Source organism: Lygodium microphyllum, chromosome 2, assembly GCF_053477565.2.
Source record: "Lygodium microphyllum isolate KBCC chromosome 2, Lygodium_microphyllum_v1.1.10, whole genome shotgun sequence".
Lineage (NCBI taxonomy): Eukaryota > Viridiplantae > Streptophyta > Polypodiopsida > Schizaeales > Lygodiaceae > Lygodium > Lygodium microphyllum.
In genome coordinates, this window is record NC_141136.1 from 183,014,509 (window position 1) to 183,158,687 (window position 144,179).

The window sequence follows — 144,179 nt, forward strand, 5'->3', positions numbered from 1 at the left end:
TAAATTCATTACAACATCTCCTCCTCGAGCTCTTTCTTCCATTTTAGCTACAAGAAGCAAGCCCTATCCATGTATTGCTGATCAACGATGGAGAAAGGCTGAATTTCCCTTTTTCTTCTCTCATACTGTAAAGAAATCAGTTCTTATCATTGCATAATAGATAATGCATGTGTGTTTGTACATCTTTGCATGATCTTGTGAGAGTGAGAATTACTTCTTCTCACTCTCAGGTTGATTGTAACTGAGCTCTTCCCTAAGGGACTTGGGTTGAGTAGAAATGCATTCCTTCGGGAGGGGTTGCCCATCTTCAACCCTCAATCTTGTCTCCATTACTTTTACATTTTCATGGCTGTAATTTTGTGAGTAATTTTCATTTTCAGCTTTAAGTGTTCATTCTCTTTTATATTAAATCTCGAAAACAAGCGAATATCATAATTGTTAAGCATACTATGTTGTTCGGGGCGTTTACATACACCTATGCCTACTCATGAGGAAGCCTCAAATGTAGGCCTATCTTCGACCAATGCGGGTGAGGCCTCCACCATCAATGGTGCCGACTCCACATTCGCTTCGGGCTCCGGCATTGGAAAAAGGCAAAGGTTAGAGGCTCATGCGGTACCGGAGAGACAATCCTCTCTCTCTCAAGCTCCCGGTCATACACGTGGATTGGTTGCCTTTCTTAGAGAAAGGCAATGACAAGCCGATGTTGAGATTGCACGCACGGTGATCGAGTGCAATCTTGCATTCAACATCCTAAAGCATGAGCAATGGAAGAAGATGATGAGAACCATTGCCAATGTGGGCCCATGTGAAGGATGGAGCGGCCTCTCATACAATGATATGAGGACGAAGAAGATTGATGAAGAGAAGGAGAGGATCGATAAAGCCCTTAATCCTATTCGGGCCTCATGGACAAAATATGCTTGCTCCATTCTCACCAATGGATGGAGTGACCATAAGAAACGGGGTATCATCAACATACTCGTTTCATGTCCACTTGGCACATATTTTTTGCAGGCCGTAGACACGGCAAGAGGGGAAGAAAAACGACCGGTCCATTCATCTACCGCCACATTCGGCAAGCTATCATTGAGGTGCACATTGTCTTTTAAAAGTTGCTTTCATTATTCATGAATCATAATTAGAATTTTCAGGTAATGATTCATGATTCATCTCTCCTCGAAGCTTTTATAATTTGTGCCATGTATGATGTGCTTGTAGGTGGGTCCCTTAAATGTGGTGCAAGTTGTGACCGACAATGCATCCAATTGTCGGCGCATGGGCCATTTGCTTGAGGCCGAGTTTCCTTCGATCGTATGGAATCCATGTGCAAGTCTTTGTTTGGACTTGCTCATGGAGGACATCGGGAAGCCAAAATGAGTGAAGAGGGTGGTACACAAGGCCACATTTGTTGTCACCTTCTTCACGGTGAAGGTGAAGGTGCTTGCGATGTATCACGAGCATAGCAAACTTGAGTTGAAGAAGCCTTCTTCAACTCAGTTTGCTTATATGTGGTTATTGTTGGAGAGGCTTTATGAGGTGTGGTCCGCCCTACGCCAAACAGTGGTGTCCACTCTATGGAATGAGTGGGATGAGCATGAGACAAAGAAGGCGAAAGCCATGTAGCGGCTGGGCCTTGATGAGCAGTTTTGGCAGAAAGTCCGTGCCATTGTGATTGCCGTGACTCCCTTGTATAGGGTGTTGCGCATGACTGATTGTGAGGGGGTCCACCATGGGCCTTCTCGTTCACTTCTTCAGAGCGGCATTGGTGGAGGTACGGGCTTGCACGATGATCACAGATTCTTAGTGTGCATACATCATAGAGATAGTAGAGAGGAGATGGGCATGGATGCATAGGCCCATCCATGGTTTTGCAGCATTGGTGCATCCGGCCTACAAGTCGCCAGCGATCATAGATGATAGAGAGCTCCGATCAGATCAGCTTGCATATTTGACTCGTGTGGTCCCCATAGATGACCACAACACAGTCCTAGAGGAGCTTGGATGCTATGCATATCAGAGAGGACATGTGGCATTTTCTTCTCCCACTTGTTGGGGAAGGGAGTCACTTGTAAAGCCTCTATTTTGGTGGCAAAATTTTTGATATGTGCAGGAGACTCTTCAACCCTTGGCCATGAGAGTCCTTGCACAGGATTGCTCTTCAGGTGCATGTGAGAGAAACTGGAGTGCCTATTCTCTCATTCACACAAAGATTTGCAATCGTCTTAGTACACGACAGTTAGAGCAGCTAGTCTATTGCCGCACTAACTTGCGCATGATGAAGGCCATGATGAGTATGGGTAGTCCAAAGCAGGTAAACACCTAACCATAAAATGATAAGTCAAGTTTAATTTTTAAATTTGTTGGCTGCAACTTGTTACTTTATAGTAGTATACTCAACAATTTAGTATTTATAGTCTATTATCTTATGTGCATTATGTAGGTGAATGTTGATACATTCAAGTTGACGGGCAACACTCTTGCGAGTGTACAGCAGGAGGTCGATGAGGAGGAGGAGTAGATCTTTGCAGAGCTCTATAGAGAGCTCATAGCAGTAGACACCCGTGACACTCGTAGTTAGCGTGCTCATGGGCGAGGAGTTCGAGTTGCCAGTAGGCACATGGTCATTCGACACCCTCCGAGATTGACGAGGGGTGGTTTAGGTGGTTTGCAGACATATATGAGGCGGGGCTCTAGTAGCTCTCGTCCAGTCCCTAATGATGACATTCTCCCCTTGCCTACAGTTAGATCGTCATTGCCTAGGGAGCCATCATTTGATGATGATGGTAACCTTATCAATGAGGATGAGTATGAGAGTGTCTCGAATGATGAGGAGTCATCTTCAAACTCTCTTGATGAGCACTCAGATGATGATGATGATGATGATGATGATGATGATGATGATGATGATGATGATGATGATGATAGTGATGCCTCATGAGTCATCCTAGCCTCTAGGCCTTAGCTCTCTCGAGTCTTACCTTTTTGTATCTACTTAGTACTATCACTGATGATTGTATCCAGTTTCACTCATTGATGATTGTATGATGTAGCTAGTATATTGTACCGTTGCCTACATGTTTGCTGCTTGCATGTGATTGCGAGGGCTTTTTACCTCATGTATTCAACATATTTTGTAATGGCACTACTAGTTTCACTTTAAACATGTGTTCTATTATTTATAGTTTTAAAAAAATGAAGTTAATTTTTTTTCTTACTAATATCATACCATACCTTATAAAATCTTAAGGTACAATTTAGTACTGTATTTTATCATACCGTATCGTATCGTACTTTTCGTACTTGACAACTATGACTCTACTTATCATAAAGATCACATATCTTGTTCCATAAATCATATGTACCACCATTAGTCATATTAACATTGAAGTATACCTACTTAGTCGAAGCCAGTATGATAGTAGACTTGCATAACTCGTCAAGCTTATCCCAATCATCTCTATCTCAATTTTTTGGCTTTATGCTAACCTACTTCTTTTGCACTAGTACATGCTATATTTGCATTTTGTAATACTAGAAGTTGTTGTCATCCAACTTCTTGATATTGACAATAACAGTGTCATTGGATGCATTTTAAGTACTTGCCATTATGTCAACAAAGGATTGCAAAGTATAAGAGCATGAATCTTTTGTGTGTTACATAATGAATGAATCATGGAAGAAGAGAGAGTAAATTGTTATCTGTTCATGGCTCCCATCCTTGTCTGTCTCTTCCTCTCTCTTTGAACATGATATCAAAGCTTGGCTTCACAGTAGTTGGACTTGTGGAGCTAGGACTTGACCTTCAATATGCGAGCCTTCAATTTGTGAGAAACCTTGTAATAGCCCTTTTTTTAAAACCACAATCTATCTCTTGCTGTTGTCTGCAGAAATGGATTCTAGAGAAATGGCCCATAAAACCATTTTGACATGGTCTACAACTTTGTAAAATAACATTTTTCCAATGTCTACATGGATTTTGAGATATTGAACACAGACCTGTGCAGATTGGTTGTTTACTACAGTGGACATCGCTCTCATTTTCACTTGAGATGTTAGTAAAAAGTTTGAAAATTGCTTAAGAATGCTTATGGATGGTAAACATTAATGTATTGGACCTCCTAGGTGATATTTTGCTACTGTACCTCACTAGCCGGGGGATGAAGACATTAATTTATGCTTAATAATGACTACAACTTTGTTCTTTACATGCTCCAAATGGTTCCATATTGTAATGTTTGATGCCTTGAGCGTTGTTTGCTTGGTTTAGAGTTGGTTTACTTCTGGTTATAGTAGGCCTTATGTTGGTAACTATTCTTAGCAGGATCTCCTTCATGTTTAGTTGAGTTCTATGCATCTATTGATGCTTGTATGGACATATTTTGATGCTAGGATATTATGGTGACATCCTCAGATGTTTTTGAGCTACTTGGGGCTTGTGTTGAGCTCAATTAAATTGTTATTTTTCTATTATAATATAGTTTACAACTAGCACTCATCTAGATAGGTCATCCATAAAGTGGTTTGATACCAATTGAGTACTTCCAGTGGATGTATTGAATCTTTGGGTGCCATGTACATGTATGAAGATGTTTGTGGGAGTTTTTAAGCTGCAAATTGGAACTGCATTTGCTAACTTGGAGCTTGGCTACACCACTACTGATTATTGTAAATACACTTGGTTTATATCTTGAGTAGTTGATAATATTTGCAACTACAACTAGTAAATTATAACAGGGTTGTTAAGATTGTTTGAAGGCACTATTGTTGCCTAGCTGAAAAGACATAACATTGTCTTGAATTGGAAGCATTATGGCTAATTCAACAAGAACTGATAATATCGCTTAGATTGTAGGGGAGAATCTTTATAATAAAACTTTACTCTGTGGAAGTTCAAAATGCAAAACTTCATGATTGGAAGAGGCTATTGGGATTCGTGTACTAGAGAGGAAGTTGAACCAAGATTGCCTGATAGAAATCCTACTCTTGAGCAACAAAGAGCTCATAAGTAATCGATGGAAAGAGTTATTAAAGTTCTACATTGGTTCTCCTTATGCATATATGATGGTATGGCCATGCAAATCACTGCCTATCTGTCTCCAAAGGATGCATAAGAGATTCTTATGGCAATGCCACTCATGCATGGAAAAATTAGCTGAAGTAGTCATTTAATAACATGTCAAGAAATGGCGGAAGCATATAAGATTATACCACATAAATTAAAATCAACTTGCCTCTATTGGGTCAAAGGTCGAGAATGATGGCACGATTGCAATTATTTTGAATGGCTTGGGTAAGGAATACAAAGCCATTGACATATCAATTTTTGTATGACCGCACCCCCACGATTAGGATGAGTTACTTGCATTGCTGTTGCATGAAGAAGTTAAACTTGATTTGAATACATATTCGAGTACCTACCAGAGCAAAGATACCATCTTTTGCTCTAGTTTGAGAGCTAGAGGCAGTAGGGCTCAGCCTCTCGAGGGTGTGGTGACACTCAAAATGCTTTTGAACAGTAGAAGCAACAAAATGATTGGCAAAATCAAAATGCACAATGTCAAAGAGGATCACGATCCTTTCAAGGCAAGGGGACATCACCCAGAGGCAAAGGTAATTCTTAGCAGTCTCATGATCAATCAAATAGGTATAAAGATTGTCATTATTGTGGCAGGTATGGACATATCACAAAAGATTGTCATAAAAAGTAGGCTAACATGAAAGCAAAAGGCAGATAGTATGCTGGCTATGGATCCTCTAGCAATGCTATTGATGATTAGTCGGATAGACTCTTTGCTATGACACATGTATCGAAGGGTATGCTTAAGCAAGGCAAGGTTGATGAAAAGTGGTACATTAACTCAAGTGCCTCGAATCATATGACCCCACATGGAGAATGGTTTGATAAGATGACTGCAAGTTCTCATGGCTATGTATGTATTGGTGATGATACAACATGACATCAAGCACATATGTGTTGTACTGCTAATCATGCATGATGGAAAGAGAAAGAGTCTATATCATGTGTTGCATGTACTATCTATCACTAAAAATTTTATTGTTTGTATGATAAATGGTTGAGCAAAATTTGCAAGTCATATTTAATAGAGATGGCTATTTTATTGAAGAGTATGGAAATGGTTGCAAGCTAATTGCTAAAGGCATAAGGGATAGCAGGATGTTTACCTTGGATGCTACTATTCCTAAATTAAAGGCATCCATGGTTTCTCTGACACCGGAGCAATTAGAGATGTGGAAATTTGGCATAAGTGCATTAGACATGTAAACATACAACAATTGAAAACCATGTAGCAGAAGGAGATTGTACTTGGTTTGCCTAAATTTTAAGTATATGGAGTTAGGATATGTATGCTTTTCTTGCCAGTTTGGAAAGCAAGACTTTCATTTGTTGTCAAACATGACAAAAATAGTACTAGGCCATTATAGTCTATGCATTTAGGTGCTTGGGGTCCAATGTATAATGCATCCTTCAATGGTGTAAGTTATTATGTCTCATTTATTAATGATTTCAGCAGATATACTTGGCAGTATAGAAGCACAAGGATGAAGTGCTAGATATTTTCAAGGATTTTAAAACACATGCTAAAAAAGAGTTTGGATGTTATATCTCATGCTTGAGATCTAATGGAGGTGGTGAGTATGTCTCTTGTGAATTTGATAGGTACTTGGTCGAGTATGGGATTAAAAGATAGCTTATATGCAGATATATACCATAACAGAATGGTGTGGCAAAGAGAAAAAATAGGGTGCTAATGGAAGCTGCAAGAGCCATGCTAAATGAGAAGAATTTAACAAACTATTATTGGATTGAAGTAGTTGTAACTACGATACATGTTTTAAACAAAACTCCTACAGCTAGTATTCATGATCTTACATTGTATGAGAAATTGTATATGTACAAACTAGATATCATCCATCTTAAAGTCTTTGGATGTATATGCTCATGTACATGTGCCAGATGAGAAGAGGAAGAAGTTAGATGCGAAGGTTGCTAAGTGTGTCTTTATTGGCTATACATAGAACAAGAAAACCTATAGGCAAAGGGAAGATGTTTGAAGATGTTGCCGGGCCACTTACTTCTAGCTATGAGTCACCTAGCAGTGACAGTCTTGACAATGAACTTGGTATACTGTCTACCAGTGGTTATGCTTTCAATCTTGGAAGTAGTATGGTCAACTGAAGCAGTAAAAAGTAGCCTACAATTGTTCTCTCTAGCACAGAGTCAAAGTATAGAGGTGCAACCTTAGCTACATGTGAAGTAGTTTGGCTCTTGAAACTATTACATGACTTGGGTATACAGATGGACAGAAAGGTCACATTACATTCTGACAACACGAATAGTGCACTGTTAGCTGGCAAACCCAATTTATCATGCTAGATGAAAGCACATAGAAGTTCATTGTTACTTCGTCAGGGAAATGGTACCTCCAAGAAAGATAGATTTGCTTCATGTGAAGACTGAAGACCAAGTAGCTGACATGTTTACCAAATCACTTAGTAGAGATAAATTTGTTTATTTTAGGGAGTTACTTGGAGTACAACAATTGACTTGAGCTTGAGGGGGAGTGTTGAAAATCAAGCTGATTAGTGGTATTGACATCAACTCTACTTAGACATAGAATCTTATGTGTGTTACACAATGAATGAATAATGGAAGAGAAGAGAGTAGACTGCTCTTTGTTCATGGCTCTCGTTCTTGTCCGTCTCTTCCCCCTCTTTTTGAACAAAACCAAAAGAGCATAAAGAGTCTCCCACTAACTCAAAGAGCCAAGCTCTGTAATATATATACAAATGGCTCCCACTGGAATCGACTTTGGAATGCCCCAGAGCACAACATAGCTCAGTACATCAAGCACATAACATCTGGGAAGCCCAAGCATATTAATGATACATCCGGGAGCATATACATCTAATATGTCTTCATCTTGTAATAAGTGAAGAATTATTGAAGCAAATAGCTAATGCCCAATACATCCATGGAGCTAGAATTCAAGCTTCAAAGGTCACCATAAACATATCCAACCATAAATATTTGTGCTGAGCATCAGCATAAGTATATGAAAAACCCAAATAGCATGTAGTATGTAATATGTAAAGCTCTCTAACCTGTAAGCTTGTTGTCCAAACTAGAACTATTTTGTTCTGTGTAAAATAGAGAACTAAAAGTTGCATATAATCAACTTTGTGAGAGCTTAAATCTATAGCTCTCATTGCCATTCTTGTTTCTAGCTATAGGACACATCAATTCGATATCATATTGAAAAGTTATAACCAAAATATAAATGTGCTATCAAGCTACCATAGTTGTCCATAACTTATGTATCATGCTCTCAAATGGACAAAAATGGGGCTGCCATGAAAGTTGTAAGTCAAGCTCTCTTGTCATGTTGAATGCAATGCCAATGAAGCTCCTCAAATGCTTCTTTGATACTAGCTTGAAAGGTAAAGCAAGAGTGGAAGCACAAGTGAAAGCAAGAAAGAAGCAAGCATTATGGAGGTTCAAGCAATAGAAGAGAGAGACTGGTGTGTAGAAACTTCAACAATCACAATGTGTGACGTGCCTTCCCTTTTGTTATTGCAACTAAAAGAATAAATATTAAAGTGATAGTGATGGATGCTTGCCACCTATAGTATACAAGTGTGTGGATACAGTGTATAGAGTAAATGTGGGTGGCTAGGCACAAGTGTCTTTAATCCCCAATATTTCTTATTTTTAAAGAAAAAATATTGCTAGAACATGTGCTAGTAAATGAAGATGCTATTTTGAACATTCTCCAAAAAGAAGCATGCCAACCACATCCTTGCCTTATCTAAACTCATATAATCTAACATGCTTTGTCTATAAGACACATGAACACAAGAAACCATACCAAAGATAGCCACAAATCACATCTCACCGCCCTAGTGGCCTAGCCATCTATTACAAGGACAATGCAAAACTACAAAGCCATGGTGAGTTGTCTTCATTCAATGTGGTGATTCTTGCAACAAAGTTCATTGGGACCACCTACAGTGCCCTCAATGTATTGAATACTTTCAACTCACAAAAGATCACAATCTTATCCCAATTGTGAGTACTCGAGCAAGCCATCTATAGCCTTGAATAAAACCATGAGTTTGATTATGCTAGGTAACATGAACAAATACCGAAGAGCATTGTGATAACAAGCATGTTCAAAGAGCCAAATGAAAAGCAACTTCCAATGGGCCCAACAACAATTGCACATGAGTAGTATCGAAACATTTTGACAACATTCAAAAGGCACAAGTTATCATTACTGGTCTACTTACTTCATCTTGTACATGCACTTCTATCTAATCTAGGTATTTTAGACCAATTGTAAGGCTTAATTTCATAGCCTGTGCACACAAAGGCTTTAGACCTCACCATGGTGAGCATTTGTTGACATGCTAATGGAATATTCAGAACTATTAGTTAACCAAAATTACTTCTGAAAGCCATGGGTTTAGCCATTATCACAAAGGTTTCTACATGTCAATTAACATTTAGTCTCCCCACAACAAAAAGCATCATCTCAACAATTCATGGCTGCCTGCCTACATGTGCAAAAGCCGTCCTACCATAGTTGCTTTTCATAATCACCTTTAAGCTCTTCAAAAGCTCATATGGGAGGGCTATGACCCGAAATCACCACAACAACTTCGATGTGCACAACGTCCTCTTTTATGGGGAATGAGAGCAAAAATTCTAACTTCTTGCTTTTGGCTTTTCGACTGTTCGTGAAGCCTTCCTTTGGAGGGAGGCCGAGCCGACTCTTGTGAATCCGGCCTGAGCAGCCGTTCAACCAAGATTCCATGCCTCGTCAGAAAAGGTACGACCATGCGGGCAGCGGCAGGCCTCGATGCCGGGCGCTGGGCAACGTCTCTTGCACTCCCGAGTCCCCCTCGTTTTTGCCTTTGGAAGAATGAAGAATCGGAGAGATTTTATGCCACGCTTCCTCCATCGCTCGCACGGTAAGCCAATCTCTCTCGCTCTGTCGCTCTCGCTCTGCCCTTCTTTCTGTCTTTCTTCTTCTGTTTCGACCATTTTCCTGTGTTGATTAGGTGGATCTTGCTTGCGGATTCTCCCTCTCAAAACAGATAGAACCAAAGAATATGCAGGCTTTGATGCCCAATTTTTTGTGTATTTCTAGTGGATCACGTGGACTTTGTTCGCTGAACCTTGCACAGGCATTACTTCTCTGTCTGCAGTGCAGCGATTCTGCTTATTTGAAGAATGTCAGTGATCCGTGCAGGCAAAACTTGAACTACTCATTCGGGATTAATGGATTTATGGATGTCTAAGGCATGAAAAGAACAGTTATAATGCACGATTCAAATTAACATCGCCTCTAATGATCAGGGGAATTGTTAGACAGCATGGGATCTGGAGACAAAAAATCTGCATTACCTCCTCTCATTGACTTTGGAGAAGAAGACAGTGCCTCTGCTCCATCAACAGGTATCCGCCAACCTTTTGACTACACACAGTCTAGCCCTTTATGGGATCCCTCTTCTGGTTTTGAGCTGCCCGCGCTGTCTCCAGCGGGCAGTTCATCAAGTCCATTCCACTTTGAGCATTGGGAGGAGCCTCAGGTTGTAGCAGAAAGCTCATCATCTTTGTCTTTCATCGACCATTGGGATCAAACACCTCTAGCATACAATGGGGGAGATGTCACAAGAAGCAGTGGCTCAGGAAGCTGCCCTAGCAGCAAGAGCTTTACCTATACACATAATGATATTTCAGCAGCATCTGTACCATACCCTGAGATTGATCTACTCTCTAGTCCTGATGCATCATCATGTAGACTATCAGATGCCAATTCGTCTCCTGGCTTGAGTTCCTTGTCCTGGCAAACACCGCCTGGGAACAGATTGCCACTACAGGATTCACATTCAATGTTGCTACATACACCACTCATGCATGAAATGCCATCCTCAAAGGTCACGAGTTTACCAAAGGACTTCAGTGGTTCCCTCGAACAGGTCTCTCCAGATTCTCCTTTTTCTGTATCTCAGTTGACAAAGGATTCAAGTCCTTACACGTCACAGGGTGCAAACAGCTCTGAAGGATTTTGGCTGGGTCCCTTTTCTCATCCATCAGAGGAGAAGATGACTGAACTTACACAGCTACGTTCTTCTATTAATGGATTGAATTTTCGTGAAGAAGCTACTGACCTTTTAGAGGATGCAGATTTGCAGGCAGCTCTTGGCTCTGTCAAACCAACTACAGAAGATGGATGGCAGCCATCTCACCAAGGACTTTTTGAGGAACAACCAGCTGTTCACGAGGTCAATGGTTATATATGGTCATCTCAGCACAGTGCTGTTTCGGAGGGGCAGGTGTTGCCTCAATACAATAACCTAGGCAGTCAGTCAAAGGATGTAAATCATGTGCAAGCCAAACAAGGCAGAGGTTCTTTTCTTGAAGTTTTTTGAAACCTTTATAGTTTCTGCAATCCATTGAAGCCCTAGAGTGTCTTAACACGTTTTTAGACGTGCATCTGTGAGAAAGAGGAAGTAATTGCTTTTAATAAAAATAATTTGTGGTTTGTCACACCCTGTATTGCATGTTTAGGGCAGGAAAAAGCTGCAAGGTTTCAAGATACCTGTGGGACAAAAGTATGCAGAATGAGAGAGTTTATTAGTGCTGGAGGTGGGAAAGGGGTTTTTAAAGCACCTGTTCGAGGAGGAGAAGATGGGCCTGTGGCTTTTGAACTGAGGCCGCAGCCACTCACTGAAATGGTCAATCAACCCACGAGGGTGCTTGCCTGCACAGATACTGCCTTGTGGTTGGGATGTGATCAAGGCATTATAGTATGGGACATCCCGAGTGCACTCATGTCTAGTTGTGATGGCAAAGGCAACACAAAAGGTGATGAGGATGCTGCCACATATAGTAAGTTGGTGCATGAATTATGTCCCCTGTGCCTGTTCACGGACACTGCCAATCATCTCATGTGGAGTGGCCATAAGGATGGCAAAATTAGGGCATGGGCCTTATCCTCCAATCATGATGGTGAAACTGCTGGTGATCAAAATGCCCCTGTTCTGGCTTGGCAAGCGCATCAGACACCTGTTCTGGCCATTGTTGTTACTTCATATGGTATGCTGCAAACCATTCTATAAGTCAACTTTTTGATAGCTTGCCATCTGTGATGAGCTGCCTCTGAGCAGCAGAACATCTGAAGGTTTCATTCAATTCTGGCATTTGAGATATGATGATTTTGTGCTCTTGTTGTCTGCAGGAGAGCTGTGGACAGGGTCTGAGAGTGGGTCTTTACGAGTCTGGCCACATAATGTCATAACAGAGGCCTTTTCAATGTCCAAGGAGTCAATGCATATTGCAGCTGCTTTAGTAGCAACATCTTACATTGATCTAAGAGCACGAGGAATGGCATCTGGTGCATCTAGTCTTGCAACTATAGATGTGCGGTTTTTGATTGCTGAGCACTCACAATGTCGGGTTTGGAGTGGCGGATCGAACTTGCTGGCCCTGTGGTATACTCTGTTTGTCAGTTAATATACTTTGTGCAGCTTAAGATGCCATGCCTCTCTGCTCATTTGAAGATAGAAAATCTTTATTATGCTTTGTTTCACACTTTTTGGCAGGGATGCAAGAACTAAGGATGTATTGAGAGTCTTTGGACCAAATGCTGATGCTGAATTCACCAGCCCTAATGTATCTCCAATTCATGAAGCTGGGAAAGGAGAGGAAGCAAAACTGAATATGACAAAAGTTTTGAAGAAGGAAAAGAGTCAAGGAGCACTCAGTTTTTTTCAGCGGTCCCGGAATGCTGTTTTTGGTGCAGCAGATGCTGTTCTCCGTGCTGCAGTTGGTCAAAGCATTGATGATAGCAAAAGAATGGAGGCTTTAGTTAGTGCAGCTGATGGCAATGTCTGGGTGGGCTTTGCCAATGGCCGACTTGCCCAATGGGACAGCTCTGGGAACTGGTTAGCTGATCACCGTCATAGTCCTGCTGCTGTTCGGTGTTTGTATGCATTTGGAAATCGAATCTTTGTAGGCTATGCAGATGGTGTGGTTCATGCTTTAGCCATGAGTTCAGGAAAGTTATTAGGGGCATGGCGTGCACACAAATCATCTGTTGCAAGGTTGGGAGTGTGCAACAATCACTTGTTCACTGTTGCAGACAGTGGGGGGGTGCGTGGATGGTTTGTCACGTCGCCTAGTACTTTTGACAAGGTGTTGTATTTGAGAATGACCTCAAAAGAAGGCACTTATTTAAGGCAAGAGAAGTTCAAGATATTAGCAGGTACCTGGAATGTGGGTCAGGAAAAGGCTTCTTTCAAGTCGTTGATGTCTTGGCTAGAGAAAGGTTCCATCGAGGGGAGCATTATTGCTATTGGCCTTCAAGAAGTAGAGATGGGTGCAGGTGCTTTAGCCATGGCGGCTGCAAAAGAAACTGTAAGTCCAAACATTAAGAATACGATTCATTTTTGAGAAGTTACTGACTGCCTCTTTGTGGTGGTTATATGCTACCTGGAATCCCTTTTAACCTGGTCCTTTTACTGAGGCCTTTATGCTTGTAATTTAGTTGTTTGCTGAATTGGATGATATTTCTTGTGCTGAGGTCATTGCCTGTCCTTCCTCACCCCCTCATGCTGCTTTGTCCTCCCCCTAGTGCTCTCTCCCAGCTCGGCTCTCTGCCGGCTGCCTGTGCTTGTGTGTCCTTTGTCATAGACTGTGAAAATCACTCCAGTGATGTGACCTGCAAAACAGCCATGATAAGTCTTTATGACCTCACACACACGCTTCTCCCCCTTCTGCAAGATGCCTTATTCTTACTTTTTTTCTTTCACTTCTTGTCTAAGAGTCAGCCTACAGAAACACACACAACTAAGTACAAATGCAATTATTCAAGGGAAGAATCTCATTGACAACCACCTTCACATTTCCTTCTTAGAGTGTTTGTTAAAAAAAAAAGTTGCCTTGTTCTCATCCCTTTTTTCCCCACCTCTTGTTGAAGAGTCAACCTATATAAACTCAAAAAACTAAGTACAAATACAAGGGAAGCATCTCCTAAACAATGTTCACCTTCTTAGGTTGTTTGTGAGATACCATTGTTGTCAAGAAAAGTGATGGGACGGTATGGAGTCATACCATATTAGAGAGACAGTGTGTTTTGCAGGGAGAAACCTAGAGTGTACGGCAAGCATTGAGAGGAGAAGAAACTCAGAAGAAGAGTGAAGAATGGTGAACATTGAATCGTGTTGAATATATCGTGTTGATACAGTGGAGCAAAGCTCAAAGACGGCTAGCTGCAATATCTATAGGGAATCTGCATAGTGAAGGGAGTGAAAGGTAGTCCTTTGGGTAGTAGGGTATCGAAGGTAAATGGTGAATGAAGAAGGACAGTTGTAGTAGGAGTGGAATGCAATCCTTAGATGTTGTCCGAGAGCACTAACAACCATCTAGCTCCGGAGTTTCAAGGACAGTAGGACAGCCTGCCTTTGATTGAATCATAGTAGAAGAGAGTCTCCCAGCAGCTAAAGGCAGCATATTGGGGCAGTAAACAGCTTGTAGGAGATAGAACAGATGCTGAAAGAGTGCAGGTAGAAAAGGTCTCGCTTGCAGCAATCCTATTGACATCAATCAGCCTGATGATGGAGAACAGCTGGGTGGGAGCATTTGACCTGAAAATGCAGCCTGCAATGTGTGGAAGAGGGTGCCAAGCAGCAGACAGCTATGTAGGATTATCCATGAACTGAGATGTCCTCTAGGTAGGGTTGTAGACAGCAGTGGAGAGGTTGAGGAATAGAGAGAAGACTGATAGAATGGAGTGATTTGATAGAAAGAGTGAATGGATGAATGAATGACAGTGTATAAAATTGAGTTAGTGCCCTATTTATAGGCAAATCTCAAGTGCCAACCCTTTTGAGGCTGTAAGAGTGAAACCAGAATAAATTAATGAAAATAAATGAACTTTATGAATGGGTTTCTCAATACCCCTTCTTAGGCCCAAAAAGGAGCCGAGAGAGAGAGAGAGAGAGAGAGAGAGAGAGAGAGAGAGAGAGAGAGAGAGAGGAACCACCTTGTAATCCCAATGTTTCACCTATAAGGAGACCTATAGTGAAGAATAATAGACGTGATGAGCTAATAGTACCTGAAACTCAATCTTGGGAGGGAAGCCACAAGATCAGTGACTCCATGTTGAAAGGAATACGAAGGCCTAGCCACTGAATCATGGCTGAAACATCCAAGGCTCCAATCTAGGAAGAACTTGTAGATTGTGGAAGAAATACGAAGGTCTAGCCACGAAGTCATGGCTGAATGGTATATATGAAGGCCTAGTGACCAAGTCATGGTCGAAACATTCAAGGCCCCAAACTAGGAAGAACTTGTAGATCTTGGGTATCAATTGGTGAGATGACATGGAGATGTCAACCACCCCAAGAAGATAAAGATTGTGTGAAGAACCGAACAATGAGTAGAAATCCCTTTTGAAGTGAAAGAGATGGGATCCCCCTTTGAAGGAAAAGAAAGGGTGAGCCCTCTCGAAATTCCTCTCTGAAAGATAGGAAATCAAGAAATTCATGGATCGTGGTCTGCCGTGTATTTGATGACGAAGAATATGCTGTTGGCGATGCCGAAGAAGGTATTTGGGGCTTCAGTGGAACAAAAGCCAGATAGTTTCTAGAGATGGCCTCTTGAACTTGAATAAATGAGAGAGTAGAGGGAGGGGTATTACACAAACTCCTCAATGTCTACATCAGAGTTGGTGTCTATGGAGCTATGTAAGAGAGGAAAAGGAAAATTAGGTAGCTCATGTGGAGCCATAGGGGGGCAACTTGTTAGAGATCACAGCCAGGTAGGAGGCAGCCAGGCAAGAGGCAGAGTGCAGTCGGACTGCCACGTGGCAGTCCGACCTGTACAGTCAGTCGGCTGCATTTAATGCAGCCGACAGGGTATTTCTGGTGCCCTATTTTCTGGCAGATATCGGCTATTTATACCTGACGTTCCCAGCAGTCTTACACACTTCTCTGACGCAGATTACAGACCGGTGACGCGCAGATTCTGTCTCTGTTCACAGATTTCAGACAGCAGACAGTGCAGACTGCAGCAGACTTCGAGGTGGACAGCAGGTTGCATCGTCGAGGTGGAGACACGCAGTCCAGCGCACTGCGCCCGTGTATATCTTTGTATTCAACATTCTTTATACAGCAGATCTTCATCGTCCACTGTCTCTTTCTCTCTCTTCTCTCTCTGCGTTCTCTCTCTCTTAGTCCTACGCTTCCACACCGCTGCACTCTGACATGGTATCAGAGCAGCTTTTAAGGGCTGACTGAGCGCAGAATCGACCTGAAGAGGAGTTTCCATCGCGACACAAATTTGCGTTTTTTGCGTTTAAGGGCAGACAGGAGGGCTACGCCTTGGAACAAGGCTGAAACGAGTGTGGGCGCACAGGAAAGGAGTACAGGTGGTGGATTTGCTGCTGTTTACTACTGTTTGACGCGGAGGAAGTTTGAGTTTTCAGCCTACAAGTGCAGGTTTTGCTTTTTCATCGCCTCCGGCGGGTGAAGAAGCTTCAGGACGTGAAAGAGCCTTAGCAGGCTGAGTTTTTCCAATCAGAGGGGGCTGCTTTTGCGTTTGTGAAGGCATTACAGGTGAAGATGTCTACAGAGATGGACTTGGAGTTCCAGGCGATTATGGACCGGAAGGTGCCTGTCTTACCGGCTCTTCCTACAGATCAGAAGCTCGACGGCGACAACTATCGCATTTGGCGCGTCATGATGTTGGCCATCCTTGAGTCCTATGATTTGGCGGAGTTGGTACAGGAAGAGATTGACCGGCCCTCGGTAAGAGATGAGTCCAAACTCTCTTCCGATGCTCGAGCGGAGTTCGCCAAGGCCCAGTCTCATTGGGACAAACTGAATGCCAGGATTCGATCCTTTCTCTTTCTATCATGCACTACAGCCGTGATCGCTCACATCGAGCACTTGACGGTGGCTCGGGAGATATGGCTGGAGCTTGATCAAATGTACAATCGGATGACCCTGATGAAGAGGGTTTCTTTGGAGGTACAGATGCGGACCTTGTCCGTCAATAAGTCTTCTTCGCTACGGGAACACATTAACAAGCTAAGGCAGCTACAGATGCAGGTTCAGAATGCGGGGAAGCCGATTTCCTCCGAAGACATGGCGATCACACTATTATCCCAGTTGCCGCCACGATTCGGTACATTTTACTCTGCCCTTATTGCTTTGGGGCGAGAGTCTACTCTTCGCTGGGAAGAGTTGGTTCCTATGGTTTTGGACCAAGAGGAACAGTTAAAGGGACAAAATGCTTCCAAGTCGGAGGCGCTGACAGGTGAAGCCTCTCAGAAGAAGGGGAAGGACCAAAAGAAGAAGAAGGGGGATAACAAGTCCAAGAAGGACAAGGACAAAGACTCCACATGCCATATTTGTGGAAAGACTGGCCATTGGAAGAAGGATTGCCCTGACAAAGACACGAAGGACACCAAGAAGAAGGATACCAAGGATTCTGGAGCGGTGGCTGCATCCTCATCAGCTGCATTTCTTCATCTAGCTGTCATTGAGGACGCTTCACCGAATGCTTCTGATGCTGCGATGACGGCTCCCCAGGCTCGAGAGTGGATTGTTGATAGTGGTGCCTCACAGCACATGACTCCTTCATCAGATGGTGTTGCCCAGCTGCGACCCTCGCGTGGGCAGATTCTCATTGGAGACAGCTCTTCAGTTTCTATTGCAGGTCGGGGTAAGATGCAACTTATTCCGGATGGACGAGGTGGTACCCATACCTCAGAGGTTTTGCATGTATCACGTTTAGGGTACCATCTCCTTTCAGTTCATAAGATTTGCTCCCTTGGTCTTTTGGTGGAGTTTGATAGTTCTACGGTGCGAGTCCTTGATCGTGGATCGAGGAAGGTTCTCTCATCCGGATATGAGAACGGCATTTATAGACTGAAGTCTTCCACTGCCCTCTCTACTCTTCTTCTTACCTCACAGTCACAGTCAGAATTATGGCATGCTCGGTTTGGTCACCTGAACTATGACTATCTTCGGAGGGTGTCACGTGGACAGCTTGTTCGAGGGTTGCCAGATATAGTGGTGAGCCAACAGCCATGTGTCTCCTGCATTCGGGGGAAGCAGCATAGGGATGCCATTCCCCACACAGCTTCGCGGCGGTCTACTTCCCCGATGGAGCTAGTATCTACGGATCTATGTGGCCCTATGAGGAATGAGTCCCTGCGTGGGAGCTCGTACTTCATGCTGATCGTGGATGACTATAGCAGGATGACATGGGCCTACTTTTTGGCATTAAAGTCAGAAGCTTTCTCGCACTTCAAGGATTGGCTTCTCTTTGAGGAGAACTGATCAGGCCGGAAGTTGAAGACCTTGCGATCCGACAAGGGAGGTGAATTTGTGTCTAATGAGTTTGCTCGGTTTTGTGCAGATAGAGGAATTCACCAGGAGTTTGCCAATACTAATACTCCTCAAGAAAATGGTATTCTTGAACGGAAGAACCGCAGTGTGATTGAGATGGCGCGCACCATGATGGCACCGACAGACCCCTCAGGTTCTGTGGGCCGAGGTTGTGGCTACTGCAGTCCACATCCTTAATCGATCCCCTACTTCGGCCGTGGAAGGGATGACTCCATTTGAGGCTCATTTTGGGACGAAGCCAGATGTTTCTTACTTTTGGGTCTTTGGGTGTGATGCCTATGTTCACATTCCCAAGGCTCACCGTGATAAATTTGAAGCGGCTTTCCGAAAACAGGTATTTGTTGGCTACAGCTCCCAGTCCCAAGGCTACCGACTGTATGATTCCGTCAAGCGAGATGTGTACACTAGGCGTGATGTGCGGTTTGTGGAGGTTCCGGTTACTTCAACGGGTGAGGAGCATCCCGTTCTTGGAGATCCAGGGGAGAGTTGGGCTCCTTTTACAGTTCCATTGGAGCCCGTGCCTTTTGATTATGATTCTGTTTCTGACACAGAGTCTACAGTTCCATCGGACACCTTTGAGGAGTTACCACCGGTGGATATTCCAGAGTTTTCTGCTGATGGAGAATGCCGAGGGGAGGTTCGGCCTCCTCCTCGCTGGGCCCGTGACACACTCCGTGATTCAAGGATCGAGGGGGTTCTTGAGGAGTGGGGACCGCAGGATGGTCCGCGGCGGTCACGGAGGCACCAGGCACATTCTACGGAGCTTGTTTGCTCCAACTATTGTTTGATGACCCGTGTTATGCAGGATGGAGAGCCCACCTTCGTGAAGGAGGCTTTATAGTCCGCACCATGGAAGAAAGCTATGGAAGCTGAGTTGGAGGCTATTGAGAGGAATGACACTTGGTCACTCGTGCCCCGCCCCCCGAAGAAGAAGGTGATTGGAGTCAAGTGGGTCTTCAAGACCAAATACCTCAGTGATGGTACTTTGGATAAGCACAAGGCTCGCCTTGTTGCTAAAGGTTTTGCACAGCGCCCAGGTATTGACTGTCATGACACTTTTGCCCCCACAGCTCGTATGGCGACCATTAGAGCTGTTCTTGCTTTGGCTGGCCATCGGAGATGGCCTGTTTATCAGTTGGATGTGAAGTCGGTCTTCCTGAATGGTGATTTGAAGGAGGAGATCTATGTTGAGCAGCCTCCTGGCTTTGGTTCTTCAGATGGGAAAGTCTACAGGTTGAAGAAGGCCTTGTATGGCCTCAAGCAGGCTCCGCGTGCATGGAACGAGAAGACTGATTCGTTCCTCCAGTCTCAGTTGGGATATCGGCGGTCCAAGGCCGATCCGCAGTTGTATGTTCACACTTCCGAGGGTGGTTGTGTGCTGTTTGTCTTATATGTTGATGATTTGATTGTCACAGGTGATGATGCACAGCAGGTCCAGGAGACGAAGTCAGCTTTACATCGGACGTTCGAGATGACGGATTTGGGTCTACTCCATTTCTTTTTGGGAAATGAGATTTATTAGTCTCAGAGGGGGATCTTTATCTCTCAACAGAGATATGTACAGGAGCTTTTGGTGTCTTTTGAGATGGAGGATTCTTGGGCCCTCTCTACTCCTATGGATCCGAACTGGAAGGCCACTTCCCATTCAGCTTCTCCTTTGGCGGATGCGTCCCGCTATCGACAGTTGATTGGGTCCTTGATTTGGCTTCTCAACACCAGGGTTGATCTATGTTTTGCTGTTGGGCTCTTGGCAGGGTTCATGAGTGAACCTAAGACGGTGCATTGGCAGGCTGCTCAGAGGATACTTCGGTATCTGAGGGGGACATCTGATTTGGGGATTCATTACCCCGTAGGGACAGATGGGTCAGATCTTGTACTTGCAGGTTGGAGCGACTCGGATTGGGCCGGTGACGTGGACTACAGGCGGTCTACTACAGGTTACTGTTTTACTTTGGGTGCAGGTGTTATTTCATGGAGTAGCAAGAAGCAGCCCACGGTAGCCCTTTCGTCTACTGAGGCGGAGTATCGGGCCGCGTCTTCCACCACATGCGAGGTTGTGTGGCTTTGGAGCTTATTGGAGGAGCTTGGGTTCCCCCAGACTCGTCCTACATTGCTGCGATGTGACAATGAGAGTTGCATTGCCTTGGCAAGGAACCCTGTTTTTCATGCCCGGACGAAGCACATTGAGATCCAGTACCACTTCATCCGAGAAAAGCTTCTGGATGAGACCATCACTGTGGAGTATTGCAAGACGGAGGACAATCTTGTGGATTTGTTTACGAAGGCGCTTCCTCAGGCTCTACTTCGGAGACATTCCAGATCCCTCAGGCTTCTGCCCTGCCCCGGCTCTGAGAGGGGGTGTTAGAGATCACAGCCAGGCAGGAGGCAGAGTGCAGTCGGACAGGTGTGCAGTCGGACTGCACAGTCGGACTGCCACGTGGCAGTCCGACCTGTACAGTCAGTCGGCTGCATTAAAATGCAGCCGACAGGGTATTTCTGGCGCCCTATTTTCTGGCAGATATCGGCTTTTTATACCCGACGTTCCCAGCAGTCTTACACACTTCTCTGACGCAGATTACAGACTGGTGACGCACAGATTCTGTCTCTGTTCACAGATTTCAGACAGCAGACAGTGCAGACTGCAGCAGACTTCGAGGTGGACAGCAGGTTGCATCGTCGAGGTGGAGACACGCAGTCCAGCGCACTGCGCCCGTGTATATCTTTGTATTCAGCATTCTTTATACAGCAGATCTTCATCGTCCACTGTCTCTTTCTCTCTCTTCTCTCTCTGCGTTCTCTCTCTCTCAGTCCTACGCTTCCGCACCGCTGCACTCTGACACAACTACCCTTCGGTGGAGCAGACTATAAAGCTAAAGGGTAGGAGTCGAACAACCGTCTCTCAAAGGAGCGGATTGATGAGGAGATAGTCCCCAACATCCACTTGTTAGAGTGAAGCAATACAGAAGCGAATGACCAAGACAAAGTGAATTGAGAGAGAAAAATTGACAGTGAAACGCAAGAAATCTGTAGTGTAAAATGCTGTATAAGAATGCAGAAATATACGCGAGTCAGAGAGAATGCCTGCATGTCTCCACCTCGAAGATCTCAGTCTCCGTTAGCCCTGAGAGTAGTCTCCATGGTCTGCAATTTGAAATCCGTGAGAACAACTATAGAAGACTGCTGAAATCAGGACCAATAAATAGGCCAACAAGAAATCATTAAAAAAAAAACAAGGTTGGTTGCACAAATGCAACCGACTAACATCTGTGTTGTCTGATCAGCCTGTCTGACATGCTGCCATGTGTCATCTATCCTATTGCACCTGCTGCTCTTGCCTATCCAGGGAATGGCCAGTTGTCTAGCTCTAACACCATTTGTCTCTCAATGGAGCATATCACAAAATCGTGGGTTGTGAAAGCCACTGGATTTGAAAAAGGGTGGGGCAAACCTTCATAGAGCATTGCAGTGGTCTCCAGGAGAGCTTATTGCTTTGTGCGGTCTTAGAGCCTCCTTTTGCTCACTTTGTGTGGTTTTACAGTCTCCTTTTGCTTGAAAAGGCTTAGTGTATATCGTGTGCATCTTATAGCCTTGAGTATAAAAATCTAATAGTCAATACAAAATCACTTCATTATTGCTCCATTCTATGTGTTCTCTTGATTGCTTGTTTATGTAATTAAACTATTTAACTTTTGATGGGCTATTTAATTGCAAGTATCCTAGGTTCCTCTTTGGAATTCTCTTTAGTGGGGATTGTGCTTTATGAGCTCGCTCTTGAGTTTGGTGGTGTAGCTAATGCTTTGAGGGCTTGGATTATCATCAGCTCCAATAAGCTACTAGCTTTCGGTATCTATATTGTTGAAGCCTTAGTTCACACTTAGATTATAGGGGAGGAGGTTGCCTTCTCAAGCTTATAACTTATATGTATTGAGAAACTAAGTCATTCAGTATATTTTTTCTACTTCATTTTTATTTTGGTTTCCATTTATATCCCCCAAAAAGGCTTTATTTGGATCATTATTTAGTGTTGGGATGCTACATGAGAGAGCTAGGATACCCATCCAGGAGACCTTAGTGGGTTTATATCCATTTCGTACAAATAGATATGTAAAGAACCATTTTTTTATATGCTTGGATTACTTTTAGGAGTTGAATAAAGTGGTAGAATAAACTTGCTTGAGACCCTAATCTAGAATGTATACAGATTGGTATAAAAGGAGATTATCTATATCCCGTATCGAGACCTTGTTTACGAAGCAATAATGCTAGGGTAGGATAACCATACATCTATATTTAACAAGTTAACTAAGGATACAAAGGCATGGGTGCTAACACACAAAAAGTCAGCATCTATTTCCACATGGTACAAGGTACCATTGATTGCTCCTATTTATGTATTGTGAAAGGTAGATTTTCAAGCTTATTTTATGATTCATTTAATCGCAAGGTTTTTTTCATCAATATAATAACATTATCATAAATTACTAAGTGCAAGACGAGCATGATATGGCTATGCGGCGTGTGTAAAAGTTTTAGTTATCTAAGCTTTTTGGTAAATTTGACCGCTTGACTAAACTTTTAATTTCTCTTCGGCATCTTGTTAATGACGATCCAAGTATAATTATAGGGCACTTGGGCCGTTGGCTACCCTTAAATAGAAGATGAACATTTGGTCATATTTTGAAACACTTAAATAATATAAATTGCCTTTTAAAGCATATAAACATTGAATTAATTTGATATCATTAAGCCAATATGTCTTGGTAACAATAGAATTTCCATTTGAGCAACTTTTAAAAATAGTAACTGTCCAAATTTTAGAAGCTGCAAAATTTAGCTTCTAGAGAGATTTATTATATAGGATCATCGGTTCATGGTTTGTATCTTCAATCATGAGTATTTGGTTTCATGTTTTGAAACCACTCATTATATGGGCTTCTAGTCAATGTGACTATCTGTGTGTAAAAATGTTAGCCATCTGAGCTTTCTGGTTAATTTGATTTTTCAACTAAACTTTTAATTTCTCTTGGGTATCTTGTAGTGATGAAAGCATGAAAAACTGTTGTAATAAATTGCTAAACACAAGAGACAAAGGAAAGAGTGAGAAAAACACTGCAAAAGAAAAGAATACTGCACAAGGAACTTAGAAGCAAAGAGATACTTAGGAAATGGAATCCATATACCAAGATATGAGGCAATACAAAACTAATGTGAGTCACTGGCTATGAAGGCACTGGCGCGTGCTCCTTTCCCTCCACTAGAACCAGACAGGTTATGAACGATCAATGAATGCGGAGGAGAAGCTTGAATAAATAGGCAAAAATAATGCCATAAATCATGTCAGGTTGGCCAGCAATAAATGCTAAAATAGCCATCCTAAAATGTTGGGAAAAATACCTAAATAATCAAAGATAATATCTTGGTTCCCTAGCTCATTGAATCACATGCTCAGACTTAGCCATGAACTGATATATCTACTAGTAGTCAAGTTTACCCAACGCTTGGATGCTAAATCGAAATGTTGAAGTTGAGAGTGAAACTCAGGTAACAAGCCTTGGATAAACTCGACAATAGTGGAGGCATTACGAGCCTTCCAAGAGTGGACAACCTCGTATGGAACAAGGGCAGGATCAGGTTGGGGTTGCAACCTTTGCACTAAATCCCATAGGTTCTGAGAGTCTAAGACATGCCTCATCAAATTTCACCAAGTGGTGTAGTTTGACACATTGAAATGAGTTTTGTCATTAAATGCATGCTTGACGGACGAGGTACTAGAATTATGAGGTGTTTGTGAAGATGGATAAATAGGATAAGATGATAGTTGTAGTGGATAAGAAGTAGGAGGGGGTAAAGATGGATAGATAGAAATAGGTTGCCAATGTCCAATTAGTCCCGATTGTTGTGGAGGTACCGAAATGGACATAGGTTAATATGATACCATAGGCGTTGGTGGAGGCATTGGGACATGATAGCCTTGTTTAAATGTCGGTTGGGGCACTATAGAATGATCGGATGGTCCATTAGGTAATGCCAGAGGCAAATTTCGATACCAAATGATCCACACTTGAAGAATACCATGGAGGGGGGAAACTCAAAAGTATGTGTGGAAGGTTGAGTCTCCATCACATGTATACCACCTAGAAACGGATATGTAGAGGTCCTAAAGATTGTGCCTAAATGTGCTGACCCCCCCTCCCCGGTGTGGTGGATAATGTGGTACACTTAATGGAGGTTGAAAGAAATGAGTGGGGGATGGGTGGGAGCCCAAATGGATTTGTGATAGATGTTGTTGTGGGAAACATTGTAGGTTCCTTTTGTCCATTAAATGCACTAGATAAAGATGCACCTACTCCATATTGACCATGAGAAATAAAATCATTTGAAGGAAAATGAAGGGTAGGAATACTTATAAGTTCTTCTTTTAGCTTCTTACTTAGTTTTGAGTTCATGAAGAAATACCTGTATTCTTCATTACTCACAGACCAAAGCTTGTTTTGAAGAGTCCTTCTTGATGAGCATCTCCGGATCCAATAGTAAATATAGAATTAGTTGGCATAGAATTTGAAATAATAGGATTTGTACTTGGCAATGGAAAAAAGAAGTATTGTGGAAGTGATATGTAATCCCAACCAGGTTCCACTTGTGGATGGCCAGTTCGTAGCGGAGATTCTGAAGGTCCTACAAGATCACTAGTTTTGTGCACCGAATCTAAAGAGAAAACTCTGGCTTACCTTCAATCTCTTGCTGAGCTGTATGCATAAGGATGAGATCATACTCAATGGCAGAAATTTGATATGGTTTGTGGACTCCATGGTAGTTCGATGGTTCTCCGTCAATGTCAGATTGGGCAATAGCAAGCTGGGAGGCCTAGCCCTGGTCGTTTCTGTCCATGTTTGGTTGGAGATTGGAGCGGTGTCACGAATGTATTTGACGTCATTTGATCCTTTTGTTGTTCTTGCTTTCGTGAATGAGCTTTCTGATCGAAGCCAAGCTTTCTTAGAGAGTACCTAGCTGTGATACCATGTGAAAAAAATGCTCTAAATGCAAAAAGCATGAAACCAATCGTAGGACAAAGCACAGATTGATAATCTCAGAATATAGTTAGGGCTAGGGTTAAGGTAACTCAGAGACAATGAACACAATGAATAATAAAGTGAATGAATAACAAATATATAATGCTCATGCAACAAACACACTATGTAGTGATTACTGAACCTTGAGATGCATTGCCACCACTCTAGTACAGTTTGGATTGCCCATACTTGGATCTTACGCATACAAAGTGGAATCAAGTTATCAGGGCAGATATTGTGAAGATTGATATAGATTGTACATGGGTGTATCCCCTAGCGCCCCTTGGTATGAAGATGACATAGTATCAATGTCAATTCCTACGTGTCAATAAAGGGATTCATTGTCAGGCCAATGTACATGGAAATCCACCTCTCCCATGGGATACACAGTGCTATTGGACAAATACAGACATCATCAAGCTAGCTCAGGATTGAGATAGTATATTGTACACATGTTTGAGGATGTATGCACCTACTAGTTATGCCACCAGGAGCCAGTTGAGTATGAGGAGCATTTTATTTATATATGTATTGTATATTATAAGATTAGAGGGAGATTTCATTGCTGTTCTTAGGAGGGGTTTAGGCCTCTTTGTAGGGTGATGGAGTACGAGGAGTGGAAATGCCTAGGTCTGTTCTTATTCGAAACGTGAGCATGTAGAGAGAAGCTTCTAAGGAGCAAGGCAAAAACAGAGGTAGAGTCAGCAAGAAAGTGGGTTCTTACAGAGTTTTTTAGTACTAGTTCTAACTCACTAGATGCTTCTGTTACAGATGCTACCGGCACTACAATGCCACCCACACCATCCATGAGTCACAAGGGTCACAGTAGACCAGGCAACCGCACTCAATACTACAATGCCACCCACACCATCCATGAGTCACAAGGGTCACAGTAGACCGGGCAACCACACTCAATAGAGCATGGCACCCACCAACCCGTCATTGTGCCCGACATCCTTACCTCCGGACCCGGTAAATTCGACCTATCATTGCTGGCCATCGGAGACGAGTACCTCCCCTTAGTGGACTTGATGTCTTGGACCACCCCATGATAGATATTCTTGCCTTGAGGAGGGTACATTGTTTCGAGAGAGTCATATTGATCAGGATGGGATCATACAGGTTAGTCGAAGGATCATCGAGAGATGATTTTGTATATGATGGTAGCCTATTCTTGCAGTAGTCATGGTTAGTCATTTTCATTGTCATTTGTGGGCTGTGGTAGAGTTTGAAGCTATCTCTGAAGACAACATTCTAGATCAAATTCAGGTTCTACAGTGGCTGACCATTGTTAATGTTCAGCTTGTAAATTCTGATCTCATAGCCTAGTCTATCATTCTTTTAATTTCGTATTAGATTGTTTATTGAAGCTTCACATGCAAACACTTCATTTCTTTGCCATTGGATCTTGTAATTGAAACAATCAGAATAAAGTGCTCTGTGCTTTCAATCTGTAGAATCTCCTGTACGTGTGGCTTAAAATCATAAATTTCTATTTGAATATTCCCACGCCTTGTTTCCACATAGTTCCAACAGGAATGAGTTCATGTTCAACTTCTCAAATTCTTTTTAGTTGCAACTTGCAAAAATATACATTATCCAGCCGATTGTCTTCTTTTAAGGGAAAGACTCATATCTGTGCAAGACCTTAGAGGTAATGTGTTTTAAATACCAGAAACTCCACTTTTGCATCATTTCTGTTTTTGCCATCCTCATGATCTCCAATTTGTGGAAATTCCCTGAAGCATCGAATGCTTGACGTTTCTGTTTTTTTTCCATTTCTATTCTTGTTCCATTTTCCTTGGATCCCGTTTCCCATAACTGTGCATTTGTATGCAGTTATAAATAACACAGACTGCCTTGAGGCAGGAGTTTCTGATCTTTTTGAGGTGAACATGCTTTTTGAAAGCAGCTGTATTCAAGGTATGTAGTTTGATAAGAATTAGGGTATCCTGTACATTGTTCACCTTTTGAAGACCTCTGTACTCCTTGCTTGCTTTTTTTGTGGGGAGGGATTGTTTCCCTTCTCAAAACAAGTCTTCCAAACGGTTTTCAAACCCAATAGGTGACCATCTCTTAAGGTCATTCAAAAAAGGTTTCCTTTTCTTTTTGTGGTTACATGAAAATGTGACATTGCAAATCTATCATGGTGAAGTTCAGAATGCTGGAGATGGAACCAAAATCTGTGGATGTGCAAGGCCTTATATATTGTGACTTGGCCAGAAGTAGAATTCTTGTTAATCATGTTTGCACTCTTTTCTTTTCATGTCCTTAATAAAATTATGTGCAACTTTTAATGCAGGTAGGACTAGCAGGGAGTGTGAATGGACAATGGTGGCTTGATAGCATTGGAGATGTTCTTAATGAGACAAAGCCATTTGTGCGCATTGGATCTCGACAACTTGCTGGTTTGCTTATTGGTGTATGGTAAGATGCCCCAGCTTGTCAAGCCATCATCCTTTATGTCCTGGAAATTTATACTAATGCTTGTTTTCTTGCTTGAAGGGTAACTAAGGAGATTCTTCCGTATGTTGGTGGTGTGGATGTTGGTGCAGTGGCCTGTGGTTTTGGCAGAGCCTTTGGTAACAAGGTAAATGAACTTATTTATTGCTTAGAGAGCTTTAGGTCAGCGTAAAGTTTTAGCTTCTGTGCTTTTTTATTTGTACCTTATAAATCACTGTCGATTAGCCCAAGTGCAAAGTCTGCTTTTGACTGATATATGGAATTGAATGACATGGATCTTACAGGGGGCAGTTGCTGTAAAGATGATGGTCTTTCGAAGGACAGTCTGTATAATAAATTGCCATTTTGCAGCACATATGGATGGAGTGGCCAAACGCAATGCTGATTTTCACCACATTTACCATAGGATGTCCTTTGGGCGGTCTCTTAGAGGGGTCACTACTATGGCAGGTAAAGGATTTCTTTTTGCAAATCTTTGCTTTGTTCATATTTTATACTGATCCATGCTTCCTATTGATTCAGTCACAAATTGATTTTGGGCAGCTTCTGCTGTGCAAATCATCCGTGGTAACATGCCGTCTTTGGAACAACATGATGATTTTTCAGAGAAGGCAAGTCTTTTCCTAGTGTTGTGTCCATTTTTGCTGATTTATGCTTAATTAAGAGAGGTTGTGAGCTTAACTCAAGATGATCTTGCTTTCCATCACTTTTTAAAATATGAGGCACAGGCTTGCTTGGATATTGCTTTTGAATGCTCATGTGTTTTAATACTTCAGAAGAGGGGTTCTACTGGTGTACATAATATGTGCATCGAGGTAGTGTGCAGAGTGTGCAATGTGGGATGAAGTATACACATTAGAAGAGGGTTTCCAATGTTGTATGTAATATATCCATCGAGGTAGTATGTGGGGTGTGCAATGTGGGATGAAGTGTGCAAGCACACATGTTTGTGTGCCCTCTTTTTACACAGATTTTTCACGAGAGAGAGAGAGAGAGAGAGAGAGAGAGAGAGAGAGAGAGAGAGAGAGAGAGAGAGAAGACAAGGAAATCATTTGGATTAGGTATGGGTCTCTTGGCAATATGTTACCTTGGCAAAGGGTTTGGCCAGTGCTGCCTTGTTGGATGTCAGGATTCATATGACAACTTTGTGGATGGCCTTGTTTCAGCACTTATCTGACCAGCAACACCTTTGGGCAGACATTGCTATGGCTTGTTAGCATTCATACATTTTATGGGTTATATTGGTTATGTTTGGGCATTTGGCCGGTGCATGAGTGGGAAGTTGGGTGGCTATTTATGTCCTGCTTAGTTATTGCACATCTGCATCCATTGGAGAGAGGGAGATTGCAGGTTCTTTGGCGGTTGCTATAGCTTGTGTGGCTTGAAGGCATCTTCGCATGCTTTGGTACATCAACTCCATGGTCCATTTCTTTCACCTCTTTCAGTGTTCAATAGTTATTTCTATTACTTCCGTGTCTCTATCTCTTTCTCACATGGTTTTAGATGACCAAGAACTTGGTTCTAGCTCACGTGCTTTTGCTGTTCATGCTGTGACAAATCTGTACAGACTGTGTTAACTGGTCCTAGCATTGCTATTCTATATGTCTAGGCTGGGCGAGCAGCTAGGGCAACCAACAAACAGAACGATGTCAACCATGCAATGGGTGTAAAGGTCTCCTCATAATCTATTTGCCAAGAATGTAACATCCCTGCCTGTCTATGCTGTTCAACTTTGTTAAGCTGACTGCAGGCACTTATGCACATAAGACTCAATCATAGTCTTAATATGTGGCTAGTAAAAGTAGCGAGTAACCAAGGTCAAATTCTGGTGTATGTTAGTTTGTCCAGCACTTGGTGCATTGTGACACTCGTATAAAATTTTATTACGGATATCTTGATCATTGGGCACACATAGTTTCCCTTGTTTAAACAAAGTAATCCATCATGAATGAAATACTTTTCTGCCATCTTTCTCTCACTTGCCAGCTTTTGGGCATCTGGAGTGCGAACTTTTCTTGGGTTACAAGGTTTCTCTTGAACTAGTTGCGAGATCTTGCCAAAGTGAAGCCCATTTTGGCAACGCCCTTTGAGAGAAAGAAAGAGATCAATCAAGATTTTGGAGAAGGACAAGACATTAACTTTAGGAATTCAACTAAGAGTATTGGCAACCATATTAGTTGCACCCTTTTTATAGCAAATTTCGACGTCAAACTCTTGCATAAGCTCTGCCCATCTTGCCTTGCGGCCATAGAGATTAGATTGATTACAAAGGTATTTCAATGAATGGTAGTCTATCCAAATAATAAGTTGGACGTTGTACAAATAATGATGCCATGCTTTAAGCACATGAATGACTGCTAATAATTTATTCTCTTGAGTAGTATAATATGTTTGAGCATCAGTGACCTTACAACTCTTGAATGCGATAGGTTGGCCATCCTGATAAAGGACAGTATCTAATGCATAGTTGGTTGCATCTGTATGAACCTCAAAAGGTTTATTCGGATTGATGCTTTGCAATATTAGTGGGGTGGTAATGAGTCGTTTCAATGTTTGAAAACATTGATCGAGCTTAAACAACTGATGGACTAATGTGCTTCTTATTACTTTGGATACCCTTTAAGTAGATGTGTCAAAGGTTCAACAATATGAGTATATTCTTTATGAACCTCAAAATGTTTATTTGGATTGATAATTTGCAACATCGGTGCAATGGTAACGAGTCATTTCAATATTTGAAGACATTGATTGAGCTCAAACAACCGATGGACTAATGTGCTTCTTATTGCTTCGGATAACCTTAAGCAAATGTGTCAAGGTTTAGCAATATAAGCATAGTTCTTTATAAATTTTCAAAAAAAACCCAATAGAATCTAATTTTTTTTTCACTAGCCTTATGGTCCACGGAATAGGTCAATCAAGTACTACTCGAACATTTTCGAATCCGAATGCTATCAATTGAGATAACATGACTGAGATATAACAACTCTGTGCGAAAAAATTCACACTTGGATAGTTTGGGCAAGAAAATGGTTCTCCACTTTACGAGATATGGACGAAATAAGTAATTCATCATTTGTTGGAAAGTTGTGAGGGCATTTGTCAATCCAAAAGGTAGGATAAAAAATTGATCATATCCATACCGTGTTCGGAACGGTATTTTGGGACATCCTTCGAAGCTACTCATATTTGATTGTAACTGGACCTAAGATTGATTTTGATGAAATACCACGTATTACAAAGATGATCTATAAGGTCATTCATTCGAGGTAATGAATACTTATGTTTTATAGTCACTTTATTGAGACCTTTATAATCGACATAGAAGCTCATCGTGCTAGCTTTCTTTTTAGCGAGAAGAATAGTCGTGCCCAATGGGAATTTACTTGGCTTAATAAAACCCTTCGCTAAATAGACTTAAAGTTGCCTAGCTATCTTGTCCTTCTCTTTCAAGCTAAATCTATAAGATTATTGAGAGATGAGATGGCAACTGGGCAAATGTTTTAATCCTATGGTCTAAGATTTTGCGAGATAGCGCAAGTTCGTTAGGTAGCTCAGATTGAAAGACTGTCAATATATTTATTTAATATTGGATCCAAATACTCACTTATATTTGTATTCATATTAAGATTAAAAGAAATTGAATTACATTGAGAATTGGACAATTGAACTCTTTTAACAAAACAAATATAATTAGTAACAGTTGGATTAGAAAAACATTGATTGAACTCCATTGTTGAAATCATATGTATATGATTTTCTATGATCGTGGAGGGTAAATGGCCCTTGATCATGAAGTTAAAAAAAAATATACGAGTTTTATAATCAATATACAAGGATAAGTATTTATCAAAGAACCATGGCATGCTAATAATGATATCGATATGGTCCATGCTCATGAGTTAGAAATCCATAAGTTGATGGTCTTGTTGGATCGATAGACCAAATCTAGTACCATCTGATCCCAACGATTCAAAGTAGGACCCTCCACGTATGGGACATGAGAATTTGAGTCAACAGCTACTATTGGGAGCCGTAGCCTCTGCACAAAGCGAGAAGAAATAAAAATATGAGTAGAATCATTATTGAATAAAACTGTAACCTCTTGGCCATTTATATGCCACCTTTAAAAGATCATGGGTGTGAAGAAATACCCTAATGTAGAAACATAAATGAAAGCATATGACAAAGCATAAACTCAATGGATAATAGTTAGGGTTAGGTTAACTCAAATGCAATGAATTAGTGAAAATTTGAATGAATGATTGAATACTGAATATACAATGCTCATGCAATAAACAAATCGTGTAGGGAATGAAAACTATATCTTGAACTCTCATGTTTCAAGGACCGAGACAAAGGTAATGAGTGAGAGTGTATGTCATGCTCCTGATGTATCTTGAAATGCAGCAAGGCAGCCTCCAAGTGTCGGGCAATAGCAAATGTAGCAAACTATGAGGCTGGATCAATATTGGACAGATAGAAGAGAGAGAAAAACAACAAACACAGATTCAGTTGATAATGTGGTAGTAGTTTGCACAGTAAACACAGGTAGCAGATGACATGGCAGCATCTTTCACGATAAGCGGATGTAGCAGATTGATGCTGACAGTTGGGATGAGGTTGCTGGTGGTTGGGTGGTAGCTAGGGCCTGTAAATATAGTAATTGTTGATGTGGAAAGGTTGTATGACAGCAGTGTAGTAATCAACAATAGTCACCGAGTTGGAGATAGTGCGAATTAGCAAGGAGAAGGTTGGAAACATGTGCTAGACTAATGTAGATAGCAATAGACAGCTTTGGCTGAGATGTCTTTCCTCATGAACGGGGTGTGGGCAGCAAAGCTAGAGGGCGTGAAACATGCAAAAACAAGATTGGATTGAATGGAGGGCAGCCTATCTATTTATAGAAAGTTTCAAGACCTTGTACTGTGCACCGTTTTAAAACTCTCTTAATTTGCGTATCATTTTAGGGTTTTTATTTATTAAGCATTTTTGGGGTTGTTTAAGTGGCTAATTCAGCATGTAATGCTATGTTAGCTCAACAATGGGGACCAAAGATGATTTTATTAATTGAACTCCTATTGCTATTACTAGCATTAACAAAACAATCTTTGAATAAAAGTTCAAAAGATATACTTGGAGATTCAAGAGAATTTATTGAGGTCTTAGAAATAGGCTTTGCGTTCTTGTTTTGGGGGACACTCTTTTATGACTCGTTTGATGGCCAGCGAAGCAATGGCCCTTCGAGGGATCCTTGTTGCGAGTGATCTTGCGCTTACTATCTTTCTTCTTATGGTACTCCGAAGATGGTTAACAAGTTGTTGCCGGAGTAGCTGACTTTTTTGACTTAAAGATAGAGGGAGCTCAATGGGAGCCATGCATTGACTAGTTGATCTAACTTGTAGCCAAAATATTATTAAAATTCTTTGCATATATGTAAACATGCTTGAGCGAATGAAGCATATTGTGAAGCACCTCATTTTGGTAGTTTGGTGACAATCCTTAAAGATATTGCATGTAGAGCAATGCTTGAGGATCATCCAAGGCCATTGTTTTATGCAAAAGATATTTAATTCCTATGAATATGTATCCAAGCTCTTCTTTCCCATATAAAGCTCAAATAATTTTTGAAAATTTTCAATCAATCATTGATTACGAAACGTTTACGAAAGATCGATTAAAAATCACCCCACGTCATTGGCTTGGGGGATAGCCCCACCCACCAAGCATACACCTTATCTTGTAACTCGATTTGTATTTGCTTGATTCATTGAGCATCATTGAAGTGATAGATATAAAAATATGTCGTTTATTTGGTGAATCATCAATTGATGTTTGTCTCATTATATTATTTTTTCTTTCCTTTAAAAGGATTGTGTTCCTTTTTCTCCCCTTTATAGGAATCGAGTTGGAACTAAAGAGGCAACGTCCTCATAGCAGCAGGTACAAATGGAAAATGGAGAGTGCGCAATTTGGCCAATTGCTACTTCATTTATTTGACTTGAGCTTGGAGAATTTCCAGGAGGGGGGAGTGCGCAATTTTGCCAATTGCTACTACATTTTTTTGACTTGAGCTTGGAGAATTGCCATGAGGGACGGATCTCCATTGGATTTGGAAAAACAATAGGATTTGGGATGTTACTCATATGTGTGTTCGAGTTTGGGAGAAGCCAAACGGACATCCGCCATATGTTGAGGTTCAATGGGATGGGCACATCAAAAGGATGTACCTTGTGAGAAGTCATGGTATTGGTAAGTGAAAGGAGAATAGAGAAAGGAAGTTTTGAGAGAGAGAGAGAGAGAGAGAGAGAGAGAGAGAGAGAGAGAGAGGATAATTTTAAGATCAGGGAGTGCAAGAGAGAGAGAGAGAGAGAGAGAGAGAGAGAGAGAGGATAATTTTAAGATCAGGGAGTGCAAGAGACAAGGGGTGGAAGAAAACAAAAACAATCTTTACATTTAGTGTAGAACTGAACCGTGTTCTTTCTATTTTTTTTGTTGGTGGAACAAACATGGGGATAGCTTAAGGGGCTTGTTTGTGGCACCTCAATAATCCCCCTCCTCTCCGCGCGCGCGAGAGAGAGAGAGAGAGAGAGAGTTTTACGAAAAAAAAAGAGAGAGAGAGAGTATATTAAGGTCTCTGAAATGCCAATGTGGCCTATGAGACCAAAGCAATACATACAATGATGGTGTGCTTCTCATATGGAACGAGAAAAGATGAAAAACATGCCTATAAGACTGAAAAAATGAAATAGTGTCCTATAAAAGGGAAACATGTCAATGATCTAAAAGTGAAAGTAGAAAAAGGAAAACTCTCCATCAATGAGATGTTTGTCCTCTAAGGAGGTGTATCTCTGCATGGCTGAGGCGTCTCGACATTTGTCTCCTGTGGCGCTTAATGATGGCTTTAATTTGTCTGTGGTGTGGATGTCTAGGCCTTCGTTCGAGTGGACGTGGGCGCCTAGACCAGCTAAGTGCCACTGCTCTATCCAAAGGGACACCTACAGGAGAAGAGGTCCAATGATGATGTACTCCTGTAGGCTGTGTGGCAGTAGTAGTGGTATCTGCCATACTCTCTCGTGTATCAGTGAAAAAGTCAATGACTGCTCTCTGTCTATGTGAGCCGAGCTGTGGGGGCCTCCTACTCCATAGAATTGTTGCTCTGCGCCTCTGGAGCTCCAAGAGAAAGAATCCCAAGCATCTTTGATCCTCAAACTGCATGATCCGTCTCAGGGGTCCAAAACCCTCTCGAAACAGATAGTGGTATCTACCTCATATATCATAATATACAGTACATCGGCAGATGTAGTGTTCCTTTGTCGCATAATGGGCATATGTGTTCCTCTGTCTGTATATCCTCCCATCTGCCTGTCTCAATCCTCAGGTGGTGGGATGAGGTGCGGATCTGACTAATAACTGTGCGTAGTCCACGAGGCAGCTGTGTGTCCATGTAATTGGGTTGGTTGATGAAACCATCCTCAGATACCTAAAGGAAGTGGGTTTGGTAGTGTGCCATCCTCGTGCCATGGGGGGAGGGGGGTTGAGATCCAGGTCTTCTCCGTATCTAACTTCAGTATGTCTGCTCTGATCACATGGTTTAGCTCTGATCGGCTTAGGTCAAGTGTAGGGCAATCCAGGCTATAGTCAAAGGGGGGTAGTCTGTCAATCTGCAGCCCATGTAGACTCATCCATGTACTCATCTGAGCATACGAACAATGTCCGTCACCATCTGCTGCTAGTTGTCTAGAAGAGGCCAGGGCTAGCCGTGGGCATCTATCTTGGGGGAGCTCCCATAGTCTATGTATGAAAGTCAGTGCCTGGACCAAGGCCTCAGCCACCATGGGTAATGCTCCCAACTTAGCTCTGATAATCTCATGTGGGGTCGAGCTCTTCGCTCGTATCATACGTAAGATCAATTCTCTCTCTCTCTTTCTCTCTCTCTCTCTCTTTCTCCAAATGGGTATGCTCTGATGTGACGGGATAGGTTGTCAAGTTTGATGGAGGACAGGTCATACGTAATGCAAGCGTGATGCAAGATAGGTCGTCAAGTTTGATACAAGTCTGAGGTCGTCAGTAATGCAGGTGTGAGCTCTCTTTCTCTTACAAGCATGACCTCTCTGATGCAGTAATGCTGTACTAACGAATGTCCTGTGACAAAAATACATGCTGTGACGAATGTACTGTGACAAATGAGAATGTTGTGACGAAGGTACTGACGCAGGAGCACTGAGAATGCTGTAAATGTACTGATGCAGGAGTACTAAGTAAACAGTGACGGGATGTACCTGCAGTAAACAGTGGTGGGCCTTGTAAATAGTATCTGTAGGGATGCGCAGACTGATGGGACAATTTTGTGTCATGATTGTGACTGTACAAGAAATCTGTTGACTTTCTCAGATTGACGTGAATGCAGACCTGTGTGAATGTACTAAGATTGCAGATGTACTCAGATTGATGTGAACGTGGCTGTGCTGTGTAGATTGGAGACCTGCGTGAATTCAGAGTGACGCACATTAACATTTCATGCTACGGTGACAGTTTAGGTGAGATTGACAATTCTATGCTACATTGACAGTTTATGCCATAGTCATATTTTATGATGCAGACACATTGACAATTTATGATATACTGACAGTTCATGCTAAAGTGATAGTTTATGTTACTGGTTTACTACTCTAGTCAGACTGTAAACAGTTTTATACTATAGCACATACTATAATCATGATGGAAGAAACTGACAATGAAGGAATCACAAAACCAACCATGGAAACAATGTTTCATACACCGCTAAAAAACACGAGATACAAAGCCTATGGGTGTAAAACCCGAGATTGGAATGTCTCTCCAGGGTCAAGTAGATATGGGAAGATATCCCGCAAAATTAATGAAACACTATATGAGGAGATGTTGACCATACTCTGTGTTGAAATGCGTATCATGAGGAAGGAAATGAAAAATGATATACAAGAGCGGGTTCGAGCTGAAATGATGGAAGAACTAAAAAAGGAGATGCAACAAACATTGGATGCACACATGGCAGAGAAAAACTCAATGATCTCTAATCTACAAGAAGAACTAGAGGAATGCAAAAAGAAACTGGACGCACAAAAGGAACCACAAATCACACCGGAACTACAAAAAGAAATGGACGTTTTAAAAAAGGATATGCACACACCTATGCAAGTGTGGTGGAAGGCACCCAAAAGAAAATGGAGAATGTCGAGAATACTGTCAAAGAAAATGTAGAATGGATAGATGTGGCAAAAAAGAACAAAGGAATGCATGGCAACAAAGTGGAAGTTATGAATGTCACCTTGGAAGAAGAGGCAAAAAGATGGGCACGCGCACTCCACGTAAGAGTGGTTGGACTAGATGAGAAAAGCTCCCCAATTGAAGATGCTACAGCTCTTGCCATCAAAATTGGGGCTACAGATATACCCATAATCGGGGCTTGGCGAGTCGGGAAAGCTGACACAAAAACAAAGGTTCTCATCTTGAAGTTTGGAGACTTGGAAAAGAAGAGAGTCTTCCTCTCCAAGAGGATCTCTCTCAAAGGAGAAAAGATCCATCTAGATGAAGACCTCACTCCAGCCCAGATAGCCCATAGGAGGGGCTATTTGAGCTGGGGTGAGGTCTTCTTCTAGATATCCCTCCTGTGGGCTATTTGGGCTGGGGTGAGGTCTTCATCTAGATAGATCTTTTCTCCTTTGAGAGCGATCCTCTTAGAGAGGAAGGCTCTCTTCTTTTCCAAGTCTCCAAACTTCAAGATGAGGACTTTTGTTTTTATGTCAGCTTTCTCTACTCACCAAGCCCCAATGATGGGTACATCTGTAGCCTCAATTTCGGTGGCAAGAGCTGTAGCATCTTCAATTGGGGAGCTTTTCTCATCTAGTCCAACCACTCTTACGTGGAGTGCGCGTGCCCGTCTTTTTGCCTCTTCTTCCAAGGTGGCACTTATAACTTCCACTTTGTTGCCATGCATTCCTTTGTTCTTTTTTGCCACATCTATCCATTCTACATTTTCTTTGACAGTATTCTCAACATTCTCCATTTTCTTTTGGGTGCCTTCCACCACACTTGTATAGGTGTGTGCATATCCTTTTTTAAAACATCCATTTCTTTTTGTAGTTCCGGTGCGATTTGTGGTTCCTTTTGTGCGTCCAGTTTCTTTTTGCATTTCTCTAGTTCTTCTTGTAGATTAGAGATCATTGAGTTTTTCTCTGCCATGTGTGCATCCAATGTTTGTTGCATCTTCTTTTTTAGTTCTTCTATCATTTCAGCTCGAACCCGCTCTTGTATATCATTTTCCATTTCCTTACTCATGATACGCATTTCAGCACGGAGTATGGTCAACATCTCCTCATATAGTGTTTCATTAATTTTGCGGGATGTCTTTCCATATCTACTTGACCGTGGAGAGACATTCCAATCTCGGGTTTTACACCCATAGATTTTGTATCTTGTGTTTTTTGGCAGTGTATGAAACATTGTTTCCATGGTTGGTTTTGTGATTCCTTCATTGTCAGTTTCTTCCATCATGATTATAGTACGGGCTATAGCATAAAATAGTTCACAATCTGACTAGAGTAGTAAACTAGTAACATAAACTATCACTGTAGCATGAACTGTCAGTATATCATAAACTGTCAATGTACCTGCATCATAAAATATGACTGTGGCATAAACTGTCAATGTAGCATAGAACTGTCAATCTCACCTAAACTGTCACTGTAGCATGAAATGTTAATGTGCGTCACTCTGAATTCACGCAGGTCTCCAGTCTACACAGCACGGCAAGGTTCACATAAGTTTGAGTATATCTGCAATCTCAGTACATTCACACAGGTCTGCACTCACGTCAGTCTGAGAGAGTCAACAGATTTCTTGTACAGTCACAGTCACGACACAAAACTGTCCCATCAGTCACTGCGCATCCCTGCAAATACTGTTCACAAGGCCCACCACTGTTTACTGCAGGTACATCCCGTCACTATTCACTTAGTACTCCTGCGTCAGTACATTTACAGCATTCTTAGTGCTCCTGCGTCAGTACATTTACAGCATTCTTAGTGCTCCTGCGTCATTACCTTCGTCACAGCATTCTCATTTGTCACAGTACATTCGTCACAGCATGTATTTTTGTCACAGGACATTCGTTAGTACAGCATTACTACATCAGAGAGGTCATGCTTGTATCAGAGAGAGAGCTCATGCCTGCATTATTGACGACCTCAGACTTATATCAAACTTGACGACCTGTCTTGCATCACGCTTGCATTACGTATGACCTGTCCTGCATCAGACTTGACAACCTATCCCATCACGTCAGAGCATACCCGTCACGTCAGAGCATACCCGTTTGGAGAGAGAGAGAGAGAGAGAGAGAGAGAGAGAGAGAGAGAGAGAGAGAGAGAGTTGATGGAAAACAAAAGAGTGCAAATTCAACAATTTGGTAGCGGGATTTGTGTCGGACAGGCAGAGGAGAGAGGGAGAGAGAGTGGGGCAAGCATAGAGTCTGGATAAGTGATAGCTTGGGTGGTAACTGTAGAGGCAAAACATAACCTTTAGAGTGTGATGAAGTGCTAGATGGCAGTTGGTCAGCCTAAATGCAGCGTGGGGCAGGTCACATGATGCAAACATAGCCTCCTGAACAACGAAAACAGCTAGTATGGAGTCACTAAGTAGCAAATATAGTAGCAGAGAGGGGTTGGATCAGTTGGCAAAGACTGCAAGAGGAGAGATTAGTGAGAAGATGACTGAAAATGAGCATTAGTAGGTAGTAGACAATGTGGGGCAGCTTCAACTGAGATGTCCTCTGCCAATGGGTTATGGGTTGCAAATCTTTGGCACCTGCAAACTGCAAAATGAGAGGGCAGGCTACCTATCGATAGAAAGTTTGGAGCCTCCCAAATTAGGGTTTACATGTGGGACATTGAGACTCTAGAACCATGTTAGTTTAAAAGAAATGATTTAAATTCATCAATTAGCTTGGGTTTTGGGTTATTGAATTAAGGCTGATGATTTTTTAGCTCAACATAGATTGCTTTGGAGATTGAGTTTGTATGGAAGTGTTTGATGTCATGTTCCCTCTGTTGTTCATGTTTTTGATAATTGGCTTTTTGATCAAGGGCCTAGGTTTTCTCAATGAATACCTAACTCTGATACCATGTCAAGAAATGGTCGACTACATAATGCAAACACAATCATACAACCAACGCACACATTGATAAAGAAACACAATTAGAGTTAGGGAAACACATTTAGGGTTAGGGTAACACAAAGACAATGAACACAAAAGACAAATAAATTTGAACAATGAATGAATATGATGCTCAATATGAAGAGGGAGAATGCGCAATGGAAGTGCGAGATAGAAGCAGGAGGAACAATGTTTAGTGAGAGAGAGGGGGAAAATTCGCATTGGAAGTGCGAGATAGAAGCAAGAGTAGTAGTGTTTATTGTTTTCTCAATGAGTACCTAACTTTGATACCATGTTAAGAAATACTCGACTACATAATACAAACACAATCATATAACCAATATACACATTGATAAAGAAACACAATTAGAGTTAGCGAAATGCATTTAGGGTTAGGGTAACACAAAGACAATGAATACAAAATATAAATAAATTTGAACAATGAATGAATATGATGCTCAATATGAAGAGGGAGAATGTGCAATGGAAGTGGGAGATAGAAGCAAGAGCAACAATGTTTAGTGAGAGAGAGGGGGAGAATGCGCAATGGAAGTGCAATATAGAAGTAAGAGTAGCAGTGTTTAGTGAGAGAGAGAGGGAACATAGAGAGATAGGTGTACTAGATTGTGATGGTACATAAAAAGTAAAGAATATATTTATATGTTAGGATGCAATAAGTGTGTGTTGACGCCCGTATAACTTTATACATGGAGATGAAGGACTTTACACCCAACCACCTCCCACTTAAAGGCCCGAAGTGGTACCTTTAAGCTAATCAACTCCCCCTAATCGGATGCAATTCTCATGTTGAGCCTATCTTGGGTTTTGATCTTAGTCAGTGTGACAAAATCATTATCTAAGGCTTGTCGAATGAAGTGATACCGTACATGTATGTGTTTGGTACGTGTATGAAACCATAGTTGTCAGGTACAAATTGTACGATACAGTATGTTATGATAAAATACAGTACTAAATGATATCTTATGATTTTATAAGGTACATTACGATATTAGTACAATTTTTTTTAATATGATTAAAAAAATAAATAAATCATTAAATGATAGAATACATGTTTAAAGTGGAAATCCGAAATAGCCATTTCATTACAATATAAGATGAATACATGAGGGTGAGCATAGGTACGTCTTTATGTGTGACCGACATATGTGACAGCTAGGTGTGTGCTGTCTCCATGTGACTACATTGAATAAGTCGGGTTTGTGTTAGTAGGTGACCTGACTAGAGTTAGTTAGTCTAGTCAACACTAAGACTAGGTTACTTTACATTGTATTTGTGTGCTTCTCAATTAGTGTGAAATAATGAAGAAAGCTATGGGAACCTGAAGGTTCATGGAGATTGAGTTTCCCTGTCTCTCTCTCTCTCATCTTTGAACAATGCGGACCAATCCAAGAGGTAACTTCATTGTGTGCATGGGCTGCGCAAAACATGTGATACAACTACAGTCACAATACACGTAAGATTGTAAATGCTAAAGTCTAAATTGTAAAGTATAAGCTTCAAAGTTCAAAGTTTAAAACAACAAATTTTAAATTTTATGGTTAAGTGTTTAAACTTTACTTGCTTCGGACTACCCATGCTCATTATAGCCCTCATCATACATAAGTTAGTGTGACAATAGACTAGCCACTCTAATTGTTGTGTGCTAAGCCGATTGCAAATCTTTGTGTGAATGAGAGAATAGGTGCTCTAGTTTCTCTCACATGCACCTAAAGAGCAATCTTGGGCAAGGACCCTCATGGCTGGGTATTTGATGAGTCAAAGTTGCTGAAAACTGCTACATCTAGTGATTGAGACAAAAAGAAAGTAAAATTTCAGCATGCCACTTGGATTGCCATCAGCCACTAAAAATTCAGCTCCGTTGGATGTTGGTTTTGATAATCAACGTATCATTATTGAGCCAGATGACAATGGGCAGCAAAGAGATATTGAAAATCAACTTGGGCAACAAAATCAGCATGCTGAAAATGCATTATAGCAACCTGAAAATGAATTACAGCAACCTGAAAATGCAGTTCAGTAGCCAAATAATGAGGTCATTGACATTCCTTTGGATGTGGATCTATTGCCTGATAGCACAGATCATTGGGTGAGAAGGTCTATATATGTCAAGAGACCTATACAGAGGTTTGATCTCTCTTTAAACTGCATTTTACTCACAGATGAGGGTGAGTCTCTAACATATAAAGAGACATTATCATGTGAGTTAAAGAAAAAGTGGGAGCTAGCTATGTAGGTAGAAATGAAAGCTTTGTATCAGAATGATACTTGCGATTTGGTTCCATTGCTCAAAGATAGGAAAGCTATTCCTAACAAACGGGTCTATAAAATCACATGTGTAGATAGCAAACCCAAATACAAAGCCAGGCTTGTGGCTAAGGGTTATACATAGAAAGAGGGGATTGACTTTTAGAAAGTCTTTTCATCTGTTGTCAAAATGACCACTCTTCAGGTATTATTTGCTATTGTAGCATCTATGGATCTTAAACTTGATTAGATGGATGTTAGAATTACATCCTTGAATGGTGATTTAGAAGAAGAGCCGTACATGAAATAGCTAGAGGGCTTTGTTATGCCAACGAAGGAGCATTTGGTGTGTAGGCTTAAGAGAAGCTTGTATGGTTTAAAACAGGCTCCTAGACAGTGGTATAAAAAATTTAATGCCTTCATGCTCTCACATGGGTTTAAAAGAAGCAATGCAGATCATTGCTTGTATATAAAGAAGGCTGATGATGGAAGCCTTACAATCTTTGTGCTTTATGTGGATGATATGCTTATTGCTGGTAAGCATAAAAGCGAGGTTAATGCACTAAAATGACACTGAATTCATCCTTTTCCATGAAGGACTTGGGTGCAGTTGAACACATTTTGGGCATGTGTGTGACAAGAGATAGAGAGCAACAGCTCTTATTTCTCTCACAAGAAAAGTACATTAGCAAAGTACTTGATCGTTTTTCTATGGTAGATGCTAAGCCACTTGGTGTTCCTTTACCACCATACCTTAAGCTTAGCAAAGTAGATTGCCCAAAAGATGATAATGCAGCCAGCTCTATGAAGGGTGTTTCTTATGCTTTAGCTTGTGTGTCACTCATGTATGCTATGGTTGCCACTATACCTGACATTGCTTATGTAGTGGGAGTTATGAATAGGTTTATGTCAAATCCTAGCAAAGCACATTGGGAGGTAGTGAAATGCGTCTTCCGGTAACTTAAAGGCACAAAAAGAAAAAGTATTTACTATGAAAAGGGTACATTAGATCTGCAAGGATATTGTGATGTAGACATGGCAGGTGACTTGGATACTCACAAGTCTACTAGTGGGTACATATTTACCTTGACTGGTGGGGCCATTTCTTGGTGCTCTAGATTACAAAAAATAGTGGCGCTTTCTACCATTGAGGCTGAATATATTTCAGCCATTGAAGCTTCAAAAGAAGTTGTTTGGCTTGGTTGTTTGGTCAAGGATTTTTGGCTGCCCACCAAAACACCTGTACTTGGAATGTGATAGCTAGAGTGTTATATGCTTGGCTAAGAATGCCATGTTTCATGCACGTACCGAATATATTGATGTGCGGTATCACTTTATCAGACAGGTTCTAGATAATGGTCTAGTCACAATGACTAAGATCAGAACACAAGATAACCCTATAGATGTTCTCACTAAAAGTCTTGCAAAGGGTCAACATGAGCATTGCGTTCGGCTAGTGGGGTTTGGTTAAAGGTTCACTAAGGACCTTTAAGTGGGAGGTTTTTGGGTGTAAAGGCCCTTTTACTTCCACTCCTGTGTATAAATTTACTTGGACATGTGACCGCAATTGGTACACACCTAACTTGAGTCTCCACTCTCTACACACTCTACTACTGCGCACACCACCTGGGTACTTGTACTCTCCCTTCACACGCTTACATCAGCCACGAATAGACATGATCTTTTGGGGAGGCTACCCCTCTTTTTGATAGGTAGTTGGTGCATGTGGTACCATGGAGTTCCATGGCTGATTTTCAAAATCTGCTCAAGTAGGAATGTCTAGTGTGGGCTGAAGTAGAAAGCTGCCCTATGGTTTATTGGCCTTTGTTTAAGGGATGCAATGGTAGCTATTGGTGGTGTATTGGTGACTCCTAGTATGAGGGCAGGCAATAGGAATCATTTATTCATGTTGTGGGATACCTCGAGGAAAAGGGCCAATTGGCTGCTGCTCCTTAATTGCACTGGCATGCATCCGCTATAGTTTAAGCTTAACTAGGGCATCTTTGCAAGTTGCTATTTCACTTGTGGCAAGCTTGGTCATTTTATGGCCAAGTATTCAGTCAAAAAGGATCCTACTATTACTCGTAATGTGGATACTGATATGATGGTGGAGGCATTGCCCATAGGGGAATAACCTTCGTAGAAGAATGTGGTCTAGCATAAGCAATTTGTGCTTTCTTTAGACCCGGATGATTTGGGATGGGTTGATGTTCAGGGTAGAAATAATAAAAATATTAAAATGGGTTCACCGTCTGACACTCAAGATTCCTTGTGTACATATGTTTGTAGAAATGATAAATCTTTTGAGGTGCTGCATGCACTTGTCCAATTTGAAGCAAGCCATGCAACTGAGATTGCAGGTTGAGTGCTCTCAAGAGCACCCAAGGGATCCTTCAGCACGCCTTGCTTTTGATTGTAAAGGCAAGCTGATCACCCGTGGGATTGTAAAGAGCACAAAAGCCATGATGATACTGGTCATGTTTTGGCTTGTCATGGATTCGGTCTTTTTTATGCTGGCTGCAAGGCTAAACACCATTCAGATGTCAAGCCTTATGGAGCCGTTGTTAGGGTTTTCTGAGTAGGAAGACCGGGTTTGCTTATGGGCAATTTTAGCATGTGTGTTGACCCGTCGTTCCAGTCCATTTTGGAACATGCTCTAATGGATACCCCGGAAAGTAGGGCATGTCAGGCCTTTGCAATGGATTCCCAGCGCGTGAGAATGTGGTGAGATTGCAAGATGCAGAAGGTCACTGATTCTTGATCAATTGTAAGTATGTGTTGGGAATACTTTGCAAACCTTTTGGGTTTGCAATAGATATCTTCTTTGCAAATTGCTCAAGCCTGTGCATCCTTTTATGCTTTGGTTAGAGGTTAGATTTCCCATGACATGTAAGATTTCGTGGAAGCTAATATCTGTGAGGGCGAAGTTACGGATGTATTGTTGCATTTGTCAAATGGTTAGCTTGGATGGCATCACCAATGAATTCTTTGGCACCTATGCATCTGTTTCAGCAAAACGTTTGGTTGCTATGTGCCAACAGGTTTGGGCTTTGGGCAACATGCCTTTATCATGGATAGAAGGGTTGATTAAGTTGATTCCCAAAGCCGCTGCCCCCCCATGAAGCTCCAAACTTACGTAATGGAGACCAATTTTTGGCATCTTGGTTACCCTTGGGAGTTGATGTGCAGCTGAAAGTTTTGCTGAAATGGATATCATAGAAATTGAAAGCCAAGTTTGTTTATTGGAAATCTCAAGCTTGGCCATTCCATGTGTGCCTCAAAGTAGCCCAAATTATTATGCTTCCCATGCTCACCTACTTCTTGCAATTGCTGCCTTGGACTAGTGTCGCCTTGAAGGATCTCACCCGGCACTCTTGTTTCATGCTCTGGAAGAAAGATTATGTGTAGGCAAGTATATCTTGGATATTGTGGAGTCATATTTGCACCTCGAAATCCATGGGAAGTGGGGCTGTTTTGGATGTGGGGACCATGTGACAACCCTTAGTTGGTCACTGTTTCAAGTGTTGCGTATTGGTCAACAACTCTATACTCTTATTGCCCGTGCTTTCCTCGAGGTTTACTTTTCTACGTTTGCCTCTAGAAATTCTATCAGTGTCTCCTATTCTTTCTTGGAAAGGCAAATCCGAGGAGAGACCTAAGTTTAATGGCATGGCTTGACCTTGATGCCACTCTCTTGCCTCAAGGCACTTTGATGTCCTTTTGCACCATTAGACGAGTCTTTTGGGTACCTTGTAGCTACGGTGATCTCTGTGGTACACTGGAATGAAATGGGCTTGTTTGCTAAACCTGCAAATGATAGTCCATATCCCATCATTCCTTGTAGGTGTCTTAGGTCTTGTTCACAAATAAAACATTTATTTGCAGCCATCAATTCCCTATGTTGTGCCAATGTTTTTGAGCCCTTTCTTTGCTATTTTCGCTACTTTTCGACTGTTTTTCAGATCTGCCCCTTTTCTCAGCCTTAAATGACTTTATATTCGGCTTCTCCCTACTCTTTAGGAAGCCTAAATCCTTCCCACGCAACAAAGCATCGGCTGTAGCAACAGTCTCTATGAGTTGAGACGTGCTAGACATAATGGATTTAATGCAAAAATCCTTGATTCCTTTGGGTAGCCCACAAATATATTTTTTCCCTTGCTCATGAAGCGGTATGGGGAGAGAAGAAGTAATAGGCAGCAATGCATCCCAAAACTTCTTATTATATTGCTCCAAATTCTTACATTCCTTACCATCTAGCTTATTCCAAGTTGTCATGATGTCCACCTCAAAGGTACTTGTTAACCAATTCGATGCAAACATTTGCTTGAATTGTACCCATGTTGACAGTGCTCTACCTTGCATCAAAAGAGTGGACTACCACTGTAATGCATTCCCTTTCGAGAAAGTGGTTGCCTTTTGAATCTTCAAGGACTCTGTGGTGAAGTTTCCCCTTGAATAGGTTGCATCAAATTGTTGAATGAATGTCAAAGCTTTCAGCCTATCTTGTACACCACTGAAGGACTCAAACTTTATTGCTTTTCCATCCGCATCATAGTCTTTTACTGCCCCTTTGGTGGGTGTTAAGTTGTCATACACTAGCTGTTGCAAAAAGGGTGCATTTGTGAATTTACATGAGAACCAATACCAAACGGAGCATTTGTATGACCAGGATTCATTTCTTGAGTCCCATAAGTACTCGAGGTACAGATGCAGTATCAAACATGCTACTTTGTACCCCAGGCATCAATCCAATGCTACCATACATAGGATTTTGCATATTTCCAGCCATATTCGAATACATTGGGCCTTGTACACCATGCATTGGTTGCTCCATGCCATAGGGATTTGTGCCATACATTCCCATATGTGGTCGTTGTTCAACCATAGTATGAAAAATCATGTTTCCACCAAAATTTCCTGGCTGTCCCATCATAGGATGTATGCCCGGCTATCCAAAATCCATTGGATTGGCACTTCTGTAATGGCCTTGTTTTTGCAATCTTTGCCCCATAGGTACCATTAGCATCTTTGGGAGCTTCAAATGAAGGGTTTGGCATTATCTTCAATGCATCTTGCTGTCCTAAAGGTGTAAAAGATGTCTTCTTCTTCTTCTTGCCTTTGCTGTCATTCTTTGGAGCATTCAAAAATCGGGTAAATTGAGGATCCTTTGCCAATTCAGCAAAGAGATTTGCTGTTGTCCTCATCCGATTCTTGAGGTGGTCATAAAATTTCTCTTCGCTTTGCTGGTCATCAACCTCCTTATGACATGAAGGCCATGCATCTTGCCCAACAACAACATTTTTCAGCTTGTTGTCCATGGTTTGAGCCTTGTCCAAGATCAAGTATTGCATTTCCTTCATTCCCATATGAATGTTCATATTGAGAGGCATCATGAACTGCTTGAGTTCATCTCATTGTATGAAGACATATTGCTGTAATTTATTCGTTGAGAGTAAAAATCAGCACTAGCACAAACCTTTGGCTTGCAATCAGGTGTCTTGGGTTCAGGATTGAGTGGTAATCCGGGAAATGGAACTATGAAACCATCCTTTCTCTTGAGATAGGGTGGTAAATAACCTGATTAAGCACTATTTACAGTAATTAACAAATTCACAAAACTGAAATGCACACTTCACCATATAATCTTGGACATTGGATATCTTGTTGGCCCCAAAACTCGTGCCCCTTTCGGTATTTATTTAACTTAATTGAAGAAAAAGTTGATGTATAATGGGATTCTTCCAATCCCTTTTGGTATTTCAACTCCCCTTACTGTCCAAAATGACCAGCAAGTCTTCAATTTGATTTGGCTCTTGATTCATGGAATCAATTGGTCTTTACTCACTTGGATAAAGATAGAAAATTCCCCAAATTCATTGATTTTTTGGTCCCTCCACTTGAATTTAGCTGTTTTTTGAATTTGACTAAAAATAGCTTGAGCCCTATTGAATCCAAGTCTTGGAGCTTCTAATTTCTAGCATGCTTCCCGAGGTTGCTGCTAAACCCTAATTTTTGCTGCAGATTAGGGTTTACAGCTGAGAAATTTGAAATTTCTCAACCTCTGGTGATCTTAGTGTTATAATCTCCGGAGCAAGGCTATAGAAAGGCTGGGAGATGAGAGAGAATGTGGAAGAGAGAGAAAATTTGGACTTTCTTTACGAAGAATTGGAAAAAATCTGTCATTTATTGCTGCTGCCCTGTCGCAACAGCTTGTAGATGCAAAGAATTGAAGAAAATCAATGATTTATTGGTGCTGCCCTGTCGCAACAGCTTGTAGATGCAAAGAACTGAAGAAAATCAACAATTTATTGCTGCCGCCTTGTCTCAACAGCGTGTAGATGCTTTCACCTGCTGTTGGTTGGCTTTCTCCTACCCTTGGCTGCCTCAAAAGGTTCTCCAATGGCTGCAAATCAGATTAGCAACATCTCCTCCTCCTCTCTTGTAGGCTGAATACACGAAAATGCCTCTCTCCAGCCTCTAATGATATTTTTTCAGTCTTACATGGGCATTTTTGACAAGTGGCAACCTTCCCAAATAGTTTTTCAGCATTATCCATAATTAAATATTAAATTTCAGTCTTTAAATACTGAAAATTAGTCTAGTAATTATTTTGGTGCCTTGAAAAATAATCTCATGGGCCAATAATTAAATTGGCTAGGCAACTTCCAATGTTGAGTGTCTCTGTGTTATCTTTGACCATTAGATTGGTATTAGGTACCATTAAGCGCCGCTTCTCTAGTGTCACGAACAATTTACACTTATGGCCAAATGAATGACCTAGGTCAACAACTAGCACCAAATACCACTAGATACATGTGTGGAATAACTTATAGCAACTTTTGCCTTTGACATCCCGTGATTTCTTTGGGTCTCGGGCTCGTAAATTTACTCTAACCCTGGTTACACCTCAGATGTGCAACATTCACTTAACCATGTGATTAAAAATTAATCTACATGTTAAGTGAGGTTTTAAAAATACATGTCCTCATGGCAACCACTGTTTAGGGGCTTGTTTGAGCCCATATAAGTTGTGTTTCAGCTTACAAACCAAATGCTCTTTTCTTGGGATAGCAAAATCTTTGGGTTGTTTCATATATAGCTCTTCATCCAAGTCACCATGTAGAAAAGCAGTCTTCACATCCATCTGATCCAACTCTAAGTCCAAGGATGCAGTGAAAGCAAACAAAACATGGAGCATAGTCATCTTCATCATTGGTGAAAAGACCTCTTGGAAGTCTATGCCTTTCTTGTGTGTATAGCTCTTACCAACCAATTGTGCCTTGTACTTGGACTTCCCATCAATACATTTCACCTTATAAATCCATTTATTAGGGATAGCTTTTCTATCCTTGGGCAAAGGTACAAGCTCCCATGTGTTATTTGTATATAGAGACTTCATCTCTTCCTGCATAGCAAGCTCCCATTTTCTCTTGTTTTCACATGATTGTGCCTCCTTAAATGTCAGAGGCTTACCTTCATCAATCAACAAAATGCAATCCAAAGAAGGCTGAATTCTTTGTGTCTACCTTTTGACACGTGTAGACCTTCTTACCCAATGATTTGTATTGTTAGGCAATGGTCCTACATCGTTAGGGATGTGCACACCATCACCCGATGGCTGATTTTCAGCATTTCCTTGCTGCTGTAACTTGTTTTCAACATACTCTTCTTGCTGTCCTATTCCATCCTATGCATCTGTTTGCTGTCCATTATCTTCTGGTTGTAGCACAATGGGTTGCTGCTTATTTTCAACATCAAAGGGAATAGAATCTTTAGCTAATGACTGGTTGTTCATGCTGAAATTTGACCTTCTTTTTGTCAGGGTCACCTTGTATAGCATGTTTTAGTAACTTTACCTCATTAAATACTACGTCTTGACTTTAACCCATGTCTCCCTCATCTTCATATCCCATAAAGATGCCTTTCATGGGTTTCATGTCTAGTTTGGTCCTCTGATCTACAGGTGCATGCACAAAGGCATCACAACCAAATACACACAAATGGTCATACGAAGCAGGTTTGCCAGACCAAACCTCTTTAAGAATGCCATTCTCCAATGCACCATTTGAAGAGCGATTGCATATATGAATTGCAGTTTTAAGAGCCTCTTCCTAGAATTGTTGCGGGAGACTAGTTGTGGACAGCATGCATCCGACTCTCTCACAAAGTGTGCGATTATATCTTTCAGCCATGCCATTTAATGTAGGATTTTAAGGGGTTGTCAACTCTCTCTTAATGCCACACATCTCATAAAACTTTTTGAACTACATACTCTCCCTCATCTGTTTGTATAGCTTTTAACTTAAGCCCTTTCTGTGTAGTAACAAAAGTAGGAAACCTTTTAAAGGCATCCAAAAATTTATTTTTGCTCTTTAACACATATACCCATGACTTTCTATTGAAATCATCAATAAAAGTGACAAAATACTGTGCACCCCCATATGAATTAACAGGCATAGTACACATGTCAAAGTGTATGTTGGGAATAAAGGCCCTCGTGGCTTTTTAATGTGCTCAAGTGTGAACACACCCTTAGCACTTGTACTTACACATATATATCTATCTAAAAACCTAAACTAGTACACTCGTCATGGTACTTGAAATCGTGCACACTCTCTACTCTGTTCTCTCTCTCTCTCTCTCTCTCCACGCGTAATGAACACCTACTATCTCGATCTTCGTGCCGACCCGTTACTACAAATTGGTATCAGAGCTGTGGTTGAGGCATTTTGTACTTTTCGGAGTTCGTGCAGGTCAACAAGTCATGCCTCTGTTAGGCGATAGTTCTAGGGTGTAGGCATAGGACAAAAACGTCATCTCTATAGACAGACAACAGGTCGTGAGCTGCAGAAGGTGGGCTGTGGAGAGTGTGTGACAGGGCCAGGCTCTAACTGACAAATGACGGGCAACCAGCTCCACACGACGACTGTTGGATTGGTGAGTGGGGCAATGACTAGCAGTGGGGCGACGACTGTTGGATTGGCGAGATGACCAGCAGTTGCGACAAGGCCAATGTAACCACTGTGTGTGACGGTCGGGCAGCAGCGTGTAACAGGTGGCAAGCGGGTCATGGTTGACAGGTCACGTGACCCGCCTCACAAGTCAACGGGGCGTCCCTGTCAATTTTTTTTTTCCAAATGAGAAATTCTATTTTCTACCAAATCTCTTTTAATTCCTTTTTTTTGTCCAGAGTTCACGCGCTGGAGGCACAGTGCAAAGTTGAGCCAGAAATTTGGGGCTTTTCCGGAATTTGGGGATCTTAACGTAGAATTGGATGATCTAACTCAGAAATTGCAAAGTCGGTGTACATTTGCCCGGGAATTTTGGGGCTTTTTCACATTTTGGTTTGGTGAAATTCTTTCAATTTCACTAAAATTAGTGCACACAGGACTCGAAAAATTTGGGGATTTGTCCAAATTTGGTGCGAGCAAGATGAAAAAATGATATCTATCTCAGAAATTGCAGGAATTGTGACAATTTATCCTCGACATTTGGGGCTTTTCATGTACATGCACAAATTGGACTGAAATTTACCCAATTTCTTGACATTGATGCACATTGGAACCCATGCAATTTGGGGCTTTTGCAGTTTGGGCAAAATTTGTGCACCATTTGGTCATTTTATGTATATGCAGGCTCAATTCCATGCAATTTGGACATCCATCACTTGCACAATTTGGGGGTTTTGCTGAAATTGCTCTAGTTTGGCTGAATTGGCCTGTTTTATACATGACAGAGAAAATGCAGATGTGTGGTTGATGCTTTGAGCACGAAATTTTGGGGCTTTTGACTGTGCGTGTCAAATTTTATGCCCGTGGGTACATGTACAACAGAAATTGCAGCTAAAATTTGGGATTTATCATGTAATGTGATGCATATGCCCTTGGAACAGCTGTAATCAGTTGTAGATTGCTGTAGCACATGGTTTGGTGCTTTTGAAAATTTAAATACAGATCTGAAATCTGTGCTTCTACGTGGTTATTTATTGCTGGTTGGTACTTGTTTGTACCTTGGTCACTTGGGTGACAGTTTGGGCCTGCATTTGCTGATTTTTTGGTCACATTTGGGCTGAAAATCATGGCTGGCAGCAGTGACAGCAGTAATCTCATATGCATAAAAGAAGCTTGAAGGAGCACATAACTTTGCAGTTTGACAAAAACAGTGCTACAATATCGTGTTGCAAAAGAAGCAGGCAAAAGCCGATCAAAACCAAAGGGAAAAAGCCTGCGGACATGGAACAGGAAGATTGGGATGAATTAAATGAGCTTGCACGCTCAACCATCAAGCTATCGATTTCTGATGCCTTGTTGTTCAACATTGAAGGCTTGGATTCTGCATATGCTATATGGACTAGATTGGAAGAATTGTATGCACAGAAGAGTGCTGCAAGCAAAGTGTATTGGTTGAAAAAACTTATGGATTTGCGTATGAAAGAGGGTACAGGAATGTCTACTCACTTAAGTGAGTTTAACTCTATTTTCAGCCAATCGGTTGCCTTGAAATTCATGATTGATGAGGAATTTAAGGCTACTTTCTTGCGTTGCACTCTACCAGAGAGTTGGGATACATTCAAAATTGCTATGAGCAACTCTCATGTGATCCTTTTGTATGTTGATGTAGAGAGTAAAGTGCTCTACTAATGCAAGAAATGAATCAGCAGAACAATGCATCTAGTAAGTCTTCTAATGCTTTGCATACTAGGGGCAGATCACAACAGAAAGGAAAATATGATAGCAAGGGACACAATAAATCGCGTGGCAAAGATATTGAATGCCATCATTGTGGCAAGAAGGGTCACTTTAAACGTGACTATTACAAATGGAAGAAAGAGAAAGAAAAGAGCAAGAAGACAGATGATAGCAAGGAAGAGAAGAAAGAGGGTCAACCTAAGAAGAGTAATGTCAAAATTGAAGAGGTGAATGTAGTCACTCATGACATTGACAGTGGGGAGGACATACTTTTGGTCTCTTCACACTTTGGTACACATGCTTTACTTGCAGATACAGATGAGGACATGCATACTTGGATTCTCGATTCAGGTGCTTCCTTCCATATCACCCCTCATCGAGAGTGGTTCTCTGCCTATATAGGGGGTCGACATGGTGTTGTCCATCTTGGAGACAACTATGCATGTGACATTGCAGGTATTGGCAGTGTGCAGTTGCAGTTTTAGAATGGATCTGTTTTCACACTTCAGCATATACGGCATGTACCTCATCTCAAGAAGAGCTTTATTAGCACAGGGCAGGTAGATGATGATGGTTTTTATACCACCTTTGGTGATGGAAAATGGAAGATTTGTAAGGGATCTAGAGTGATTGCCAGAGGTTGTAAAAGTGATACTTTGTATCCTCTTCATGTATCTAGTGTGAGTGATCATGTTGTTGCCGTGACCGAGTAGCCAAGCGTTTCTTTGTGGCATGGCCGGTTGGGACACATGAGTGAAATAGAAATGAAAGTGCTTTCTCGTTTGGGTTACTTGCCTTGTCTTTGTTATGCTGATTTCGAGCATTATGATCATTGTATTTCTGGTAAACATGCACAGATGTCTCACAAAAATTCTCTTTCGCTGAAATCTTTCCCTTTAGAGTTAGTACATTGAGATATATATCAGATGCCAGGATTATCTTTAGGGGGAAAGAAATATTTTGTTACCTTTGTCGATGATGCTACACGAAAGGTATGGGTTTATCCTATTCATAGTAAGTATGAAGTGCTTGACAAGTTCAAAGAATTCTTGGTGTTGGCTGAAAATCAGACAGATAAGACACTTAAGTGTCTTCACTTTGACAATGGTGGCGAATATGTGTCCAAGGCCTTTTTTTGTGACAGCAAACGGATAAAGAGGGAGCTCACTACTCATAATCCACCCCAAAATGGAGTTGTAGAGCATATGAATCAGACTATACAGGATAAGGTCCGTACGATGCTGTCTCATGTTGCATTACCCCATGGTTTTTGGGCAAAGGTTGTTATGACAGCCGTACACTTGATTAATCGGTCACCAAATAGGTCTTGGGAGGGGGGGGGGGGGGAGTTCCCCAAGAAGCGTGGTCAGGCAAGCCACCTTCATATGCTCACCTGAAAGTGTTTGACTGCGAGGCTTTTGTGCACATTCGTAAAGAAAAATGCAACAAACTTGAGCCAAAGTCCTATAAATGCATTTTCCTAGGATATGGTGACAAGGGTGAAATGGGGTATAGATTGTGGAATCCCGAGAAAAGGAAAGTAGTACACAGCAATGATGTTATCTTCCGGGAATATCGCATGTATAAACAGCTTGAAAAGACTGAGGAGGTTCGTAGGGTTGTATTCCAGGAAGAAATACCTTTTGGACAGCAAAATGTGTCCGCTGTACAGCAGCATATACCTGCTGTAAATGAACTTGTAAATGCAGAAAATAATGTTGGAAATGATCAGCCAGCTATTGCCCATGATAATGAGCCACTATATGTGCAGGAACAGTCAGGACAATAAGCTGTTAATGCTGATTTGCAGGTTGAAATGCCAAGACAGCAAGCTGAAAATGCTCAACAACCAGCAAACAATGATCATTGGGTTAGGAGATCATCTAGGGCTACTAGACAACCTGATAGATTCATTCTTGGTGCAAATAATGTGGCTGATTATGTCATGTTGACAGACTGTGGTGAACTATCTTGCTTCAAGGAAACAATGGACAGACAGGACAACAAGAAATGGTATAAAGCCATGTTGTCAGAAATGGAATGTCTTGAGAAAAATGGCACTTGGAACTTGGTGCAATTGCCTAAAGGGCAGAAAACACTTCCATGCAAATGGGTTTACAAGATGAAGGTCACTTTTGGTTCGTCACCAAAGTACAAGGCAAGATTGGTTGCAAAGGGGTACAAGTAGGAGCATGGAATTGTCTTTGATGAGATTTTCTCTCTTGTAGTCAAGATGACTACATTGAGAACCATTTTGGGCTTTGTTGCAGCTGAAGATATAGATCTCATACAGATGGATGTAAAAACTGCATTCTTACATGATGATTTGCATGAGGACATATATATATGTAGTAGCCTGAAGGTTTTGTTGGAAAAGGGAAAGAAAAGATGGTATGTAAACTCAAAAAGAGTTTGTATGGGCTGAAACAAGCACCAAGAGAATGGTATCATAAGTTTGATACATTTATGCAATCTCAAGGTTTCCATAGAAGTCAAGTGGATCACTGCTTGTACACTAAGAAGGCAGTAGATGATAGCTTGATTATCTTGGTTCTGCATGTTGATGACATGCTGATTGTTGGCAGGAATACTCATGCCTTGGATTCATTGAAGCAAAGTCTTTGTGGAAACTTTGACATGAAGGATCTTGGTGATGCAAATCACATTCTTGGTATGCGAATACTTAGAGATAGGTCAAAAGGATTGCTCTATCTATCTCAATAGGAGTATATCTCCAAAGTTTTGCAGCATTTCAATATGGAGGGGGGGAAAACAATTGGGGTTCCATTGCCTCCATATGTGAAACTCAGTGCCCTCTGAGGGCAAAGAAATAACATCCCCCTCTGAATCCACCTCTGAAGTGGATAGGGAATCCAAAAACTCATAGATCACGGACTTTGAAATGTTCGATGACGAAGAAAGTGTCGCTGGTCGTACCGAAGAAGGTATTTGGGGTGCCAAAGAGCTCCTAGAGGTAGCCTCTCGAACCTGAGTAGTTGAGGGTGGGGAAGGGTAGGGCTCAGAATGAGCAAGAGGTGGGCAATAGTCACTGTCTCTAAGTGGAGCTGATTGGTAGCCGAAGAAGAGGAAGGAGTCGAGCAACCACTATCTCTCGAAGGAGTGTATTGATGAGGAGACGGTATCAAACAATCAGTGTTTCTCGATGGAGCGGACTGTAGAGTCGTAGGTTGTGGAAGCCACTGTACCTAAAAATAAGTGGGAGAAGATTACTGCTGGCATTGCGACGATCTCCAGGAGGTCGTAGCGCCAATCGAGCCTCCATGTGCTCGAAAGGACAGAGTGTGTATCGGATGCGCCTTATTGCCTTGAGTATAGTACTTTGATAGCCGATGCAGAACGATCTCTGTGGCCCAAAAATAAGAGGTGGCACAAGGAGTGCTTGGTGGAAGATGCATATACTCCGGAGGGGTGGGGAGCAAAGGTCGAAGTCGGCAAGTATCGGTGGCGTGTCTGGTGATGCCATAGTAGGAGCACCTAATAGTCTGGTTATCTGTTGGTAAAGAAGCCATGGGTACCGGCGTTCCTTGCTGAAGAAGTAAGAGGTCAACCACCATGAACCACGAACTGCAATGTTCGCCTCAAGGGGTGGGAGGGTAGTGGAAGGGTTGGAAGTGAGTTGCCAGTGGAAGAAGGATGCGACCAGGTATAAGAGGTTGCAACCAGTAGAAAAACGTAGGTGAGGAGAGAGAAAGACAAAAAACGCACGCTACAAGAGAGAGAAAAACTAAAAACGTAGGCTGTTGGAGAGAGAATGACTGAAAACGCAAGAAAAGATAAAAGCAGCAACCATAGAACCAATAGGCTTACATACCAAGATAATCAATAGCACAATCCTTTGGAACTCCAAAGCAAGGGAGCAAGTAGAAACTCTTTTTTTTTTGGCAAATAAAGAGTGGCTAATTATATCACTTCAGAAACAAGATCTTTGAATACAAGGAACTGCTCATGCTCAACAGACTAACTGTTGCTGATGCAGATTTGCAAATATATCAAATGTACAAGCCTCTCAGGGCGGTCTAGGGGGGATGGGGGCAAGAAGCCATAGAGGGGGGGTGTAACGCCATTTGGGGCTGGCTGCCTGTATCTTGAAAAACAGATCCTAGCCACCCCAAGTGCGCATGAAATGATAGAGGTGCTCTTGACGAGCCCTGGACTCGCCCTGCACCTGTTTCCATCGTCCGCGGAGGGAGTGCATGATGGAAGTCCAGAGCTTTGCCAAGGTTGCCTGTATTGAAAGTCTCTCTCTACCAAAAACCTCCTGATACCCTGTCTTCTAGATATGCTATCCAATAAGACTTCCTACGATCTCCCATACTTCAGAGCGATCTATTGTGGGTGTCAGTACCTGGCGGATGGGTAGAGCCTTCAAACTGACCACTGTGCACAACCCTGCCTCGATAATGTATATCGTGTCTTACATCCCGGCCTCATACAGAAGGTGACGGCCCTGGCTAACTGCTTGCCAACGGAAAGCTCCCCAGGAGATGCATCCCACGTTGGGAGCCATGCGGCGCAGGATGCAGCCTGCTCCTCTCCACACTAGATGCGCAACCTTGCATGACCAAAGAAAGTGTTTTGGGGTTTCCAAAGGCTGCTGTGTGCAACGCTTACAAACTCCCTCCTGTATCTGGGCAAGCCAACTTCCCACGCCAAGCCTCCGTGTGCCACCAGCCATAAGAAGTATGATACCATCCTCGGTCTCCAGCTATCCCATAGGCTGCGTCAGAAGGACTGTCGAAAAGGCTTCGTGATGCCATGCTCCGCCCAGTACCTGCTACACGACAACGCCCAATCCATATCCTCTTGCATCAGTACGTGTTTGTCAATCCTAGCAGTGTACTCCAGGAGTCTCGGTGGCTTCTTGGCGACAGCAGTGGCTGGCCATAGCCACTCCCCTGGATCCCACTCCAGCTCATCAAGTGGCTTGCCCTCCTAGATCCAAAGGCGCCAATCCCTGAGCTCCTCTTAGAAGACAAGGGGATCCAGTCTCCATGTCTTCCCTTGCAAGCCAATCAGTCGGATTCTTCTCCATGCGAGGACAACGATCCCCTCATCCTGCTGCCCCCTGTCAAGAGCCAGACACTCCTCCTATACGGTGAAGAAGGTCCCAAGTGGAGCGCCGCCCACTCTCCTTGCCCCCTAGAGGGGGATGCCCGAGTCAGTCCTGAGGAATTGTTGCATCTATCTCCCTTCTCCTCAGCTCCACTTCTCTCTGGTAGCCTGATGCTCGCCACAATACCTCCTCATCTGTCAACTTGTACACCTCCCTCCATGTCCTTATGGTACAAGCCGAGCTGGTCTCCCACCCAGCCCACTGGATGCGGGGGCGCTCACCGATCTGAGCCCCATCCTGATCTTTGACCTGGGGATTCCAGATCACTAGCTGACGGTCTATCTCCTCCTGGCAGCCTAGGAACTCTGTATCAGGGCCTTACGGAGGCCCTGCCACACTCAGAGCAAGCTACGTAGGAAAGGTGATGGGGGGGGGTGTGAATTGGGCTGATGTGAAGATCCATCTCAGGGACGGCCTCCACTCACCACCGAGCCTTAGTCTGTCAGCCCTCTTGGTGTGAGACTACGGACGACTAGCTTATCCAAGAGGGCCATACTGTGATACTCTGGGTCTATGATCCCGAGCCCTCCCTTTGAATGATGCCATATGATGGTTGCCCACGCCACCTTGGCCTTGGAGTCCTTGGAGACGTCAGACCCGGACCACAAGAAGTTCTGCACCAAGCGGCGAAACTGCCTTGCACAAGATGACAAGAAACACCAACATGAGGTGATGTACCAGGCCGTTGCTAGGAGGATCTGATTAACCACTAGGGCTCGGTTTGCTAGTGAGAGGCAAGCCGTGCTCTAGTAGGTCAGCTTCCTCCGAACAGAGTCGAGGATTGGAAGAAACTGCCGGGCAGGAGTGATGTGGAGTCCCACTTGGAACCCTAGATAACGGACGGTTTGCTTACCCATTTGAATCCCAAGTGGACGCTCCACTCAGTGCTAGAGTTCGGGTCTGTGAGAAAACCAACCGACTTCCGCCAGTTGATTTTTGCTCCCGCTACAGGACAAAACACCTCAAGAGCCAACCTCACTCTCTCCAGTATCAACACATCATCCTCAATGTAGAGTGATGTATCATTTGCATACTCTGAGTCTAGCAGCTCAGTCTCCTCTCTCATGGGAAGGTGGAGCCCGAGTAGTCTGCTCATCGGAGATCTGAGGAAGTGGGACATCGCCTATGCAAAGAGTAGGAACATGTATGGGGCCAAGGGCAACCCTATCGGACCGATCTCTCCAGTCGAAACTCCTCCCCCCGCCTACCTTCTATGAAAACCCTACTGGTGGCCGATCTGTAAAGTGCGGAGACTCCGCGAATCCAAGCCTGGGGGAAACCCAACCTCACCATGGTGCCCTCTGGGAAATCCCAGTTCACCCTGTCATAAGCTTTCTCAAAATCCAAGAGTAGTCCGACCAGTCTCTGTCCACTGTGCTAGGCTGTTAAGCGAGTGAAAATATGAAGAGAATTCCAGAAGAATACAGCCCGACACTCAAAGGGCACAAGATCCTTTTTTCCTCCCAGCCTTGCCTAGTTATTGCTAGCAACTCTCATCGTAATCCGTTTGCTAGCCGCCATTTGTTGGTGAGTTCTACTATTCTTGGACTCTCTTTAATTCTAGGCTACCCTAAACCCCGTTTGGGCGCCCAAGGCCCCGGACGGTCATCCCTCGTGCTTGCTTCCCGTAATTTACCTTATTAATATAACATTTCCTTCCCCTTAAGAATCGGTTTCGTCCTCGAAAACGATACTTGGAAGGTCTAACTGTAAATTGGGAAACCTTTTCCTTAGGGTACTTACTTGCTCCCATGTTGAGCTTTCTTCTGAACAATCTTTCCACTTAACCAAACATTCTTGATAAATAGTATTCCTTGTTCGTCTATTACGAACATTTAATATTCTTTCTGGTTCATGTGGATTAGATTGGTCATCTAATAGCTCCTCAATATTATCATTTAAGATTAGATTATCCAAATCACCCAGCTTCTTCCTTAACTTACTTACATGAAAAACTGGATGTATTTTACTACCAGCAGGTAGTTGGAGCTTGTAAGCCAGTTCTCCCACCTTTTTAAGTATTCTGAAAGGACCACAATACCTGGGTGAAAGTTTTGGACATTGTCCCATTTTCATGGTTTTGGTTTGTTCAGGCACCTTAAGATAGACCAATTCTTCTTCTTCAAAGGAGATGTCTCTTCGGTGAGGATCTGCACATGCGCTAGCTCGATTTTGAGCTTTTTTAATATTTTCTTGAGCAAATTTTAACATACTATTCATATCCTTCAAAAAATCCTTAGCTGCCTAAACCTTTTCCTTATGCAGTTCTACTGCATGAGGAGCTCTGGGCTGAAACCCATACATTGACATAAATGGACTATATCCAGTGGAAGAGTGCTTGGCACTATTATATGCAAACTCTGCTATCGGTAGATACTCTTCCCAATTAGTTTGCCTTTTACTTACATATGCCCTAAGCATATCTTTAAGGATTTGGTTAACCCTTTTAGTTTGCCCATCAGTTTGCGGGTGATCCGCCGTATTCATGCTAAGTTTAGTATCCAACTTTCTAAATACCGCACGCCAAAATTGACTATCAAATTTTCTATCCCGATCAGAAACTATATTTGCCGGAAGGCCATATAATCGATATATGTTCTCTACGAACAATCTAGCCAATTCTGGTGTTTTAACATCAGTTGAAGTTGGAATGAACCTAGCCATTTTGGTTAACCTATCCACAATCACCCACACAGAGTCGTGCCCCCTTTGTGTTCTGGGTAATGCAACAATAAAATCCATGGAGATACTCTCCCATTTTCCTGAAGGAATCTCTAGTGGATGGAGAAGTCCTCCCATTTTCAATCTTTCAGCTTTATTAACCTGGCATTTATTACATTTGACCACATAGTCAAGGATGTCCTTATTCATTCCAGGCCAATAGAATTGCCTTTTAATAAGACTATAAGTCTTATTAACTCCTGGATGTCCCGCGGTAGGGGTATCATGACACTCAAAGAGTATCTGGCGCCTTATTTCTGTATCTTTCGGGACACATATCCTACCCTTGTAGAGTAAATAACCATTATCAATGGTAAAATTCTTCCACTTGAATCCGGTTTGAGCAACCCGTGATGCTCCATTTCCTTGTTGAACATCCTCAAATATTCCTTCCTCAGTAGAAGCACTTTCATTTGGATCCCCATTTTTTATTGCTTCCCATATGTTGGAATATGCCGGATCAACTTGACATTTCTCTTTTAAAGATTTAAGCAAGTCGGAAGTGAATTGAGTAAAACTCAATTCATTTATGATGGGCATTCTGCTGAGTGCATCAGCTACTATATTATACTTTCCTTTTCTATATCTTATCTCATAGTCGAACTCTTGGAGGAGTTCGGCCCATCCGGCTTTACACCCGTGTAAATCCGGTTGATCATTAAGCCTCTTAATGCTTTCATGATCCGATAAAATCAAAAGTTTGGCACCATACAGATAGTGCCTCCATTTCTTCATTGCATGTACTATTGCATACAACTCCCTCTCATAAACAGAATAATTCTGTTTTGCACGGTCTAATTTCTTGCTTTCAAAAGCAACTGGTCGACCTTCTTGTAATAAGACCGTGCCTATCGCCTTATCACTCGCATCAGCTTCAACCACAAATGGTTTATTGGGATCCACAATAAATAGTACTGGAGCTGTAGCAATAGCTACCTTAAGTTTTTGAAAACTTTCATTTTGGTCTGTTCCCCAATTAAAGCTCTTTCCTTTCCCTTTAAGTTGGTCTGTCATTGGAATAGCTATTTTGGCATAATCTCGAATGAATCTACGATAAAATCCAGATAAACCTAGGAAGATCTGCAGCTCTTCCAGGTTTCTTGGAGATGGCCATTTAATAATTGCCCTTACTTTTTCTGGATCCATCTTGATTCCCTCTTTCGAGATAATATGCCCCAAATATTTGACCTCTTGTGCGAAGAATTCACATTTAGTTTTCTTCACATAAAGGGAATGTGTTCTTAACAGTTGGAATACCAAGTTCAAGTGTTCCAAATGTTTTTCTCTTGATTTACTAAAGATCAAGATATCATCCAAGAAGACTACTACAACATGTCCTAGATAGGGCCGTAAGACACTATTCATTAGCTTCATAAAGGTAGTTGGTGCATTAGTGAGGCCAAAAGGCATCACCAAAAAATCATAATGCCCGTATCTAGTACGAAATGCTGTCTTAGGAACATCTTGTGCCTTAATTCTTACTTGGTGATAGCTTGATCTTAAATCTATCTTTGTGAACAGTTTTGCCCCTTGTAATTGATCAAAAAGATCTTCCATTCTGGGCATAGGAAATTTATTCTTCACCGTTATTTTATTAAGTGCTCTATAATCAACACAAAGTTGCATAGAACCATCTTTTTTCTTTACTAATAAAATTGGCGAAGCCCAAGGTGAATTACTGGGTTGTATAAACCCTTTATCAAGGTAATCCTTAATTTGCCTTTCAACTTCTTGGTGCTGCGTTTCACTTAACTTAAAAGGTGGTTTAGAAATAGGGTGAGTATCCTTATTTGTGTCAATTGGGTGATTTATATCACCCCTATCTGGTGGAAGGCCACTTGATAAATCAGAAGGAAACACATCTTTAAAGTCATCTAACAAACTACTTAATTCATTATTTACATTCAACTCACAAACATAAGAAAATTGTTGCTTTATATTACAGAAAGTAAAAGTGTTTTGTATAGGAAGAGACCATAACATGTATACCTCACAAACTTCCTTCTTTATGAGCTTCTGAACCTCAGTGGAACACAACAAAGGATTATCAGATACTTCATGTTCACCTTGAATGACAAAAGTCTTACCATCCCTTTCAAATTTCAGTGTATTATGATGATAACTATGTTTTAAGGATGGTTCCAATCCCCATAGCCACTCCCTCCCTAGAGCAATATCGGCTCTTTCCATGTTCATAATTTGGAAATCAAGTTTATCTTTATATCCTTGAATCTCAATTTCCAAACTGTAGTGAATGAATGAGAGAGTGGCCTATAATTAGGCACAGTCAGTCTAAAATGGCGCCCCTTTTTAGGTTTGCAAACCCTAAACACAAAACGCAGAAACACAAAAACGCAAACTGCGGGTGAAGGGTTTCTCAACATCCCCTCTCAGGCCCAAAAAGGGGAACAAGAGAAGAGGGAGGTGGAGATGCAATGCTATATGTTGAAGAATACTCATGTAGTAGGTGCCACTTGGACAATGTCCCTCGTGGGGAAATTGTTCACTTGCCCAAGCTCCCTAGTACATAGATGATAAAAACTTGCAATGCATAGGAGGAATGTCGGACTTTGTGTGGTGCTGAGAACCATAAGGATATTCCCGTACTCGATCTCGGGAGGTGGCTCCATGCTAACCAAGTGACCAAGGCAAGAAGAGAAGAGGAGGAAGAAGATGTAGAGGATCCCTAAGATCCAAGATTTCCACTGGAAAGGGAACCTGCAATAAAGAACAATAGACAGAGTGAACTAGAGAACTTGAAACTCAACCTCGGCAGAGAAGCCACTAGCTCCGTGCATCCATGCTGAAAGGAATACAAAGGCCTCATCACCAAGTTGCGGTTGAACCTTCGAGATCCCGATCTAGGTGGCACTTGAAGATCTTGGGTCTCAGTAGAAGAGATGACTAGTCGAAGACAGCTACCCCAAGAAAGTAGAGGATGGGTGAAGAACTTCATGTGGAGTAGGTTCCCCCTCTGAGGTGGAGGTGGAGGTGGAGGGGCCTCCGCCGAAGTCGAAGAAGGAGATGTCCCCTGTGAGGGAAAAGAAATAACACCCCCCTCTAAAGTAGATAGGAAATCCAAAAACTCATGGATCACGGACTCCGAAATGTCTGATGATGAAGGAAGTACCGCCAGTCGTGTCGAAGAGCTCCCAGAGACAGCCTCTTGAACCTGAGTAGTCGAGGGTGGGGAAGGGTAGGGCTCAGAATGAGCAAGAGGTGGGAAGCAATCGTTGTCTCTCAGTGGAGCGAATTGGGTAGCCGAAGAAGAGGAAGGAGTCGAGCAGCCACTGCTTCTGGAAGGAGCAGACTGATGAGGAGACGGTATCAAACAATCACAGTCTCTCGATGGAGTGGAGTGCAGATCCGTAGGTCGTGGAAGCCATTGTACTTGAAAATAAGTGGGAGAAGATTGTCGTTGGCATTGCGACGATCTCCAGGAGGTCATAGCGCCAATCGATCCTCCATGTGCTCAAAAGGACTTAGTGCGCATCGGATGCATCTTATTGCCTTGAGCATAGTACTCTGATAACCGATGCATAACGATCTCTGTGGCCTAGAAAGGAGAGGTGGCACAAGGAGTGCCTGGTGGAAGGCGCATATACTCCGGAGGAGTGGGGAGCAAGGGTCGAAGTCGGCAAGCATTGGTGGTGTGTCCAGTGATGCCACAGTAGGAGCACCCAGTAGTCTGGTCATCTGTTGGTAAAGAAGCCATGGATACGAGTGTGCCTTCCTGAAGGAGGAAGAGGTCAGCCACCATGAACCATGAACCGCAATGTCCGTCTCAAGGGGTGTGAGGGTAGTGTGAAGCACGAACTGCAATGTCCACCTCAAGGGGTGAGAGGGTAGTGGAAGGGTTGAAATTGAGCTGCCAATGGGAGGAGGATGTGACCAGCAGTAAGAGATTGCGACCAGTAGAAAAACGCAGGTGAGGAGAGAGAAAGACTAAAAACGCAAGCAGGACAACTTGTAGGAGAGAGAAATACTAAAAGCGCAGGCAAGACAGCCTGGAGGAGAGAGAAAGACTAAGAACGTAGGCAGGACAGCTTGCAAGAGAGAGAAAGACTGAAAACGTAGGCAGCAAGAGAGAGAGAGACTAAAAATGCGGGCAGGACAATGTGTTGGAGAGAGAAAGACTAAAAACGTAGGCAGCAGGTGAGAGAAAGACTAAAAACGCAGGCAGGACAGCTCGTAAGAGAGAGAAAGGCTAAAAACGCAAGAAGAAAACGGCAGCAGTAGTCAATATGCTGAAATCAGCTCCGAACAGTGTGTGATAGGCTGGAAACAGGCACCAGACTGTTCTAGACAGCAATGGCCAGCTTGGACGGCGATGTCCTCCGCGTTTGGGGTGTGGGCAGCAAGCTGAAATACTTGAAATCTGCAAAAACGAGATTTTGATGCAGCGGAAGAAGAAGAGAAGTAAATGCCGAACCCGCCACCGGTCTTTGCTTTCACTGGAGTGGAGCATCTTTGCCGTTGTTTGAGCAGATCCAGCTCTGATACCATGTCAATAGATGACGCACCAGCAAGACAGTAGGGTTTGTGGGGAGGAACATAGAGTGAACTCGGTAAACATGGAGAAGAGAAGAGAAGGGAGACGAAACTCTGATGAATGGAATGATGAAGTTCTGAATCATGGAGTGGATGTGATACAAGGGAACAAGGGTGCCGTAGCACAAGGAAGATGATGAAGACAACTACGAACCACAAACCGCAATGTCCTCCTGAAGGGGTGTGAGGGTAGTGGATAGGCTGGAGAGAAGAGGTGACGGACTGAATGAATGAGCCGTAGTGAATGAATGAGAGAGTGGCCTATAAATAGGCATAGTCAGTCTAGGATGGCGTCCCTTTTTGGGGCTGCAAACCCTAAACGCAAAACGCAGAAATGCAAAAACGCAAACTGTGGGTGAAGGGTTTCTCAACAGCTTCAAGGTCCCGCCAAAGTGCTCTCTCCTCCTCCCAGCTCTGTTGCTTGGCCTGTATGGTTGCCTCTTCGCAAATGCCGCTCGACTTGGCTAGGATTTCTGCAATCTCCTCTACGATTCAGTCCCTCCTGCCCCACTCCCTAGTCCAAATCTGCTCAATCTGTCTCATTACCTCCTTCCATCTTATAGATCGAGTCCGGGATTCGATAGGATCGCGCATCAGGAGGATCAAGTGTTAGGAGCACCAGGCAATGATCAGACAGCGTGGTGCCCACCAACTGCCCAATCTAACCTCCGCAAGAGCATCCCCACTCTCCTGCATAAAACCTGTCCAACCGCTCCAGCAAGACACCACCTAGCTGCCTGTATCCCCAAGAGAAGTCCAGGATCTCTCCCTCCTGTGGAAGGCAGGATCTCTCCAGGCGTCACGTGCTCCTACTGCCAGTGGGAAGACCTCCCATGCCTCCTGCTCCTCCCCAGTCATGCCCTGGTAGTTTCTGCCTTTGCCCTGTTGGTCCGCTAAAGCCTCATCCAGTTTGATCCATAGAACCCTCCTTGCCACTATCGTCGCGTGGTCTTGTATACAAGCGGTGAGACTCAGGCCAATAGAGGTGCATACGCCTTCACTCCTATTGTGGGTACCGATGGCGTGCTCCCAGTAGGTGTGCGAGCTGCCCGGGAGAACCTTCCCTATCCTTTGAGCCTGGGTGGGGGTGAGCTTGTGCTCCTGTAGAAGTAAGATGTTGATCCGACCGGCAAGGGTAGGCTGTAGCTCTTGCCAAACAATCAACTTCGTGGAGCCGCCCCCCTATAGTGGAGGCTATTCACGTTCCAAGATGCAAGGTGTAAACTCATGGGGAGATCTATGACTGACCGAACAGACATCTGTTCGGCATGGATGCTGTAGACGAAGAAGAAGAGCTATGAGGCATCGGATGCGCTTCGCGAATGGCCTGGATGGTGAACTTCATTTCCCCATGGTAGCTCTCGGATGTACCATGGGGGTGATGGACGCTCCTGGTGGTACCACCAAGGCATCAATCAACCAAGCTGAGAGGTGAGACTCCGTACACTGGTAGAAACACGCCGCCTGTGCTAGGGGCCACTCAATTACATCTGCTGGCGCTCTCTACTGCAGGGGGGCTCGAAAGATAATGCTCAGACGAGGAACCTCGGCCCCTACTCACCGATTGATGTCCATCATGCAGCCCAATCAGTGCTGGGAGAAGAGTGTCAAACCCCGTTTTCCCATCCACTGAGAGATGTGGTCTGCCACCTGGCTCTTCACCTCCTCCTCTATCTGAGTCGTCGTCCATTCTCCTGTGTGAGAGGTCTGAGTGAAGAAGGTGTAATTTGGTCCATCTAGTGGTGCTAGTAGATGGACCTTGCTGCACCTAGCCTTGCGTACCACAAAGAGTTCCACCTCTAGGGGTAGTGGGAAGACTCCGCGCTCTGCAACTCTCAAATAAGACCACGGCCCACTGCGAAAAAACTCCTGCGGTAGTAGCTACGCCTGTCTCGGGTAAGTGTGGCATACGGCATGGGCGGATGAGTTGGTGGTTGTGTGAGGGGGGTAGGAGGGACTGGGGATTCGATGGGTGGAAGATGTTGGGGTCTGGGGCTCCTCCTCTCCTGTGGGGAGGATGGGGATGGGAGGGGGAGGGGTCGCCTGAACTGGGTGGATATCAGGGGAGGGAGGGCGGGGGGGCGAGGGTGATGGGGGGGGGTGAGATTCGAGAGACGGTAGCGGGGTAGAGGCGCCCGGTGGGCATGGAGGGGGGGCCTGTGTCTTTGGGGGAGGGGAGGGGTGTATGCTAGGGTCGGGGTGGAGGGGGTGGGGGCTGTGAGCCCTTAGGTGATGTGGCTTGAAACGCCTCTGTGGGGGGTGGATCTGGAGATCTGTGGACCTGTCGGGTGGGGCGAGGAGATTGGGGGGGGGCGCGTGGTGCTTTGCCAGGGGGGGATTCTCACTCTCCATTACCCTGCCATGTCTGTGTCTAAGGAGTTCCCTGCGGTCCCCCCTGCGGTCTTCCTCTCTGTTGTCTCTGTACTTGTGTAAAACCGTCCGCATCCACCTGTGGGCCTATAGGTGGGGCCGCCCTCGCACCGAAGCACGTACACTCTGCTGCCTAGTGCCCAAAGTAAAGTCATGGCAGCGCAGGTATTGCCTTGGTTGCCCCGTCACAACGACCTGCTGCCTAAAGGAATGCCCGCCCACCTCAATCTCTAGGAACTGTGGGATATTCTTGACCTCTTTCACTGCCACCCATACCTTTGGGGCTCTTGCTACTATTACTACATCCGCAAAAGACGCGGGAAGGATAGTGCCGAAGAGCCGTCAAAAGTCTTCCACTAGCTAGCGATACTCTATCGCCAAGCCGGGGAAGAGAAGGGTGTCCGAGTGCCGAAGAAACATGCTGTGGAGTGCAAATGCCTCCACAGTAAAGCCACTATATCAAGGGACCATGTATATGACCCCCTTCGTGGACGTATATGGTGAATTGGCAAGTAACTCGCGAGCTATGTCTGCCGAACTGAGCTGGACCATGAAGATCTCTTGGCCCATTAGGACCACCTCCACGATATGTGCTGTGCCGATGCGCAGCGTGGAGTGGAGTCAGTCCTAAAGTTGGGCCGTGGCTAGGGAATGTTCTACTACCTAACCATAAACCGTTGTTTCCTTTAGCTCCAGCTTCTTAGCTCGGACGGCTAAGAGCTGCTTCTCAGAGAAGATGACGCGCAGGGTGTTTGATTGGGGGGACACTCGTTGAGTGCGCCGGCGTTTGACCAGAGGTTTCCATTGCGCATCCCTTCTGAGAGAACTACCAAACATGTCGCGGTGCTACTTAGGGGGGAAAGTTGCTGCAGATAGAGGGAGCAATTGGAGGGTGGGGGGAGCAATGGGGAGGGGGGGGGGTGTATTGGGCACCACAGACAGAGCTGAGATCGCGGACAGAGACATCGTGCCGGGGGGGAGGGGGGACTGTCGGGGCGGGGGGGACTCAACGTAGGGAGGGGGGGGGGGGGAGCTAAGGAAACGACTGCTGACGATGGCGTGAATGATCTGGGGGCGGGTGCGATGAGACGGAGCAGGAGGGAGCGATGAGACGGAGTGGGGGGGTGTGATCGATTTGGGGGGCAGGCGTGATGAAACAAAGCGGAGGGGGGAGCTTGCGACGTGACTGGTGTTGAGCTCTCGCTATATTCAAAAAAAAAATATGCAAGTAGAAACTCTTAGACAATTGTTGAAGAAATTTCAACTCCAAAATCTCACGACCCACAAGGACAACTCCCAAATCCATGAGTCACCTCTATATCTCGACCAAAATGCTTATCATTATCAAGCCTTTGGCACAAGTATGTGTGCAAATTTCTCACGCTCTATAATTCCATGAACTCATCTTCTTGTTCACACCACCACTTCAACTTCAACTTCAACTTCAAAGATTCATCATTGTGGCCTCTAGCCAAACCACTCTCATCTTCATGCTCTTTTCGTCGATATTGATAGTGGTCTAGTTTTTCAATTTGTCCTCCCCTCTTTCTAACAAGTGAGTCCTATTGGAGCTTTAAAGCTTGTTGCTTTTTTCACTTTCTCAATGTAAGTCCCTACTTTTATGTTTTCGCCCAAGAGAGTATGCTTTTGATATTTTCTTTTGCTTTTGCTAGTCTCATCGGTGATGTCACAACCTCAAAAAGCACCATCTCCGTATTCTTTAGTGTTGGAAAACCTAGTACACAGCCACTCTTTCACCACTTTCACAGACATGTGTATAGACATGTGCTTTTAATACTAACTCAACATACCATGGTCACGTAAGCAACCCACCATGCCATCATCATAGAATACCACCATGCAACCTTCCAAGGAATCAAGGAGTACATCATAGTCAAAGGTACAAGTTAACACTAGGTCATCAACTTACTAGTCTTGAAACTTACCACATAGAGATGATGATCTTTGGCCTTTCGTGCTATCACATACAACTTCATGATGATACACGTGCTTCCATTGTCAAGCTACCAAGTCTCAAATCTCAACGTCAACCATAGTGTTTTCACCAAGACAAAACCCTAAAACACTTCTAATGGATATCCATGGCTCCAAACAAAACCTTGGTAGTCATGGGAGAAAATTTTGGAACTCTCTCCTACCAAAAACATAAGATTTGTAGTTACCAAACCATCCAGATTAGTTTTACCAAGAGGCACAAAGCTAGTCGTTCCTCTTCTTTTTGTAGCTAGTCCATGTGTTACTATTAAATTCTTAATCTTGTTTAGATCCTTACGAAAAAGCCTCACAACATGATAGCTTGAAAAGGTGAATGCTAGATCGACAGGCTGCAGAACACATTACAAACAGCTAGAATAATAAAATGCAAGGGTGGGATACAAGAACGAATTGTGATAAGTAGAAACATTGAGTAGTAGTTGGATCATAGCATGTAGCAAAACACAAGTATCAGATTAGCAAATGAACAAAATGTCATCATGGTTGGCCGCCCTAATAGATGGATGTTAAAAGTGCCTTCCTAAAGAGTTACTTGGAGGAGGAAGTCTATGTGGAGTAGCCTCTTGGCTTTTCATCTACAGACCATAAAGAGAAGGTCTTTTGTTTGTTTAAAGCTCTTTATGGGTTGAAGCAAGGCATTGCATTCTTGATACCATAAGGTGGATGAGTTCCTTAGAACGCATAGTTATCATTCTATCCCTTGTGACCTGAACCTATATGTAAAAACCGCTTTAGAGGGGGCCAACTATATCCTTCTATATGTTGATGATTTATTTATCATTGGCTTAGATTCCGTTATATAAAGGCCAGCTTTGTTCTACATTCGAGATGACTAATCTTGGTTAGTTATCCTACTTCTTGGGGATGGAGTAGTTCGATCTGGGGATAGTATTTTTTTCTCACAACAAAAGTACACCCTTCAATTAGTTGAGCAATATTGCACTGATCAGACACACACTGTGGCCATGCCTCTTGATCCCACTGCTAAACTTTTTAAGGATTCCCTAGATCAGCCCTTCAATGAGCATACTTATGTAGGAAAATTACTTTGGTTGATTTATACTAGGCCAGACCTTGCATACTGTGCTTCTTTAGTTAGTCAGTATTTCAATGCTTCTAAGATGTCACATTGGATTGCTTGCATGTATGTAAGAGGTAGAGCAAGAGGCACTGCTCCTTGGGCATCTCTAGACAAAACAATAAATACATTCAATCATTGGTCAGCACTTTTGCATGAAAAGCAAAAGAAAGCAGCCCTTTGAAGCACGCAGTAGATGCTCAACACCAAGCCTAAGTAGGAGGCCTTTCGAGATGAAAATGTTGAAGGAAGGAAGATTGCCCAAGCGGAGAATGTTCAAGAGTGCAAATCTCAAATTCCTGTTGACATGTTCTGAAAATTGTCATTTTCGTTATATTCCAGGCTAACAAACTTTTTTTTTTGTTGTACACTAAGACTATTTTGCATAAGAGAAATTGCATTGTTTTAAGAGCGCTGAAACATGTTATTGAAACACGATTTTTTTTTTCATTTCTTCTATCTTTAAATTTCTACTTGAAGCTAGAGCCTATTTTCATAGGATGCAACTTGTTTAGAGCCAAAGTTGAATAGTGTATGAGTTAAGTTCAAGAAAGTTCTATCTCGTCAAATTTGTTGCTCTGCGTGGGTTTTCATGTTTTTGATTGTGCAATCTCAAGGATCCATTTTGTGATTTCATAGATATACCTTTCTGTATTCTACATCTGTTGATGTCAGGGACTTGGCATTTGACAGGATAATGAATCAGGAGATGTGAGTGCTAACATGCCAGAACTATCTGAAGCTGATCTACTCATTTGGCTTGGCGATTTCAATTATAGACTTGTTGACTTGTCATATGCGGAAGCAGTTGACTTAGCGTATGGTAAGAATTGGGAGGATCTGATCAAGAAAGATCAGCTGAGGTTAGAGATGAAATCAGGCAACGTGTTTCAGGGCATGCGTGAGGCCTATATCATGTTTCAACCAACTTACAAATTTGACAAAGGATCCATTGAGCTTGGTACCACCTCAATTTTGATTGCTTTGTTAAGTTTTAGCAAAACATAGTTTCATATGTATAAGTGAAAAGCATCTTTGCGTTAAAACTGCCAGTTTATGTTATGTTTGGGTGGAAAAAATATTTTAAGGATTACCTGGTAATTGTTTTTTGGAAACGGATTGTACACAGACTCTCTCTCCAGCTGATAAGATTGCCTGCAGGGTACAAAGACAGGAAAAGTCATGCTGTTTGTAAGTTACAGTGTTTGCAGAGTGTTGTGACCCTCTGCTATGCTATGGTAGCCATGTTGATGTTAAAGATTATGATATCCAGTTCTCAGTTTCAGGAGGTACCTTTGCTGAATGCACTTTGGAAGGACTGAAACACCTTCCAAGTGCCTTGGGCATATGGGTACCAAATGCACCCCCAGTTCTCATAAATAGGAGTTGCGTTTTTGCATCCTTAATTTCTCATTTATCATTACAGATTTGCAGTCCAGATGGGTGAATTTTCACAGACAGTCACCCAGACCTGCAGATAGGAAAGCGCAGACCTGACCAGGCTGTAGTGTTTCATGAAGCACCTCGTTTTCCATTGATTTGTAGAACAGGTCACAGCTGTAACTTGTCTTTACAAGTCCATTGCAGTCAGGCCAGGATTTTGCTGCCGTTGCAGACTGATAGCCGAGAGATAGAGGGCTCTCATCTGCAGCATCAGGGCCTGTCTATAAGTGGTCAGAGCTGTACTTCTCGGGTGCTATGTTGTAGTAAAAACACACATGCGCACGCACACACACACACACACACACACACACACACACACACACACACAGAGCATAGTTGTTAGGTAGGATATGATAAGATATGGTCTTAAATGGTACCTTATGATTTTAAAAGGTATAGTGCGATATTAGTACAAATTTTTTTTAAAACATGATTTATCCTCAGCCTCGTAATGACATCCCCCCCTTGTCTACACAGCTGCCATCTAGGGAACCATCATTTGATGATGATGGTAACCTCATCAGTGAGAATGAGTATCAGTGTGTCTCATCATCCAATGCCAAGGAGTCATCTTCAGACTCTCTTGATGAGCACTCAGATGGTTCTGATGATGATGATGATGATAGTGATGCCTCATCATAGATTCATAGGTCTCTCTCTCTTTTTTGTATCTACTATCATTGTATCCACATGCATGATGCCACTAAGATACACTAGATTGTAGTTGTATCGCATGCAACCGTGAGAGTCACCCTTATGTATTTATCCTATTTTGTAATGAAATGGCTATTTCCACTTAAAGCTACTAGAGCCCTGTATGACATATGTCTGTAAGCCACTCGAACCATTGCTCGTTGATGACCATGCCCTTGCTACCACCTACTCGAACTCCTTGCCCACGAGCATGCTACTACGAGTATCATGAGTATCTGTTGCTATCTACTATCATTGTATCCACATATATGATGTCACTAAGATACACTAGATTGTAGTTGTATCACATGCAACCGTGATAGTCACCCTCATGTATTTATCCTATTTTGTAAATGAAATGGCTATTTTCACTTTAAGCTACTAGAGCCCCGCATGACATATGTCTGCAAGCCACTCGAACCATTGCTTGTTGATGCTGGAGGCCTTCGAATGACCATGCCCTTGCTACCACCTACTCGAACACCTTGCCCACGAGCATGCTACTACGAGTGTCATGAGTATCTGTTGCTATAAGCTCTCTATAGAGCTCTGCAAAAATCATCTCCTTGTCCATCTCCTGATGCACACTCGAAAGAGTGAGTGTTGCCCATCAACTTGAATGTATTAACATTCACCTACACAATGCATGTAAGATTGTAAATACTAAAGTCTAAATTGTAAAGTATAAACTTCAAAGTTTAAAAAAGTAAAATTTAAATTTAATGGTTAAGTGTTTAAACTTTACTTGCTTTGGACTACCCATGCTCATCATAGCCCTCATTACGCGTAAGTTAGTGCGGCAATAGACTAGCCGCTCTAATTGTCGTGTACTAGACTGATTGCAAATCTTTGTGTGAATGAGAGAAGAGGTACTCTAGTTTATCTCACATGCACCTAAAGAGCAATTTTGGGCAAGGACCCTCATGGCTAAGGGCTGAAGGGTCTCTAATGCATATCCAAAGTTTTGCCACCAAAATAAAGGCTTCACAAGTGACTCTCTTCTCCAATAAGTGGGAGAACCAAAAGCCACATGCCCTCTTTGATCTGCATAGCATCCTAGCTCCTCCAGCACTACATTGTAGTCATCCACAGGGATCACATAAGTCAAATAAGCAAGTTGGTCCAAACGGAACTCTTTATCATCCATTACCATAGGCGACTTGTATGCCAGATGTACCAATGCGGCAAAACCATGGATGGGCTTATGCATCCATGTCCATCTCCTCTTTGCTATCTCTAAAATAGGTGCACACTGTGTCTATGTGATTACTATACAAGCACGTGCCTCCACCAATGCTGCTCTAAAGAAGTGAACGAGAATGTTCATGGTGGATCCCTTGCAACCTCTCATACATAATACTCTATAAAAGGGAGTCATGACAATGACAATGACACGGAATTTTTGCCAAAACTGCTCATTAAGGCACAAGCACTGTATGGCTTTGGTCTCCTCTGTCTCATGCTCATCGCACTCATTCCATCGAGTGGACACCATTGGGTAGTGTAAGGCAGACCGCACCTCATAAAGGCACTCCAACAATAACTATATGTAAGCAAAGGGAGTTAAAGAAGACTTCTTCAGCTCCGGTGTACTATGCTCACAATACATGGCAAGCACCTTTACCTTTACCTTTACCACGAAGAGGGTGACAACTGATGTAGCCTTGCAAACCATCCTCTTCACCCACTTGAGCTTTCCAATGTCCTCCATGAGCAAGTCCAAACAATGACTTGCACATAGAGTCCACACAATTGTCGGAAACTTGGCCTCAATCAAATGGCCCATGCGTCGGCAATTCGATGCATTGTCGGTAACAACTTCTACCACATTTGAGGGGCCTACCTATAACCACAATTTACAAATTACAAGTATACTAACAATACTTGGAGGTTAGAGAGAGAAAGTGTAATATTTCCGCTACGAAATATTCAAGATTCTAAATCTCGCGCAAAAGCAACCCAAAGTAATCTCCTGCAACGATAAATGTTGGTGGCTAAGTGCTCCCTCCGCATGCATCATCAAACTCCTTGTGCATAAGAGACTGTGGCTAAAGACCCGTAGTTCCACGTGGGAACACCCCTCCAAGGGGAAAAGGATAATGGATAAATTTTTGGCAATTTTTTAAATTAAAACTCCCCTCCCCTTCAGCCGTTGCATGGCGGGGGAGAGGGAGTGTGAGAGGAGTGGGTGTGAAGTAGGAGAGCATGGGGGGGGGGGGGGGAGGAGGCATGCTGCCTGCCGTGTGTATGGCTACCCCCCCCTTCACAATCTATAAGAACCCCCCTCTCTCAAGCTTGAGAGGAGGAGAGGAGAGGGAGAAGGACGTCATGCTGTTGCTTGTCGCTGCCACGCTGCCATCACGCCGCCGCCTGGCCGTCCCCATCGCCCTCACCACCATCATCATCATCATCATCATCATCATCGTCGTTGTCGTCGTCGTCATCTTCACCTCCGTCCTCATCATCCTCTCCAATCATTCTCTCTCCACGTCATCCCTGGATAGAAGCTTAGAAGCTTCTAAATAAGACTTTCATAAGCCTTATTTACCCACACCTCTCGGTTTTTTTAAAAACCGAGTTTACAAGGGCCGATTCTTGCAAAGGGAAGTAAGTTTGCAGGCAGAAGGGAGTTTTGGAAACCGAATAAAGGGCAAGGAGAGTTTGCTGAGTCAAAATCTACGTCATTGATGGCTCCTAAGCAAAAGTAGCGAGGTGCACACGCGGGAGCTTCCAACCTAAGTACGCGAGTGGACAATGCCGCGAGTCCTAATGCCCAGGTTTCGTTAAATAGTCCCGCATGAAAATAATACATTAAGCATGTTTAAATCTCATAGGCAAGTTTTAACACATTGGGAAATTTACTTGCTCGCCGATTTACAAGATTTAGTTGCATGTCGTGCATTTGAAATTGCTTACACTTCCATGGTCAAGTTGCAATCCTGAACGCATGATGCATAAGTAAAAAGACGGAATTGTGCAAAGGCATCTTGTTGCACCTCACAAAGGATAGGACATATAACTCGTAACACATTTATTTAATTAATTTTTGGTTGTGTCTTGCGATTAAGGTAAACATAGACGGTCATTAAATGATGTCTGAATAGTTGTAATACATGGAAATGATTTATGTATCTTGCAAATTGTATGCGATTGTAGTTCATTTTGAGTCGGGTAAAGTGCTAAAGGAAGGATTAATTTAATGATGAACTTATGGTATTCGCTCATGCATGGAGTCCTTTTATCGAAGTTTGAATGCATCTTTAATAAAAATATTAAAGCTTTGATTTCGTTGCATCAACATAGCATAGGGCAAGGAAAAGTAACGATCATTGTAGATCTTATAGTTGGATAGAAGGAAAAGGTCTATGGTCTTGAAATCGCATATTTGCATGGAATGATGCATCTCACCTATCTTGCAGTTATTTACATATTTATGGAAAGTATTTGCATCTCTAAGGAAAGATCACCTCTTGTCGTAAGACAATTAAATCGCTTGTAATTGTGTAATCCGCATGAAAATCATAAAGGTACGATTAGATTGCAAATGATGCTTACCTCAAAGTGCTAGGTAGGGTTAAGTTACGTTAAAATTCTGCCTAGTATCGCACTTAGGTTGCCAACCTAATATTTCCGATCCCAAAGATCCTATCCACATTCACGGAATGTTAGGGTTAGCTAAACGCCCGTGCAAGAGTGATCTAGGGTTCTCACCCTAAGGATCAATTGACCAAATATCAAACCTCCGTATGAATTTAGGATCCCTGAGACCAAAGCGTTATCGGTCTAGTAGAGTTAAGGGTTGGATTGGGTCAAGAGGACTCCCAAACCCTACATCTTGACCAAAGGTGTTCTTGACCAAGGAATTCCGTGTGATGGGAAAAGTAATCCCACAAGCTAGGTGCGACACTTGTCTCGTGCATCAAGTTGGAACGTCGCATAATTTTATGACCAAATCAAAAAATGGTATTGCCACTCTTTAGATGAAGGTTGACGAGTCCTAAGTACAAGTCAAATTATCTAGAGGATGAGTAGTCATCCTGCTACATCACCTTCCCTTGGGGCTGATTTGCCAACCTAGGGAAATTATGAATTGCCTAGCAAGCAATTGACCAATCAAGTGAGGACAACGGGCTTGTTCAGGATTTATCGACCTTAATAAAAGAAAACCTTAAGTATTGACAATTTGGGTTTACAGGGGATAAACCTTAATCCAAGGAAAAATGGTAAACCAACAACTAGAGTCCTGATTTATACTATTTTAGGGGAACGGAATGGGACTATGCCTTACGGGCAGAGAGGTCGAGCTTCGCATCCCTCTCGTTTCCCATTCTCCTTGAACTAAGTGCAATATAAATCTGCTTCGACCTTGACGTTTCTGCATAAAGTAGTTCATCTGGGGCTCGATGCTAGTTATCTCCGAGAAACTTGACCATTAGGGAAACCTTGATTCAGGTCGATGCTAAGTGGGGACGGCCGGAATGTTTCCGCTTTGTGGCAGACTCAGGAAGACCTAGATCGCAAACCCCGTGACATTCCGTGGGAGTGCCGGGCGGCGCTTTCTGGACTCTCTTCTCGATGGGCTGCTAAGATGTGTCCTACAAGTAGACAGGTGGACACGTTATAGTTCGTATCAGAGCGAACCAACGAGATTTAAATATTTACAAGGAAACTTAATGAGAAGTAGAGCAAATGTTGCTGTTAAGAACATTTCCTTACTTACTTATCAATGTTGGCCTGTAAAGTCGCGAAGCATGGAACAAATTCTCGGTGTTCCAGGTTATGTTTATGACTGCAATGCGTGGCTCGGATTATCGACAGAGGCTAGGTATGATGAATATCCTAGACCACATCTACAATCCTTTACCCCTGTACGTGGAACGAAGATGGACGGGTGATTCAGGAATTTATTACATAGCTACCCACCGACTTGCGTACCTTCGGACCAACTTTAAGAGAATCAAGTGGATGGAGGACTTAAAGATCGTGAAGTTGTTCATCGTTGTTGAGGCTCAGCAAACGCAACCCTACATGTCGGAGGTCGAAAGGTCAAGCAGAACAAGTATGTGTACGAGGAAGTGACTCGAATAATCCCTGCCGACAGAATCAAGGTGTTGAGACGTTATGAGAAGAACGGGTATCAAAGGAAAGGATACCCCAAGCTTCCTATGACCTATCGATTCCTGAAAATCACTATTACTTAGTTCCCGTAGCTGAATGTAACACAATCTTGTTTTCCCTAAATTGATGTACCAATCAGCTTGTTCTACCTTCCCAAAATAATTGTATTTAGAAAGGCTATGCCCATATGAATGAATAATATTTTTATCGCTATCTGTCTTGGCTGTAAGTGTTGGTAAAGGAGTTAAGTGATTAGATCACTTAGCTAAAAGCTGAACTGGGCATGTTAATGTAATGTGAGAAACGCTTAGCATGTTTTTAACGTAAAGAATCTTAATGCCCAGGCGCAACCTCAAGTGCAGATTCCTAGTCCGATTCCTATACCAAGTACAGCTGTAATCCAAGAGAAGAAGTTCCTTCTCAAGCACATCAAACCATCTGAATTCGATGGTAAGGGAAGGACCGTCCAAACTGATGCCGAGATTTGGATCGAATCCATGGAGGATTATTTCAAAGCAGCAGGTACTGCACCCGCTAACCAAGCGATGCTCGCCAAACTGAAGCTTACCGGCGAAGCAAGACTTTGGTGGAAGCAATGATGCAGGGACCAAGGGATCTCGGAAGGGTCAGTTACTTGGGAGAAGCTAAAAAGAGCTGTGTGAGGGAGATATTTGCCACCTGCCTATTGCACGCAGAAGATGAACGGGTTTTATGAATTAAAGCAGCTTGGTCTATCCCTTGATGCATATTATTCAAAATTCGTCTCTCTTTTAAAGTACGCGCCACAAATGGATATGACACAACAGGTGTCAAAGTTTTGTGCCGGATTAAACCCACCCCATAAACACCCGCCTGGAGTCAATGTGCCCAACAGACCTTCAGGACGTACTCACTCGAGCTGCACCAATAATACAGGAGGTGCAGACCAAGCCAAGAAATAACAGGACTTGGTTTTACAAGAATCAGAACAAGGGAGTGTATAGGTCCCAGACCAAGAGAGCGCAGGGCCAAAACCAGGAATAAAGGAAGAAAGCTAGGGCGAACGCTGTTAACAACTTCATTCCTGCACAAGGTAATGGCCGCAATCTCCGTTGCTTCCATTGCAACGAGCCTGGTCACTTTAAAAGGCAATGTCCCAAGCTTAGCAGAGGACAACGTCAACGGCCATTCTAAGGAGCCGCCCATGGGCAAGGAGCCACCACCAGGGCCAAAGGGAGAACCGCCAGTGTTGCCAACAAGGAGCTCGGTGATGAAGAAGATCCAACCATGGAAGCTGACATTGAGAAAACAATAGTTCATGCCACCCTTCATAAGAAAGGCCCGAATCGCCAACTCTCGGTGATTCAAACACCATCGTATTATCAAGGTAAAAGCTTCAAAACCTTGATTGATTGTGGCAGTACACATTCCTTCATTTCACCAGTTTGTGCAAGAAGATTAGGAATAGCCACAAATGATGTATCTACCTTAATTGTGGAATTAGCAAATGGTCGTGAGGTCTCTTGTACTGGGCAAACTGCTAAGGTGAAATTCCTACTGGGTGGAAAGTCGACTTCGGTCAGATTCAGGGTAATGAACCTAGGTGTCCACGAATGTTTGCTTGGTATGGATTGGCTAATACCCAATGATGCCCACATTCACTGTGGAAATGGCCAAGTTTCTTTTTGATATTTTGAAGGGGAACTAGTCACAACTCAAGGAGAGGTTGGGAAGTCAAAAATTCAACTGGCCAAAGCAACACGAATAATAAAATGAGTTAGAAAGGGGCTATCTGTCTACTTGATTAAGCTAAATAAGCTAGATCAGGATCAGTAATCTAGGGAAGAACCTTTATGGTTAAAGGAATATGCAGACATATTTCCTGAAGAGCTGACTAAACTTCATTCTCAAAGGGAAGTCGATCACGAAATCAAGCTAGCGCCAGGAGCTGCATCAATCGCAAAGAGACCCTATAAGATGTCCATCTCGGAAGCGATTGAGCTGAAGGAGTAACTCAAGCAACTGTTAGACCAAGGCTACATCCGTCCTAGCAGTTCACCATGGGCAGCTCGAGTGCTGTTCCAGAAGAAGAAAGATGGAACGCTTCGGCTATGCATTGACTACAGAGGGTTGAATCAATCAACCATTAAAAATAAATATCTCATTCCAAGAATAGATGAACTTCTTGACCGTCTTCAAGGTGTGAAGATCTTCTCTAAGATTTATCTCAGGTTTGGATATTATCAGATAAGGATCAAGGAAGAAGATATCCCAAAGACGGCATTCAGCACAAAGTACGGACACTTTGAATTCCTAGTCATGTCATTTGGGCTGACAAATGCTCATGCTACCTTCAATAGGTTAATGCAGGATATCTTTAGGCTCTATCTTGATGACTTCATACTCGTCTTCTTTGACGATACCCTAGTCTACTCCAAGCAGGAAAAGATCATGAACCCCAGCTTCGCATCGTCCTTGAGACAATGAGGGCACACAAGCTTTATGCCAAGAAGAAGAAGTGTGTATTTTTCAAGGGACAGATTGAATATCTAGGATTCATTGTATTAGCAGAAGGAATTTCAGTAGATCCGGCCAAGGTTAGGGACGTTCTGGAATGGCCAACACCACCAACTGTCAAAGAAATACGTAGTTTTCTTGGATTGATAGGATGATATAAGGTCTTTATCAAAAACTATGCTTTGATTGCAGCACCGGTGATTGATCTACTAAAGAAGCAAGTATCAATTGTATGGTCACCTACTGAACATACTAGCTTTGACAAACTAAAGCAAAGCTTGGTATCAGTACCCATCTTGAAACTTCGAGATCTTGGTATCAATACCCATCCTGAAACTTCGAGATCTTGGTATCAGTACCCATTCTAAAACTAAAGCAAAGCTTAGTATCAGTATCCATCCTGAAACTTAGAGATCTTGGTAAGAAGTTTGAAGTGATAACTGATGCTAGCATACTAGCCTTAGGATGTATGCTCATGCAAGAAGATCATCTCGTAGCATACTCTTCAAGGAAACTGAAGAGCCATGAAAGGAACTATGTTATCCACGATCTGGAGCTGTTAGCTGTCATCCATGCTCTCAAACTTTGGAGACACTACTTGCTGGGTAACAAATTTACCTTAGTGATGGACCACAAGAGTCTTAAATGGATTTTTACCTAGAATGAATCTCAATATGAGGCAACGTCGATGGATTGAAGTGCTGGAGGAATATGACTTTGAAATCAAATACCGGCCTGGAAAGGAGAATGTAGTTGCCGATGCACTCAGTTGCAAGGCATTTTTGAATTCTCTGATTTTGCAAGATCCATCAACAGCAAGATCTCTAGCCACAAAGATATACATGCCAAACAACCCAATTCTTGAGCTAGCTAGAGAAGAGGCATGCCATGACCCAACCTATCAGAAATTGCTAAGGGAGATCTCCATCAAGGATCAAGACCCGAAGCTACAAGCAAAGTATCAAGAATTCTCTATCAGTAGTGGACTTGTCTACTATAGGACGAGATTATGTATACCAACAAGCTAATCACTCAAGCAGAAGATACTTTGGGAAGCCCATGACTCCCCTTTCTCAGGACAGCCTGGCTATGCCAAGACCCTTAATGCAGTCAGAAAGAGCTATTATTGGGACATGCTCAAAGGTGATGTTCTCAAATATGTCATGGAATGTTTGTCTTGTCAACGCATTAAGGCCGAACATGTCAAAATGCCAGGAAAATTGCAACCACTTGACATTCCCGAAATGAAATGGGAGTTCATTAGCATGGACTTTGTTGTTGGCCTGCCCCAAATTCAGGGAGGATACAACTTTATTATGGTTGTGGTGGATATGCTTACCAAGGTTGCACATCTTATCCCTGTTAAGACAAACTATAAAGCCTTGGATATCGTGAGGTTATTCATCAAGGAGATTTTGGGACTCAACTCTGTTTCAGTACAGCTTACCATCCCCAAACTGATGGTCAAACAGAACGAGTCAACCAAGTTATTGAAGATATGCTTAGGGCACACTGCTGTCGTGAACCCAAAAAGTGGATTCAACATTTGCCACTGGTTGAGTTTGTCTACAATGCTTCTTATCAACAAAGCATTCAGATGACCCCTTTTCAAGCATTGTATGGGCTGTCGAAGTCCTTTGAGTTTTTCAGATCCAACCTTGAGGGTTGAAGCTTCAAAGCAGATGCTGGAAGACATGGATGACCAAATCAAATCAATAAGACAGGACATCCAAGCCGCCAAGGACAGACAGAAGGCTTACGTGGGCCTAAAACGGCAAGACAGATCCTTCGTTGAAGGTGATATGGTCTTTATTCACGTACGTCCAAAGAGGAGTTCCCTATCCTTAGGTGAATGGAAAAAGCTAAGTCCAAGGTATTGTGGACCCTACAAGGTTCTCAAGTGCCTAGGGCCTAATGCTTACAGACTTCAACTCCTCGAAAACCTAAAAGTTTATAATGTATTCCATATTAGCCTACTGAAAAAGTATGTGCCTAACCCTAGTCATGTGCTTGATGATCAACAAGTTGTAATGTCTAGCCAAGGAGTCCTTGAGCTACGGCTTGACAGGATCTTAGATGTTAGGGAGAGGCATTTAAGATCTAGAACCTTGAGAGAATACCTTGTCCAATGGAAAGATTATCCCGAAGAGGATGCCACATGGATGGATGAAGTACTCTCAACCAACAATACCCCCAGTTCTTCTCGAGATGAGGACATCTTGATTCCTCTAAGGGGGAGAGAATGCAATATTTCCGCTACGAAATATTCAAGATCCTAAATCTCGCGCAAAAGCAACCCAAAGTAATCTCCCACAACGATAAATGTTGGTGGCTAAGTGCTCCCTCCGCGTGCATCATCAAACTCCAGCCCGTGTTGTGCATAAGAGACTGTGGCTAAAGACCCGTAGTTCCACGCGGGAACACGCCTCCAAGGGGAAAAGGATAATGGATAAATTTTTGGCAATTTTTTAAATTAAAACTCCTCTCCCCTTCAGCCGTTGCATGACGGGGGAGAGGGAGTGTGAGAGGAGTGGGTGTGAAGTAGGAGAGCATTGGGGGGGGGGGGGGGGGGAGGAGGCATATTGCTTGCCGTGTGTATGGCTACCCCCCCCTTCATAATCTATAAGAACCCCCCCCCCCTCTCAAGCTTGAGAGGAGGAGAGGAGAGGGAGAAGGATGTCGTGCTGCTGCCCGTTGCCGCCACATTGCCATCACGCCGCCGCTTGGCCACTGTCATCGTCCTCACCACCATCATCATCATAATCATCATCATCATCATCATCATCAACATCATCGTCGTCATCTTTACCTCCGTCCTCATCATCCTCTCCAATCATTCTCTCTCCACGTCATCCCTGGACAGAAGCTTAGAAGCTTCTAAATAAGGCTTTCATAAGCCTTATTTACCCACACCTCTCGGTTTTTTTAAAAACCGAGTTTACAAGGGCCGATTCCTACGAAGGGAAGTAAGTTTGCAGGCAGAAGGGAGTTTTGGAAACCGGATAAAGTGCAAGGAGAGTTTGCTGAGTCAAAATCTGCGTCATTGATGGCTCCTAAGCAAAAGTCGCGAGGTGCACACGCGGGACCTTCCAACCCGAGTACGCGAGTGGACAATGCCCCGAGTCCTAATGCCCAGGTTTCGTTAAATAGTCCCGCATGAAAAGAATGCATTAAGTATGTTTAAATCTCGTAGGCAAGTTTTAACACATTGGAAAATTTACTTGCTCGCCGATTTACAAGATTTAGTTGCACGTCGTGCATTTGAAATTGCTTACACTTCCATGGTCAAGTTGCAATCCTGAACGCATGATGCATAAGTAAAAAGACGGAATTGTGCAAAGGTATCTTGTTGCACCTCACAAAGGATAGGACATATAACTCGTAACGCATTTATGTAATTAATTCTTGGTTGTGTCTTGCGATTAAGGTAAACATAGACGGACATTAAATGATGTCTGAATAGTTGCAATATATGGAAAGGATTTATGTACCTTGCAAATTGCATGCGATGGTAGTTCATTTTGAGTCAGGTAAAGTGCTAAAGGAAGGATTAATTTAATGATGAACTTATGGTATTCGCTCATGCATGGAGTCCTTTTATCAAAGTTTGAATGCATCTTCAATAAAAATATTAAAGCTTTGATTTCGTTGCATCAACATAGCATAGGGCAAGGAAAAGTAACGATCATTGTAGATCTTATAGCTGCATAGAAGGAAAAGTCTATGGTCTTGAAATCGCATATTTGCATGGAATGATGCATCTCACCTATTTTGCAGTTATTTACATCTTTAGGAAAAGTATTTGCATCTTTAAGGAAAGATCACCTCTTGTCGTAAGACAATTAAATCGCTTGTAATTGTGTAATCCGCATGAAAATCATAAAGGTACGATTAGATTGCAAATGATGCTCACCTCAAAGTGCTAGGTAGGGTTAAGTTACGTTAAAATTCTGCCTAGTATCGCACTTAGGTTGCCAACCTAATATTTCCGATCCCAAAGATCCTATCCACATTTACGGAATGTTAGGGTTAGCAAAACACCCGTGCAAGAGTGATCTAGGGTTCTCACCCTAAGGATCAATCGACCAAATACCAAACCTCCGTATGAATTTAGGATCCCTGAGACCAAAGCGTTATCGGCCTAGTAGAGGTAAGGGTTGGATTGGGTCAAGAGGACTCCCAAATCCTACATCTTGACCAAGGAATTCCGTGTGATGGGAAAAGTAATCCCACAAGCTAGGTGCGACACTTATCTCGTGCAACAAGTTGCAACGTCGCATGGTTTTATGACCAAATCACAAAATGGTATTGCCACTCCTTAGATCATGGTTGGCGAGTCCTAAGTACAAGTCAAATTATCTAGAGGATGAGTAGTCATCCTGCTACATCACCTTCCCTTGGGGCTGATTTGCCAAGCTAGGGAAATTATGAATTGCCTAGCAAGCAATTGACCAATCAAGTGAGGACAACGGGGTTGTTCAGGATTTATCGACCTTAATAAAAGAAAACCTAAAGTATTGACAATTTGGGTTTACAGAGAATAAACCTTAACCCAAGGAAAAATGGTAAACAAGCAACTCAGCTTACGAAACCCTTGGGATCTTGCCAAGTCGTGATTGATCCCGGATCAAATGCTAGATGTATTTGGAGAAAAGGATTCACACCTTAGCAGTTGGCCGTATAAACGACCACTGGAGTGCTTGTGTTTGTACATTTAGGAGCACTGTTTGTTCTTCTTTGCTCAAGGAACTAATGTTGGAAAATAACTAATGCTTCAGGTTGAAAGCCTGGAGGGAGAGGCAACATTAGTCACCCCCGACTGTCTGCCTGACCCTTTCCAAGGGGGCTGTTAGCCGCGCCGGGTACGTGGATTGAACCCGCCGCGAGAGGTCTTTCCGTGGGTGCTACTTGGAGCTGGAGGATGCTTGGGTGCCAAGGGGGGCTCTGGCCGTAAATCCCTTGCCTCTGGGTCCTGCACAAGAGGCCGACGTGACTCGAGATGGGATCTTGAGGCCGGCATACTAGTCAACGGGCGGAAACTTGAAATAGCGATCCCTAAGGATTGCTGGAATTTCCTTCGGGCGGATTATGGAATAGCCTTCGAGCTAGATTATATGATGTATTTCAAAGACTGATAAATAAAGATCAAATGTTGAAAAATAACTTGCTTGACATTGTTTTTCTATGTCAGTGCCTAAGTTACGTGAAGGAACTAGTGAATAATTGGTTAATTAAAGAAGCTGTTTTTGCTTGTCAAACTAAATGTGGTAGGTAATTAGATAACTAAAACAACCCGAGGAAAGTGTGGTGGATGTGACTATGGGTCCGACCGTCCTACGGAAGGGTGGTCCCGGTTGGCCGGGAACTTTTATCAAAGGAATTGACAGCAAGATAACGATGACCTAGAATCTAGAGAACTAGAGTCCCGATTTATACTGTTTTAGGGGAATGGAATGGGACTATGCCTTACGGGCAGAGAGTCGAGCTTTGCATCCCTCTCGTTTCCCATTCTCCTTGAACCAAGTGCAGTATAAATCCGCTTCGACCCTGACGTTTTTGCATAAAGTAGTTCATCTGGGGCTCGACGCTTGTTACCTCTGAGAAACTTGACCATTAGGGAAACCCTGATTCAGGTCGATCCTAAGTGGGAACGGCCGGAATGCTTCTGCTTCGTCGCAGACTCGAGAAGACCTAGATCGCAAACCCCGTGATATTCCGTGGGAGTGCCGGGTGGCGCTTTCTGGACTCTCTTCCCGATAGGCTGCTAAGACGTGTCCTACAAGTAGACAGGTGGACACGTTACAGAAAGAGAGAGCCGAGCCTTTTAAGTTTCAACAGAATGAAGAGAGATGGGGGTTGGGGCTCTAGGGGAAAGAGAGAATTGAGATAGATATTAGAGAGAAATTAGAATAGGAAGATAGATAGTTATGCATAAATCAGTTATCATAATGAAAGGAAGTGAAATAAATTTAAAAAGCAATGTATATCTTAATGATAGCTCACCGAATGTGGCGATAGATAAATGTGGCCATCGTTTTTCTTTCCCTCTTGCCGGTATCTATGGCCCGCAAAAAGTAAGTACCGAGTGGACATGAGACAAGTATGTTGATAATACCCTGTTTCTTACGATCACTCCATCCATCGGTGAGAATGGAGCAACCATATTTTGTCCATGCGGCTCGAATAGGATCAAGTGCTCTATCAATTCTCTCCTTCTCTTCATCAAGCGTTTTCGTCGTTATGTGACATTGGTCCATCCTTCACATGGACCCACATTGGCAATGGCTTTTACCATCTTCTTCCATTGTTCTTGCTTTATGACATTGAATGCAATATCACACTCAATCACTGTGGGTGCAACTTTAATGTCCGCAAGTCGTTGCCTTTCTCTAAGAAAGACAACCGATCCACACATGACCGGGAGCTTGAGAGAGAGAGAGAGAGGATTGTCTCTCTGGTGCCGCATGAGTCTCCACTCTGTCTTTGACCGGAGCTGGATGCGGATGTGGAGCCCCCACCACCAATGGTAGAGGCCTCTTCCGCATTGGTTGAAGAAACTCCCACATTCGATGCTTCCTCGTTAGTAGGCATAGGAGTTAGTGCGGATAAGCCACTTCCTCCTCCTCTTGTGGATCCCTCTCTCACCTCGGTGAGAATCTTCTCCGTGATGTTTTGAGGGATCTCCTTGCATGGAGCAACTTTCCCCCCCATCTTGGAAAGATGTTGAAGAAGCCGAGTTGCACCACTTGGATAGCACGAGCACTTTCCACAACACTTGCATGTCCAATGGTGGGAATTGGACTTCTTTGTGTCCCTCTCCACATGGATCACGTGCAAATTAAAGGCCTCATGCTTCTCACGAGTCATAGTGCCGATGATGGATGAAAAGGCTTGGAGGAGAGTGAGAGAGGAAGGAAGAGTGAAATGCTTGAGTCTTAACTCTTGAAACTTGAAAGTTGAAAGAGAGGGAGAGGCCGGAGGGTTGGGGTAAAGTTGAAAGAGCAAGAGTGAGAGAGGAGGGATAGGAGATGAGAATGGCAAATGCTTTGATAGGGTGTGGGAAAGAGGGGATGGGAGTTGAGAATGGCAAATCACAAGTTCAAGATCGAAGAGAGAAAGATGAGAATGAAAAATGCTTCCTGAATTGGTGTGGAAGCATGGAGGAGAGAAGCACCATTTGTAGATGAGAGAAGGGTCAAATAATCAAAGAGGCAAGGAGGACTTTTTTTTTGGGGGGGCGGGGAGGGGGGAAAGAGTGCATAGTTGGAAAAGGAGGTGAGATGAGGTATCCAAGGCTTCCCATCCCCCCAAAAGTGCCATGTAGGGGGAATGTGCCAGATTAAAGTGCAAGCAGAACGCGGGAGGACACGTAGACGCAGCGGCAAAAGTGCCTTGTTTTTTCGTACGGATCTGTACATATATGTATGGTACCGTGCGGTATGATTAGTATTATATGATGTATGATGGCAACTATGCTTTGTGTGAGGGTAGGCAGCCGTGGTCTTTGATGGCCAAGTTCTTCCTTGAAACTTTGGGTTTTAAGCATGGAAAATGAGTATTTTTGCTTCATGGTGGCATGTCGTTAATGCTAAACAGCCTCTTCATCTTAAGTTTCCCATGCTTTTGAATCATTTAGTCCACTCTTGGAAATTAGTCGTGCTAAATCTTCCTGGCACCCACCTTTAGATTGGGAGACAACAAACTTCCTTAGAGCTGAAGTATTGGCTGAAACTTTTCACTTGGCAAGGCAAACATGAACAAAGGTTGATGTTGACTAGGATGGTGTGCCAGGGATTGGTCACTATTGCTGATGCTCTTCTACCTACAATTGGGACTATCATATCTTTCAGATTATTTCGCGCTACTTTCATATTCCTAGAGGCTATCATCATTTGTGGGACTCTAGCTTAACCTCTTTATGGGCCATGCAACCTCTCCTCCCTTTGGACCAAGAGGCCCCTTGGCAAGATTGGATGATTAATGGTCGGCTGCATTTGGGCCATGCTTCAATCAATTAGATATACCACTTGCTTATATGCGATAAGGATTGACTTGCTCAAAAGGGCAAGACCACTTGGGGTCTCGAGAAAGGTCAAGTGTGGTGGAAATTTGTGGCGATGACAAGTTGGCTTAACAAGACACCTTTTAGATACAAGGTCTTCATTTGGTGAATGTTGATTGGTGTTCTTCCTTGTCTTTGCACCCTCTACGATTGTCAGGTACGAAAGATATGATACGATACGGTACGATAAAATACGGTACTAATTGGTACTTTAGGAATTTAGAAGGTACAGTATGGTACTAGTACGAAGAAAAAACAAAAACTTGGTTATTTTGGTCTATAGACAATAGAACACATGTTTAGAGCCAAAATAGCAATGTTACTTGAGTTAATAGGATGAATATATGAGGGTAACAAGGCAAAGGCTGATGCACAACACGCTACTGGAAGACAGATAGGAGTGTATACATAAAACATCATACATGATACAACAAAGCTAAGTGTAGGACGGATGGACAAAGAGGTTATTCATTTGTTTGAGAGAGAGAGAGAGAGAGAGAGAGAGAGGATGTGCTTGGAATTACATATCCATCTTGAAAGTTGAGAGAGAGAGAGAGAGGCTTGAAATCATGAAAACTTGTACCTTTTTTTGTAATTAATACAATTACCTTTTACAAAAAAAAAAAGAGAGGCTTGAAATTATGATAATAAACATAAGGCTTGAGAGTTGGAAGATATTGTGTGGTCTAGTCTTCATAGGCCAAAAATAGGCTGTTTTTTTTGTATAAATTGGTGCGGATACATACTGAACGGTATGGTACAAGTTGTATAGAATGAACTAGTTCATACATAGTATGAATGCAACTATGGCACTCTCCAAGTGGTGGAGATTCTACTCTCTCCAAGCGGTGGATTTCTAATGGTAACTGTTTCTTTTGTCAGACATTTGTAGAAACCCCCCGCCATTGGTTTTCCTTTCTTTTGGTCACTACTATTGGCCATTTGGTCTCGAGTGGTTGGGCTATTGGTACTTCCAAATGATTAGGTCTTTGGACATCCCAAGTTCATGGATCTTTTGCAAGCCGATATGAAAGCGCTCTTTCATTTCTTACACTTCTAGGGTTGTTGGTACACATGGACTATGAGGAATGCATTTATTTTTGATGCTTCATTAGGAGTGGAGAGTCATGTAGTCTGCCTGAAAGGACTTCTTCATTGGTAGCTTGACATGATTCAGTTGGTAGATATTCTCCCTAGACAAGATTTGCTTTCATGGCACATTGCAATTTCTTCAACCCCCCTCTAGCCCGTCTAGTTTCATTTTGCTTTGATTATGATGTCCTAGTATTTGGTTTATGGACAATGGCCTAAAGCCACCTTGCATCTTGTAATCTTGTCCTTTTTTTGTAATTAATACAATTACCTATCATGGATGGAGAGGGAGAGGGAGAGGGAGGGAACACAAGAAAATGAGCAAGAGTGGGCAGCAGTCCCACACTCAAAAGATGGAAGTACTAGAATGATAGAATGAAAGCACAATAGGTCTTAAGTAAGACAGACCTATCCTTGACTCAACTAGACTTAAACTAAATCTAGAAGTAGTGACACAACTTATCAACTTAGTTGTGTCCACACCACACACTAAAACATTGGGCACTGCCCATAATTAACCAATTCTAACATTCAGCAGCTTTATCTAATCCATATTTGTAGCTGAGAACCAAGAGATTGTTCACCCCTAGTCAGCTTGTTTGCTCAAGTGTCGAATAGGCACATTCCATGTAGACAAAAATGTTCTCGTTCAAGCCTCTTCGATTATGTCTGGAGTTGGCAGTAGGACCTTATCTCTATTGAGTGTTTATTTGGAAAGCTACTTGACTAATTTGGTACTAGTAATGCCTGCCTTGGGAATCAGGCTAGTGGCCATGCCTGCACTGATATGGAAAAAGGTGTTGTCTTATGAACTGATGTTGGAACTTGTCTTTCTTCCTTCATGCTATGTAAAGAAACAGCACAATCAACAGAAGATTGTTAGGAGAACCATGTTTAGCTATAAGATAGGGTTGGTTTGAGTGATTTCTTGTATCCCTGAGATCCCAGATGGAACCTGACTGGGAGAATATCTATAGCCATCTATCAGAAGGGGTTGGCCCATTGGCTCAGCTAGGTGGAGTCTGTAGTAAGGATGCCATGTATCAGTTTTAACATTTCAAGCTCTACTATTTTTGATAAGGAGATTGCAAAACACTGATTGTGAAGTGTAAAGTAAGCACGCATTACATGCAATTATGAAGCCTCTTAAAGATGAGCTGTATGGGGTCGCACTTATTACAATTGACAGATAAATACAGGCCAATTGCTATCTACTCCCAGGCTTCACCATTTGAGGTCCTACCAGTGTTGTTCATGAATCATCCTTGGACTCTGTTTCTTGGTTTCAAGGAGCTATGGATTTTTATTGCTGTTTCTCAAGTCCCAAGAGATTCTGTCACAAGAAACAGCTGTTCCCCTCCCTTACAACCCTGTTTCCCTGTTTCTAGGCCCCCATCATGTCTAGTTCCATTTCCTGTTCCTGGTGGCTGTCATGCATAGGATGTGATTTGGTATTTTGTTGAGCTGCTTTTGCAACTGAGTATTGTGGCTGTCGCCTTTTAAGATTTAGACTTGCAGCGATTGCTTATGAGCAATAGAATAATGTAATCGGTGTTTTGGCTGCTACACTAAAATGATCTTAGAACTCACAAGAGCATCCAATGAGGAAAACATCAGTTATGTTCTTGGTTTTTATAGTCAGTGATGGGCCATAATAGTGATGAGGTGAAAGGTAGAACGATGCAGACACATCTCGGTGATGCTTCAGGCAGTAGACTGGACTTCAACCCTTGTTTGCCACCACTACTGATGTTGCCACAGGGGAAGGATCTTAGAGCTAGACAATTAAAATCATGATATTGTGATTTGCGAAAGTTTATGTACATAAGACTCTTGTTGTCATTGCCATATCTAAATCTGGACAAAACTGGAATAACACAACACAGCTTTGTGAGAGCTAATGTGGTGTGCATGCATGTCTTGAGAGGCCCTTGCTAGAGAAGAGTATGATTTTGGAATTGTGATTGAATCAGTTGCAGTTGCTTGGCTTACATAACCACTTAATAATACTTGGAGCAGGGTATGATTCAAGTGAGAAAAGGAGGATTCCAGCTTGGTGTGATCGTGTGTTGTATCGTGACAGCTTTGATTCATGTGAAGTGGACCGGAAACTAGGGCTCTCTCGACCTGTTGCTGTTTCTCCTTCTTGGTAACTTGCTCCCTGTCCATTATCAACTGAATTGTTTGATGCTTGTGTCTATTCCCAAAGGATGTATTTGGTGAACTGTGACACATGTAGTACACACGTAGGAGTACCAATTTTTTGTCATGCTTGAAGAGTTGAGTCCCATAATTGAATCATTCTATCACAAAACTGATACCTTGGTTGAGATTGTCTCTGTTAACATATAATCATATACAAAGTTCATGTCAGTAAAAGATGGAGAGCCTTTTAGTTTCTGTACTCTTAGGTTTGTTGACTCTGCCACCCTTGTTAGTGCTGATTGCCATGTGTAAAGAAATTTACTGCCCAATTTCTGGGTTGCACTGTACCATATAGATGTTCATTTTTGCTGTGTAGCGTGAGGAATTTACATGTTTCCTGTTACATATGAGGTTGAACATGGGCTAATTCAGCTGAAACCAGGTGAGGGACACTTCAACAAGTTGTCTGACCTGAACATCTGTTCTGCTCTTTGTGTGCAGGTACGAAGCTTGCATGATGGCAGTTGAAAGTGATCACAAACCCGTGTCCTGCCTGTTGAATGTCCAGGTTGCTGTCATTAATGAAGCTGCACGCAGATTGGAATATGGGAAGTTTTTGTGGACTGATCCAGAAGCTTTGATGATTCAGAAGCAGATTGACATTGTTCCAGAAACTGTAGTGCAGACAAACAATGTGGTTCTTGTGAAAAAAAGAAAATCAATTTTGAAAATCAGCAATGAGTGCACAGATAAAATGGCACTTTTTAGTATCCATTTGGAAGGGGAGCCCATTGGTTCACTCTTACCAAACCACATGGATGAGAGAGAACATGCACCTAGTATTTTGTGCAGTGGCTTGCCAGTCTGGTTACAGGTATATGGGTGTGTTTATGTGTTTCTCTCTTTCCACTTTTCTGGATAAAACCTTCAGTATCTTCTTATGTATTTATTTTGGGTTTTGCTATGTTTGCCCATTTTTCAAAATTATTATTTGTTTTGTTTTCTAGATTTAGTTCAAGTTCTTTTCATTTCCTTCAGATTGTATGTAAGTTCAGATTATGGCCTTATGATGGTATATTATAGGTACCTGATTATGCAAATTTGAGAAACATGCAAGTTTAAATCATGAACAATTGTTTATGTCGGATGGTTAATGCAGGTGCTTCCTGCATCTGGAGTGATTCACCCAAAACAAACAGTTGAAATCACTGTTCAATATGCAGACAGAGAGGTCTCACTCGAAGATGAGTTGAGCTCCAAAGGGGAGGATTCGAGGCATAGCAAAATGGAGATTTTAATTGTGAATGTGAAGGGGGTTATGTCATCAACTAGCAATCAACATCATGTAAGGTTGTCGCACTCATCAACTTTTGGTGACCAACGTGATGATCATGGCAGATACTCACAGAGGACGATCAACCATAGATAAGATGTGCTTTTATGATACTTGGGAAATTGGACTTTTGGTCTCCTTGGAATGATTCCAAAGCTCTTGGGCCGTGCTTGTACAGACTGAGGCCCACAGACCTAGGGTTCCCGCTGTACATTATCATCTCTGCATTCCACTACCATGGGCATATTTGAGGTGCAAAAGGATGGTTTCAATCATGTGATGGGGAGAATATTTTAGATTGATGTGTGATGCTGTCTTGCAAACCTTTTTGCTGATTGTTTTGGTGAAGTGTTGGAGCTTCTGGATGTAAAACTGCTTCCATTATTCAAAGAAAAGAGGACCGAGGACAGGTCCACTTACAAACCAACTTCAAACTGTGCTACCATTGCCTGACAGGATTCATGGGAGACTCTCAGAAGCAATTCTACCTGCAAGCTTCAAATCATGGCTACTCATTCAAATTGTTCCACCTGCCTCTTATTAATTATATCAGAGGCACGTCTACGACAACCTCACAATTAAAACTTTCTCAGAATGGTGCACTAGCATGATGTTGCAAGTTTCAACATTGTCTATACGTGGATGACTAAGGCAATCGAATGTCTGCAATTTACACAATCAAACTAATTTTATTTGGATCACCAAAACGGTATTGTGTATTCTCTTTAGCTACAGATGGCAAGCTCTGCATTTGAAAAAGATAATAGATGTCCCTGACAAATTGCCGATGTTTTAATTGGAGGGTTCAGAGGTCTACTCACCATTGAACTGCAATACAAGCTGGTGTTTAATGTATTTTGATCCAGATGGCAAACAGTATGGATCATAGTGGTTTTCATACTCATATATTTCGCCATGTAGACGTATGCAATGTATAGTGTATAATTATGTGAAGATGTGCCATCTCAAATCACCATGTATTCAGAATAGTTCTATATACACCCTGTGGGGACCGGTAATCCCTTGGCCCCAACTGCTCCTAGCTGGGTATGTGGGAATTTATATAATTGTTAAAGTGGGAATTTATGTGGGAAATTGTCTAAAACTTTTTGTGTGTGTGCGCATATGTATCAGATGATTAAGAAATACTGAACTTCAAAACTTATCTCATCCCCATGCATATTCATCGGTCTAATGTATGAAAAAACTATGGTCTGATACATTCTTTGCAAGTCTGTGTGCCCTAATATAGCATTTGTTCAGACGACTTTGAATCCTCATTCCTTTGTCTCAAACTAACTGGTGTTAACCACAATCGTTAATTGTTGCTATTTGCTCACCTGCAATAAGTTGCTTGGATGTAGTTAAACCATGTTTTTTAGCGTCTCCTTGATATTGGTGCTGGATGCGGTGCTGCTGCTAATAGTCTGCAATATGAGAATGGGGAGACTAATTGCACCTATATATATGAGCCTCTTACCCACTGAATGAGCAACACGCCCACCCACAGTGAACTCGATCTCCTTGCTGCCAATGCATGCTGTGTTGCATGATCGGTCTAGTTGTATTGAATGAACTTTTCATATGTGCCAGTATGGAATCATTGTCTGAAATCAACTTTCACAAGGTGATACATCTCTCTGATTTAATCTGTATTGCAGGCTTGATCTTAGTCCTAAACAATAGATTAGAGGTGCAAAGGGAAGATTGAAATAGGCAGCATCATTTTTTGACACCGTCTTTGTGTAGTCAGGCTTGGCTTTTGGTTCTTGCTCACTCCATTCCTACCACTTTGCTGCTTACTCATACTGCCATGCAAGGTTGATTTTTGACACTTACACTTGTCTTTCTTCATTGAAAGTTCTGTTGAAATGTCAGTTGTATTCTTGCTTTTCAATGTTTTTAAAAATAAAAGCTTTGATGAGGGTTTCACATTCTATTCATACGGCACTTGTGGAGTTACAAGGTCTGGGTCTATCATCTATCATCTCTCATACGGCTCACACACATTACATTTTAGCATTATGATATTTTTGGTGATGGGATTTCGAATCACCCTCAAATCTGAAGGGTGGATTCTAGGTTTTTATTTAAAGAGGGGATTTTTAGGTCTTTTTTTGTGTGTGTTTGAAATATGCTTTTGAAAGGTCAATATTTCTAGCTCTTATATGGAGGGTAAGATGCCCTCAGAAGGACTTTGCAATCTCCTGTTCACTCTCCCCTTCATGTAGATCCAATTTCTGAAAGGATTGGCAATGTCCCTTTATCATTTGGCTCCTTTTGTATCCTTATCCATGACTATTCCACTCCTAAATACCCCTTGGAATCCTACAATGATGATAGAGGAATGAGCTAAATCTTACAAAGGGGGTGATGCTACTCGAATACAGCACAAAAAGCAGCCTTGATAGAAATGTGAAATATGGAAAATGGAAGCTACGAGAAACGAATAGTCCTCGTCGTTGAGCTTCCATTAGCATCAACAAAGTGTTTGGTACAAAATCCGCTTGGCAAATATCCCTACCTCACTAGAGAAATTTTGAAAAAGTGTATCAAGCAACCCAGGGAATATTTGGTGGATCCCCATTGTACTAACTCCACTCATCTCGAAAGTGCATCAATGAGTTTGTAAAGGGCCAAGCCGTTGACTTTCAATTGTGTTGCAATTTTACCAGAGACACTAAAAACTCATTTTGAGTATATCCTAGTGTTCACCAAAAAATGAGGTTTAATGCAAAATGAATCAGAATTGAATAACAACCCTCAAAATTTCAAGAAGCTTTAAAACCTTAGACTTTACAAAATTATAAGCTATGAAAATTGCAAATAGATGAAATTGAATTAAAAAATTCTCCTAAAATTTGAGTTAAACGTTCCCATATCTTGTAGTTAGTGGTCGCATACTTGTACATTGTAGATGGTGGCGGTCATCATTGTCATGTTTGTTTTTTATTTTTTACTATAGAATAATAAAGGAAAGGCGTGTCATGCGGTGATTGTTGGAGTTTCCACATACCCATCTTTGCTCTCTTGAGTTCAAACCTCCATAGCCATAGCTCTCTTGCTTCTGCTTTTGCTTTTCTCTTGCCCTCACTCTTGCTTACCCTTTCAATTGGTATTACATCAAGCATTCGAGGAGCTTCAACCTTTCTATATCATCTCGAGAAAAGAGAGCTTCCATGGTAGCCATTTCTTCTTCTTTTTGAGGTACGTTTTAGCTCCCTTACCTTCCCAACTTGTCTTCCAACTCGAGGAGGATCTCTACTCATTGGTGTGTGACCCTAGGAGGTTAGGTACATCAGGACAACCTTGAGGACAACCCGAAAATTTTAAGAGTTGTTCTTGCATTCACATCATCAACCTCTTGCTCTCGAAAATTTTGTGCTCCTTGTCCAGTCTATGGGCATTAATGCTTGGGGATGATGTATTAATGCTTGGGGAGTTTCTAGAGATCAATTAGAGCTTGCATTGCTAAGCTACCCAATGGAAGGTTTTTATTGTCATAAACAATGGACATCAAGCTTATGTATTGATATATTAGTGAAATACATGCTTTTATAACACTTGGAATGCTCTTGGATTATATGCATGCTCACCATTTCTGGTTATGTTGGAATGCTCTTGTTTGAGCTTTGAGCTTTGATTTTAAGCTCCTTTACATTCATCTTTGGCAGAGGTTACATTAGTTATTGATCTTTCACTTATGGGCTTGGATGTTGCTGTCATCTATATACTCTAGGATGTTTTGTTTGGCATTATTAGGCTTACAGATGTTATGATGCATATGCATTGAGCTTGCTTTGGTCTCGGCTATTGCAATTTGCTTCTAGTGGGAGTATTTAATTAGTTTTATATTATAGAGCTTGGTTTGGTCTCGGCTATTGCAATTTGCTTCTAGTGGTCTCGGCTATTGCTTCTAGTGGGAATAACAACCCTCAAAATTAGTGGGAGTATTTAATTAGTTTTATATTCTAGTGGGAGTAAGTCCAGTTGCTATTTGGACTTCCCTGACAATGGGAGCACTCTTTTGAACATTTGCCTATAGTTGCCTCATTATATTGTAGTTTTATGGATAGCATTGTTGAAATTCAGTTTTGAGCTATTTTACTAAGAGAAGACACTTGTATCAGGTACTCTAGTGCCTCTACTTTGTGGACATCAATATATTGAGTTGTTTTCCTTTTATTGTATTCATTTTGGGCTTAGTTTTGGGGCTGATTTACTATTATTATAACTACCCATTCTCTCTATTTTGCAATCATAATGGTAGGTGCTTCTAGCGCTTCTAAGGATAGTACAATATTTAACATTAATAAGTTGTATGGCAATAACTTTAACTATTGGAAGACCTAGATATGAACAACTTTGGTGTAAAAGCAACATTTTAGGCCATTGAAATGCGAAGGCATAAACCTTGAAGATATGGATGCTGATACTTGGGATGATCTTGATGAGCTATGCAAGATTTTGTCTTCGTCTAAGCATGTATCCTTTAATGTCATTGAGATTGAAGTTTTATGTTTTTCCTTGTCACTCTTCCAAAGTCATGGGATACCTTTTGCACTACCACTAACACTAATGCTTTTAAGGATGGTTTTGAATGCTCAGATGTAGAGGGAGGCTTACTCATTGGGGAAGTGAACATGAAGAATGTTGATGCATCCATGCCTCTCACGTTGTGAAAATTAGAGGCAAGAATGATGCTAGAGGCAGTTATGATTGCCATGGTAGAGACCCACAATAGAATAGGTCTATGTCTAGACCTCCACAAGGTCATAGTAAATCCTATGGTCATAAGGCATTCTTGTGGGTAGCATGGACATTCATTTTTGAAGTTTGTGGGTAGGTTATGAAAGTCAAATCAAAGTTGGAGAAGAAACACAACAAATGGCTTGACACCAAATCAAATCTGCCAGGAGGTTGCGAATGCAATTCAAGAGATTGTACAAAAATGTAGACCAGAGGCTCGCAGATTGTAGATCGCAAGGAGAGAAGCTATGACAGAAGACTTGACCGCCATTTCATCCTTTGATGAAGTAATGGATACCCTTTTTGCGAGAGCATAGGAGTGTAGATTCATTCAAATCAAATGAATCCTAGAACAAGCCTACCATTAATGACTACCATTGTAAATGATTGTACATAACTTTGGACTTTCCAGCAAAATAGCTAGTGTGACTGCCTCCAAGAGCTCAATTTGGTTTCCAGCAAATTGGTAAGATACCCTAGCCAGCAAAGTTAAGTGTCCAAGGTTAGACTTCTTAGTTAAGAAGTTGTCAATGTAACAACTTTCTTTTTAATATTTTAATACACATTAATGTTCACACAAAGAAAATAAAATAAAATGAAAAGATAAAGTAGAATCAATAAATATCAAGTATTACATATAACTATGGCCACTTTACATGGGCGTTACAATAACTATAACAATCATAGTAAATTTGTGCCTATTACCACTTGAAGTTCAAAGTTACAATAGAGAACCCACTTTAACCCTTGATAGTAAAAATATTAGATATTTATCGAGCACATATTATATGCTTTAAAGTGTTTTTGATTTTGGATGGGCATTACTTGTTATTTGCGCATCCATAAACATTTTTCCAAAAACTTTACAGTTCCATATAGGTTGATAAATTTTTAGGTTGATAGCCCGATGAAAAGTTCTAAGTTATTTTGTCATCCTCCTAACAACAACAAGTTGGAGACCCTTAGACTAGCTTTGCATGCTGATTTTAATCTTGATATACCAACAATCGAATATCTACTTCAGCGTGATAGCCGAGGTATCTCAGTGGTGCCCCAAGTTGTTACATTGTCTCAAAGGTTATCTCTATGAGCCTGCTCAGGGGAGGGTCCCCTGAGAGCATGATTATCTCTATTTTTGCACTGTTGATTTTTGAGCCAGACGAGATATCAAAGTCTTCATATGTCTGAAGGTGTTCTTTTGTGGAACGATTCCCCAAATCCCATCACTTGTAGAAGGTTGCCCCAAAACCCATCACTTGGAGGATTCCTACTAGAAAGGATCATGAGAGCCTTTCATAAGATTTTTTGAAATCCATGATCGAAAGGAGGTCTCTAATCTACATACTTTTCTCACCTCTTGAACACAATTCTCACCCTCACCACGTATGAGGATCGCGATCATGCGATATGAGGGTCCTTTTCCATTGATATGGGGGTCTCTCGCTTTTGGTGGTGATCCATACAGGGTTCACCTCACAAAAGGGTCATCGCCAAGTGATATGGTACTCTCCGCCCTTGGGAGAGGGGTCTCTCTCACTTCATGGTGACCCATTGTGGGTTTAAACCATGCGAGGGTCATGTTCGAGAAATAAGCTCTTAGTAATTGTAATTGTGAGAGTGAGCAATAATGTTTCTTTGATGTTACCATTCACCCTATGTGCTAGTACAACAGACAACATGAAGTCTTGGTTACATCTCAAAAAACACAAAACAAACAAAGTTAATCCCAAACAAAGAAATACCATGGAAGTTCACATCTAGGTTTTGTCAAGGACTTGTCTTCATCACCAAACACGACCAACATTTTCTCTCGGATTGCTCCATGGAGTAGCTATCCTTTCTTGCAATAGTGTTTGGGGTTTGTGTCTCCTTTGGCACATGGAACATGGTGCCTTGTTGATGCTGCAAGAAGATATAGAACCCTCCTTATGCTTCATCATTGGAGGCTTCATTGGGTGGATTTAACATCCCCCTTTCCTTGATGGAAGTCCTCATGGCATCAGGAAAACAAAAAACTGGGAGCAAAGCACCAAGAAGAGAGTTTGAGAGACAGAACAAAGAGCCCTAGGGTCGCACTAAGAGCTTAACGGCTAGAGAGGGTTGATGTGTTGTATTTGGGACAGTGAGCTTTAGCACTTCTCATGTGCCTTGCCAATTGGATGATGGCGAGATTCATTTGCGAGATAGGATGTTTCTTAGTGGTTTAAACCCAAGTCTACTTGGCTGAACTCCATCTATATGCGATCATAATGACACCATAAACGTACATTATAGCTTAACATCATTTGGATTGGCGACATGCTCAAAATTCTTTATAATTTTAACTTTTCATATCTAGGGATTTTTCTCTCAAATCCAAATTAATAATGGAAGCACCAACCAGGCACATAAAAAATTGGTTCTTTTCTTGTACCACCAAACCTTGCTTTCACTCACTAAGGTCTAAATTTTCCTTAGATTGCAAATTTTTTTGCCAATGGTGTATTTTATAAATTACACAGCACTTTCTCTCTTCTCAATTTCTTATAGGGACAAAAATTGACCTCAAATATGCCCTAATGCATAATTGCCTTTCTGCTTTTTTCCATTTCTAATTTTAGCCTTATTTTTTGAAGCATTTTTAAGAAATGTGACATGCCTAACCACAATGATAACACTCCCTACTATCACAAGAATTATGTTATCTATTAGAATCTATAAGTTGATCTCTTTGACTCCCCTTTCTTTGCAACTATCCTCCTCTATTTTGTTGTGCATCATAACTTTGACCACGGCCACCACCTTGGTCCCTGCCACAACCTCTATCTCTACTAGAAGAGTAAAATACATTTTCAGACTTGTACTTACTTTGATAAGAAGAGGAATCCAAGCAAAGCTTCTTCTCCTTAAGTATCAGTATATAAATCAAGTTTGTAAAATTAGGGGTATCATCCCTCATACTCATATATGAATCAAAGCTTTTATATTCATCTCCAAGTCTTTCTCTACATGCATGTAACATCATCATCATCATCAATTACCACACTGATAGATCCAAGAGTTTCCAAAATACTCATGATGCTTAAGGCATAATCATTAATGGATAGGTTCACTCTTTTCACTTGGTTCAACTCTCACCTGAACTGTAGCTTTTTGGCCTTTGTGTTAACTTTGAATAGCCTTGCTAGATTTTTCCATACAATAGCAAGGATATCAGATTTCCACAAATAGTCAATTATGCTACCTGTGACATTGATAGATAGCTAATACATGACTTTACTCTAAAACTTTTCCCAATCTTTCATAGCCTTTAAATGTTCTGCAAGTAAGATTTCACACAAGAACTTTGGCTGCTAGTGCCATAGCTCCTTCAATGTAATTCCAAACACCTTTGGCCCTTCAAGAAAGCATCTCTTGAATTTTCAGGCAATATAATTGTTCTTATCAAGGTTCTTACTAACAATCTGATTGAATTTGTTAGGCATTTTGATAAAACAAACAACATACAAAAAATTGCAATATGTAAGTAAGTTGTTATCAAGTCCATCACAACTAAACACATAGTCTTTTTCAATGATTGCACAACAATAATTGTAATTTGCACTTTGTATGCAGATGCCTTCTGTGTGTGGCCTAGTAAATGCCTAAAACCTTACAAATGCAAAATTTGTAATATGTGCACCTGTAAACAACTAACACAATCGAAACTCTAGTATACCTAGAAACTATTGTTCTAAACACTCGTGGAATGGAGGCCAAAATGATCTTAGATGCCAAAAATCACAATGAGAAAGCCCTAAAGAGTATATCTGTAACAGATATATTATTCTTTTTACTCACCAAGTTTCACAGCATTGGAGACTACAACCTTGCTAGCCTTAGGAATCTCTTACAGCTATAATCTAAGGGAAATCAAGCAAGGTGGAAGAGCTTCTTACCCATTGTTTGCTTGCTTATTATCGTGCTACAATGCCTTCACCTCAACCTTCAATCGAGCTCCTCCACACAGCCATGGGATGGCTTTAATTCCATGAAAATAGGCAAGACGGGAGAGAGGTGGAGATCAAGAGCACTCATACAAAAGCAATGGAGACTTAAGCACATAGAGAAACATGATTGGAATCTTCTTCTTCTTCTTCCACAAAAGAAATAAGTCTACACCATGATAAAGGACTAATAATGAAAGTAACACAATGTATGTACATGTAGTCACTAAGTGTGGACCACCCTAAGGAAAAACGAGGTGGCACATTGAACGTGCCATAATCAAGGATGGACTGTGGGTGTCGTCTAGTTGTAGAATTACTAGCGTATTCTTGTGTCGATCACCTAGCATGCTAGTGAATAAGATCTTGTTATATCACCAAGGTGCATAGTGGATGCGAGCTCATGTAGAGTTTGACATCTCAACAAGCAGTGCAATAATACAATGCGACAGATTAGTTGAGGATTATGACAAAAGGACTTCATGACAACATGGGCATTGAAAGCTATAAAAGGATCAAGGAAGAAGTGTTGTGGTCTTTTGGACCTTCTCCTCCTCAAGTCATCTTTACATGGACTCTTCCTCAATTAACCCTTGCTAATCCCTCTCCTTTTACTTTGCATTTGTTTGTCTTTCACTTTGCTTCCTCCTTCAATCCATTGTTTGGGTCTTGAACTTTTCTAAACCCTAATGAACTCTCTATAATCCTTCAATGGTATAATGTTGCAAGGGTAGTTGAGTCAATACAATCCATTGTTATGTATTTCCTTCGAGTAGTTGCCTTTTGAGATATACTAGTATGTGGTCTGATATCTGTTAGTAGGTAATGGTAGTTAACTCTATTGGTATGCTTTGTTGTTAACTTTTCAATGATAGCATACCCCCCGTCTCAAGTTTGGGTATGATAAGGCACCTCTATTTTGTAGAGCTCGTACAACCACTTTGCACATGGAAACCACCTCTGAAATTTGGACACAATTACACATGGTGACTATGCTAATGTTTCCCATGTGCATCAGTTTGCATGTGCACATGCTCACAAGGTCCTATCGTAGGAAGTATAGTATGTGATCTCACAGTGGACTGGGTGTGACTAGTAGTGTCAAATTCCATCCCTTGAGAGAACTTCATTTCCCAATGATGATGATTTCTAAGCGAAATAGTCAGCTCTGTAGTCCAACAAACAATGCTCGCGCTATGACCCTAGACCTCACGATGTGAACCTTGGTACGCCAATCACCCCATATCATGCCACTAAAGCTTGTAGGAAACTATTTGCATTAGTGTGAAACTACATGGATCTAGAGCATGGCTATGGTGGTTCAAAGACGGGAAGAAGACTCATGTAGACATAGACTTAGACATAGACTTCATGCTGGTGTTCCTGGATGACTTCAATGTCTTTCGCACCCTCCTATTTCACTTGTATCATTTTTGGCTTTGTTTTACTGGATGTCGAGGAAAGTTAGTTTGATTCTGAACCCCATGAAATGTATCTTTGTAATGAAAAGTGGTGTCCTATTGCATCACATTATCTCGAGTAATAGCATTGTTGTGGATTCCAACAAGGTAGCTGCCATCATGGTGTAGGCTTCCATTCCTATTTCCATGAATTTAGTGCTACAATTTCTAGGGAAAGTTTGATGGCACGAATGACACTTATACCTTTTGTCCCATGTAGCTATTCCCCTCAATTAGCTAGCACACGCTCCCAAGGTATATTTCAACTAGAACAAGGTAGCAAACTTGGCATTCCAATGTCTTTGACTCATGTCCAAGGGCCTAATCTTGATTCTACTAGATTGGACAAAGTCTTTCCATGTCTTTTTAGATGTCTCAAATACGACAATAGGTAGTGTGCTTATGCAACAGGATGCAAATAGCCAGTTTCCCCCAATTTTCTATTCCAGCAAAGATGGCTCTTTGATGTTCGAGAAAAATTACTTTGTGATAGAAAGGGAATGCCTTGGCTTGATCTATTCCTTAAATAAATTCTGCCACTACTTCCTTAACCATTCTTTTGTCTTCCATGTGTATCCCTTTGCTTTGGTCTATCCAATCAAATAGTAGAATATCACGGAAAGATTGGCCCGATGGATTCTAATGCTCCAAGAATTTGACTTCAAGATCGTACACAAACCTAGAGCCCAGCATGTGACTATTGGCTTCTTGTTTTGGCTTGACTTTGAAAAGCCCCAATCAGGGTAGATGATGACTTTCCAAATGCCCAACTATTCTATGCAGTTGTTGAGATCCCAAAAACCTGATCTGCCCAATCCTTCTTAGGCATGGTGAGAGCTGAAAAGATGAGAGGGGCTACCTCTTACCCACCCAGCCTCTAATCCTCACTAAGAGAGCTAAAGAAGAGCACCACCTAGCCAAAGGGAGGATGGGCTAGGACATCCCTTTCCTAAGTGAATGGAAAGAACACAACTTCACAAGAGAGAATTTGTAGCTCGAGATATCACCTCTCTTAACCTTCCATCATATATGTTCATGGGTGAAGAATTTGAAAAAAGTTTCTTCTACAACTTTGTAGATCAGGTCGAAAACGGTCAGGCAACGTGGGAATTCTCTTGAAATTCTATTTTCCCCAGTGCTTGAAGAGTAAACCCAAAGTGATAAGATATAGGGTTTAAGCTATAGGTAAGGCTCTTGATAGGGGTTTAAGCCAAATTTTGTGGTAGAAATCCGATTTGTAAAAAACCCGGATCAATGGTATGAGGAATTCCTAGTCTTCTTAGACTTAGGAAAAGTCCCAGATCACATTCCGATGGACTAGTGCAAACAATTGGCTCTCTAGAGTCAGTGTCCACGAAATGTCACATAGAGTGTTGCAATGTGTTATTCTACATGTGGAAAAGATGTGGTCATGGAAGAAGCTTACCAAGGTATTGCTAGAGGTCACTTTGCCACATATGTCACAATAATTTGGAAAATCCAACAATCAGTAATACCAAGATATGCCACCAGATGGTCTAAGCACAGAACCTCCTTGCAAGCCTCAGTTGGCTACAACATACTCACCTTTGTAGTAGAGGAATTTAAACACCAAAGAAATGATAGACAAGTGTCAAACGACGAAAATTCAAGGTAGAATTCAAAGCTTGAAGGAAGCAAAGGACACAAATTTGATAATTTTAAGTGGCTAGGAAAGATCCGAATTCGAATTATTTCGAAAGCTCTTCACAATGATTGAAGTTTTTTCATAATTTTTTAGGGCATTGGATCGAAGCAAGACAAGATCCAAGCAGTTAGCTCATTGAATAGTTTTGATAGTTTGGAATGGTTTTAGTATGAGTTATGAGGTTTTCATGTTTTCTATTGACCTTTTGTAACCCTCTGTTGAGCTTCTGTAGAGCCTCTGTTCCTGCTCTATTCCTATTCTGTTCTGTTCTGTGTGCCTCTATAAGTATTCTGTGGAATGTATGTGTGACTTTGGGAAAATTTTCTAGCCTTGGAAAGAGGTGAATTTAAGTTCAAAAGAGCTCAAGGAAGTGGAAGAAGTAGCTGCTGAAGACTTAAGAGAAAACTGGAGTGAAGTGATAGTAGTGAGCTATGAAGAGACACTGTACTGGCTCTTGTGACCTTTCATATCAAACACACCTCTTGGAAGGGGCATCCATGACCAAAGAAGGATTATTATGAGTGATTATTGAGTATTGTAGTGAGGAGATGATGTACTATTGATTGAGAGAGAAAGAGAGAGTCAGATACAACCAATTCTATGCAAACAATGTATATTTCTATGAAAGAATGTGAGAGAAAACTATGAAGACAATGAAGATGAATCATATGTGATATTTTTCCATTCAAAGTGGTGTTTCTTTTGTGTTCTCTTTTTTGCTTGATGATTTCTATGAAGAATATGAAGAAAATGATGGATTTTATTGAAGATAAAGCCGTGGGAGATTGTTTCTATGAAGTTGCGTGAAGATTTCTTGTTCCTGGTGTTGTTTTGTTTGTTGAGATCATATAAAAGATGAAAAATATGGTTGTTGATGTTACAAGATAGATTTTTTTGCAGTAGAAACCCTTTTTCCTTGGTGTCTCTCTTGGTGCTCCATGTTTTTGGTGCGCAACCGGGGAAAACTTGCCATCAACAAGCATCAGAAGAGGTTGAAAATGAAGGAAATGGCATTGCCAAGAAGAGAAGAATTCAAGGGATGTTTGCAAAGTTCCTTCTTCCACTGAAGAGTTGGAGATTCTCATTACCAAAGCCACTTTCTAAAAGAAGTTCCTCCCACAATGGTGAAAACACATTATCATCATGATGCAGGCTCTATGTAGTGGACTATTTCCTCTTCTTGTTGAAGTAGAAGAAACTTGCATCTTGGGGGCGAATTGTTTGGGAACAAAGTGAAGTGCAGAAACAGAGAGAATGATTATCCATGGAATATTTGGCATTCATTGAGAAGTTTCCAGACATCATCAAGTGGGAGATCGTGAAGAAGCTTGAGGAGTCGTGGTCAGTGGAGGTTCACGAAAACAAGAAAGAAGAGTTGGAATTTGTTTGTGGATGCTCAATAGCAGGACATGTGGGATGCCTGGTGCACTGACAATCTCCTGTTTGTTCAATTAGCAACCCACTAGAAGTTGATGGATAAAGTATTCTCCACAATATACACTATTGAAACCATTAGAAGCTAGCATTATTATGATGATGGCACAACAATGATTCTCAGAAGAATGAGTTTTGATACCTTCAGAATGGAATATCTCCGCCTGTGTAGTGGCATGAAAGGAGAATTCAGAGACATTGAAAAGAAAGAAGTAGAAGAAATGTTGGCAAGAGAGTCCTCCAGAGACTAAAGCCTTCTGTTATCCTTCTTTGGAGCACTAACAACTTAGTGGAGCCAACCCCCTCATGAATTATGCCATAAGGAGACAAGCGCTAGAACGAGTCCAGAGGTATGTGAGAAGAGAAGGCAAGAATCAAGGCCGAGAACAAGCTTTCGGCCGCAGAAGCCTCCTTTGATGCCCTAAAAGTACTCTTTGTAGAAGTCCCCATGGCTACTTAAGGTCCCCTTCCCAAAACCCTACTACAAGTACTTCAGGAGCTAAAAATTTGAAGGGCTACCTATCCAATTCAATGGCAAGTATCAAGAAAGAGCTTATGGATGTGATTATAGAGCAGCTACACATGCTGAAGACGAATACCACCAATATATCCACTCCTATGGGAGGTAGGAGAGATGTGATGTGTTCTAATACATGGTGTGGAAAGTGCCATCAAGTGGGACATTTAGCCACTGAATGTACCTAAAAACCAACCATTCGTGGAGCCTTCTGTTCATACTGTTTGAGGAAGAACCATATAGAGGATATTTGCTCTCTGAAAATATGCACGAACGAAGAAAGAAAGAAGAAGATGCAAGATTCAACTTGCTGGAATCCAAAATGACAACGCAGGACATTGGACCAAAGCCTAGGGAGTTTGGTCCTAATTTCGGTCCAAGGAGATTTCCCTCTCAAAGTTACAGAGAACGACAGTTTGCTGGAGGTGGCCAAAGATCAGAAGTGGAGTGTTATAGATGTGGAGAAAAGGGTCATATCTCACCGAATTGTCTAAACCCTAGAAGGTTTGTGGATTACAAGCCCTTATGCAGTCGATACAAAGGAGAAGGCCACACTACAAAAGATTGTTCAAGTCTAGCCCCTATGAAATCTACTTCTAATACCCCACAGAAGACCTAAGAACCTGCTTCCAATTTGGTGGAATTGGAAGTGGCCGCAATAACGCAAGCAAAGAAAGGAGAACCTGTAGCTCCAAAAGAGAATGTTCCTCTACCATGACTATGAAGTTCAACCTTCCTCGGGAAAAATAGAACAATGCAAAGTCGAGAACAATGTAGTACAGAGCACTATAGAGCCACAGAAAGCTACAGAGACAATTGTAGAGACAGGACCAGAGGTCTAGGAAATAGAGGATGCGGAAGTATCTCCTCATGAAGAAGAGGCGTAGATGTTGCCATTCCTAAAAGAAAAACAAAAGATACAAGTGGGTGTGGCCCCATTTCCCAATCGATTGGAAAAGCCTGTGAATCCTATCAAAGAGAATGATTTGGTTAAAGACCTAGACACTTTTAAACCAAACTTAACCTTTCGACATTTGTTGATGTTGTCTCCCAACTATCGAAAGAAATTCAACAGCATATTGACAAGAAGAAGAGACCTAAGAGTTGTTCCCTCCGTGGTGACCAAGTCCAACAGAGCCTTAGAACCCATGAAGGAAGTGGATGTGGCCAACACCTTCATGGATCCTGGAACCCCAGAGATTGGCGTATGGATAGAAGGATGCTTTATTGTAGATGCATTGATTGATGGAGGCTCATCAGTAAACATAATGATGGATGTGACAATGAAGGATCTAGACTTGCAGGAATCCAACCTATGCAGTGGCTTATCAGATTGGCAGACCAAAGCAGAATCAAATCGTTGGACATCCTCCCATACGTTAAAATAACCCTTGCAAGAAGAGACTATTGGCAGACATATTTGGTGGTCAAACCAAATTCCTACGGGACCTCATATCCTTTGCTATTGGGAAGATCTTGGCTTTTTGAAGCAAGAGCAAGGACAGACTGGTTCAAAGGAACCCTAACCCTAGGTAGAGGACCCAATAAAGTGTTGTTGAAGTTGTATGGATCGCAAAAAGGTAATGGATCTATGTCCATTGAAGTCATAACAAACTCCTCCAATGAAGTAACAGATGGTACATCAAGAGATAAAGAGGCTGTCAAATAGATCTTTCCAAAGAAAATAGAGGCACAGTCCCTAACAACGGGCATTGTAAGCCAACTACTGAAGGAAGCAAAGTCTTTGTCCATAGGAGAATACCCCCTGCCTGAACCTGAATTGACTTCTGAAATCACCTCTGACAACCAAATAAAAGCATGGATGTACTATTCTCCTTGTTACATGGCAGTCACAGTCACAAAAGCAGAGACATAGTTAGAGGCAGAGACAGAAGCAGAGACAAAGACATAGTCACAGGTAGAGACAAAAGCAGAGATAGAGATAGAGACAGAGACAGAAGCAGAAGGAGAAGGAGAAGTAGAGGACATAACAGAGAGCTTGTTCTTCTCTTACAAAACACCCACAAATGTAGAAACAAAACCTAAAGAGGATGAAAGTGTAGTAATGCAGAGACAAAGATTATGAAAGTGAGCTAGAAGGATCTATCCTTTTGTGTTTTTTCCATATGAACACATCCTATCTCAGTTGGAATTGTGTTTTGATGTGATAAGTTTGTCGGGCATGTTATTTTTCACATTTTTTCTTCTTTTTACCCTGCGTTCTGACGAAGAGATTCTCCAATATTAATCCCTGTATGTATTTTTGGGCTCGATTTTCACAAATTTCCCATGTGATAGCCATGTATCCTCCCTGGACCCCCCGTTGCATTTTTCCATTGTTTTTTCCCTACCTTCTGGCTTATTTTTTATTTTTACGGCATTTCATTCCGATGCACGGTTTGGGTTTTATTAAAATTTTTCGTGTTTTTATGTGTGTATGTGTCTCCCGCATTGCGTGTGAACATTCATGTTTTTTAATTTACCCATCCTTTGCTGCGTCCGTTGCCGCATTCGCCCCTTTGCCAGTGTCCCGGCCGTCTACGGGTCCCCCCAAAGCAAAATTTTTTAACCTCGCCCCGCACCTATGTGTGGGATGCGGGGGGCTCCCTTGTTTTTCTTTTTCTCATTTTTATTATTTTTTCTCTTCTTTTTAAAACAAATTTTTACTTTAAAATTTTTCAAATTCCCCCCGCTGACGGTTCCCTCCACCCCCTCTTCTCTCTCCTCTTCTCTCTTTCTTTCCTTCTTCCTCTCTCTCCCCAACCCCTCCCTTTCTCTCTCCCTCTCTCCCTGCTCCTATTCTTCTCTCTTCTTCTTCCTCCTCCTCCTCCACCTTCTTCTTCTTCTTCTTCTTCTTCCTCCTCCTCCTCCTCCCCCCTCTCCTTCCTCCCTCTCCTTCCTCCCTCTTCTCTCTTCTCTTTCTTTCTTTCTTCTTCTTCTCTCTCCCCAACCCCTCCCTCCCTCTCCCCTCTCTCCTTCTTCTTCTTCTTCTTCCTCCTCCTCATTGTCCTTGTCCTCGTCCTCGCCCTCGTCCTCGTCCTCCTCATCCTCCTCGTCCTCCGCCTTATTCTTCGTCTTCTTCCTCTTCCTCTTCTCCTCCTCCTCCTCCTCCTTTGGCCGCCACCGCCACTGCCAGCTCCACCCGCTTCGCCGCCACAGCCATCGCCTCCTTGGCCCTCCTCTCCTCCTTCCCCCATCCCCCCTACTAAGCCCCCCGCCGCGCCGCGCCGCGCCCGCCCCCCCCCCCCCCCCCCCCCCCCCCCGCCCCCCAATTCCCCCCACCCCTACTAAGCCCCCCTTTCCTCCAAGAACACCCACCCTCTCCACACCCCCTTACTAAGCCTCCTTTCCCCCCATAAACCCACCTCCCCCTAAGCCCCCCTTCCCACATTTCCACCCTTATACCTCGTAGAACCCCCCTCTTTTCCCTAGCCCCCTTTCCCACTCTCCCCCCTAACTCGCTACCCATCTCGTACTTAGCCCCCCCTTTACCCCACATGTGGTTAAGGGTGCTTGGGAGGTTGTGCACGTGCGGGAGTTGTAGTGTCGTGTCCAGAGTTCCCTATACATGTTTACGTGCGAGGACATGCGCCCGATCTTATCCATGCAATGATGTGTGCTCGTCTGTTCATACGTAGCTGTTCACACATAGACCCGGGTACCTCCTTTTTTTATTTTCCCAAAATCCGTAAAAACCCGAGAAAATATCTAAAAACACGAGAAAATATTTAAAAATTTCATATAAATAAAAAAAAAACCCAAAAATAGCTAAAAATTTATTTGAAAAATTAAAATTTTTGGGATTATTTTCATGATCACAATTGCAAAAAATTAATTACAAAAGAGTAATAATATTCAAAATCCTTCTGAAATTCACTGAAAATTGAATAAATTCATTAAAATATTAATAAAATAAAAAATAATTTCTTAAAAAAACCATCAACTCATTTGAATATTTTTGGCATGTTTCACACGTTGAAAATGCTGTATCTAATGGACAAAATATTATTTTAAGATCAAAATGCTAAAATTTTAACCTAAATTCATAGAAATTTCATTTTACATTCCAAAAATAAGTTGAAAATTGCTGAAAATATAGACACATTGTTGAAACCGGATGGTTCAATTCTTACTCAGGGTTGATTCCAGAAAGCTTGTTATTAAAATTCTTTAAAACAAAAAAAACACATAAATAATAATAATAATAACAATAATCACAACACAAACATTAATCACAACTAACCAAAATGAATAGGACCACACTAACCTTGCCTTGATATTTCCTTTTTAAAAAAATAAGGTGTTCAATTTTTTATAAAGTTAGTAGCTTTTGCTTTTTTTTTTTGGACTCGTTGCATCTTGGGACTAATCTGTGCGCCCTCAGTTTCTTGCATACACACCCCTGCAAGGTATTTATTTTTTATATTTTTTGCTTTATTTATTTTTGCTCACCCCATAACCACGGTTATTTGTTAAAATGAACTTTAATCATCCACTTTTTCACACGCGCTCGTGCCAAACACACATTTTTCTAATAAAATAAAACAGACCAAATGTTCACTTAGTATACACTTCATGTGTTACAGACACATTTAAGTTTATTTAAAAATAAACTCGTCGTCACAAGTGCACGCACTATATAAAAAGTGCTAAACACGCACTTAATTTTTACTTAATGAATTTGCATTTAGAGACCTCAGTATGGATATCGGAGTCCATGTTTCGTTTAAAGCACCGCTTCACCCTAATAACTTGTAATTAACATTTTCAGAAGGAACCACCATATTCTTTTTAAGATTTAACACCTAATAAAATTTCACCCATTTTTAAATAATTTCTTAAAATAAACCATTCATTCAAACTAATTCCCCTCACTGAACTTATTCTCCTTTTCAATAAATGTACTTTGTGGGATGGACACGTGCAGCCTTTCAAGTTGAAATTGCTTATTGAAGTTCTGGTCATGTTATGAGTGGGTTGTTGTTGTATTATGGTTTGATTGCTATGACACAATTACGCGTACCATCTGTAGTTTTCTTTTTTGCCTGATATGGGGATTCAAGGCGTTTGTTTGTCTTGCATCACATGAAGCTTTCAGTCGCGTTTGTGTAGAGGTCATGTCGAATTTTTCCTAGGATGTGGATTGCTTGGGGTGGTCAGTCGTCAGTCACGTCTGTGTGCGTTTATTATGGTCGATCTCTTATTTCTGGTTATTTTGTTGTTTTGCAGGTATTTGTTGTGATTGTCTTTGTGTGTGGTGTGTGTGTAATCTATCTAAATGGCACCTCAAGCTCCTCCTCCAGTTTAGTACATCCCCTTGGTATCTCACGATTATTCTTTATTGCTGGAGTCCAAACTTATTGGCAAAGCAAGCTTAGCTAAGTTCATCACACTCTCATTACCACTCATCCCAGAGAATACTGATACTTGTTGTGATCAGCTTCTAGCCTCTTACAGTAAGATGTCCGGTCATCCTATCAGAGGAACAACTATCCAATTGATGCCTAAAAGTTTGGGCAAGGCTCTTTACCCTATCGGGAAGACTCTTTCCCTACTACTAGATAACTATTCTTGAATGAGGAATCCTCAAATTGTTGCAGAAGCAGACACAGGATGTGTTGGATCCCAAGAAGGTTCTTACCACTTCTGGCATCAATGTCTCCATGATCTCCAATCCTGTGTGGACGCAACTATTCTAATTCCTTCAAGGGACAAGTTTATGCCTGCCAAGACACCCTCTAATTACCTTTCAAAGGAGTTGTTTATAGCTTCTAAAATGGTGTTGAAAGGCATAATGATTGATTGGAGTTACCTTTTGTCAAAAACGGATCAACACTTTGTCAGAGCCACAAGGGGTAATGTAACTAATGTTACATTCGTTTCCTACCTTTCTGTCTTTTTGGTATATGCCGCCCCTTCGAAGGAAGTTCCTACCTTGATAGTTGATCCACCAGAAGCTCCTCCACCTACTACTGAACACTCTGATGCCATCATTGAGAATCTTGATCACTCCACCAGAAGCTCCTCCACCTACTGAACACTCTGATGCCATCATTGAGGATCTTGATCATATCCCTCATGTGGTAGTTTAGAGGAAATGCTTAAAACAAGTGACTGAATCAGTCCCAGCTCTTCCTCTAGTCTCCATTCTTGATCAATCTAGTAGTCACCTACCAGCTTTCCTCACAATGTCGAATCTTTTCAGAGCACATCGTGAGGGTACTCTAGATATTTCCATCCCTTCAATACAACACTTGGTAGCTGGAGATACAATTCCCTTAATATGTCAAGATGTTCAACATTCTATTGAGCTCTCAGTGACTACATGTATCTAGTAGCTCTATTCCTCTTGCTATGATGAAGTCCAACAAACCAAATAAGATTTGATAAAAGCAAGTGCAAAGCTAGCTTCTGCTCATGAACACTTTTTTTTATCTTTGTACCCTAATGGAGCAACATACTAAGATCATTGACGCTCATAAAATGGACATTTCTAGTTTGGACACTTAGTTGACTGATACTAAAACCCAAGTGGTTAATGTGACTGAGGAACGAGATAGATTGTTGAAGGAATCTCAAGAGCTTCAAGCTCTACTAGCCACCTAGACAGAGGAGCTTAATATAGCAAATACCACCTTAGAACAGAGCATAATCCAAATTCAGCAGCTTAACGAGCAACTGGTCCAGTCATGTTCTTCTACACTGAGTCCTGGGCAACCAACTTCTTCTTTGACCCCTGCGGACTTGGCAATTCTCGAACAATAGGCCACGTTATGTTTGTTATTCCAAGCTAAAGTGGAAAGATTGCAGTTCAGGATGGACTTATAATGGTCTTCATTTGAGCAATTTTAGGAGTATGTTCCTCCCAATCATTCTTTTTTTTTTCCACTGTCAGTTGCAAAAGTTGGCATTCTATATTAAGCTCTCAACGATGGATCTACCTCTTCCAGAGGATGGTTGGAGTAGAGCTTGGTCTTCTGATTTGCTTATAAAAGTAGTTCTTATGGTCTTTGAAAATTCTGTGACTTCGGATACAATGTTGCTATCTTATACGTATTTATGAGGTGATTTGTTGATTCCGAATGATGAAGATCCAGCTTGGTATGTAGGGGATGTGGTCTTACAAGCTACCTTGTAGTCAAATATTTGGAGTTGAGGATAGATGAAATGTTGTAGTGCTATTATTCTAAAGTGGCTACTTGCCCTGACACTTTATGGAATACAACGATTGATTTTGTAGTCATGAACCAATGATAGAATAAAGCCTCTACTCATGTTCAGAACACTAACCAACTGAGGGTAGATCTTTTAGCTTATCTTTCCAAGAACCATCCATTTGGTTCATCCTTCTTTGATGCCTACCATCAGCGATCTGCTTTAGGTCCCTTCGTTCCTAGCTTATTTTATTATCAAAAAATGGCCCATCGATATGATGCTTATTTTTACCTTTATCAATCCAACTCAATAGCCATCTTATCTCTCCTTTTCCAACCTCAGGGTGCTCCTCAAATTCCAATCTTTACCTATTGTTTTTTCATTAAAGATCCTGTAATTTTCCCTTCTTTGCCTTGTCCTTCCCCATCTATCCATATTCCTTCTACTTTTCATGCTTATTAGTTAACACCTTTCTTAACTAATTCACCTAAATTCTTCACTAATCCTTCTTTACAAATTTGTTATGACTTTCTATTGCTTATAAGATGTGTTACTGGATAATGGTGTTTTCCTTTAGTTGTATTCTTTCTTAGATACATGTGACAAGTTGGGGTTGTGGTTGGGTGAATTATTGAAGATACTAAAGAAGATCGAGTTGAGCTCTTAATGAACTTATATTACCTCTTTCTTAGTTTGCGAGGACACTTCCTTATTAAATGTGGGGATATGTTGAATACTAAAATGACTAGTTTTTTTGTTGATTTTTGTTGTTTTTGAGGCCTGAATGGTTGATTTTTTATGGATTTTGAGTGATAATTAGTTGTTTTGGAAGTGTTTGAGAGTTTTTTGGATGATATTGATTATGTTTTGGAAGCTCATGATGATTCTCAATAGAAATATGAGGTTCTATGATGTTCTGATTGGTTCTAATACCTTCTGATAGCTTCTGTTTTGTTTTGATTTTCTTCTATATGAAGCGTGGATTGATGATTGATAAAGGTTGAGGTCTTTTGAAAGCTCATTGAATATTTTTTGATAGTTTAGAATGGTTTTAGTATGAGTTATGATGTTTTGATGTTTTTTGTTGACCTTCTGTATATTGAGATATCGAGCTCCACTCGTGATACGCCAGGGTGACCGTTGTGTATTTATGTCACTGACTTGTCAGTTGTTGCAGATGCGGTTGGTACACCGCCCATGAATAATAGCTACATGACAGCTATCCTTATCTACTCTAGTTCGTGACTCAGTTAGTGTGCCACCTTAGTTAGTTGAGTTTGGTATGAGACCCATATATAGGGTTCTTCTATTTCTATGTACTAGACTTCTTTTTGGCTTACACAACTAAGAAGAGGAAAACTGTTTTCAGCCTCCACCCTTGTGTGTATTCCCCCATTGTGCAAGCAAGAAAGCTACAAGTGAGACTCCTTTCTTCTCTCCCACAATCTTGACATGGTATCAGTGCCTTGTTCGTGGTAAGGAGCTCAAGAAAGCAAGCCAAGCTCGCGGTGTTCTGGTAAGAGGAGCAGTGTTGCTTTCATTTTCTATTTTGGGAGCAGATCTCTGCAGGTAGCACAGCTAGAAATTGCAAGAGTGCATTGTCTCAGGTTGAGACGCCCTTCGCGGTGAAGCAAGAGGGCAGTATATGCTGCGAACAAGGGCTTTAGCCCTTGGCGACCCTATTTTTTTGATTTGAGGCCATTTCGGGGCCTGTTTTGGAGGCAGAAGTTTTCTACACGCACTCAGGAAAAGGCCTAGTTTTATGCTGTGCAACCACTGTTCTACAGGTCAGTGAAAAGTTACTGTAGAAATTGCATCGTATGCTTGTGTGTAGAGACATTGGGAGTTACAGAATCATCCCTATTGCCTGTTGATGCAAAATCGTCACTAGGAAGTGACTGTGTGTTCAAATACCACTTTCGTCAGTTTTGCAGATTTGCCTTTGTGAGGCTGAAGCTGTGTTCTTTGCAGGGACATAATTTTTTGCAATGTTCTATAATGGCGTCTGATTCTCTCTCACAGATTGTCACTAAAAAGCTTGATAAGAACAACTTCCAAGCATGGAAGTTTAGAATGACGAATTTCCTTATGGGAAAAGGATATTGGGAATTTGTTGCAAGAAATGAAGAAGAACCAGTTCTTCCTGATGTTCCCAATCAACAGCAAATGCAGGAATTCAAAGCATGGCATGAGAGAGCCAGGAAAGTTATGTACTGGCTGTCTATCAGTATTTCAGACTCTATGATTGTGCATATTCAGGATGCAAGTACGCCAAAGGAGGCATGGGATACTTTGTCAAAAATGTATAGCACGAATACGCAAGCCAGGAAAATGCAGCTCAAGCAAGAGTTGCATAATGTGCAAATAGAAAGTACGAGCATCAATGACTACCACATGAAGGTGAAGAAGATTGCAGATGCACTTGCTTCCATTGGGTCGCTAGTGGAAGATGATGATTTAGTTTCCGTGACCTTGAATGGTCTAGGAAAGGATTATGCACAGTTTTGAACATTCATTTCCGTTCGTGAAAGATTTCCTGATTTTGGGGAGTTGATTGCTCTTCTAATTTCTGAGGAGCAGAGAAATGGTGGTGCATCCTCTTCAGGAGGAACTTCAAAAGAAGTTGTCTTCTACTCAAATGCTGGAAGAGGTAGAGACAGAGGTAGAGGAGGCCGATTTGGAGGCCGTGGTATCAACCGTGTCTGCAACCGTGTACCAACCGTGTCTGCAACTGACAAGTCCGTGACATAAATACACAACGGTCACCCTGGCATATCACGAGTGGAGCTCGATATCTCAACACTCCCCCTCGAGCTTAATCCCAATTCCTGCACACCAAGCAGGTCTCTGAACTTGCGCAGCTTCTCTGCGTCCAATTCCTTCGTGAATATGTCAGCTACCTGATCCTCTGTGCTGACATAAACTAGATCAATAAGACCTAGTAAAACCCTCTCTCGCACATAGTGGTAATGCACCTCAATGTGCTTTGTTCTAGCATGATAGATTGGGTTATTTGCCAAGTGTATACTACTCATGTTGTCACAATAAATGACAACTGGTCCATCTGTAGAGACTGATGCATATCATAAAGTAGCTTATGCAACCAAGCTACCTCACACGCAGCCATTGCTGCACCCCTGTACTCAGCCTCTGTGCTGGACAAGACAATTGTAGGCTGTTTCTTGCTGCTCCAAGTGACTGCAGCACTCCCAGAAGAGAACACATATCCACTGGTAGATCGTCTATCAGAAATACTACCAGCCCAATCAGCATTAGTGTATCCATGCAACTGTATCTGAACCCCAGTCTCATAAAATAGTCCATACTGCAATGTGGACTTCGAATACTTGAGTATGCGTCTAGCCGCATCCAAATGTAGTTTCCTTGGAGCCTGCATAAACTGACTTACCAATCCAACAGCATAACTCAAATCTTGCTTGGTAATAGTCATATAAATCAAACTTCCTACTATGCGTCTGTACATAGTAGGGTCTTCTAGAAGCTCACCTGCATCTGAGCTCAGCTTCACATTCTGCTCCAAAGGAACTGAAATAGGCTTACAGCCTGTCATCCCATATTTGGACAGCATGTCCAATCCATACTGCCTCTGCAAGAGCTGTATCCCACTTGGTGATCTGATCACCTCAATGCCCAAGAAATAACGCAGCTCTCCCAAATCCTTCATCTCAAACTTCTGCTTCAATAGCATTTTCACATGAATGATATCTTCATCACTGTCACCTGTCATAATCAAATCATCAACATAAATGACAAGTAGCATAATACCTTTCTCTGTTTTTCTCACATAAAGTGAGAAATATGCCTTGGAAATCTGAAAGCCAATAGTGACAAGATACTGTCCTATCTTGTCAGACGATGATCTAGGTGCTTGCTTCAAGCCATACAAGGCTTTCTTCAACCTGCAAACAAACTCAGGATGAACAGCATGCACATAACCTGGTGGCTGCTCCATATAGACATCTTCTTGCAAATCACCATGCAAGAAGGCATTCTTTACATCCATCTGATGTAAAGACCATCCCTTTGATGCAGCCATATCAATGACTGCTCTTACGGTTGCCATCCTTGCAACCGGACTGAATGTTTCTTCATAGTCAATGCCATATGTTTGTGCATACCCCTTGACTACTAATCTTGCCTTGTATCTGTTCACAGAACCATCTGCATTGTGCTTCACCTTATAAACCCACTTACAGCTAATTGCATTTTTACCTTTAGGCAAAGGTACCAATTCCCATGTAGCATTTGCTTCCAAGGCATCCATTCCTTCATCCATGGCTTTCTCCCATTTTTCTTTTCCCATGGCTTCCTCAAAAGAAGTGGGTTCTGGTTCCTGTATCACTTTGACCATATATGCATAGTGAATGGCTATAAATCCATCATATTTTAGCCTATCCACAGGATACCTAGCTCTCGTAGACCTGCGCAAAGTAGGTTCACTCCCAGGTGCTCTCAAAACATCCCTGGTCTTCCTTACTCCAGGTGTAACAATAGAAGGAATACCCAACTCATCATCAATGCTATGTTCTGAGCCACTGGATTCACCATCCACATAAGAGTGACCTGCATTCACATCAAACATGGGCTAATCAACCTTCTCTTTTCCTTTTCGTGATACATGCATACCACTATCTGCATTACTTTGAGAAGATTCTCTTGATCTCAATCTGCCTGTCCATGGCGAAGAATGTGAACCACTGCTAGAGGACGCTCCAGGTCCACTAATATTTTGTGACTGCTGCTGTGAATTCTGGGTAGCATTACCATTTTGTGCATCTACATTATCAATCACATTTATTGGTTTATACCAGCTACTCATCTCATCAAAAATAATACCTCTGGTCACTGTAAACTTACGAGTAGAAGGGTTATAGCATCTATACCCTTTTTGCTGCAAAGAATAACCAATAAAGATGCACTTCTCAGCTTTTGGATCCAACTTGGATCTCAACTCATCTGGCACATGAACATAGGCAATGCAACCAAAAGTTTTCAAATGAGAAATATCTGGTTTCCTACCAGTATACCTCTCCTTTGGAGTCATGCCATGTATTGCTGCAGTGGGAGTCCAGTTCATTATGCAGACTGCTGTAGCAACTGCCTCAGCCCAATAAAAATCTAGCAGGTCTTTTTCATTGAGCATGGCACGAGATACCTCTCCAATATGCCTGTTTTTTCTTTCTGCAATTCCATTTTTCTGTGGGGTATGACTACATGAATATTGCTGCTTTATGCCATGCTCCTGCAGGAACCTTGCAAACTCATTTGAGAGGTACTCTCCCCCTCCATCTGACCTTAGAAATTTTATCTGCAGGCCTGTTTCTTTTTCAACCATAGCTTTAAGAGTTTTGAAATGCCCAAAACCTTCACTTTTCTTTTTCATAAAATACGCCCAAACTTTTCTGCTATAGTCATCAATAAAAGTGACAAAATAATGACAGCCTCCAAGAGATGCATCTTTAGTAGTCCACACATCAAAGTGGATTAATTCCAATGGCTTCTCACTCTCTTGATCATGTCTAGGACATGGTTTCCTTGCCTGTTTTCCAAACTGACAGGCTTCACATACCTTATGCATTTCTGCAACCTTGAATTTGGGCAATCCTGCAACAATATTTTGGGCCTGCATTGATATAAGTCACTGTACATTAACATGACCAATGCGTTTATGCCAGATATCAATATCTGCAACTACACCGGTCCCATGTGCAAACATTGCTGCACTCAATTCAGACATGTCTGCATCCAATGTAAACATTCTGCCCTTCTTCTTTCCTTTTGCTATCAAGCGACCTTTATTTTTCATATCCTCAACAAAGCATCCATGAGGATTAAATCTGACCTACAAGCCTTGCTCAACCATTGGACCAATAGAAACCAGATTCTTGGTGATATTCGGGACATGAAATACATCGGACAGGTATTTCTTTTTCCCATCGTGCATAGACAAAGGAATTTTTCCAATCTGCACAATAGGATGTGCAATATCATCACCAGTCTCCACAAATCCTGGTTTTTCCATTTTCCTTGCATCCTCCATCCATTCTGCATGACCTTGTTGAGATATCGAGCTCCACTCGTGATATGCCAGGGTGACCGTTGTGTATTTATGTAACCGACTTGTCAGTTGCAGACGCGGTTGGTACACCGCCCATGAATAATAGCCAATGAGCATCAAACCCAATGTAGTTGACAAAGCACTTACTGTAGCCTCCAAAGAGGTAAATGATAGCCAATCTCAAGTGTGAAATCTCCAAGATAGCTTAAGTGCAAGTCAAATATGAAGCTCAATGTCCTCATAACACAACCAAGAATGTAGCATCCATATCAGAATACATCTAGTAGACAACTCATGTATCATTCAATGATAAGAGACATGAAGTGTCTCAAATGAATGTTGGCTATGAGGAATGATATTCAAAGTCAATGACACTGAGACTCAATCTCTGCCCAAGAGCATTCCAAAAGCATAACCAAGTATGTGGCATCAACCATAGATATAGTGTAGCATGCCAAGTAGTCAGTAATCATCAACAAGCAATATACATGAAGTTTCTTTGACAAAATACCATTCAACCCTACTTATTACAACAATAACCTCTGTAAAATTGAGAAAATAAGTGCTCAAATAAGTCCAATAGCATTTCAAGGCATTGATATAGCATCCCCAAATGATCTAGCATCACAAATAGACATATCAGGAAGCATAAATGACCTCCAGACAACAAGTGAAGGATTATCCAGAACTGTATTACAAAAAACTATCAACTATGAGATAATGGTTCAACCCATGAGCTCCAATGTCCAACTCATGTCAAAGGTGTCTATATGATGCCAAGTGATTTCTCAAGATCAAGAGCAATGCCAAAAGCTAGAGATGAGATAGGATGAAGCAAATCTAAGTAGGAAGGAGAGTAGTCCATTCTGTGCACATTGCACTTGATGACTTGGGAGCTCTACTAGTTGTGGTAATGCCAATGGGGATCAAGGGGAGCTCAATGAAGCTTCAAAGCATGCCTAGACAAGCTAGGAAGTAAGTGAATAATAATACATACCACTTCAAGATGAGCCATGACGGCCATGGAAACTGTGAATTGAAGGTAGTCTCCACTAGCTAAGCAATACTAGGTTGGGCTTGAGCTCTCAAGGAAGATGGATTTGATACTAGTTGAAGGGGAGTGATCCCTAAAGTAGAAGCATAGAACAAAAGCAAGAGCTCTATAAAGAGAGAGAGAGAGAGAGAGAGAGAGAGAGAGAGAGAGAGAGAGAGAGAGAGAGAGAGAGAGAGAGAGAGAGAGAGAGAGAGAGAGAGAGAGAGAGAGAATATATGGAAACCTCAACAATCACAATGTGTGACCAGTCTTCTCTTTATTTAGATTCCATTGAAAGAATAAAGAATGAAGTGACAATGATGGGAGCCCACCACTTGTAGTGTACAGGTGCGAGGGTAACTAATACACGGTGCAGGTACTATTAGTGTAATTAATACACGGGCAGCTAGGCACAGACATCTTTACCCCCAATAGAGAGGAGAGATAGTGAAAAGATGGAGATATAGGTATGAGAGAGAGAGAGAGAGAGAGAGAGAGAGAGAGAGAGAGAGAGAGAGAGAGAGAGAGAGAGAGAGAGAGAGAGAGAGAGAGAGAGAGAGAGAGTGTGTGTGTGTGTGTGTGTGTGAGCGAGAAGGGAGAAAGTAAAAAAATATAGAGGAGAGAGAGTAAGAACAAGAGAGGGAAAGTGTGAGAAGAAAGGGATAAGATTTTGAAAGTATATTTGGTGAAAAATGTATTGACCATGAAAACACCATATTAGAGAATTTGGGAATTTTCCAAGTCTCAATTTCAAGTGATAAATATTTAACCATGTGGCTAAATCTTGATCCATATTTGAAAGTGGGATTTGAAACGGTAGCTTATATAACATTTAGGGTAGACTCCACCTTTATGTAAGATAATAAGATTTGACCATATGGTCAAATAATAAAGATATTGGGGATTCCCAAAGTGTATGGAAATTTTCAAATTCCCTAATAGAGTGTTTGAATCAATAAGCTAGATTTTTTCTAAGTGCATTTTGACTCCAAGAATCCAATGAAAATATCCATTCGTAGATCAAACCCCCATTTAATGTCTGCAAGGTTTAGCGTTATGAATCATCTACTAGATTCACATGCCAAAAAGCAAGTGACATAGACTAGAATAATAGTTTTCGATGCCAGAAAGCCATTCATCTAGATAAATTGAAAATTCAAGGTTGTTTACTACTTTGTTTGGTCTAAAACCACTTGCAGAAGAGTATGAACACAAGAACATGAACTAATTATTTTAGAGGTTAAGTATTACTTATGATTAAAAGAGGAAGAAAACACAAAAACATGTTGTGAGAAGGGAGATGATGCAAGTTTTTTTGCACCTCATTTTTTTTGCTATTTTTGGAGTTTTGCAACTGTTCGGATCATGTATCCTCTCCTTGGCCATGGATTCCTACAATTCTTTGCTTTAGAACACTCTAGAGCACATGTGATTTGATGCACTCTATGAAAAGTTTAGATTTCAGCCTTTCGCTCTCCTCTTTCTTTCTCACCATAATCGATGTTCATATGGGGGTTGAGAGGATGAGGGGAATGGGTGGTGGTTCATAATGAAATGCAAGGAATGGAAAAAGGAAGTGCAAAGTTGGCATTAATGATGGCTATAAAAGAGTGTTAGTGGCTTCTCCTTTTCAAAATACGATGTGTTGTATATGTAGATTATAGCGTAATCAAATTTTTATTGACTTTTATGATGAGTCTCTTGTTCTTATTATGAAAAATAAAAATATATAAATATGCTTAAATATGTCTAAAATAATAGAATAATCAATCATTTTTAGTAATTTGCATAATGAAAATCAAAATCATAAAACGTGCAATGCAAGTCTTAGTAGAAAAATGATAATTTTATGGATTTTTATGGTTCAACGAGTATTCCTATATGGAATCATATTCAATGTAGTATTGAATCACAATCCAAATAAGCTTCATAAATTTAAAAATTAATTAATATTAAAATAAATAATAAAAATCATAAAATATATTTTTAATAGAAAATTTTAATTTTTATGCATAAAAATTTACAATGAATTGGGTATATGTGTGTGGATATATGGTGAAGGTAGAGCATGGGATTTGTCTTAGCTTGCCTCCATCTTTATGTGAAAGTGTATGTTTACCACTTTTCTATATATTAAAAAAATGACATGAAATATCCTCTTAAACTAGTGTTGCATGATTGCAAACCCTAAATGGTAAGGGGAAAGGAGTTGTGAAAAGTTAAGTATCAATTAAAATTTGATTTTCGTGCATAGCATGGATTAGTCTAATATTGTTTTTAAGCAATGAAGCAATACATTAGAAAGGAAATCGTTGAAAGAATGTTTTTTTCACATGTCATGTTAATTGATTTTTGGTTAATTTGTTTGAGCACTATATGGCATTACACCTTACATTTGCATTCTTATACATGGTATCAAGAAAGAGAAAGTCTTCTAGATGCATTGCAATTGTTTGCTAAAATTGTTGATCAACAATGAGAGTGTGAGGGATCCTCGAGCTATATAGGATAGTATGATTTTCTTTGGGGACTGATTAAGTGAGGAAACAAAAATATATCCTAGAATGTGTAGCTTGAAGAAAGAGTGAACAATATTAAGATTGTGTTTTATATTTGAGACACCGCATGTTGGAGCCAATCCCCGGGGTGTAGAAGAGTCATAGAAGCCACAATGATTGGTTGAGGGATGCTCTATATGTGTGTACAAGGAGGTGTTAGTTGTTAGATATGCTGAATGCCCCACCCTCATAAGGTGCCACAAATGATCCATGGTGCTCAAAGTTGTAAGGCCCCCATTATGAGGAGAAGCCAAATGTGAGCCCGGACATTGGTTGAGTCATGACTTGTATATCAGATGAGGTCTATGTGATTGAATGGCAAAAAGGTGACCATTGTGGGTCTAATCTTTGAGTTGGACTGAGTAGTTAAGTTGGTAGCAACTTGAGGCACATTGCTCTGGCTGGGGGGTCCGGGGGTAGCGCCCTCGGCTCGACGGTAAAGGGAATATTCCCTGGTTGACTAGTGGAGGCTCATATGGTAGGTTGGTCATGCCAACCTAATTGCCTTCACGGGCTATAAAATATAAACCCCTTCACAGCCATCAATAATCTATCTTTCACCCAGTCAGAGTTGTTCCAGCTAACCTTAAGCTCTTCACCTATCTTCTATCTAGATCGCCATCTAAGCTTCACTGTGGAACCGCACGGGTGGATAGAGCCATCTCTGTATCAGTTGTTTGGAGCTAAATTTTTTTTCTAATTGTCCTCTTATCTGTTATGTACTCTCTATCTCTATCTCTTTCTCAAATTCTGTTCGCTGCGTCGTGTAACTTTTACATTAGTCACCTGTATGTGTGTGGATACTCCCTCTGTTGGAGTTGGAAAGGGGCAATATGGTTGTGGACTACAAATCGAAACAAATGCATGATTTAGCTAGATTAGTATATAGCCTCTAGTCCCTCTTGACCATGAGGCCATGAAGGTGGTTTGGTGAGCATAGGAGCCCATCGATTAGAGTCCTAGAGCTAGTGTCGTGCCCATTTTTTGTCACGATAGGTGGTGCGTTTGTCGGGAGCCATTGATAAGTAGTAGTTTCTAAATCTTGGTTAATAGGGACCGATTGTTCAACGTATGCCAAAGAGCATTGAATTAGATCCATTATTTCTTGATAGACACCTCAAATGTCAAGAAAGAAACAAAAGGGCTAGATGGTGAGGGGATATTCTCCTAAGCGTAGTAGTTGGATATTGTTGAGAAAGAGAGGTCTTGTTAATCCTACTATTCCAACCAACCCATTAGGGGACTACGAATTGATACAAACTCATGATTTAGCTAGATTTATATATAGCCTCCAAACACTTCTGCTCACGAAGCCATGAGGGTGGTTTGATGAGCATAGGAGCTAGCAGGCTAGAACCCTAGAGCTAGTGTTGAGCCCATTTTTAGTCCCAACAAAATCCCAAATGCTTTGGTGTGGAGAATTGGGTTGAATTGGATTAGTGACATAAATCTACAATTATTTTGTCTCTCTAAGAAATCTACTATAATATTAGCTTTGACAAGAATCACATGGGAGTTATGGGATAAGATTCACAATATTTATGATAAGAATAGCTCTACCTCTCAAATGTGTTGGTTGAAGAAAATCATGGATCTTTGTATCCACCTACTTAATTTCATTCTATTCTCAGTCACTTGTCTTCATAGGCAATTGAATTTAAGGACAATCTTCCTCCCCCTTGTACCTGCTAGTTACATTACCTAAGTCATAGGATACATTCTGTATTATTGCTATATGTGCAAATATGCCTAGTAATGGACTGAAATTGCAAGATGTAGAGGGTGTTCTCTTGAATGAAGAGATTAATAGAAAGAATATTGATGCTTCCCGCACCTCTCATGCTTTGGTAGTCAAAGGTAATAATGGTAGGAGCAGTAATGATCATCATGAGAGATACTCTCAGAAGTCTCATTCTTAGTCACATGAACAATCTCGCAGTATATCTCATGGCTATAAGTCCACATTGACTTATCACTATTATGGAAAGTAGGGCCATATTTAGCCATAGTGCCATGAAATGTGTGATGAGGCAAGCACAAAGAAGTGGAAATGATCAAATGCAAGAAAAGAATGATGATTGTAGCATTGTCCCTAGCAAGTCTAGTATCAAGATTAAAGAGATTAATGTCATACAAATTGATACTGATGATAAGTACATACTTTCAACTTCTTCTCTTAATGTTTCATACTTGACTAATACATTGTCTACCTATGCTCAATATTGGTTGCTTGATTCAATGGCTTCATTTCATGTCACTCCTCATTGATAGTATTTCCACTCCTATTATAGCATGACATGGGATCTATCTGATTGGATAATGACATGACATTGGATGTTGTTGGTATTGAAAATGTTCAATTTTATTTTTCTTCAGACAGTATATTTAGTGCAAAATGTATGCCACATTCTAGCTTTGACAAAATACTTGCCTTTAAGAGGATAATTGGATGATGCAGGTTATATTGTGTCTTTTGGTGATTTATCATGGAAGCTTGCACATGGAAAACTTTCCTTGGCACGAGGTGCCAAGTCTGGCACTCTTTATCCCTTACTTGTATTTGGGTCTATTGACCATGTCTTGACTGTGGCTACAGTACTATATATATCATTATGGCATCATCACCTTGGACACATGTCATTAAAGAGAATGAAAATGCTTCCTCTTTTGTAGTATCTTCCACCTCTTAACTATAAATGTTTTGATTCTTGTGATCATAGTCTTTGTAGTAGGTAGACTCCTAATTCAAAATGAAGTCCAGCATTATGCGCATGGGCAAGCCTTTGGCTCTTATTAATTCTAATGTTTGTGGATCTATACCCTACAAGTCTTTAGGTGGTATGAATTAGTATTTTTTTACTTTCATTGATGATTTCTTGCATAAAGTCTAGGTATACCCCATTAAAAAGAAATTGGAATTCTTGGTTATATTTCAACATTGGGTTACTTTTGTTGTTGAGAACTAGTCTAGGTATAGATTGAAATGCCTGTATTCTGATAATGGGAGAGAGCCATCACTTTTGGATCGAGGCAGTTACTATTTCCATACATTTGATTAATTGATACCCATGCATTATGCTTAACGAGGTATGTTTTGAAAGACCTCCATCCCTAATGTTAGCATCAATTTCAAAATTTAGCCCACGAGAGGACTCTCACTCCTCACTCCTTAGGCCAAAGTTGAGCTAGTAAGAGTCCTTACTCTCATTTTGAAATTTAACATTTTGCTCATCTCTCCTTAAGCTCAATTTAAACCTACAAGAATTCTAAGGTTCAATATCAAAATAAGACCCTCAACTCCTTCCTCCTTTGGTTCAATTTTAAAATTGAGTCTCTATTTATTCTTTTGATGCTCAATTTTGTAATTAAGGATGCAACTCTTCTTTGTAGATACTCCAAGCTTCAAAATGTAGCCTATAAGAGGCCTCCATGAGGTCATCTCATGCCCCTCTCCTAAGGCTCAATTTTTAATTGAGACTTTAACAGGCATTAGGTATGAGTTTAAAACTATGCATTCCAATCATCCCTCCTAGCCTCAATTTTAAACCATTGAGTATTGGGTTTCCTCTTCAAGTCAAAAATTGGTTCTCCAATTTTAGGTTTGAAAATCTTAGTTCAAAATTATATCATACACTCAATGTGCATTAACAAAAATATTATGTATTATCTCAATTATCTCGATATAATTTGTTCATATTTCTATTATTGTTAAGAGTGCTAAGTATAAAATTATTAGACTTTTTATTGACTCTAAGTTGAGTTATTTAATGATTATATGTTACATTGCTACAAAGAATAAATTGTATATATAGTATTTAGGTGACTTTTTAAGAGTGTATTTAAAAAAGGGCACTTGAATGAGTGCCAAAATTACTAAATTGATTTTAAAGAAAGATAGATAGAGTAGGAGAGAGAGTAAGAGTTAGAGAGGGGGATAGAGTAATAGATAGGGGGTGAGAGAGTGGGAGAGATAATGGGTCATCTTCAAGGAGCCTTCAATGGGTTTTCTTTCATCAAGACTGTGCCACATCTCACTTCAACCACTCCAAGTTCATATCCTATCTTGATACCTATCTTCTCCACAAAATACATTGTATTTTACTCTCATCTTGCTATTATGCCTACTCTCCTAAGGTAGAAGTTTTCTCTTATCAATCTAAATTTTCTACTTCTTTTGAGGTTATTACCCCTAACAAAAAAAAAAATCTATCATATTTGTTTCATCTTGCTATTAGACATTTACTCTTCAAAGGCAAATGTTTCTAAACAACCATATATATATATATATATATATATATATACCCTTTGAACTTTTTCTTATACATTCACAAGCTTTGATTTGAGGAGAATACAAGACCAACAAAGATTTAAGAAAGAAACAAGGTACGGAGAGTTTAATGAGGTGGCCCCAAAAATAGGAAATGGACATGAGATAGCATGTTTGAGCACTATACCCATCACACAAACCTAAGGCCAAGTTGTTTCTTTATATTTATGAATCAATGTTGAAGAAAAACAAAAGATAAGAAATTGGATAAATAATGTGAATAATCTAGATCACAACTACTATGCATTCCAAGATCCTTGTCAATATATGAGATATCATGTAGATGCACAAGAAATTATAGATGCTTAGGAGGAAATTGAAATAGGAATTACCCTCTCGTGATGGTACCTAGTCTTTGTTTGAAAATTCTTAGAAAAGTTGGATTTTTTAAAAGTGATAATTGACTACTTTAAAGGATTTCTTTTAAGAAAGTTAAAATCTTAACCTAGTATTGGGCTAGACACACCAACAATCGGGACTTTGGATGGACTTCTATTATTTTAGAAGAAGTCGCAAGTCAATTTGGCGACAATATCTCATCTTGTCTCTTGACACTCCGCTCTAACTAACTAAGCATCCTTATCTCCAAACTAACAAAACAAGAATACAAGACTAACTTTGAGGTGTAGTGAACTCACGAATTTACCTTATTGTGTTGTAATTCAAAAGATTAAAGGTTCAAAGATGGTTGCACAACCTAAGAAATAAAATCTGATACCCTTGCTCCTTCGCATCCACCGCCGAGCACACCAAGCCAAGAAGCTACTAGAAAAGAAGAAGAAAAAGAAGAGAAAGAAGACAATTAGGAGCTTCATCTTCCCTTAGTCTGGTGCACAGATCAAATGTTGTACGCTCGCATAGTGAATGCCGGAAGGTCCCCAAGAACAATAGAACTCTACTTTTTGCACAAATTACAAGGTAAAAAGCATGAACGACAAGAGCCAGAGACCAATTGGGTGCAATCTCCCCCCATGCCTTGTGTGAGCACTCCAGAAAGCATGTATTTTATGTATTATTCATCTTCAAGCTCAAATAATAGCCCAAATTACAAAATAGCAAGCTTTTAGCTTTTGAGTTTGCTTTAACACAAAATAGGAATAAAGCTAATGCACGGTGCCTAAAGAGTCTGGCACGCCCAATACAATGTCCAAATAGAAATAACATAATCGTGCGCCCATGCGCATATAAAATAATAATAAATAACCGACGCCTCAATAAATAGGCGTGACAAAATATAGGCGCCATGTCTAAGGTATGCGCCCATCAAAATATAATCCATAAATCGAGTACTCGCTATCCTCCAATGCTTTCCTCTGCCACTGCTGCTATCTCTACACATCAACTGAAGCATTCACAATCATTAGTAAAATAATACAATTAAACCGGAAAAAGTGAACACCTAGCAGTCTTCAATTACATAAATAAATCAACTGGTTAGAAGTAAATCCTAACCTTAATTTATTACGAGTGCGCACTCTAAACTCATAAACGTTTATTAATTTAATATGCATTTTGCGGAATCACCCATGTACACACTAAATTAATGAAACGCCCGAAAAGGACAAGCGTCCCCATCAACTTCTCGCACAAAGAATCCACTTTGTGTATGAGCCCCGGTCATCAAAGTTTACGGAATCCACCGTGGCACAAAATCCACCGTGAAATATGCCTCCTGGCATCATACCCCTGGGGTGGGATAGCAATTGACCTCAATTGCTATTAGCTCAATGTGGAGCTAACAGAGTGGGAAAGCATTTAAGTCTCTAGCGTGCATCCATTGTGCTTCCTCTACAGGATGGTTCTTAAATTTAACTAGATATCTAGAATATCTACGGCCAGTTCTAGTGGTCATAAAGTTAGTATCTATGATAGCTTCTGGTTCAAGTATTTCAGTCTCTTCCTCTAACAAAGGTGGGTTTTCATAAACAGGGTGTACAGGTAATTGGCCTCTAAAGGGTCGTAATAAGCTAATGTGAAATGTGTTGTGAATCTTTCAGTGAGGAGGTAATTCTAACTTGAATGCATTGTCATTAATTTTATGAATGATCCTAAATGGTCCATAGAATCTAGGGGCTAATTTCACAACTGGATGTCTATCTACACTTTGTAGTCTACGTTTTTCTATTCTCAACCAAACATAGTCATCAACTTTGAAATTCATTGCTTGCCTTTTCTTATTCGCTTGTTTGGTATATGATTGCTGGGCTTTGGCAATCATGTCTTTAACCTCATAAAAAATAGTATTATGCATACTAGTAATATCATCAGCACTCTGAATTCTATTTGACAAAGATGCAACAGGTGTAGATAATCTATAACCATAAATCACTTCAAACGGTGCTTTCTTTGTAGATGTGTGTGGTCTATTGTTATATGCAAACTGTAATAAATGCAAATGTGTATCCCATGTCTGTGGTTTCGAAATAGTATAAGCACGTAAAAGATCTAGAATAGTGCTATTAGTGGCTTCTGTTTGTCCATTAGTTTCAAGATGAAATGCATATGAGAAATCAATTTTTGTGCCTAGGTTAGCAAACAGAGTAATCCAAAAGTTGTTACAAAATCTAGAATCACGATCTGAAATAATAACTTTTGGCAATCCATGGTTAGTGAAAACAGTTTTCAAAAACAATTGTGCTGCTTGTGATGCTGTTAAAGATTTCTTACATGGAATGAAATATGCTTGTTTACTAAACCTATCTACTACTGTCCAAATCATATCATGGTTAGATTCAGTATTAGGTAAACCAGTAATAAAGCCCATAGAAATTTGTTCCCATGGTCTAGATGGAATAGACAAAGGCATAAGTAATCCATACTGTTTACCATGATGTCTCTTAACTCTTTGACAAATCAAACATTCAGAAACAAAGTTAGATACATCAGTGTCCATATGCGGCCAATAAAAATCTTCAGTTAATGTACGTAAAGTAGATATGATACCTCTATGACCTTGATATGGGGGACAATCAATCTCATTCAAAACAAAAGATCTGAATGAAACTGTAACACATAATCTCTTTTCATAAAACATAAATCCATCATTATATGACAATGAATCAATAGGAATGAAGTTATTTTGAACTAATTTATTCCAATTAGCATGAAAAGTAATGTCCTGATGATAAGTATCTTTCATAGCAATCAAAGAATCAAAAGATATAACAGAAATATTATGAATGGCAGGTCTTCTACTTAATGCATCAGCCACTACATTCTCTTTACCGGGTTGATATTGAATAATGGGATGAAAACTCTGAATAAAGGCAGCCCATTTGATATGTCGGTCAGAGATTTGGGGTTGACTAAGTAAATGTCTAGTACTTTGCTGATCGGTCTTAATCATAAATTCTGAACCCATTAAGTAGTGTTTCCACTGTCTTAATGCTTGTACAATAGCTAATAGTTCTTTGTCATATGTGGAATATTTCAGTTCTGAGGGTTTCAACTTACAACTAGAATAGGCTATAGGATGATTGTCTTGCATAAGTACAGCTCCTATTCCTGATCCACTAGCATCGGTCACTACTAAAAAGAATGGTCTATTAAAATCAGGCAACTGTAGGACAGGGGCATGGGTTAATGTATGTTTCAATAAGTCAAAGGATTTCTGTTGATTATCGGACCAATGATAGACAATACCTTTCTTCAGAAGTTTGGTTAATGGTAAAGCAAGTAATGAAAAATTACGTACAAACTTCCTATAGAAACTAGCAAGACCAAGGAATGATTGTAACTCATGCACATTTTTAGGTACATGCCAATTCAATATTGCATCTATTTTCTTAGGGTCAACTTAAATTCCATCAGATGATACTATATTACCTAAATACTCAATTTTTGTTTTAAAGAATTCACTCTTTTCAGGATTTGCATACAATTGATTATTTTTTAATAACTGGAAAACCAATGACAAATGCTCATAATGTTCTTTCTCATTTTGACTAAACGCCAAAATATCATCAAAGAAGACAATTGCACAATATTGATATTTAAAAAATATACGGTTCATCATTCTACTAAATGTAGCAGGTGCATTAGCCAATCCAAATGGCATCACTAAAAATTCATAATGACCAAACTGTGTCCTAAATGCAGTCTTGAATATGTCTGACTTATCTAGTCTCACTTGATGATAACCAAACTTAAGGTCTATTTTACTAAATATAGCAGATCCTTGCAGTTTATCCATAAGGTCATCAACTCTAGGAATTGGATACCTATTCTTTACAGTGATCTTATTTAAAGCTCAATAGTCAATGCACATACGATAGGTATTATTCTTTTTCTTGACTAACAGAATAGGTGCACCGAATGGAGAACTACTAGGTCTAATCAATCCTCTATTTAGTAATTCCTCAACTTGACTCTGAATTTCTTTTTGCTCTATCTGGTTATGCTTATATGGTGCTTTGCAAGGTGGTTGAGTACCAGGAATCAAATCTATTTTATGGTCTTCTGGACGTGAAGGAGGTAAACCAAGTGGTAGGTCTTCGACAAAACAGTCTTTAAAATGTGCAAGAAATTATTTATGCCTAGGATGCATATGATTTTCTTTAACTTGCAGTTCATTCACCCAAATGAGATAGGATTTACTACTCTTGCGTAATGCACGTTTAGCTTGAGTATGTGAAAGCAGTGGAAAAGCATTAGATGCATGCATACCATACAATGTAATATGTTTTCCTTGAGAATTAATATTCATTGAATGTGTGGAATAATCTATATTTGGGTTATGCTGATGACGCCAAGGCATACCTAAAATAATGTCACTCGACTGTAATGGAACAACTAGAAAATTTCTTCTTTCAGTGTATTGACCAATTTGAATCTCTAAGTCATGCACTTCCTGTGTACCATTATACCTAGTGCCTAAGAATGCTGCTTTGATGCGATAATGCGCAGGTACAGTCTGTAACTTCAATTCCTTTACTAGCTTTGCTGAAATAAAATCATGAGTACTACCGTCATCATGCAAAATAATCTTTTCCTTTCCATGCACCAAACATTTCATAATCAATAAAGAATGTGGAGTTGGCATACCTGGTAAAGTATCTGAAGGAGTAATAGTGTCATCCTCATCTTCCGTGAAATCAGGCATATGTTCATATTCTTCATCGTCCATTGCTCCAAGGTAGTTGATATGGGCAGGTGGCTTCTTTGAATGGCAATTTGCTGCTAGATGTCCAGGCTAGTGGCATTTATAGCATACTATAGGTTTGGCTTTGGTTACATTGTTTGCAATGGTAGGAAGTCTAGGTACATTAGGATTTGGATGTGGAATAGGCTTAGGGTTTTGATTAACATTGGATGGTAAAGCAGGTGGTTTTGCCCAATTTTTACGGAAAGATTATGAAGTGAAACGACCTTGATTAAATCTTCTAAAGTTTGAGTTGAATTGCTTAGATCCATAGTTACCATTGGCTTGGAATTGCTGTGGACATCTGTCTCTACCTCACAGCTTGTCTTCAGTGTCGTGAGCTAGTGAAATTTCGTCTTCAAGAGTAGCAAGCTTGAACATGTTAACTTCAGCGTAGTAATGCCCAGGCAGTCTAGACATATACTTGCGCTTGTGTGTCGCTTCAGGTACGTCTTCAAGCATGCGTAACTGGAGTAGTACATTCCAAAAACGCTCTGTATACTGAGGAATAGGCTCATGATCCCGTTGCTGAAGAAGATCCCATTGCTTTATAGCTTTCTCATGAAATTGTGGAGGAAGGAAATTCTGCATAAACTTCTTCTTGAAATTCTCCTAGATAGCGGGACAATCTATACTCTTGCGTACCACAGTCCACCAAAGAGATGCTCTATCCACTAAATGATTAGTGACACACTTGATTTTATCTTTTTCTACATAGGTTTCCTCATGAAAATAGTCGTCAAACTGACTAATGAATGCAAGAACAATTTTTCCCTCTCGAATGCCATTGAAAGTACGGAATTTGAAACTTCTTTTACTTATCTTTGATTCCTTATGGATGGTTTGAGCTTCGAGAGTCGCGTCGATGGTACGTCGGATTAGATCTTCAGATTGAGGTTATTCTTTGTTGTTTTCTACGAAAGCAAGCCATCTCTGAAAAATTTCCAAGACATTGGACTTCTGCTTTATGGGATAAGCCCATACTTTATGTGAAAAATCATCTATGAAAGTAACAAAATACTTCACACCACCCATAGACTGATAGGGCATGGGCCCACAGACATTAGAATGAACCAAGGCCAAGAGCTCACTCATGTGTGACATACCAGATTTCTTATGTGTAGACCTAGTCTACCTGCCATAAAGACAATGATCACAAGAATCAAATGAGAATAGTGAAGGGGTGATAAGTACTGCAAAGCAGAAAGCATTTTCATTCCCTTAATGGACATGTGACCCAAATGGGCATGCCAAAGAGATACATGAGGTAAAGACCCCACAGACAAAGCATGATCAATTGTAGATCCAAAAACAACTAAGGGGTAGAGGCTGCCAGTCTTGGCACCTCTCACAAGCACAAGCATGCCAAGACTAATATTCCATGCAGAGTCTCCAAAAGATACATGATATCTTGCGTCATCAAGTTTTCTAGCAGACATGAGACTGCGTGTCAATGTAGGTACATGATGTACATTGTGCATAACAAGACTACCCTAACATCACCAATGCCAACAATCTCAAGAGACTTGTCATCACCCAAGCGCACATAACCCGAAATAGAACGGTATGAATGGAACCACTCTCGGCAAGGTGTCACATGAAAGGACGTACTTAAGTCCAAGAGCCAACACTATGCATACATAGAGTGTATCTTTGTCATCTGCGAAGCACTAAATGAAGCTGTTGTAAGGATATAATCCCCATCACTATCCTTGGGCTGCATAACATCGATCTCTTCAATTTTAACACTTGAGTTAGTTGGTACTATGCTGTGATCAGAAGACTTTTCTTGCACTTTCTCTTTCCCCTTGTCTTTACACCTTTCATTGCGCAATTCATGACACTGTGGCCTTTCTTCCCACAATGATGACAAGTCACATTGCCATTTCTCCCACAAGACTTACTGCGTGACTTGCCACACGACTTGGACCGAGATTTCTGCGAATCCCGTCCATGGCCATTACCACAGTCATTCTTTGCATTTCCATCATGTTAGCCTCTAATTGTCAAAGCATGAGACACAAGAGAGGCATCCAAATTCTTAAGGTTTATCTCTTCCTACCAAAGAGAGCTCTCAATATCAGATAGCTTCAGAGTAGTGGCAGAAGCACATAAGGCAGTCCAGAATACATCCCAAGACTCATTAAGAGTTCCAAGCAAGCACAATAGAGTAACATCCTCTTTGAAGTCAATGCCCTGCAAAACCAAGTTCTTAAGAATAGCATGAAATTGGCTCAAATGAGATGACATAGTCACATTCTCTTTATGTAGAGATCCATAAGCTGTTTTAGCCAACACATTTGACTTGTAGGACTTTGCTTGTCATAGAGGTTCTTGATCTTATCCCAAAGCTGCCAAGCACTCTATGCTTTCTCAACCATATTGTAATACACATTTTCAATGAGAGACAAGATGAGGATGGACTTGCATAACTCATCAAGCTCCATCCATTCATCATTAGTCATAGTTTCAAGCTACTCCCACTCAACCTTAGTGGCTTTATTTGCGATTTCTGCACCAATACCTTCCAAACTTGGCTCTTCTAATAGGCATAATTCGTACCATCAAGCTTAATGATGTTGAAGATAGCACTATCAATGAGGAAGATGCCATATTGCAAGTTGAAACAGTGCAGATAGTTCAAAACTGCTTGTTGTAAATTGTAGAAAATGACAAAAAAACCACCAAAACCAAGGCAAAATGGGGAGAAACGAGTATTTGATGATGCTACCCACCAAGTACCATCAAAAGTACATCAAACAGGATGATTCAATATGAAAAATACATGACAATCTGAAGATATATGCTTGCTATAATTTATGGCAGCAGTGTACAATGAGAGGTGACAGTAGCAAAACCCAATATTCAAAGTCAATCACTAATTGTCAATGAAAAACCAACATCAAGCGGGAATCAACAAGCATGTAACATTCAAACTGACAACATGAGCCAACACCCAAGCATGTTAGACAAAGTCCATCAATAAACTCGATACACCCCCAAATCAACAGGGCAAAATGTACCAAGACCTAACACAAGTTGGTGTCTGCTCAGTGAATACAAAGCCAAATCAGCCCAAGTACATCTATGAGTTCCAACCTCCATATCTAAACTATTGCTCAAGATCTGTGTTTCTCAACATGGTATCAAAGCTATGGTGAGCATGGTTCAACTTAGCTCACTGCTCCTCCAGCTCTCCACAACCTTTGGTTAGCTCAGCTACACAAGATGACTTTATCTCTCAGTCTGTTTTCACTCTACCTCTCTTGACTACCATAGCCACCTAGCACCCTACTTTGTTGAAGCTCCTGGATCTCTCCATACAAGAAATATATTTAGAAGCATTCTTCTGGAGATCTTTCCTTGTACTCAAGGCACTACCTCTCATCACCTCAAACCACGACATTGCATGCTCCTTGCTCCCGCATTGCTCATTTTCTCCTTTGTTGTCTATATCTGTGCACTTATTGGTCGTACACTCTATGTAAATAGCACTGATTATGATCAGTCCTATGAGACCATAGGGTTTTAAGGACTACTACATAATCTCTTTCCTCGCCAAGAATCTTGCCAAATGATCCATCCTACATGCTACTACAACATGAAAACCATGCTCTATCACAAACCCTAAAGAAGAAGCCATAGCCGTTGACATTCAAGCTCACTTATTACTTCATTTTCTCAATTCACTTGGCTCAACCAAGTCAGTGCCACTCTGATATGGTAATCCACTTAGTTTTCAACTAATCAAATCAGTAAGGAGGGATACATTCAACATCAAGCATCAAAGCTCAACATTAAGCTCAACAAGCATAGTATCTTTTGATTCTCATTTAGTGCTTTTTGGCACTAGTACTTCTTGTGTCTCTTGACACATCCAATTTCAACTTACCTATTGCTAGTTAATTAACTATTGCTCAAATATCCAATATAGGCAAAGATTCACCATCATGTCACTTCAAAGGAATGGGCTTCCACACATGGCAAACAAGGATAAACCTAATCCTCATGAATAAAGATCTATGGTCAATAACAAGTGGATAGGAGAAGAGACCCAAAGATGCTGCTCTTGTAGTAGTATGGCAAAAGAGTGATAACAAAGCCCAAGAAATCATCAATCTTGAGCTTGATGACAGTTATATCCACCATGTAGACACATATGATACATCTCATACCACTTGGAACAATTGGATACATTGTTTGGTGCCCAATCGAAATCTTCAAACTATGGATTGTTGATTGAGTTTTTCAAGTTGGATATGAAAGCTAATACATCCCTTGTAACTCACCTTAATTATATGGAAAGTCTCTTACTCAACTTATAGGGATTAACTTAAAAATGGATGACGATGTATGCACTGGAGTCTTGCTTAAGAGTTTTCATCCATAATTTGGTAATGTCTCCACCACACTAATTTCATTTGTGAAATCCAAAGTTGGTAGACATCAAAGCATCACTCCTTGAAGAAGAGAAGAAACTCAAAGATAAAGATAAAGCAAACACTTCAAAGGAAAAACAGTTGCTCTATGTCAACAACAAGTACAAAGGAACTATCCCAGACATTGTTATGCTCCAGTGGATTGCATACATAAAATCTTTGAACCCTGAATTTCAGCATATTGTAGGAAGAGATAATCCAATGGCAGACATGTTATCTCAGGCAAGCTATGAGAATGAAGATGGGATGATGGATGAAGAGGAAAAAGATGCCTTTCTTGCAAAGCTGAAAATGATGTTTTGATTGGTGAAACTGAATTACCAACTATTGTAAAACACATGTATAGCTCTCATAAATGCGAGGACAACATTAAATGAAGTATATACATTAGCTGGTCTATCAAGTATAAGTGCTGTAAATAAGGGTGATTTTGGCAATGCAAGGAGTTGCTACAACACTAACAAAATCTTGGACAGCAAAGAGAGGACACTTTAGATATTATGTATCTTGTGTAAAGTGTTTTTGGAAGACAAATATGTAGGAGAGTGGCTGAGAATTGGTCAATATCTCAGCAAAACAAAGCGAGACGAGTGGTCGAATGAGGAGTTTAAGAAGATCAAGAGGAAAGCCTATGGGTTTTCCTTAAAATATGGGTACTTGTGGAAACGTGCTAAGAAGAAACAGGGTATGCGATTGCAAGTTCTGGGTGACAGAGATTCACAAGTAAATGTTATGCAAGAATTTCATTAAAGCTTATAAACTGGCCATAGAGGTGTTTGGGGTACTTTTGCAAAAATCAAAGAAAAGATATTAGTGGTAGGGCATATATAAGGATGTTGCTCACTTTGTGGAAACATGTACGACATGTCAAATGTATTCATCTATGAGACATCAGGATGGATTGCAACCCCCATATCCCTTGTCTCTTCATTTTAAGTGGATGATGGATTTAGTCATAATGCCTACAGGTCTTTAACAAATGAGATATCTCATACTTGCCCATAAAGACTTGACTAGTCAAGTGGAATGGAGAGCTCTATGTACCAAGACAACAAATGCAGTGTGTACTTTTCTCTTAGAAGAGATCTTTTGTCAGTATGGCTATGCAGGAAAAATTACAGCAGATAGGGTGAACTGGATACATATGAAGCCCATGATTTCTTTGCATGGTTGGGGATAAAGCTTGCTTTAACATTAGCTTATAACCCTAAAGGAAATGGAAAAAGTGAAAGAGGTCATCCATCTACTGTGAAGGCATTGACAAAAGCATGTGGAGAGAAGGTAAAAGAGTGGTCATGATTACTCCCTTATGCTTTGTGGATTGATAGAATAACTCATAGTGTTGCTATAGGATATATGCCTATTGAATTAATGTATGGTTAAAAATCTATTATGCCAATCAGAAGAGATGACAGTCACATGGAGTGTGCTACCTTGGGAAGAGGAGTAACTAACCCCATATTGGGGAATATGGGAATTTTCCATAAGTTTGGGACACATGGTCAAATCTTTGGATTTTTCATAACTTGAAAACTATAACTCCAAATTGAGCACTCTATATCTCAATAGATTCCCTTTTTCAAGCGCTTTCAAATGATAGGCCATATCATATGGTTTTGAGAAAATTATGGGTATCTTATCTAGCTGCCACCTTTTTAGTATTCAAAAAGTGGGAATTGGGAGATTCCCAAACTTACTAACTTTCTTCATCCCTATTGGGAAGAAAGTTAGTAAGTTTGGGAATTGGGATGAATTGAGAGGAGTTTTTGGCCTTACATATTAGATAGTTGGAAATAAAGTCAGAAGACATGGAGGTAGTAGTTGCAAAGTTAAGGGCAACAAGGATACAAAACAAGAAATGGTTTGAAAAAGGACATAGATTGAGGCCAAGAATCATTCAACATGGGGATTGGATGCTGCTACAGTAGGCTAACTGCACACCTATTTTTGACAAGTTAATGAATGATGCAAAGATATGGGTGCAAGCACACAGAAAGCTAACACCCACTTGTGCATGGTACAAGGCACCATTGATCACATTTGTGCACATCATGTGGAAGGTAGGTAGTTCGTTGAGCTAATTTAACTATTTATTTCACCTTGATGCATTTTCTCTCGACACAATAATGTTGTCCTTAATTACCAAGTGTAGGACAATGGAGTATGATATGGTAGTGTGACCAATGAAACAAAAACATACGCAACTCTATGACTTTGAGTTTAGAACCAAGTGGACTGAGGCATACTATAGTGATAATGAAAAGCTCATCAGGAAAACTTTATGTTTGCTAAGAGTTGCAGACCCTACACTCGAAGAGAAGTAATATCAGTAAATTGCTACCTCTTTGTACTTTCCTATCAAATGTATTCAAACTACATGGGTTCAAAGTAATAATGTTTTTATCATTACAAAACTATCTCATGCTTGGAGTGGAGCACCAAGACTGTGGGTGTTTTGAATAAGGAGAGGGTATACACATTGGTGTCCTCAAAGCTAAATAAGGCAAATCCCGTAAAGATATTAGAGACCATGGAGAGTTCTGATAGGAACATTCGAACATTGATGGGCATGCCTGGACATAGGTTATTCTCATTTTCCTATATTGTCTACATCGTAAGTCTAAACATTTTAATTAAATAACATAACTTTGATTTGAGCAGATAAAATGTACCTTTTTGAAGTTGGGTAAGATAAGAGACCTTTTGGGCCATGTTGCAAGACAATGGAAGAAGATTAATCTTGAGTTGGGAGGACTATTATAACATTCAAGTGGAACATGATTTGCTCTTCAAATACATGCAAGAGATAAAGAGGAAACATAGAGAGAAAATATTTCACATTCTTCCATGATTTCAAGCCATATGAAGATATAGAGTTATAGAAGTCATCAAAGTTGGTAGCATGGAGGCTTTTATATAGTAAATCACAATATCATTCTCTTATAGCATGCTAGTGATGCTATCTTACAAATCTATTTTAAAAATGTAATGGTCACTTTATTTGTCAGGTTCATATACGGGGAGATGGAGAGAGGGGCTATACAAACTTTGCCAAGAGAATACCAATGGGAGAATCCCAGGACTGAATGGACCTACAAGATGATCAATGAATGTATGCGGATTACTGAATAGAGCAAGAATGGGACGAGGAGGTATATTAGAGATACCCTATCTTTCTTGACTATCCAAAAGGTGAATAATCCTCCAATAAGAAAGGTTTATACCAAAAATACTCAAGGGGGAAAAAACGTAAGAGACACAAGGTACTAAAGTCATGTCAAGTAAAATGGCTTGCATTATTAGGAGTATATTGCACTTTGTTGTCTCCTAGTAAAGAGATTATGATCAATTTATAGGAAACTAATACCAATAGTGCAGTAGTAAAAGAAACAAAATAAAAGAGCAAGTGAACACCTAACACTATCAAAGAAAGCCAACCAAAGCTCATTGCCAATTAATTTGGTTTCTCTACACCTAAAAGATTTAATATTTTAAAGTATTGTAGCGAAGACATCTCTTGTATTCCTATAGTGAAAATATATCATTGAACATGAATCATAACCACTTGACCATATAGGCCCCATGATTGATACCACTAAAGAGCATATCACAATCCCAACGGTGCAATGAACAACACATTCGAGTAGCAAAGGTAAGATAACTAGAAATTGCAAGTTTTCCATCTATTACATATTCATCCAGATTATTCCAAAGGATTTGTATTGTTCCATCCCTTGATATGCTTCCAATGGACTTGATTTGTAGTAGTGGAAGGTATCACTGACGAGGTCCATATAGTTGGCATGGATAGAAGGATAGAGCAATTTCATCCAAATCATGTGATGGAGAGTCTTACCTTACACACCACTATAGAGAGATATGCGGCAATGATGGAAAGTAGTGAGGGAATAGCTGAGGATAGGGCATCACGTCCCACTAAAATGCATGTTACAAAGCATCAAAATGGTAAGCTTGCTTGTATAAAAAACTCATGATGTGAAAGCATGTAAACCTTCTTCATCATTGAAATAACAACAACAATGTTTTGTACTATGCAAAGGGTGAAAGAACTTAAGGTCTTGGATGTGCAGTAACAATAGGTGGCATGTACACATAGAGATATGATCATGAATTTCACATGCCATGATCAAACGGCATGAGAGCTTAAAAACATTCTATCATTACATGATATCAACAGTGATGTTTTTGTCTTGTGTAGAGAAGGAAAGAATGTAAGAACACAAACTAGCAGCACCAAGGGACATGCTAGCTATTGGTAAACAAGCATGACTCATAGTTTTTTTTTCCCACAATACAATGTTAATAAGGAATCTGCCTTTTTGTAGGGGGAATATACCTCAAGATTATGAATCTACAATGGTGGAGGATGTGCTGGTCACAGACACACATGAGGGAACGTTCATCAAGAATATTATCTATAATAATAGTCTAAAAGAAGAATATGTTGCTAATTGTGAGGTCAATGTGTAGAGGTCCATACTAAAAGTCACATGAAAGCCCCCTTGTAAGACACTCTCGCATACAACTACAAACGTACCTCAAGCATATTATCTATAGTAACCTTAAGAAAGAAGAATATGCTACTACTTGTGAGGTCAATGTGTAGAGGTCCATACTAAAAGTCACATGAAAGCCCCCTTGCAAGACACTATCTCCCATGCTGTTGCTACTACGATGGCAAAGATGGAGTGGCGTATTATTCTATGTGACCCATTCAAGATAGGAAATGTATTATGAAGCAATTAGCCAAGTGAGGCATACTTATGATTGGTAGAGACTTTGGAGGAGGTCAACCAATACAAAATAATCAAGGTTAACAAAGAAACCAAAAAATACAACATGCGATATCATGGTGGATTGGGGGATGGAATTCTATCATCATGGAACTCCCATACTGAGACGGAGTCAATCGATGTCATACATCTGACTGATTATGTGCTTAAGGATACAAGGATATTAGTTGCCACAACACACTCCATGGTAGCTCAACGAACAAGCTGGGGAGGATGAACACTAACGAATCAAGTCATGGAAGAAGTGTTGGGCCTTACATATGGTATAGGTTCTTCATTATACGAGACACTTGTTTGTGTCATTGGAGATATAGAAATTATGGTTTTAAAGTCATGATATGGTCATGTTGGTTATTGTTTATGTATCATACTTGCTAGCTTCATTTAGTAAGTGCAATTGCTAAAATTAATATTTCATGCTTTAAATGTAAGTACATGCGATACATATTCTAGCATACATGCATTCGAATATCACTTGTAATGGAATTATCCCTCTGGAATTCACAGTAGATGACATTATTACGAATGAGTGGATGAGAGATACATCAAGGTCCCCATTGAGAGGTTAGTATGAGATCCAATGTTGTTGACCTACTATAGAGATATTTTATTGGGATTTAGTAGATTCCTAATCCCTTATAAGGATACCACATATTCTAGGTGGTATGAAATGTGGCAAGGCTTTTTGGAGCTCATTTTTGCAAATGTATGCAAAAGAAGGGAGCACCATTTTAGATATCAATGTGGGATGTAGCAATCTTGTATCAGTAGCACTAGATTCCAATAGACAAATTGCATGTTTGTATTGCTTTGCCGAAGATGGAAGATTTCTAAGAGCAAAGGTAACATGTTTACATAAACTTGTATAATATTTGACCATAATGTAGCTCTCTTTTTCATCATACCAATATATGCATGCTTACCTCTCCACATGTTGCACATGTATAGCTTTCTTCCACAACTTGAAAATTAATTGTGTTTGATGTGAATAGGGTGCTTCTACATATATGGCCAAAGCAAAAGGGATCATTATCAATGAAGCCCCTAGGAGTGGGCAGGTATTAGGTGATTTTGTAGCTAGGGCTGGCTAAGTTTTTGAAGGAAATATTCACATTGTTTGACATTGCCATTTGGGGCTCAATGACAGAGGACAACTTGAGAAAGCTACTCTAATCGGTTAGAAGTGAATATGTGAAGTTGTCAAAGCAAGCACACACCAACCTTTGTATTTCAATATGGGCAAGGTAAGTGCAAAGCAACTTCCATAACCACTTCTTCTAAAAGGAGTTACACGAAACCCCTTTTCTTGAAATGTTTGGATGGCATTGATTGGCCATACTTCAGCCCAAAAATGATACTATTTGTGGATGATAGTATAGAGAAGATGTAGAGAAACCCACCCAATGCCTTTATATGTCCACCCCAATTTAAGGAAAATGCCATGGACACTATCCTCTTGAAG

At 41.2% G+C, this 144,179-nt stretch overlaps 1 protein-coding gene and 2 pseudogenes across 5 annotated transcripts; all 3 read left to right on the top strand.

Annotated features, from left to right (window-relative positions):
• LOC148040680 (uncharacterized) overlaps nucleotides 1-1,112 on the top strand; it is a 2,337-nt pseudogene extending 1,225 nt beyond the window's left edge.
• Nucleotides 1,113-1,242: 130 nt separating this feature from the next.
• On the top strand, nucleotides 1,243-2,941 carry LOC148040681 (uncharacterized; annotated as a pseudogene).
• A 6,725-nt stretch (nucleotides 2,942-9,666) lies between these two features.
• LOC148040682 (type I inositol polyphosphate 5-phosphatase 13-like) lies at nucleotides 9,667-94,492 on the top strand. 5 transcript variants are annotated; one of them, XM_087660997.1, is made up of 13 exons: nucleotides 9,667-9,996; nucleotides 10,087-11,437; nucleotides 11,600-12,127; nucleotides 12,270-12,522; nucleotides 12,634-13,447; nucleotides 27,820-27,944; nucleotides 28,023-28,107; nucleotides 28,265-28,430; nucleotides 28,524-28,591; nucleotides 71,693-71,960; nucleotides 91,923-92,052; nucleotides 92,550-92,922; nucleotides 93,208-94,492. In XM_087660997.1, exons 2-13 carry the CDS (start codon nucleotides 10,402-10,404, stop codon nucleotides 93,475-93,477), a joined length of 4,116 nt encoding a protein of 1,371 aa, XP_087517123.1. In that variant the 5' UTR covers nucleotides 9,667-9,996; nucleotides 10,087-10,401; the 3' UTR covers nucleotides 93,478-94,492. The 5 variants fall into 5 exon arrangements, with proteins under 5 accessions (XP_087517123.1, XP_087517131.1, XP_087517139.1 ...); XM_087661005.1 differs by having other exon boundaries at nucleotides 10,176-11,437; XM_087661013.1 differs by having other exon boundaries at nucleotides 10,213-11,437.
• Nucleotides 94,493-144,179: the final 49,687 nt, after the last annotated feature.

What these genes read in the sequence shown, in the direction of transcription:
- LOC148040682 (XM_087660997.1), top strand. Translation starts at nt 10,402, where the DNA reads ATGGGATCTGGAGACAAAAAATCTGCATTACCTCCTCTCATTGACTTT. An exon ending in GCAAGCCAAACAAGGCAGAG is followed by an intron (nt 11,438 to 11,599) that starts GTTCTTTTCTTG and finishes TTGCATGTTTAG; the next exon opens with GGCAGGAAAAAGCTGCAAGG. An exon ending in ATGATGATTTTTCAGAGAAG is followed by an intron (nt 28,592 to 71,692) that starts GCAAGTCTTTTC and finishes GGCATTTGACAG; the next exon opens with GATAATGAATCAGGAGATGT.